This window comes from Mus caroli, unplaced genomic scaffold, assembly GCF_978045245.1.
Source record: "Mus caroli unplaced genomic scaffold, Mus_caroli_1 scaffold_3, whole genome shotgun sequence".
NCBI lineage: Eukaryota > Metazoa > Chordata > Mammalia > Rodentia > Muridae > Mus > Mus caroli.
This window is the reverse complement of record NW_028227258.1, coordinates 57,382,038-57,504,173: the sequence shown is the minus strand read 5'-3', so window position 1 is coordinate 57,504,173 and position 122,136 is coordinate 57,382,038. Positions and strand designations below refer to the sequence as shown.

At 43.9% G+C, this 122,136-nt stretch overlaps 3 protein-coding genes across 5 annotated transcripts; all 3 read left to right on the top strand.

Annotated features, from left to right (window-relative positions):
• The first annotated feature begins 5,252 nt into the window (after positions 1–5,252).
• Ampd1 (adenosine monophosphate deaminase 1) lies at positions 5,253–30,905 on the top strand. Of its 3 annotated transcripts, XM_021158330.2 has the most exons (16): positions 5,253–5,370; positions 6,647–6,658; positions 10,346–10,520; positions 12,244–12,409; positions 16,411–16,576; positions 19,088–19,307; positions 21,098–21,227; positions 22,486–22,680; positions 22,962–23,093; positions 23,646–23,809; positions 25,626–25,752; positions 25,940–26,103; positions 26,815–26,935; positions 29,900–30,073; positions 30,233–30,343; positions 30,747–30,905. In XM_021158330.2, the coding sequence occupies exons 1-16, from the start codon at positions 5,253–5,255 to the stop codon at positions 30,903–30,905; spliced, it is 2,334 nt and encodes a 777-aa protein (XP_021013989.2). The 3 variants fall into 3 exon arrangements, with proteins under 3 accessions (XP_021013989.2, XP_021013988.2, XP_085691388.1); XM_021158329.2 differs by lacking the exon at positions 6,647–6,658 and having other exon boundaries at positions 5,349–5,370; XM_085835262.1 differs by lacking the exons at positions 5,253–5,370; positions 6,647–6,658 and adding an exon at positions 9,219–9,314.
• A 2,791-nt stretch (positions 30,906–33,696) lies between these two features.
• Dennd2c (DENN domain containing 2C) lies at positions 33,697–103,142 on the top strand. The gene is made up of 19 exons (XM_021158857.3): positions 33,697–33,764; positions 64,111–65,079; positions 66,077–66,207; positions 66,568–66,680; positions 68,772–68,942; positions 72,352–72,448; positions 77,902–77,946; positions 80,376–80,557; positions 84,078–84,187; positions 85,424–85,493; positions 86,338–86,415; positions 87,815–87,955; positions 88,544–88,692; positions 89,393–89,570; positions 93,808–93,849; positions 96,447–96,552; positions 98,366–98,602; positions 99,745–99,831; positions 101,100–103,142. Exons 2-19 carry the CDS (start codon positions 64,298–64,300, stop codon positions 101,129–101,131), a joined length of 2,751 nt encoding a protein of 916 aa, XP_021014516.1. The 5' UTR covers positions 33,697–33,764; positions 64,111–64,297; the 3' UTR covers positions 101,132–103,142.
• A 1,762-nt stretch (positions 103,143–104,904) lies between these two features.
• Positions 104,905–112,496, top strand: Bcas2 (BCAS2 pre-mRNA processing factor). Its single transcript, XM_021157954.2, has 7 exons — positions 104,905–105,052; positions 105,135–105,227; positions 106,500–106,570; positions 107,571–107,732; positions 108,833–108,883; positions 110,964–111,044; positions 112,028–112,496. The coding sequence occupies exons 1-7, from the start codon at positions 104,960–104,962 to the stop codon at positions 112,152–112,154; spliced, it is 678 nt and encodes a 225-aa protein (XP_021013613.1). The 5' UTR covers positions 104,905–104,959; the 3' UTR covers positions 112,155–112,496.
• Positions 112,497–122,136: the final 9,640 nt, after the last annotated feature.

The following is a 122,136-nucleotide window of genomic DNA, read 5'->3' as shown; positions in this document are numbered from 1 at the left end:
TACCTAGAGGCTCAACATGGGAGAGCACCGTAGTCGTTTCACTGTGTTCGTTATGGGAGCTGTTAAGCTCTTACTGTGCCCACTTTTTAGATTGATTTTTATCATGTATGCACTTGTATTGTCTGTCTAGGAAGAAACAGTGTACAAACAGATTAAAGTTTGTGTGTTGTTCCTTGCAATTATATGCATCCAGGGGGAGACTCAGGATGCATTGGATCCTGACCTCATGGACAAATGGAGACCAATATATAAGTCAAGGTTTGCTTTGGGAAATTAATCAAAATTATTTGTCATGTCCACATTTATGAATAAGACTGTTGAGCCAGGTGAGATGGCACACATTTACAATCCTAGCACTGGGGAAGTAGAGGCAAGAGGACAAAACCAAATTGAAGTGACAAAATACTTGTAAGTAGAACCACTCAGGATCCAAATAATTTTGGACTGACACAACGCCTACCTGGAGAACCGAGGTTGCTAGGGTTCGGCTCTCAGGACAAGCAATACTCAAGGTCATCAAAGCCCAGTGTGGCTGCGTGAGTTACCTGATGCCCATAAATTCATGGAAAGCGGCCAAGACGCCCTGAGTGATCATTTTACAAAACTGCCTAAGAAGGCTTTGTATGCTTACAAAGTAACCAGGCACTAACACATCCACCAGATGAATACCAAATTGAAGAATATACCAAAATAGATTAGCAAGTTCGCTTTTTAGTGTCAAACTGAGCTGAAGGTGGCCTTCATCCCTGCTTGGAAACTGTTCTGTCACAGGGGTAACCCACACACCACCACTGTAATCCATTTGGAAATGGGAACTGGTTACCTCTCAACCCAGGTGGTGGGATCCAGTCTTTGCTTTAACAAGTACAGATTCCAGTTGCCAAAACTTTGTGTAGGAACATTTGGGGGTCAAAGTGATACCAGCTTCCAAGGACAGGCAGCTCAATGCCTACCTGGGCAGATGTGGTTGGAAACTGGCAACTGTCAGAACATTTAGAGATAGGGGTTTGGAGTCTTGCCCTGTTCAGGAAAAGGGTTCTTCAAAATGGTGGTGTTTTCTGTAGTAGCTTGAGATGTATAGGCTATGATTTTTAAGTCAAAAAAGCCTTGCACATTATTTTAAACATTTTGAGGGGTGTGTGTGTGTGTGTGTGTGTAAAATCAGTTTGGTACACACACACACACACACACACACACACACACACACACATATATATATATATATATATATATATATATATATATATATATATGCTCAACTGAGACCAAGCATACCTGATCTGGATGGATTTTAAAATCCATAGTAGATAGAATTTAAAGACATCTTGAAAGTTAGGTCAGAAGATCTTGTAAATGCATGCTTATTTTGCCTGTAAAATTTGAGAAGGTTGACATTTAAGTTTAAAGTTCAGAAATGAAACTCTAGATTGGCATACAAACTGATATTAGTAAAGCCTGTGTTCCTCTCTGAGAACAATACTTGGGCCCTTCTGCAACAGTACCAGGAATGTCTGGAAGAGCAGCTAGTGCTTTAAACACAGCCATTTCTCCAGCCCCAAGATTTTTTGAGAGAGAGAGATTGAGAGAGAGAGAGAGTGTGTGCAGGTGTTTTGAGCCACTCAGTGTAGGTGCTGGAAACCAAACTCTGGTCCCCTGGAAGAGCAGCAAGTACTGAGCATCTCCCCGGCCTGCTCCTACGCTGGTTTGGAGGAAGATAGCTAGATGACAGCTTCTAGCTGCTTCATGTTTTTATCTGCACCCCTGAAACTATGCTCTTTATCTGTACCTCAAAATCAGAGAGGGTGCCAAAGAGGGGCCAAGTCTGCTGTCTGTGGGCCTCTTCCATCTGTAAATCTTTTCTGGGGTATTGCTTCCCTGGCACAATTGGAACTTTGCTGGGGCTTTTCCGACCTCCTCAGCTCTTCCATCTAAAGGTCCTCCCATCTACTTGGGCTCTCTCCCTTTTCAGCTGTTCCAGACACTGCCCACACACAGTACATCTCTTGTGTATCTAATCTTAACTGAGCATCTCACCAAGTTACCAGAAGTCCCTGGGACTAGTTCTAAAGCCCAGGCAGGCCTTGAGTTTACGACTGTCCTTCCTGCCTCAGTTCTTGAGTAGTTTGGATTACAGGCTCAAGCCACTAGAACACACTAGTTTTGTTTTCTCCCTCTCCTTCCCCCCCGCCCCCCCCCCAAGAAAGGATCTCATTAAATAGCCCTGGCTGGTCTAGCATTCTCATTATAGCCCAGGTTAGCCTTAAATTTATGGTACTGGATAACAAGAGTGTACCAACAAGCCTGACCTCCAAACACAGTGTCTTAAAAGCTGTTTTCAGCTATAGGAGCAGAATCTAAAGATATGGAGAGCAAGCTCTTGATATTGTCATCCCATTCTGAAAGACAGTGGAACTAGATATGGCAGCACATAGCTCTGAACGCTGAGGAAGGAGAATGGAGAGTTGGAGGTTATACTGGACTTCATCATGAGAACTTGTCTCAGGAGGAATCAATCAAAATCACCAGGCAGTGGTAATTCATGCTTTTAATCCTAGCACTCAGGAAGCAGAAGCAGGCAGATCTCTTGAGTTCAAGCCACCCTGATTTACAGAATGAGTTCCAGGACAGAGCCAAGGCTACAAGTAGAAACCTACCCTGTTGGAAAAGAGAAGTGGGGAGGAGAAGGAAGGAGGAGAAGAAGAGAAGATGTTCAGAGGTAGAACACTTGTATAGTAAGCATCGATGCTCTGGGTTTGAGAGAAAAGAGACAGAGACTGAAAGATTCATGCTGAGTGTGTACCAAGGAGGCACAGAGTGTCAGATCTGGAGCTAGAGTTGCAGTGAGTTGTGAGTTCTCTGATGTGGGTGCTAGGAACCAAGCCCAGATACACTGCAAACATGCTTAACCATGTCTACAGCACCAGTCATTTTTGAGAGAAGAGCAGGTGATCTTCTGGGAGTGCTGCCACACCTACTCCAGTAAAGACTGTGTGGCAGGCCCAAAAGCTTGGGTGCAGTCCTGAGGCAGAGTTTAACAGAAACTCAGTCTCCTGGAACCTTGGCACAAATGCTCCAAACCTGTCTGCATTAGTCGGTGAATGGGTCTGTGTGCGTTCTTTCAGTATTGTTTTATTATAGGTGCCTCCAAGAAATGATTTTACAAATAACCTAAATCAAATTAAACTTTGCTTCCTGGCCTTCACCAATGTGCTAGGCAGTCCTTGAGCTGACCCTGAGCTTCGAATTTTGTAAAAATGTTATTCATTCAGACAAAATGCCCCAGTGTTGACAGCAATCAGGCATCTCAGTTTGCCTGATAGGAGCTAGTATTCTCAGGACTAGTTCAAAATAGTAAACTTAAAATTCTCATTGCAGACGTGAATGGCAGCCTACATTACATAATAGTAGAAAGAAGGGTTGTGGTTTTAAGAAGAACTAAAGTATTATTCATAAAAAGGTTAGTAAAACGAAATTTCCCTGGTGCATGTTTTTCACTAGGCCCAGAGGAATAACATAATTAGGTGTTTACTAAGGGACCCCTGGTGGTGGGTTTAACAATAGACTAGCATTGCATCAGACCATTCACCTGGCTCCTGTAAATAGCTGATTTTAGATAGGGCTGTTCCTATCTCAGTTGTAAACACTGCCTGGCTCCTGCCAGCTTTTTATGTATACATTTTCTTTGTTTTGTGTAAAGAACCACTATGCATCTCGATGTACCATGGCTGATGTGTTGCCTAGCTTTCTCGTTTTTCTTCTGTATTATAAGTCTGGTGGTTGCTTTAAAAAATTACAATCAGATACAACACTCTTTAGTGTCCGTGTCTGCTTTCCCATCCTCTGACCCCTTGCTCGCCTATACCAGTATCCTAGTCCCCCACGGGTTAAAAGACCAGCTGAGTCCAGTCTGTGACAGAGTGCATGATGGCATCCATGGGTGCAGTCATGGAAATGTGCACAACATCTAAACCCCATTCTAGTAACAAGTCTGGGAGTCAGTGGCGAGGCTCAACAGGAAAGGTACCTGCTGGAAGCCTGGCAACCCGAGTCCCATCCGTGGAACTCACACTGTAGGAGAGAGCTGACTCCATACAGCACAAATAAATAAATAAAATAAATAAAATGTAATATGTTTGTGTGTGCTCTACAGGTGTGTGACTAGCCTTAGTGGCCAGAAGAGAATATGCAGTTACCTAGGGCTGGAGTTACAGATATCAGTGAGATGTCATAAGGGTGCTAGAAATTGAACCCAGGAATTTGACATGCGCAATATGTGCTCTGAACCTTGGAGCCAACTCTAGCCCCCATTTTTCATTAAGCACAAGGAGAGAGTTTCCTGACCTACATTACAGAATTAGCCCAAATCCTCTTTCACCACTAGAAAGCAGCATGATTTGTTTTCTTCATAGCATTCATTAAAACCTGATATTATTTTAGAAATTTTGTGTGATATTGAGCCGGAGTTTCCTGTACCCCAGGCTAGTCTTAACTTGCTACATAGCTGAAGGTGACCATGAATTCACTATCTTCCTGCTTCTACTCCCTGAGTGCAGGCATTCTCCATCCCACCTAATTTTTAAGCGTGTTTTATTGGATATTGTCTGTCAGAATTTAAGTAGGATCTTTGTCTTTCTTGCTTGCTATATGCTACTGCCCAGGCCAGTCACGGCTTTCAAACAATGAGGTCACACAACTGGTAAAAGTGTGTGTCCGTGTCTGTGTGTGTTGAGCATATGTGGCGTGTATGAGTGTGTGTGTGTGTGTGTGTGTGTGTAAGTGTGTAAAAGAGTTGTGTGTGGCTGTGCATGGGAGTGTGTGAGTGTGGTGTATGTGATAGAGCATGTGGGTGTATAAGTGTGAGTGAGTGTTAAGTGTGTGAGAGTATATATTGGTAAGAGTGTGAGCAAAAGACTTATGAACGTACGATGACATTCACCAACTACAGAAAGCCCTCCTGGTGTTAGGATGCTCCTTTTTCAGAAGCCCCTGACACTGTGCTGTAAGTGGAGTGGAAATAAACACAGGATCACATCGAGTAAGAAAAGGCACACTTGATGAGCCAGCATGTTTGTGGGGAATGTTGAAATTCAATTTCTGGCCACTATTGCTACCTTTTCTAAAATCCCAAGATAAAGACTGGAGGTTTCACCTGTTGCTCACTGTCGTTGCCTAAAGCTATAAATAGGTCTGCAGCTCATCTCTCCTTTTAGCAGGGAAGGGTCAGATTACAGGGGGCAAAACAAAATAATAAAATGAGTGTCCTGGTATTTCAGAGAGTCATTCTGCCATCCCCACAGTCTCTCTCCTTCCTCTGCTGTGCTATCCTAGAATCAAGGACCCCAGCCACAATGCCTCTATTCAAACTAACAGGTAGGTGTGCAGAAAGGATTTGGAGAATTTTTTGGAAATCAGGGATTTTTTTTTTTTCCGTATGCAACCATTCCTTTAACTACTGTGTCAGATTCAGCAACCCTTTATGTGGGGTTCCTAATAGTTTCAGATGGACATGTCAGGCCAAGGCCAAGCACTTTCAGGGTTTGCTTTCTGGTAGTGGGAGGAGGGTTCTTTTCTCAATCTTTGAATCCCTTAGAAAACTGATTTCACGACCCAGAAAAGGGTTGTCAGCCCTGTCCTAAAGATCATGACCATGGGAGGAATGTTAGCCCAGACTGTTCCAGTGTTCTACGGTCCACACTTGAACTCAGAGGACTCTTAAAAAAAGAAATCAGTTGTATGTGTGTTTCACTGTAAAATGCCAGACATGTGAAATAAAAAGAACAAAAACATTAAAGTAATAAACACTCACTTAGGAAAACTAGAAAATAGTAACTTAAAGTCACATAGTCTTGTTGTTGAGGGAGTCACAAAACATTTCCGAGTTCAACTTCTCAGTCTGTGGGTTATGGGAGAGTAAGAATGCCGTTAAGGATACAGTTGCATTTCTGTTACACCTGGGATTGTTCAGCCTTTGGGCAGGATAAACTGTAGCTTAACATAATGTGATGACTATTATGTATTTATTCCAAGTGCTTCCTAAAACCATTTGAAATGGCTGGATGATATTTGAGTTTTCTTAGTTATCTCCTGCGTTGTTTTTTTTTTTTTTTTTTAACCATATTTTACATGTATAAATGTCCTCCTGACCTTATTTGCATCTAAAACTTTCAGAAATGGTGGTTCAGTGGGTGCTACCCACTTGTTCGGTGCTACCAAAGAATTTGTTTGCCCAGTCCCAGCATTGTTTGAGCGTTCCTAGTGCTCTTCAACAGATTAATCCTTTGTTTCCTTTTAAATTTCCATCCTACAAGTACCTTTAGCGTCTCAGTAGTGGAGTGTGAGCTTGACGTTAGCACATATCCCAAGTTCAATTCCCACCCAGCACCACAGCCCTGCAAAGAAGTGCTTTTTAAAGAATATTATATGTGCTTAAAGACATATGCTAGTAAGGATGGGAAAGAAAGCATTTAGTGACCTTATCCCCACGATGTCCTTGGGCAGTGCATAGTAGACTGAAGCTGAGCTAGAACAGTTGGCCTACTCCTCTCTGTGGCAGCCTACAGGCTGTTTCTCAGAGCCTGGGTTCATGGCCACAGCAGGTGCCCAGAGGTCTTCATATGTCGTCTCTCATTTGTTTCACTTCACACAGGTCAAGGAAAACGTGAGTATTTTGGACTATTTTTCCTGCCGATTGCAAGTATCTGTAAAAGAAGTGACAGTGTTCCTTAATTTACAAAGGGGCCTATTTCTCAGCAGTGTTTATAAACGGAACCACTCAAAGCCAGCAGTGATCAGTAATAACCGTAGATAGCAATCCATCATCTTCATGGTTCTCCTGGATTTCTAAAACACAAAAACTAAAAACAAAACACCCACGATTTTCCTCCTGTAAAGGAAATGTGAGCCAGGGCATGCTGGTGAGGGCTTGTAATCTCAGCATTGGGGAGGCTGAGGCAGGGGAATGGAGAGTCCAAAGCTAGCCTGGCCCCCAGAATGAAAACCTGTCTTAAAGTACAACCAGAAAACGCACAGGCAAGTAAAGGCCACCTCCCAAGTCACTTGTTTGCTATTTTCAAGTAAACCATACAGACTAGTAAGCAGAGTGGACTAAACCTCGCGTTAGGTGATCCTCAACTCCAGTGCAAAACAAATTTGGTTGTGAATTTTTTTTCTTTTTTTGGCCAGATAAAACATGATTTTCGATAAAATTAGCTTTAGTTGTGCGTTCTGCCCACTCTCCAGTTTTGACGTTCTTTTGCTGACTGATGTGGTTCTGTTTCCAAGTTCCTTGGTAAGCTGAGATGTGGGAGGCAGGAGCCTGCAAGTTGGCCTACCCCACACATGAATAAACTCTGCTGGGAAATAGGCCTGGCTTTCCGGACCTGCGGGCTGTGAAAGTGAGCATGGCGATCTTTTTCTCAAGAGCTGTGTACTTCCTGCATTGGTAATCCCGGGTGTTAGCGAGAGCACTACATGGACTTTAAATATTTCACATTTGATCTCCATGGTAGCATGCTGAGGGTGACTTGTTATTAACGTCCTCCTTCTATGATGATGAACCATGAGGCTCCTGGTGACTGTGGTTTGTTCAAGGCTACCCAGATGCCATGGACACCCATTCCCACCTTAATCCAGTGCCCTGTTTTGCCATTTTACCTTTTTCTTTTCTATCTGTCTAGAAATAGATGTCCTGTCCCTGAGACACCACCGCCCCTCAGCCGTCTCATGATCTCAAACAACATGCTAAGAAGGGGTTGGTAATTATCTCCACATGCCCGAGGAGATTTTTTTCCTTCCTGAATTTGGATTGTCAGCACATCTTATCTACTTACTTTTAAATACCAACTTCATTTTTTCCTGCCTGAAGTCACCATCATGCCCAGAAGTAGTGGGAAAGGCAGCACCCTCGATTTAGCGATTGAATTTCAGCTGTGCTTGCATGGTGTCAAATCTGCTGTCTAATTCTGTAGAACCAGATAGCAACTATATCATGTTGGGTCATCACGTAAGCTAATTGAGGATATAACTTTCAGTCGTCGACAGTGGTTTAGAGAAATGCAACCTTAGTAAAAAAAGCTATACTTTTAAAAAATGTATGAAGCGTTCCAGGACAGCCAGGGCTATTTAGAGAAACCCTGTCTCAAAACAATCAAACAAACAAAAAATGTGTAAAGCAAGTGGATATAAACAGTCCCAGATAATAAATGGTTGTTCTGGAAGAGCCAGGATGTCACCAGATGGGATTGGGTCTCTGGCATCAATTCCATACGGTCCCTTCCTAAGGTCCTCAGCAGCACTGCCACAGGCGCAGCATGACAAGCCATTGACACCTCATTCTCATCATTATAACCAACTGACCTATCTCCATTTGCCCTTCGTGGCGCATGAAGCATGTAACTTCCCCTGCCACTCATCTCCGAGGTGCCCATGATGCTCCGGGAGGAACGATGCTATTTCTAGGGGTCAGCTGGGGAGGCCTCAGCCATCACTTATGTCTACTTACCGTTCCATTTGCTTCGCTGTGGGCTACTGTGCTTGCCAGTGAACGACTAACAGCTCCCAAGCACGCTTCTCGATGCGAGGTTTCTGGATGTGTTGGAGCATGACAAGACAAATGAGTGTTCGAGGTTCAAGTAACACCATCTTCCCTGTTAACTCTGCCATCACCAGCCAGGATTTTAATCTAGTCACCTGACATCGTTGGTGACATTACGAGTCACTCGCTATCATATCTAATGGATGCTTTATTCCATCCCATCATAACTACACATCATCCTTAATGGCCCAAAGCTAAACAACTGTGAGCTTGCCCAGCACTGCCAAATAATTACCTCATTCGGTTTAATGTGATGCTTTATCTTGAAGGGTTTCCACACACATTGTGTCACAACAGCCCTGAGAGTGAGGTTGGGTGGTGTTAGTGCCCCCACTTAACACGAAACGGTTAAGGTGAAACAGAGCACGGTGAGGGAGTTGATAAGCACAGGGCTTGAACTCATTACCCACTACATCTGATTGAAAATAATCACCTTTTGGAGACCTGCATAGACCCGGGCACAGAGGCCATTCTCACTGGGTCAATTGCTCTGTCATCTCCATGGCAAATTTCTGTGTCTGTGTTGTTCCAGTAGCTCTTTGCTGTTCTCAGTACTGCTCACCAGCTGTTTTCTCAAAGTACCAAAAGGCTCTTAGAAGTGTGAGTTAGAAGATGGCTAGTGAGCTGGGTATGTAGAGAAGACAGTGGAACTCAACAGAAAAACAGACACTTTTTGGCCACCGCTATCCCAAATGATGAAACTGGGTCTTACATCCTGAAGGTTTGGGGATTATTCACTGTCAGGGTTGTAGAGCTCAGCCTTGTTTCTTCATTTTAAGAATGGGAAAACTTTGGCTGGGTGGTGGCAGCGTACACCTTTAATCCTAGCACTTGGGAGGCAGGGGCAGGTGGATCTCTGAGTTCAAGGCCAGCCTGGTCTACAGGAGTGAATTCTGGGACAGCCAGGGCGATACAGAGAAACCCTGTCTTGAAAAAAGAAAGGGAAGCAAAACAAAGCAAGCAAACAGAATGGGGAGACTTGGTGAGCTGAGTCCATGCAGTCCCTGGAACCCACCACATGGTGGAAGGAGCAAGCTGACACCCCAAGGTGTGCTCTGCCTCTCTCTCTCTCTCTCTCTCTCTCTCTCTCTCTCTCTCTCTCTCTCTCTGTCCCTCTGTCTCTGTGCCTCTGTTTTGCCTCTCTCTGTCTCTGTCTCTCTGTCTGTCTGTCTCTCACATTCACACACACACAGGGGGGGAATATAAGGAGCAACAGAAGGTTGGCTTTCTAAGGCTCACTCGTTGTCAAAGGCCATGCCCACAAGGAATGGGCTCCCATCACATACTACTAAGTTTTGGCAACTCCCTTTTACCACATAACAACATATCATAGATGTCAGGCTTTAAAAAAAATCAAAAAACAAACCAACAAACAAACATGGAGGTTAGCTCCCAGGATCATCGGTCCTTTCTATAGTGTCTTCAAAACTATCAGGAAGAGCCAGATGACCCAGTGGAAAGGACTGTGTTGTGTGATAACTATGAAACCAAGCTTAGCCCTGCCAGGAAGAAGTAATGTTACATGAAGAGTGCGTCCTGTAGGAGTCTAGCTGCATCTATAGGGTTCTTCAGAAGTGTGCTCCATACACAACCCTGCAGTAATGTGAAAGCCAGCCTGGAGCTCTGGTTGGAGATCAGGGAAACCATGAAGCCAACACACATTGTCCTAATCCTTGTGCCTGACCCCTCAAGGAAACTCCTGGGTGGCTTTTGGACAAGGGTGTCAACTAATATGTGAAAAACCTTTTCTAGAAATTGATGACGCAATGCGTAGCTTTGCTGAAAAAGTGTTTGCCTCTGAAGTCAAAGATGAGGGAGGTCGGCACGAGATCTCCCCGTTCGACGTGGATGAGATCTGCCCGATTTCCCTTCATGAGATGCAGGCCCACATATTCCACATGGAGAGCCTGTCCATGGATGGCAAGAGGTAAGTGTGGCAACTTGGGACAAAGTGTGGCGGCTCCTGAATGAAGGTCTGGCTGAGTGCGGATCACACGGAAAGGAAGAGCTCTGCCTGGGTTCCGAGTTCTTTCTCCTCCTCTTTGCATAGGTTAGGGTGAGATGAGAAGGGACAGAGAAGAAAAGAAAGCAGTCCCTTCCTGCTCTCATCTCCCCCGTAAGCTAAAGTCTTTCTATCACCCCAGGAAGAGAACTGGAGCCTCCGGAGTGGGCTGACAGCTGCAGTTAGCACTCTCAACATAGACATAGTTGGCACAGGAGCTGGAACACAAATGCCTCATCTTCAGCCATGTCCCCTAGTCAACAGCACTGCTGCTCTCCAATAGGAATCCCTCTCCAGCAAGTCTGAGGACACCTTGACCTTAGAGGGACATGTCTTCATCTCTGCCCATTATTGCACCTGTCATGCGTGTTACCCGCCCCCCCCCAGAGTTACCAGAGATCTTTCATGAAAAGAATGATTTCCCTTTAATTCACTCCTATAGCTCTTTACCTCACAGTTCTCTCGCTTTCAGCAGTCCCCAGCCCGCTGGTCTCCTGTGCTGTCTTTTTCTTGGTTTTATACCTTTAAAGGAGAAACAGCAAGTCGCCTCCTTTGAGATCCTCTGAAGGACCTCACTCAGGGATAGTCTCTCTTCAAAGTAGAAACTCAAAAACAAAACAAAACAAAACCCCCCAAAACAAAAAACTGTTCATATAAGAAAACAGTATCAGCCAGGAGTGGTGGCACACATCTTTAATTCCAGAACTCGGGAGGCTGAGGCAGTCAGATCTCTGTGAGTTCAAGACTAGCCTGGTCTACAAAGTGAGTTTCAGGACAGCTGGGACTACACAGAGAAGAAGAAAAAAATCCAACCAAAGTAGCAACAAAAAAACAACACAAAAGTTTCTAATATGCAAGGCATTCGATATGCATTACATTTCACATAACATAAATTCTATAAGGTAGCTAGCTACTTTAGCTTGTCATCATTGTGACAAAACACCCAAACATGTGGACTTAAAGAAGGAACAGTTTATTTGAGCTCAGAGTCTCAGGGTTTTCAGTCCACGGTCAGTTGACACTGTTGTTTGAGCCTGTGGTGACTGGGGACATCACGGAGTTCATGATGGAGCAAAGCTGGTAGCTTTATGGCACAAAGAGGGAGAAGGGAGGAGGAAGGCTCGGGGTCTCAGTATCCCCTTCAAGAGCGTGCCCCTGATAAGCACCTCATTCCTTTCCATCAGCTTCTGAGCCTTCAGCTCAGGGTGGGATTTCAGATGGGAGCTGTAACAGAACTTCTCAGGCATGGTACTGAGCTGCCAGGGAATAGAAGGTTAGAGAATGTAAGGAGAGTGAATACAATGTCACAGGATACAGCTGCCATCACCCGAGTTCACTGTAATAGCTGGATTGCCGACTCTGCTCACACCAGACCACTTTGGAAGGAGTGTGTTATGTTGAAGGCCTTCTAATATATTCCCGGCCTTGGGTCCCCTGTACTAAAAGCGGCCTTCGAATTTGCTGGGTACTTTCTTCTTTCACTATGGTAGTATCTTGTTTCTGACAACCAGTCCATATTTTAATTTTTTACTTTTTTGGCCTCAAAATAAACCAGCATAGTGAAAAATCCATCTACTACAATGGAACTCCCGAGGAGAGGACCAAGCTAATTATTATTATTATTATTATTTGTTAATTTCAAACCCAGAAAAAAGCGTTTCCAAGGACGGAAGACTGTTAATTTGTCCATTCCACAAAGTGAAACATCTTCTACCAAACTGTCCCACATCGAAGAATTTATTTCTTCATCCCCAACCTACGAGAGTGTGCCTGACTTCCAGAGGGTGCAGATCACTGGAGACTATGCCTCAGGGGTGAGTCGTGCTTTGCCATGCAGATGTCCCCAAAGACAGACACGTGTAGCTCCATGCTGTCTTGCCTTCCTGTGAAAGTGGGTATCGCTTGCATCTCTTGCCCTGCTTCCTCTGCATCTCAGTCCTAATGAATGTCACATTCCTGTGTTGCTTCGTCATCCTACACAATGTCTCCTTTATCTGAATTGCTAATACATTGACACTACGAAGAAGGAAAGGATTCACTGTAGATAACCCAGACTGCAGTGGACAGACTGGGCAAATGGACTAAAGCGAGCAGCAAGGAAGAACACTTGGTTGTAGCTGACTGCACCATAAAGTAAAAACAGAGGTGAGGGGATGAGGGTGGAGGGTACTGCAGGTTAGCTGAGCTTGCCAAGGAGGCTGGAGACCTGAAGTCAAGCCCCAGCTTCCACATGGTGGAGGAGAGAACCAACTCCTGCAGTTGTCCTCTGACCTGCATGTGTGCACCATGGCACGTGCCCCAAACAAACAAACAAACAAACAAATCAAGGGAAATCTAGCGAAGTGGGTGCTGGAGGAATGGTTCAGCAGTTAAGAGCACTGACTGCTCTGGCAGAGAACCTGGGTTCAATTCCCAGCACACCCGTGGTGGCTCAAAACTGTCTGGACTTCCAATTCCAAGGGATGCAATACCTTTGACCAGCCCGCCCCACCATGGGTATGATTGTGGTCTCACCCACACAAGCATGCAAAACATTCACACACATAATAAAAAAAAGAAAAAAAACGAAAAAGAAAATTCCACCGAAGCCATTGTCTTTAGACCATATAAAGTCTCCGGGTTTGTTGCAGGAGCTTACACAGCAGGTGTCCCTTGGAGTGGATTCTAGTATGTCACAGGAATACTGAACTCAGGTTACTAAGAGTGCGCCCTGCTTGTCTTATCCCAACAGTTGGCCAGTTAATAAATCTCTGCTACAGGGACTTGCAGTATCAGCACCATATTGGGAAAACTGTTATCGAGCGCTCAGTCTCTGCTCCAAATACGGATTCCGTGCCTATGCTGAGTCCCTGTCTCATGTAACTGACCCAGCAGGGTAAGGCCTGAGACATTCCCAAGGCTCAGTATGCTGAAACACAAACCATTCTTGTCTGTTTATTTTCTTCAGTATGGTAACCAGGGCGCTGAGCAGTCAGCAGGTGCAGACGGTAAAGAGCTGACACGAATTTCTTGATGAAATGTTAAAGACGTGATAAACACAATTTGGAAAACTCCAGATTTCAAAGCCTAAAGCTCAGGAGACACACTTGGCACCCGTGCGCTCAGTAGACACGAGAACAGAAAGAGGAGAGAAATGTACGGAAGTCAGGGAAGAGTGACCTCACACCAGAGACCTGGGCATGGGGTCTTGTGGCTTCACTTAGCAGCTGAGTAAGGTTAAGCTGCTGAGCAATGTTTCTCTTGGCCGTGCTCGGTAGCCAACAGGAGCATCCTCGAAGAGTAAGCACGGAGATGGGGAGGGGAGTCTCAGGGCCTATGGAGCCTGATAAGTAATTGACCCAATAAGGGTCTTATTGCTAGGCCTTATTGCATCTAGGCCTTAAATGCTAGGGTGCCGAGGGCTGGGCACATGCAGGTGAGTAGAAGCCCACCCTAGCCGGTGAGGAGCTGTGAGGAGTGGATAGAACGAGTGTCTTTGGAAGCTGACCTCAGACCTAGGCTTGCTCTGGGTTCTTTGAGCTAATGTAAGCATCTATCTTTCAAAATAGACTGAGTGTGAGCTGTCTGTCTGTGACATATGCCACCAAGCTGATTGCCAGGGTTCATTCTTGGATCTGGCTGGCTGGGTGTCTCCTTCCTCCCCGGCTCCATATGTCTGTGTCATTCCCTGAGTTGCACAGTCAGCGGAAGAGGACCCCGAAGAGAAGGACCCCACTTCAGTCAAGGGTATACCAGCCAGCAGCTGCACTCCCCTGATAGATCTCCAAATGAGCTCTCAAAATAGACTTACCAGTCAGGATCCGTCATCTGTTCTCCAGCCTTTGAGAGAACACTTATGTTGTCCCCAGAGCAGAAGGTCTTTGAGGCTCTGATAGTTCAGTAAACTGGAGGTAAGGCAGCAAATTTCCAGCAGCTCAAACCAGGTTTTATTCTCTTTTAACACAGAAATAAAATTCTCTACGACTGTCTAAAAGAAGCTGGGCATGGTGACACATGCCTGTACTCTTAAGAAAGATGAAACAGGAATTTGAGGTCTGGGCTACATAGTGAGTTCAAGACACTGTCTCAAAACTTTTTTTTTTAAAGCTAGGTATGTTGTCTCAGACCTATAAGCCCAGCACCAGGGTGGAAAAGGTAGGGGGAGTTAAGGGCCATTGTTGGCAACATAGTAAGTTGGAGACCTGTCTGGCTACATAAGACCTTGTCTCTAAGGCAAGAAGATAAGGAATTGGAGGTCAAGCCTCAGCTGTAAAGTGAGAACCTGACTTAACAACTGCTGGCCCTCGTCAATATAATTTGACAGTTGAGATACTACGCTCAGAAGTTTATATTTTATTGTATTGGGTTTTTTTGGTTTTGTTTTGAGATAAGACCTTGTCCTGGAATGCTGTGTAGATCTGGCTGGTCTTGAACTTACAGCCTCAGCCTTCCAAGTGCTGGAATTATAGGCATGTGCCATGATATCTAATTTCAGAGGTATGTACTTTCAGTGTGCAAATGTCTCACGAAGGGAAGAACACATATGCAATGGTAGACTGGGTCTTCTTACAAATGGAATGGCATGGCCTGGGGATGGCTCACTGAGTGCTTAACGTGTACCCAATGCATGTACTTAAAGTGAGTACTCAAAGACCACTTAAAGTGAAAGCAGGAAGGATCTGAGTTCAAATCCCCAGGACCCATGTAAAAAGCTGAACATGGCCACACTTGCCTGTAACCCCAGTGCTACAGGCAGCAGTGACAGGAGGTTCCCTGGGTCCTATTACTTGTCAACTTGGCTCTAGGTTATCTGAGAAACCCTCTCTCAAGGGAATAAGGCAGAGAGTGACAGAACAAGACACTTGGTGTCCTCCTTGGTCGCACACAGCTGCCAACTATGCACCTATACCATACACACAATTGTGACATCATGGCATATTCAGAACAGATGCAATAAAAAAAGCACAAGCATGGGAGGTGAAATTCCACATTTTCTCAGATGCAGATACTAGTTTTAAAATTGTGAGTGTGTGACAAAACCAGAAATTGGGAAAGGGATCATGAAATGGGGAAGAGGTCCGAAGGAAGGGGGAGATGAGAGGATGCCCTAGGAAAGCAGGGGGACGAAATGAGAGCCTGGAGCAGCTGCGGGAGGAAGGGGCGTGGGGCAAGGCACAGCGCAAGGGAGTGGGTAAGAATAAAGTATATCGGCACAGATGTGAAGATGCTATGAAGAAACCAGTGCTTTACGTGATAACCTAAAACCAAACAGACAACTGACAGTGATAGTAAAAAGTTCTTTTTAGCCTGGCGTGGTGGCGCACGCCTTTAATCCCAACACTTGGGAGGCAGAGGCAGGCGGATTTCTGAGTTCGAGGCCAGCCTGGTCTACAGAGTGAGTTCCAGGACAGCCAGGGCGACACAGAGAAACCCTGTCTGGAAGAGAAAAAAAAAAATGAAAGAAAGGAAGGAAGGAAGGAAGGAAGGAAGACAAGAAAAGAAAAGAAAAGAAAAGAAAAGAAAAGAAAAAATAGAGTATTTGGCCCTGAATTTTTAAGTCCTAACAACAAAAAACCCTCAGAAACAAATGCAAAACTCATAGGAAAGATTTCTACTGCAGGTAAGGTATGGTACAGAATTAAAAGAGGTAGGAAAAACCCCGGCGTCTCTCCTGCAGAGAGTCCTAGGGTCCCAGGGTCCCAGGGCAGGAGGAATCAGCAGGGCAGGCAGGACAGGCTCAAGGAGGCCACAGCACACAGGAAAGCCACAACTATGAGAGGTCAGCCTGGCCACTTTCTTGGGTCTCACAGGCTCGGCTCTGACACTTTCTCGGCAGGTAACCGTTGAAGACTTTGAGGTGGTTTGTAAAGGTCTCTATCGCGCATTGTGTATACGAGAGAAATACATGCAGAAGTCATTCCAGAGGTTCCCCAAGACCCCCTCCAAGTACCTGAGGAACATTGATGGTGAAGCCTTGGTAGGAAACGAGAGCTTTTACCCAGGTAACTTACTCTCTCATGAACGTAAGATACAGCTTTAGGCTTATCTACTAAATATGATTTTGGTTTTTGGTTTTTGTTTGTTTGTTTTTGTTTTTGTTTTTCTCTGTGTAGTACTGACTATCCCGGAACTTGCTTTGTAGACCAGGCGGGCTTCAAACCTAGAGATCCACCTGCTTGCCTCCCAAGTGAGTGCTGGAACTAAAGTCATGGGCCACCACCGCCCGGCTCTAAATATGAACTTTAACATATGATCTTAGATGATCAGTGACCCAGCCTTAAAAGTACCATGGTTGCCATTGGCCCTAACCTGCTGCCCATGTCGGTCACTCGGTCACTCGATTGGGCCCTTATAATACCTCTCTTCAGGATCTCTGAAACCCCCAAGTTAGACCTGTGTATCTCCTAGTCTCAGTGGTTGTAAAGGTGTCCTAATTACTTGGCTACGATTCAGCCTCACCCTCTTTGTCTCATTCTCACTTCTCTGCTGGTTATTAAAGCACAGTTCTAAGCATGTTACTTTCCTGATTTAAAAAAAAGAAAAAAAAAAATCCAAGCTCCCCATGCCCTCTCTACATAGCCAGTCAGAATCACCTGCCTCCATCCAAAGGGCGTTTCAGCCATTCAGGTTCCTACTTGCTTACTTAACCTATTTCTAAACAAACACTTCTATCCCTCCCTACCTCACCCCCCCCCCCCCCCCGCCCTTAGTCTTTGTTATGGATGGGCGTGTCTGTGACAGGATCTCAAGTTACCCAGGTTAGCCCCCAAACTAGATTTGTAGCTGAGGATGTCCTTGAACTCTTTGACCTACCTTCTCAAGTTCATGAATGACAGGCTAGCACACTACCCCCAGCTTTAGTTAGAAGCCTTCCTAGATCTCCCTGTAGTTCTGCACTTTCCTGCAGTTGTTCTGTTTCTACCTTCTCCCCATCTCTGGTTTGCCTTTTTCCTTACTTATTTACCCTAAATCTACAAGTCTAGAGTCAACCCAAGTCTTCAGGGTACAGACTGAACGCCATCGTTTCTTTCTCTCTTTTTCTTCCTTCTCTTCCTTCCCGATTCTCCTTCCCCTCCTCTTCTTTTTTTGGAGGGAAAGGCTTTTAAAGACAGGGTTTCACTATGTAGCTCTGACTGTCCTGGAACTTGCTCTGTAGACCAGACTGACCTTGAACTCACAGAAATCCACCTGCCTCTGCCTCCCTAGTGCTGGGACTAAAGTCAAAAGTATTTGGCAAGAGGCTGTTTTTGGTTTGGTTTGGTTTTGCTTTTTCGAGACAGGGTTTCTCTGTGTAGCCCTGGCTGTCCTAGAACTCACTCTGTAGACCAGGCTGGCCTCGAACTTAGAAATCCACCTGCCTCTGCCTCCCAAGTGCTTGGGGGGGGGTATGGGGGACTTTTGGGATAGCATTGAAAATGTAAACGAGGAAAATACCTAATAAAAAATAAATTAAAAAAAAAGTAACACTCTGGAGTTTTATTACACCTTTATATAATTTTTCAATAAAGCAATAAACTGCACCAAGCAGAAAGTCTGTGTTGACCAATTTCAGGAAATTAAAAGTCTTTATCATCACATCTGGTTACACCTGCCTGGAATCAGAAACCAGAAATCAGGAGTATAAGGTAATTCCTTAACTACAGAACAAGTTGGAGACCAGCTTGGGCTGGAAGAGCCACTCTAGAAAGTCCACCCTCCACTCCCATCTCCTAAACTAAGTAACTAACTAAACAAACAAACAAACAAACAAACAAGAAACACATGAATGAATTAATAGAAATAAGAAGTAGTGACCTACACCTTTGATCCTAGCACTCGGGAGGCAGAAGCAAGTGGATCTCTATGAGATGGAGGGCAGCCTGGTCTACACAGCGAGTGAGAGACCAGCCAAGGATTCATAGTGAGACTTTGTCTCAAAGATAATTTTTTTAAAGTATTTATAAGTAGTGTATTTATTATATAAATACTACTAAATAACTTGAAAATCGTCCTTATGATAAATAAAATATTATCATAGTTGTTTCTCATTTGTTTGTTTTTTGAGACAGCGTTTCTCTGCATAGCCCTGCCTGTTCTGGAACTCACTCTGTAGATCAGGCTGGCCTCAGACTCAGAGATAGCTTGCCTCTGCCTCCCAAGTGTTGGGATCAAAGGAGCCAGCAATGCCTGGCTCCTAGTTATTTCTATACTAACAATTTAAGTCCCTTTGGGAGAATAAGCTTTGTTTAAAGGACAAATGAAGCTGAGTATTATGGTGTATGACTTTAGTCCCAGCACTCAGGAGTATGCGTTTTAGGCTGGACTGGTTTACATAGCAAGTTCTAGGACAGCCAGGGTTACATAGTGAGACCCTGTCTTTAAAAAAAGACAAGTTAAATAATGTTGGATAACTATAACTGATGAAGTATGAGATGACAAACGAATGTAATTTGCAACATTTCTTATTTGGGTTATTTTTCACATGGCCACTCCTCCTATGTGCTGATCTATTACTCTGTGTTTTATTGAAAAAGTATTTACCCCTCCTCCGAAGAAGGGTGAAGACCCCTTTCGCACAGAGGACCTTCCTGCAAACCTGGGCTATCACCTCAAGATGAAGGGCGGTGTGATTTACATCTACCCTGATGAAGTGGCAGCCAACAGAGATGAGCCCAAGCCCTACCCTTACCCAAATCTGGATGACTTCCTGGATGACATGAATTTTTTGCTTGCTCTAATTGCACAAGGGCCTGTGTAAGTGTTTCCTGAGATCTGAACATTAGCAGCCAGTGTTACTCATGATCATAAGGATGCTTTCACATGCTTATCATTGTCAAATACTGCCTTCAACTCCTTCATTCCTTGCAAGGGCCTTATGCATGCACATATCTATCTATCTATCTATCTATCTATCTATCTATCATCTATCTATCATCTCCTCTATCTATCTATCATCTTCTCTATCTATCTATCTATCTATCATCTCTATGTATCTATTTATCTATTCTCTATGTCTCTAATCTATCATCTATCTTTCATCTCTATCTATTCTCTATCTATCATATCTATCTATCTATCTATCTATCTATCTATCATCTCTATGTATCTATCTATTTATCTATTCTCTATGTATCTAATCTATCTATCATCTATCTTTCATCTCTCTCTATCTATCTATTCTCTATCTATCATATCTATCTATCTATCATCTATCATTTCTCTATTGTCTATTTATCTAATCTATTTATCATCTATCTATCCACCTATCTCTCTATTATCTATCTATCTATCATCTGTTTATTTATTTGAAGTGTCTCAAGTGGGCCAGGTTAACATCAAACTTGCTATGTAGTCCTGGTTGACCTTGAATTTCTACCCTCCTGCCTCCACCTCCCAAGGCTAGGACTACAGGTTTGCACCATCATTTGCAGTTTATGCAGTCCTGGGGATAAAACACAGGACATCTTACTTGCTAGGCAAGCATTTTATCAACTGAGCTACAACTCTACTCTTTTTTTTCTTTAGATTTTATTTTATTTTTTATTTTATCATCATCATCTTTATTATCTTGGGTTGTTTTGTTTTGAGACAGGGTTTCTCTGTGTAACTCTGGTTGTCTTGGAACTCACTCTGTAGACCAGGCTGGCCTTGAACTTAGAGAGCCTCCTGCCTCTGCCTCCTATGTCCAGGATCACAGGTGTGTTCCACCATCACTGCCCGGCCACCATCACTGCCCGGCTTCTTTTCTTTTTCTTTTTTTTTTTTAAAGATTTATTTATTTATTATATGTAAGTACACTGTAGCTGTCTGTCTTCAGACGCACCAGAAGAGGGCATCAGATCTCATTACGGGTGGTTGTGAGCCACCATGTGGTTGCTGGGATTTGAACTTCGGACCTTTGGAAGAGCAGTCGGGTGCTCTTACCCACTGAGCCATCTCACCAGCCCCCCGGCTTCTTTTCTTTTTTTTTTTTTTTAAATTATGTGTATGTGCAAGTGTCTGCGTGTGAGTTTGTGCATGTGAGTGCAGATCCTATAGAGACCAGAGGTATTAGATCACCTGGCCCAGTGGTTACATGTGGAGTGGTGAGATGCTACATATAGGTGCTAGGAACCAAACTCAGGTCTTGCTAACTACAGATTCCTCTCCCCAGGGTTCCACCCTACCCTGAAATACCTTAATTACAGTTTAAGGAGTTGAAGCATCTGAAAGTGGAGGGAGCCAGTAATTAGCTCAATGTCACACAGTGCTGGACCAGGATGGTGCCCAAGTCTACGGACTCCACAGCCAGGGCCCTTACCCTTGACCTACACAGGCCTCATAGATTTTTAAACACCATCTCTAGTGCTCCCTCATTATCATGTCCAGCTCTGATGGAAAGCTGGGTACTTTCTCAGTGGGATTAACTATGGAAGAAAGCAGTATCTGTTCCTGCAACCATTCCCTCTTATGAGTGAGAAGAGTCCTAGAGGCTTTGAAATTGTTACCATTTTCCTTACATGTCCAGAAAGATGCTTAGGATCCTGTGTGTTCACTTTCCACAGTAAGACTTATGCTCACCGCCGTCTGAAGTTCCTCTCCTCCAAGTTCCAGGTCCATCAGATGCTCAACGAGATGGATGAGCTGAAGGAGCTGAAGAACAACCCCCACCGGGACTTTTATAACTGCAGAAAGGTAAGTGTGTCAGCTCAGAGCTGCTCAGAGGGGAACACCTGTGTGGAGGCTTCTGCAGGAACAGGTGCCACTTGCTGAGGAGCCTACAGCTTCTGCAGGTTACGTGGATTTTAGTGAAGGCAGGTAAATTATATCTAGCAGATTTGAAAGGCCATGCTGTTGCTTGTCGAAGAGAGAAAGAAAGAAAGAAAGAGAGAGAGAGAGAGAGAGAGAGAGAGAGAGAGAGAGAGAGAGAGAGAGAGAGAGAGAGGAAGGAAGGAAGGAAGGAAGGAAGGAAGGAAGGAAGGAAGGAAGGAAGGCAAGCAAGCAAGCAAGCAAGCAAGCTGGTGAGATGGCTCAGCAGGTAAGAGCACTGATTGTTCCTCCTAAAGGTCCCAAGTTCAAATCTCAGCAAGCCATATGGTGGCTCACAACCATCCGTAATGAGATCTGACACTCTCTGGTGTGTCTGAAGACAGCTACAGTGTACTTACATATAATAATAAATATTTTTTTAAAAAAAAGAGAGAGAGAAATAAAGAAAGAAAGATAAAAGAAAGAGAGAAAGAGAGAGAGAGAAAGGGAAAGGGGAGGAGAGAAGAGGAGAGAAGAGAGAGATGAGGACACAGGAAAATTATAATTAAGAAGAGGAGCCCACTGGGAAGCAGCTGAGTAGCAGAGAGGTTGCACAACTTGAGGTGTGCAAGGCCCTTAGTTTGGGGCCCAGAACTGCAGAAATATAATCACCAGCAGAGTACAAACCCGAAACTTTGAAGAGTTACTGCTTCAAGCTTGGGAGAGCTTCCTTCTCACCACCACCCAGCTGTTTTTTGAAGCAGGGTCTTGTGTAGCTCACTCTGTCCTCAAACTTGATATATATTTGAATGTGGCTTTAACCTCTTGATCTTCCTGCCTCCTCCTCTCCAGGGCTGAGATCCGGCTGGGATTACAGGTTTATCCAGTGTCCCCAGCAAGCCTCATAACTTCAATCTTAACTTCTTTGGGTACAAAAGCCATGATAGCATATTGGATGCGCTGATGTTTGAGAGAAGCAAACATCTTCCCTACATCCTGCTAACTGGCTCACATTCTTGCACAGGTGCACAGAGTACACAAATGGGTCCTTACCACTGGGCCACCTCTACCGACCAGTTTGATCAGTTCTCACCACTATCTGTCTCTCCCTCTTTCCTCAGTGGGGTCTGCAGGCCGTGTGATCACTGACGGGGGTATACAGAAGGCTGATCGCTGCATTTTCTTTCTCTGAATGTGTGCCTAGGTGGATACTCACATCCATGCAGCTGCCTGCATGAACCAGAAGCACCTGCTGCGCTTTATTAAGAAATCTTACCATATTGACGCCGACAGAGTGGTCTACAGCACTAAAGAGAAGAACCTGACCTTGAAGGAACTTTTTGCTAAATTGAATATGCATCCCTATGACCTGACTGTTGACTCTCTGGATGTTCATGCTGTAGGTTGGGGAGATGTTCGTTTTACTCGCTCTAATGACAGAGAACCCCAAATGTCCCAGGCCGTCCCTCCCTTAGCACATCCCTTGTAACCCCTTGGCTACTGTGATGACTGAAAGCACACCTGATGGGTTTTGAGGTATCACTCACCCTGGACTTCATTCTTAGAGCCCAGCAGCCTCTTTCCCTGAGATCGGTCTCCTGTTCTGCTTGGTTGTCCCTGGGGACTCTGCTTCCAGGAAGCTCTGAAAATCAAAATTGCTGCTCTTGTTTCTGCGTTCAGGGACGCCAGACGTTCCAACGTTTTGATAAGTTTAATGACAAATACAATCCCGTGGGTGCAAGTGAGCTTCGGGACCTCTACCTAAAAACAGACAACTACATTAATGGGGAGTATTTTGCCACTATCATCAAGGTGAGACAAAAAAATACTTGGTAAGGTTCATGAATAGGGGAGGAGAGAAAGACAGGAAAGAAGGAAGGGAGGGAGAGAAGGGAGGGAGGGGGAGGGGATTCAGGGGAGGGAGGAACCTTGGGGAAATGTCTCTTGTTTCTAGGGTAGAGAAGTTAAGGTGTGGTTTAGATGAGAAGGACCTGGGCTGAGGTTTGGGCAGAGCTAGAAGCATCCTTGTGATGTGGTAAGAAGCAAGAGTAGCACATGGGACTAGGGGTGAGGAGTGAGGGGGTGTGGGGGTGTGCAGGTGGAGTAGGGGGTCGGATGGGGGTGTATATACAGCTGCACTGTCTAGAAGATCCCATGGCTATCTTGTCGGCCTTTGTCTGACTCTTGACCACTTGAGTCTTTCGTCCTTAATCATTCCTTGACTCTCTGTTCCCTTAGCTCTTCGATAGTTTTTCTTCCTCCCCTTCACATTTACATGACTTCTCTTTCTAAATCTGACTGGTCTAGACCTCTGGGGGCACTGGTGGGAGTTTTTGGCCTTGGACCCCTCTCTTGGCTTTGCAGGAGGTGGGTGCAGACCTGGTGGAGGCCAAGTATCAGCATGCAGAGCCTCGCTTATCCATCTACGGTCGCAGTCCAGATGAATGGAGCAAACTCTCCTCTTGGTTTGTCTGCAACCGCATCTATTGCCCGAACATGACATGGATGATCCAAGTCCCCAGGATCTAGTATGTATTTGTCCCTTCCCATGGAGGGGCGTTCTGAAGCCCATTTTCCTCTTACCTGCCTCTTCTTCCCACTTGAACCAGAAGAACCAGAAAGTTATAGCTCATTTAGATAAAAGTCAGCTTTGCTGAAGGGAAGTCGCTCCAGAATCAATCTCTCTCTCTCTCTCTCTCTCTCTCTCTCTCTCTCTCTCTCTCTCTGTCTCCCTCAAAGTCTTTTTATGTAGCACAGGATGGCCTCAAACCTGAAATCCTTCTGCCTCTACCATCTGAGTGCAGGAATTATAGGTGTGCACCGCCATACCCAGTTCAGTTTGGTTTTTCAAACTAAAATAAAGACTAGTATGTATTTTCACCATGGGCAAATATTTCCATAGTTCTTACTCTAAGTAACAACAGAGCTAGAGGAAGAACTGTGCACATCACACTCTGGCTTCTCTGTGTTCATTCGTTGCCAAGTTTGTCTGTACTGTATTGGCATATAACTTTATTTTAGTTTTATTTTTTTTGGTACAGAAACTATATAGTCCTGGCTGGCCTGGAACTTTCTATGTAGATCAAGCTGGCTTTCAATTTGAAGAGATCTACCTGCCTCTGTCTCCCAAGTGCTGGGGGTAAAGGCCTGTATCACCATATCTAGCTCTTTATTTTTAGTTTTGAGACAGGGTCTTACTATATAGCCCAAGTTAGAATTGATCTCATAATCCATCTGTTACTGAATCCTGAATGCTGAGATTACAGAATTGTGCCATCAAGTCAGACTCCAATTATAGTTGCCTTATATGTGAACCTTTCCCACCACCGGCTGATTCACCCACAGGAGCCCAACCTCTTTATAATCAGATTATTCGTCAGCATTGCTGCTGAAGAAGCCCACTTTCTTTCGTATCATAGGCAGTCACCCCTGCCTGCAGGGATGGCTTCTCTCCTATGAGCAGGATCATTGATCTCTGGTCTAACTTACATGCTTACACGCTCTCTGGCAGCCCACTGTGTGCCCTCACTGGGACTGGGGAGATGGCTCAGCCGGTTTAGTGTTTGCTCCACACCCACGAATCTCTGAGTTCAGATAGAGTGGTGTCATTTATTATTACCACAGATGAAGTGTGTGTGTGTGTGTGTGTGTGTGTGTGTGTGTGTGTGAGAGAGAGAGAGAGAGAGAGAGAGAGAGAGAGAGAGAGAGAGACTCTCTTTGAGTGCTGAAACTACCAAATTCCAGGCATATGCCCCCTCTTCTGTCTGGTTTGTGGAGTTAAGGGGATTGAACCCTAAGACAAGCACTCTACCAACTGAGCTACATCCCCAGAGAGGTACTCTTCTTTTTAGTGCATTGTTGTTTTTTTGCCTGCATTTGTGTCTGTGTGAGGGTGTCAGGTCCCCTGGGACTAGAGTTACAGTGTGAGCTGCCATGTGTGAGCTGGGAACTGAACTTGGGTCCTCTGGAAGAACAGCCAATGCTCATGAACCACTTAGCCATCTCTCTAGCGCCAAGAGGTACTCGGGATAGTCACTCCCTTTTGCTGTCTTGTGACCACACATGTATTTGATTGCTGAGATCTCCATGACACAATTACTTTAGTCCCCATAGCTGAACTAAGTTGTAAAGGTTGAGTTTTCTTGCCACAGAGTTTGTAAAAGAGCAGGAGTATGTTGTACAGTGGCCAATCCTAAGCCCAGTTCAACCCAAACTCCTCTTCATGTGTATGCATGGAGAATATCTGGGTCTTCTTCTGGCCTGTAACATTTGGTCCTCTGGCTCATGCACAGTTGTCCTACTATGCTCTCTCTCTCTCCTAATTCCCTTCCCTCTTGCCTTTAGTGATGTGTTCCGATCCAAGAATTTCCTGCCACACTTTGGAAAGATGCTGGAGAACATTTTCCTTCCAGTGTTTGAGGCCACCATCAACCCCCAAGCTCACCCAGACCTCAGTGTCTTCCTTAAGCACGTAAGCATGAGCCTTCAGGCTCCTAACTTCTCCTCACAAGCCAGTTAGCCTTGCTGGCCATCACTGACTTTCCTGCTTAGTTATCTCTTTACATCCACCTCCCCTTTGGAGCTGTCTGAGGAGTTTCACTGAGTGCAGAGCCCCTGCCCTCAGACTGAACCCACAGTGTGGCTCACTTTTCTGACAGATCACTGGCTTTGACAGTGTGGATGATGAATCCAAACACAGTGGTCACATGTTTTCTTCCAAGAGTCCCAAACCCGAGGAGTGGACAATGGAAAACAACCCGTCTTATACTTACTATGCCTACTACATGTATGCAAACATCACGGTGCTCAACAGCCTTAGAAAGTAAGTATGGGAGAAATGGGGCTGAAGCACTGTCCTTTGCAACATCTGCTGTAAGTGTGTTTGCGTGTGTAGTGTGTATTGCTGCTGCTGTGCCATGGAGGGCACGAGGAGGTCAGACAATGGAGGCTTGGTTCTTTTCTTGCAGGTTATTGAGACAGGGCCCCTCTTGTTTCTACCATGCTAGGTACTAGATGATTTGAGAGTTTCCTGGCAGTTCTTGCCCCAACCCCCATCTCACCACGGGAGTGCTGGCATCACAGATGCATACGACCACATCTTGTTGTTGTTTTTATTATTAAAGATTTAATGTTTTTATTTTACATGTATGAGTGTTTTGCCTGTATGTATGTCTGTGTCTGTGCACCGTGTATGTGCCTGATACCCAAGGAGGTACATACCGAGACTGAAGATGTCCCTGCATGGGGTAGGTACTCTATTTTCCATTCTCTCTTGTCTCACCATATCCTCTGCTGCATCTTAAAAAATTATATATACATATATGTATATACACATACATGTATATATATGTATATGTATACACACACTCACATACACACACATAATGTACATGTACTTAGGAAAAAGTACAATGAAGAGTTACAATTATGTTTTGCTTGACCTATGGTTGCTGTTCCCTTCCCGAGTGTTAACTCTGCCAATGGATTTTCTTGTAAATTTCTCTGCCGTGAGACCCCACTTTCCTTTTCACAGGGAACGAGGCATGAACACATTTCTGTTCCGTCCCCACTGTGGGGAGGCTGGGGCTCTCACTCACCTCATGACAGCCTTCATGATCGCAGACAATATTTCTCATGGCTTGAATTTAAAGAAGGTGAGTTTAGCTCTCTCTTTGCTCTTTCTTTTCCTTTCCTTTCTTTCCTTTTCTTTTCTTCTCTTCCCTTCCCTTTCCCTTCCCTTTCCCTTTCCCTTTCCCTTTCTCTTCCCCTTCCCCTTCCTTCTTTCCTTCCTTTCTTCCTTTCTTTCTTTCTTTCTTTCTTTCTTTCTTTCTTTCTTTCTTTCTTTCTTTCTTTCTTTCTTCTTTCTTTCTCTCTCTCTCTCTCTCTCTCTCTCTCTCTCTCTCTCTTTCTTTCTTTCTTTCTTTCTTTCTTTCTTTCTTTTTGAGACAGGATCTTATGTAGCCCAGGCTGGACTTGAATTTGCTCTGTAGCTGAAAATGATCTTGATTTCCTGATTCTCCTGCCTCAACTTCTGACTGCTGGGATTTGGGATTATGGGTGAATATTACTGAGTCAGGCTTGGAATCTTTCTTTTCTTTTCTTTCTCTGTTTTTGTTTTTGTTTTTGTTTTTGGAGACAGGCTTTCTCTGTGTATTGCTCTGTAGAACTGTCTTTGTAGACCAGGCTAGCTTTCAGCTGACAGATCTACCTGTCTCCACCTCCTAAATGATAGGATTAAAACAGAATCTTTACTTTCTTAGTTCTTGTTTGTTGTTGTTGTTGTTTTGTTTGTTTGTTTTTTGTTTGTGTGTGTGTATGTGTTTTTGGCAGAGGGTGGTGGTGGTGTTCAAGATAGAGTTTCTCTGTGTAGCTCTATAGACCAGGCTGGACTTCAACTCAGAGATCCACCTCCCTCTGCTTCCCAAGCGCTGGGATTAAAGGTTCATGTCACCACTGCCTGGCAAGGGGGAATCTTTTCTTTCTTTCTTTCTTTCTTTCTTTCTTTCTTTCTTTCTTTCTTTCTTTCTTTCTTTCTTTCTTTCTTTCTTTTTTTATTGGGTATTTATTTCATTTACATTTCCAATGCTATCCCAAAAGTCCCCCAACCCCTCCCCACCCACCCACTCCCACTTCTTGGCCCTGTTGTTCCCCCGTACTGAGGCATATAAAGTTTGCACGACCAATGGGCCTCTCTTCTCACTGATGGCTGACTAGGCCATCTTCTGATTCATATGCAGCTAGAGACACGAGCTGGGGCGGGGGGTACTGGTTAGTTCATAGGGGGAATCTTTTCTTAACAGTAATAATAATTCTATATTAGAGCCTATAACAAATGAATCATGATGGTCCATTTTCAGTATGAGATACATTTTGAGCTTATCATCAGCAAATCAATGCTTTTTTTTTTTTTTTTTTTTGGTTTTTGAGACAAGGTTTCTTTCTCTGTGTAGCCCTGGCTGTCCTGGAACTCACTCTATAGACCAGGCTGGCCTTGAACTCAGAAATCCACCTGCCTCTAAAGATTTTGTTTTTGTTTTTGTTTTTTCGAGTCAGGGTTTCTCTGTATAGCCCTGGCTGTCCTGGAACTCACATTGTAGACCAGGCTGGCCTCGAACTCGGCAATCCGCCTGCCTCTGTCCCAAGTGCTGGGATTAAAGGGATGTGCCACCACTGCCTGGCTATAACCTGAATGCTTTTAAACTTCTTAGGGTTGAAAAGTTCTGGTCAGCTATGGGAACAAGTCCAAGGTATCAGGAGTGGGGAAGATCTGCAATACCCTTAGTGCAGATCTCAAGCCCCAGGAGGGTCAGGAACTTGGGGTAAGCTCTATGCTAGATTAGTGGGCAAGTTCCTAACTCCTTGGAGAGCCAGCCTGTGACTCTGAGGGCAGGACATTTTCATGTTCAGGGACTATGGAGCCCACTCTCTTCCACCAGCCACTGCTGTCTTTTCTCTAGGCTGATATCCAACTTCGCAAGGTTGAAAAGTGAACAGCTTCAATTGTGCTACTCTGAGTCCTTAGTACTCTTACTGTGAAATGAGGATCATTGAGCGTGAGACACCTTGGGGGTTACTAAGGTAGCTCCTTCTATGACAGTCAAAGGGCTTCTTTTGAGGTTACCTTGTTAATTGCCCTCAGAGAGGAATCACCACACATCTCCCAACTTCCATCTTGGAGCTCTCACAGGCAGAGTCAGAGGCAGTTGGCTTCCCTCAGGCTACTTTTGCCTGGTTTCTTGTTGTAGCATGCTTTTAAATGTCTCTTGTGATAGTCATAGCTTTCATGTAGCCAAAAAAAAAAAAATAAAAGAAGAAGAAGAAGAAGAAGAAGAAGAAGAAGAAGAAGCAAGTTTCGGGGTGAGCTCTGAGGTGTAATTACTTAGATCAGACCATTTAACTTTGACAACTTAGTACTCAGATTTTTAAAAAGCTGATTTTGCCCAATTCTTCTGAAAGCAATACCAGAGCTTTTTAAAAAAGATTATTAAAAGATGACTATTATTATTAATATTATTATTATTATTGTGTTTTTCAAGATAGGATTTCTCTGTATAGCCCTGGCTGTCTTGGAACTCACTCCAGGCTGGCCTCGAACTCAGAAATCTGCCTGCCTCTGCCTCCCAAGTGCTGGGATTAAAGGCACGCGCCACCACTGCCTAGCTGTTTTTTGTCTTTCTTCCTTTCTTCCTCTCTCTCTCTCTTTCCTTTTTTAAAGATTTATTTATTTTATTTATGTGAGTACACTGTGGCTGTCTTCAGACACACCAGAAGAGGGTATCAGATCCTATTACAGATGGCTGTGAGCCACCATGTGGTTGCTGGGAATTGAACTCAGGACCTCTGGAAGAGCAGTTGGTGCTCTTAACCTCTGAGGCATCTCTCCAGCCCCTGTTTTTTGTTTTTCAAGACACGGTTTCTCTATGTTACCCTTGACTGTGCTGGAACTGAGTTTGTAGACTAGGCTGGCCTCAGACTCATGGAGATCCACCTGCCTCTGCCTGGATTAAATTGTGGGATTAAAGGCGCCTGTCACTGTCACCCGGCCACCGTGGGATTTTTGAGGTTTTGCTGTGTGTCCCTGTCCGCGCTCCTTATTGTTGTTCTCGCTGTCTTTTCAGAGTCCAGTGCTACAGTACTTGTTTTTCCTAGCCCAGATTCCCATCGCCATGTCACCGCTGAGTAACAACAGTCTGTTCCTCGAATATGCAAAGAATCCTTTCTTAGATTTCCTCCAGAAAGGCCTGATGATCTCACTGTCGACCGATGACCCGATGCAGTTCCACTTCACCAAGGTGCGCAGCATGCACGCAAGGAAGCTTGAGTATGGTTTGCTGAAACCCTCACCACGCAGAAACCGAAAGTCAAATCAGGGCGCTTCTTTATCCTCTTTCTGTAGGATGTGTACTGTTTCTTTTACTAATGCACTTCCTCCTTTACGTAAATAACTACAGGAGCCCCTGATGGAAGAATACGCCATCGCTGCACAAGTCTTCAAGCTGAGCACGTGTGACATGTGTGAGGTGGCAAGGAACAGTGTCCTGCAGTGTGGGATTTCTCATGAGGTAGACTTGACAGTGGCTCCCTACCCTTCTGAGCGTTGGGTCTAACAATCTAACCACTGAATCATTAATGAGGAAAACAGGCAGAAAAGCTTTTGCACAGACCACATACAGCTGCTATGGCTAGGGACTAGAAGACTGTTCTGGGCTGGGAATACAGTTTAGTGGTAGCGCAAGCCTGCAAGGATCTAATTTGAGTCTCTACAGCTCCTCCGCCAAGCCCTATTCTCTGCCATGGCTCCACATTTGATTTCTCAGGAAACGTGCTCATGGAGGGAGGCACTACAGGAATGACCCCTGGTCTCCTTTTGTTTACGAGTAACATGGAGATTACGGTGGAGGAGCAATCGCTGCCTATCCCAGTGTAAATAGAGACTCAGAGACCTCTTTTCCCATTGTCTTACAGGAAAAAGCAAAGTTTCTGGGCAACAATTACCTTGAGGAAGGCCCTGTTGGAAATGACATCCGGAGGACAAATGTCGCTCAGATTCGCATGGCCTATCGTTATGAAACTTGGTGTTATGAACTCAATTTAATTGCTGAGGGTCTTAAAGCAACAGAATGAATAAAGTAAATAGACTAAATAACACCGCAAGTGGGTTTTTCATTGAGAATTTGAATCCTATACTACTTGTTATTGAGACCCTATTCTTATTTATTTATTTATTTTCTTCAAACTTATTTTATGTATGAGTGCTCTACCTGCATGCACACCTGCTCACCAGAAGAGGGCATCAGATCATATTATAGGTGGCTGTGATGGCTCACATGTGGCTGCTGGGAATTGAATTCAGTACCTGGGAAGAGCACACGGTACTCTTAACCTCTGAGCCATCTCTCCGGCCAGAGACCCTACTCTTAAAATAAGCCAAGTACTGTATTAAGCCTTCCATTGATAATCTTTTACTCGGTTCTTGTCACACCTTTGTACAGTAGATATAATTTCTATTTTGGGGATAATGAGCCAATGTAAGGTAGATGATGCCCTCAGGACACTCTTCATGTGGGGCAGCTGTGGGAACAAAGTTTGTGTGACTTCAGAGTCTGCACCACCTTCAGGCAGGACAGTTATCAGAAGAAGCCAAGGACATAAGCCACTGGCTTACTGCTAAGAAGACGGGCTTTGGGGCTCAGAGACTAGAAGAGAGTCAGAGCACCTGGAACCATGTAGAAGTTCTTTGACAAGCAGAAGTCCACCGTGGCTTTCTTAGGTAAGGTCAGACCAGTTATATGAAAGCGTAGAAAATGAGCACTTGTGAGCAGGACTGAGGGAAGAGCTCTCCTAGTGGGGGGGTCTTAGCTTGCTGAAGCAGGAGACCTCTGAAACGTGTTAGAAATATCCCTGCTAGGTACAGTGGTGCATGTCTTCAGTCCCACACTCTGGAGGCAGAGGCTCTGAGCTTAAATAAGCCTGTTTTACATAGTGAGTTCCAGGACAGACAAAGCTACATAGTGAGGCCCCATCGATAGATAGACAGACCGACAGACAGACAGACAGAAAGACAGATGAGAGAGGGGAAAGAAGGAAAGGGAGAGGAAGAGGGAGAGGGAGAGGGAGAGGACGAGGACTTCGTGTTAGGAGATGCTCCAGCTATCCAGATTATATTTGCTCACACACAACTGTGTTGCCATCTAGTGGTTGGGTTGATAATTCACTCAGTTTATTAAAAAGGGGGTTATGGACTAAACATAAAGGTTTTTTTATTTATTATTTTTGGACACCAAAAGCATAAAGAAGATTTCATTCTACTTTCAAGTTTTTCACCCCTGAGGTTGTGAGATGTGTGGAGAGAACATTCCTCAAGACTTATCACAATGAAATTCGAGCAAATTCCTGAGTGTTTTCACTTTCTGCACAGGTAGCCTTGAGCTTAGGTGTGTCCCTTGGGACATGCTCGTACTAGCTGTGGGGTAAGACTCCTCTTCCCCCATTCTTGAAGTTCAAATTTCTGTTCGGTGAATATTTATCAAGGACCTGATTTTATTTCATGTTGGCTTCCTAGTCACTAAAATAATACAAATTACTACATATTATCTTCAGACTTAAAGGATACCTCTCACCATTAGGTGTAGCGCCATCCTACCCAAGAGAGGGCAGTAGAACACATGCATGTAAATTAATGTTCATCTTGGAATTCAAATCTTCATCCTGCTAAAGAATCTTCGTGGATGCAAACTTCAAAATGTAAATCTTAAAAACACTGTTTTAGTCCCGAATTTCACCTTGTACAACTATCTGTGATACTTTCCAAACAGATTAGATTAAATGCCGCTTGTGTTGGCTCAGGACTATGCTTGCACCCCAGAAGCACGGGTAGGAGGATAAGAAGTTTGAAAAATCATAAAGAACACAAATCTGTACGTTTAAAGACATACACATTAGGTAAGGGATCAATGGAGTTTGCAATGTATTCCAAACCATATTTACATTTATTTCCTCACTGGAGTATTTTAAGGGAATTGTCAATTCTTCTCCCTCACGGTAGAAAGTAATCCTTTTACTGTCCCCACCTCATAGCTTCACAAGGGTTTGGGACTTTTTTTTTTTTTTAAAGTCTTGGTTGAGTTGGCTGGTGACAGTCATCCGCGATGTGTAATTAAACACCTCTCTATGGCAGTCTTCTATTTTGGTACCTCTGTGTGAACAAGCCAGGGAAGTTTGGTTACCATACACAAGGTTGGATGGAGTGGGTGGGGTGGAGTGGGGCGGGGCGCGGTGAGGTGGGGCAGTTAGGTCGTGCTGGGAAATAGGTTCCACTCATCCCAGTCTCGCAGGGTGAAACTGGGCTATTCTTGCAGCAGGCACAGAGCCATGTGCATACCTGAGCAAGATCGTGTGGTAGGGAGAATTTAAGCGTGAGTCTCAAGTGGGTGTGGCAACCCAGTCGGCACCGGGACGAGGCATCAAAGGCATCCGGCTTGTGATTCCAAACCTGGGGCCAGGTGCGTTATTGGCATCTCTTTACTAGCTGGCATTCCCGATGAATGTTTGCTCCCTGAGCTGCTTTGGGGTTTTCTTAAAGACGTTGCAGTTTGGCTCCTCTGTTTCTACTAGGCTCTGTCTTGCTGTAAAGGTCTGTCTGGTGTAGTCGCACAGACCGTAGATCCGGAGATAGAACTTTGGCTTCAGGCCTGGGCAGGGGCTGCAGCGTGGAACCAGCGCGGTGCAGCTCACTCTGGTACCCCAGCGCCGGGGGCGGAGAGACCGCCTGGCGTGGGTTCCGAGCCTTCAGGAGAGCCCTGGAAGGGCAGAGCCTTACTGGGTGAGCTCGGGGGCGTGGCCAGGCCGAAGGGGGCGTGTCTTAACCTGGAGGGCGGGGACTGCGGACCTGCGGGGGCGGGACGAAGATGTAGGCGCTGGATCCCAGAGGCCACCGACGCGAGTCTGGGATCCCTGCGCGAGGCGGCGTCGCGGCCCAGGCAGGTAGGCGACGGGATGCAGCGGGGGAGTGGGGCCGTTCAGCTGTTGGCGTCGCCCCATGGCGTCCTGTGTGTTCGTGGTCAGCCGAGAGCTGGGTACCTCTGGCCAGGGGAAGGCGGGTGTCAGCCTGCGAGCCGCGGGCGCGGTCGGGGGTGTAGGGCCGGGGAGCCCGGGCGCTCGCCGTCGCGAGGAAACGCGCCTATCAGGCGGTCTTGAACTTGGACGTGCCGGGACGGAGCACTTCAGACAAGCGGTAAAGCGTGTGTGCGCGCGCTTTGCTTCGGAACTACGGGGCAGGCACGATAGTGGAAGTCGTCAAGTAATTTTTTAAGATAAAATTCCTACAACTGGAGTATGACTGTGGAGTAACCAGGAGAGAAGATGATGATTAGATTATGAGTCAAAAGGCTTCGCTCTGGAGCTCAGACCCGCAAACAAACCGTCACACCTCCGTCAGGGTTAACTCTTCCAGGTGTGTGTCCCTGGAGTGCAAAACTGGGACGCTCATGGGTTCTCATGTTCTGAGAGGAAAGACAGTGTTCTACAAATGTCAGGCATTGTTGTTTGATACACACACACATGCACCCCGGAGCATGTGTAGTTTGTAAAACTACTAAGTGCCTAGTACAGTAGGCACCCTGTAAACCTTTATCCCAAAGCTACTACTGATTCGCCTGTATTCTGTTTACTATGTAAATAAGTTATCTAAGCGTCATTTCCACATAATCACCATTGTTTGAAGAGCAGAGCTATTCTTAACTGAGTCATGACATTTTCTAAAATAGCATGCTATCTGTATACCGTAGTGCAATCATTTACCATGAAGCTTGTACCAATCAGAAAATCTGTTACTTTGTTTTAGATAAGCTGAAGGTATTTCATAAAGTGAGCTGAGAGTACTGCCTCAAAGCAAGACTTTTATTTTGTAAATTCAGGGGCTGCTTATAAAAAGATCTGAGTTCTCTAAAACAAAGTTAATGTGTGGCTGTGGCATTTGTACAGTTTTTATTATAGACATTTGTGTTCTCTACTTGTGTGTGTGTGTGTATTTTAGGGAGAGATGGGAAATTTAAAAAGGAATAGCAGTCTGTAACCATGAGGTTTCTACTAGGGATACTTAAGAGTGATCTGGAGTATTTTCAAAGACAGAAACCAGGAACTGTAGTAATTGTGTCTCAAGGCCTCTCATTAGTCTGTTAAATGTGGCAATTGACTTTTTTTTAGATGCAGAAATATCAGTGTTTTTGATTGAGAACAGTAGGCCATTTCTTTCCTTTTCTTATTTAAAATTTAAAATTTGGGCATATTTGTCACCAACGTGCAAAGGATCCTGGGTTCAATCCCAGTACTTCATAACTGGGTGTGGTGGTGGTCCACGGCTCCCATCCCACTCAGCATAAGAGAGGTGCAAGAAGGGATTCAGAAACTCCAGGTCACTCCTTACTAAGTAGTGAGTTTGAGGCCAGCCTGGGATACCTGTGTGACTCCATAACAAAGCAAAACAAAACAAAGTTAAACATTCCTCATATTACAGGGCTTGAGAGATGCTTTGGGAAGTGAGGGCACTTCTTGCCAAATCTGAAGACCTGAGTTCAATCCCCAGGCCATGTAGAAGGAGTTAGCCAGCTATGTAGATTGTCCTCTGACCACAAAATGTGTCCCAACACATTGCCCCTTCCCCAAAGTAATAAATGTAATAAATTTATTTATTATGTGTACATGTGTGGGCACCCAAGGTGCACGTATGGAGGACAGAGGGCCATTTGGAAAACTTAATTTCTCCTTCTCTCGCGTGGGTGCTGGGGATTGAACTCAGCCTCAGTGGCAAGCACCCCTACCCGCTGAGCTAAGTCACCAGTCCTTCTTTTCTGTCCTTGTAGGATGAGACTAGGGTTCTGTGACTACTGCTATCAGTGAACCACATCCCTGTCTCCAACTGGAAATCATTTTACTACTAGTAAGAGATTTGTAGTGATCCTTATGTGCTAAGGCAAGGATGGTAGAGCATTGTATACCACAGTGGAGGTTAGTGGAGTGCAAGAGGGAAAACTACTAGTAAATAATCCAACCCGGTGCTGCTTTAAGAGTTTCATTTGTGGGGCTGGAGATGACCCAGTGGTTAAGAGCACTTGTTGCTCTTCCAGAGAACCTGACTTCAGTTCCCAGCACCCATGTCTGGTAGTTTACAACTGCATGTAACTCCAGCTACATGGGATCTGACGGTCGCTTCTGTCTTCCAAGGACAACTGCATACAGGTAACATGTGCTCACATATACATACATATAAATAAAAACAAATCTCTAGCCCAGTGTAATGGTGCATGCCTTTACTCTCATCACATGGGGGAGGGGGGCCAGAGACAAGTGGATCTCTGTGAGGTCAAGGCCAGCCTGGTCTACATAGTGAGAGTTTCAGGTTAGCCAAGGTAGAGTGAAATCCTGTTTCAAAAAAAAAAAATCTTATAGAAAAAGAATTTTATGGGCTGGAGAGATGAGTCTGCATTTAAGAGCACTGCCTGCTTTTCCAGAGGACTTGGGTTCAATTCCCAGCACCCACATGGCAGCTCACAATTGTCTGTAACTCATGTTCCGGGGGATCCGACGCCCTCACACAGACATACATGTAGTCAAAACACTGATGTACATAAAAATAAATAAATAAATAAATAAATAATTTTTTAAAAACAAAAAGTTTTATTTAAATATTTTCAACAGTTCACTTGGGTTTTTGAAACTTTTTGTTTGTTTGGGTTTATTTTTGTTTGCTTTTCATTTTTTTTTTTTAAAGATTTATTTATTTATTATATGTAAGTACACTGTAGCTGTCTTCAGACACTCCAGAAGAGGGCGCCAGATCTCGTTGCGGATGGTTGTGAGCCACCATGTGGTTGCTGGGACCTGAACTCTGGACCTTCGGAAGAGCAGTCGGGTGCTCTTACCCACTGAGCCATCTCACCAGCCCTTGCTTGCTTTTCAGGATAGGGTGTGTTTTGCATTTGTGTGTGTGTGTGTGTGTGTGTGTGTGTGTGTGTGTGTGTGTAGCCTTCGCTGTCCCGAAACTAGCTTGGTAGACCAGGCTGTCCTGGAACTTACAGAGATCTGCCTGCCTCTGCTTTCCAAGTGAGACTTAATTTTTGAAACAGGATCTTACTATATAGCCTAGGTTAGCCTTTAACTCATTATGTAGCTCAGGCTGGCCTGAAATATACAGTAATTCTATCTAGATCCCAGTGCTAGAATTTCAATGTTTGCCACTATCTATATTTGGCTAAAACTATTTTAAAACGAGCTTTAATCCTGTACTGAATAATGAGTTCATTGAGAATTTATAATCTGTTGATCTTACAGGGCTAATACCTTATATTCATCCTACTTACTGAGCAACGATCCAAGGTGTAGCTTAGAACCTACATTGCAGACATGCACAGGAAGGATGCTCTCCTACCTAGGAGAGTATGTAGTCCTTCTACGGAGTGGGCTAAGTAAGTACTGAAAAGCTATTTTGAAAGCCGACTAACAATAAGAGTATCAACTACTACTTATAGGTCTTCCTCAGTGCAGGCAGTGTCCTGAATTCATTTCATGTATTAGTTTATTTAGTCCTCCTCACAAAAAGGCTCTACTGAGGGATGCTGTCATTAGTAGCTCCTCACTGAGAGGCATAGAGAAACTGGGTAACTTGCCTGCCATCCATTTATGTAGAAAGGGGTCAGGCTGTCAGGCCGCAGTAACACTGAATCAACCCTCAATCCCTGCACTATACTGAGTTTCAAATTTAGTAAGACCCAGTGCAATCTAACAGGTATTTAAAAGAAGCACTTTTATGAACTATAAATGAGACAGACACAAATACATGAGAGAGAGAGAGAGAGAGAGAGAGAGAGAGAGAGAGAGAGAGAGAGAGAGAGAGAGAGGAGGGACAGACAGAAAAACTGGTATTACAAGATATAGAGGCATGTCCAAGCTACAATTTAATTATACTTTGTATGTAAAACTTTTTTTTTTTTTTTTTTGCTGATGAATGACATGGGATTCTTCTTGTTTTTAAACTCCCAGCCACTTAGGGCATTCTCTTAGCAATATAAGAGGTGTCTGTTTTTCAATAAGAAGTTTAAAATACTTGTTCTCAAACCGTGACTTAAATGTTAGCTACAAGAAAAGAAAATGCGCCAAGCCTGGTGGAACATACCGATAGTTCCAGCACTTGGAAGACTAAGGCAGGAGGCTAGGACATTTTGTAGGCTCACCTGGGCTAAGAATGGAAATCTGTCCCAAATCAGTCAATCAATCAATCAACCAATCAAGCCGTTATGATAACAAAGGTCTAGACAGAATTTAATGGGAAACAATGAGGAAAGCAGTTGTTCTACGTGTGGTAGGAAGGAGGGCTCTAGAAGGGCGCCATATTTGAATTTGGTTTTCAAGGATGATTAGGGGTCTGCAGAGCAGGGGGAAGGTATGAGTGAGAACCAGGAAGCTGTGTGACTATACGGTATGTTCGAGAACTGTGTCTTAGTTTCTAAAGTCAGAGGTACAGAGATGGGTGGTTCAGCTAAAAATAATCTAGAAAAAGAAAATTACAGAGCACAGTTGTTTGTTACATTAGATCACTGCAATTGCTGGGTAAGGTCTCTGATTGGAATAAAGAAGTGAGTGACTAAGTTTAGTTTGGGGAAAACCCTTTCACTGTAGACTATGGTATTGAGGGTATTTTTTTTTTAATTTTTTTTATTAGGTATTTTCCTCAATTACATTTCCAATGCTATCCATAAAGTCCCCAATACACTCCCCCCCCCAGTCCCCTACCCACCCACTCCCACTTTTTGGCCCTGGCATTCCCCTGTACTGGGGCATATAAAGTTGGCAAGTCCAATGGGCCTCTCTTTCCAGTGATGGCTGACTAGGCCATCTTTTGATACAAATGCAGCTAGAGTCAAGAGCTCTGGGGTACTGGTTAGTTCATAATAATGTTCCACCTATGGGGTTGCAGTTCCCTTTAGCTCCTTGGGTACTTTCTCTAGCTCCTCCATTGGGGGCCCTGTGATCCGTCCAATAGCTGACTGTGAGCATCCACTTATGTGTTTGCTAGGCCCCGGCATTGTCTCACAAGAGATAGCTATATCTGGGTCCTTTCAGCAAAATCTTGCTAGTGTATGCAATGGTGTCAGCATTTGGAAGCTGATTATGGGATGGATCCCTGGATATGGCAGTCTTTAGATGGTCCATCCTTTCTTCACAGCTCCAAACTTTATCTCTGTAACTCTTTCCATGGGTGTTTTGTTCCCAGTTCCAAGAAGGGGCACAGTGTCCACACTTTGGTCTTCGTTCTTCTTGAGTTTCATGCGTTTAACAAATTGTATCTTATATCTTGGGTATCCTAAGTTTTTGGGCTAATATCCACTTATCAGTGAGTACATATTGTGTGAGTTCCTTTGTGAATATGTTACCTCACTCAGGATGATGCCCTCCAGATCCATCCATTTGCCTAGGAATTTCATAAATTCATTCCTTTTAATAGCTGAGTAGTACTCCATTGTGTAAATGTACCACATTTTCTGTATCCATTCCTCTGTTGAGGGGCATCTGGGTTCTTTCCAGCTTCTGGCTATTATAAATAAGGCTGCTATGAACATAGTGGAACATGTGTCCTTCTTACCGGTTGGAACATCTTCTGGATATATGCCCAGGAGAGGTATTGCTGGATCCTCTGGTAGTATTATGTCCAATTTTCTGAGGAACCGCCAAACTGATTTCCAGAGTGGTTGTACCAGCTTGCAATCCCACCAACAATGAAGGAGTGTTCCTCTTTCTCCACATCCTCGCCAGCATCTGCTGTCACCTGAATTTTTGATCTTAGCCATTCTGACTGGTGTGAGGTGAGGGTATTTTTTTATACTGAGAAGTAGCACATATTTTTAACAAATACTCATAAAGCTATGATTCGGGGTGGGGGAGAGAGATGAAAGAGTCTGTTGATGCCATTATTGGAGAAAAGCTGTATATTGTAAGAACTTTGCAATTTTGTCTAGAGACAATGGAACCAGAGAAGGCTCCTTTGGAAGTCGTTAAGATTGCACCTTGACGTTCTGTGTGGTGGCTGGATTGAAAGAATCCAGGCAAAAGGCAGAGAGAGAAGTCTGAAGGTTGATAAGATAGATAAGTAGATAGATGGATGGGTGAGGCCATGTTTGCTGTTGTTGAAGTACTCCTGGTGGAGCAGATGAGGACCTGGAGAAAGAAACAAGTCCAGGGCAGAGGAGAGGGCAGACAGGAAACTGGGGATTGGGAGTGCTCAAGACCTATTAGCTGTGGAGGGCAAAAGGCAATGGCTTTACTTCTTAGCTCAGGGATACAGGGCCTGGATGTATTATCTTTTACATGATGGGATGATAATTGTCTCTGTTCTGAACTTGTTGGGTTTGAAGTGTTCTATAGAGCATGGGGGTGCAGATGTCGGGCAAGGTCCAGAGGCCAGGATGAGCTTGGTTGGTGATGTTTCAGACCTAACTAGCTGAAGTTCACACAGTAGAGAGACTCACTCCGAAGAGATGTACTCATCTTAAAGCATTCAGATGAAGTTTAGTTGAAGGTTAAACAGCTTTCAGGCTGACTAGGTAGCCTGGTTGGTAGAGTGCCTGCGTCACTTGCTGGAAGCCCTGCGATTAGCTTCCACTATCTGCAGAACTAGGTGTGGTGGGCCTTGCCTTTACTCAGCACTAAGGACGTGGAGGCAGGGGAATTGTCCTGGCCTACTGGGAGTTTAAAGTCAGCCTGAGCCTTACTCTCTAGCCCTTTGATATTTCTTTTAAAACAGGCCCTTTCAGATATTTTCAAAGAGAGGCTGGGAGTGTAGCTGAGTTAGTAGAGTGCCCGCCTAGCATGCAAGGGGCTTTGGGTTTGATCCCAGACTCACATAGGTTGGTTGTGTTGAAAATGTTTATATCCCTGGACATCAGGAGACCCTGTGTCACAGACAGACAGACAGACAGACAGACAAGTAAATGGGGCTGGAGAGATTGCTCAGCAGTTAGGAACACTTGCTGCGATTGCAGAGGCTCTGGCTTCAGTTCTCGGCACCAACATGATACAACAGTCCGGGGAATCTGATGCTCTCTTCTGGCCTCCCATGGCACAGCACGCATGTGGTACATTGGTGTACATGTAGGCAAAACACTCATACGCATAAAATGAAAATAGATAAATCTTTTACAATTTTTTTTTCAAATTAAAAATAAGAGACTTAACTTACCACTCTCCTGTTTATTTAAGGACAGATTTGAGGAAGAGCCATTATTGGCTAATTTAGTTATATCAGAAATATTGGAAACCTTGAAGGAGAATGTGGCTTTTTAAGGTCAGTCTTTTAGCCTGATCTTGCCTGATCCCAGCAGAGGCACAGGGGTCTCTTGGTTTGAGACCAGGCTGGTATACAAAGGGAGCCCCAGGCCAGCCAGGGATCAACAGTGTGACCATGTCACAGAAAGCACTGATTCCTCTCCTATCACATTAGCAAGTAACGTGACGGTGTGTTCTAGAAGCCATGGAATTCTGGTGTTTGTCCTTTATTTACTGTGAAGAACGTGTGCCATGTGTTCTGTATTAAGACCGAAAGCAGCCATTACTGAGCCTGTTGCTATTTTGACCACTTATGGCAGCTCGATGTTTCGGCTGGGATTTCCAACCCTTACCCAGTGAAGTGCAAAAGAATGAAACAGACTCTTAGGAGAACCTGACACGTGCATCATCCACGTGTTTTCCAGACTGGAAGTAATTTATGCTCAGGAAAGTTGCCTAATGAACCTTTTTAAAATTTTAATATTACATGATTTATGTTGGAATTGAAAATAACAATGAAAGAATATTTGATCTAAACTCCATACTGTACTTACATGGTGATGTGTGTGTGCGTGCATGTGTGTGTGTCTGTGTGTGTGTGTGTGTGTGTGTGTGTGTGTGAAACTGCACCAGCATTCTCTACTGCTGTTGTTGCCCTTCCACAACTTTCTCTAGATTCCGTCCACCCCACATCATGGCTGCCCACAGTCTCCTCCCCTTTTGCTGCTGTGTGTCTGCTGGTTGCTTCCCTGGGACTCAGTCTCTCCCCACACACATCCCTTTTCTTAGCCCCTTAGTCTAGGCATCACATTTATTGTTTTGAGCCGGTCTCCTGTACCCCAGGAACTTTGAGGCACCATCTTCCCTTGCCCTCCTGGGCTCTGGATTAGAGCTCTAACCAGCACACTGAACCCAGACTTCACTCCTGCCCTCATTGTATCTTGGACTCCTCTGCTCCATCGACATTCCATGTACACACTTGGAAGCAAGGCATTCCCCGAGATAAGCGTAGTCGCTAATTTTCCTATCTTTGGTCTAAGTTTATTTTCTTCAGTACTGTGCCCAGGTTCTGAGGGAGTTTAAGAATTATATAGTCCATATTCTCTATGAATTATGGTATCCAACATCAGCTGAAGATTCATCCCCTAATCTGTTAACCATAGCTCATTATTGAGCAGCTCCTAAAGACTATATCCTGAGGCTGAGATAGGAGGCTCAGAAGTTTAAGGCTAGCCTGGGCTACTATAGTCAGAACCTATCTCAACAAATAAACAGTGAGATATGCTCAAGTGGCTAGGATTTGAATCTCAACTCTTGCTATTTAAAAATCCTCGCAGGGCAGAAGTTATAGCTGAGGGGTGTAGCGTGTGAGAAGCCGTGGGTTCAATCCCTAGTCTTCCCAGAAGAAAACAGCACCTTTGCCAAGGGAACCCATGTGCTTTTGCTCTGGGTGTTTTGTTTGTTTGTTTGTTTTTACAAAGGCAGCTTTAGATAATTCATTCCTCTCTAAACCTTTGGCTTCATCTTTCTTTTCACTCTCAGCAGACAATCTTGCCTATTATTTCAAAACAAAGAAACAATAAAAACCCTTAGCAATCCCAGGGTGGGCTGGGCTGGGGTGGGAGTGGGGTGTCAGGGAGGCAGAGGCAGGAAGATATCTGAGTTCCAGGACAGTCCTGGCTACACAGAGAAGCCCTGTTGTAAAAAAACAAAATAGCCTCAGCTAGAACTTCTTTGTGTAGTCCCTAACCCAGCACATCTGCCTGCATGTCTCCTCCTTACTCCTGCTGCAGTGGGAGGGCAGCCCTGCTCCTGGTACCTGCTTCCCCCTCCACCGAAGACTCTGTCCTCTCTTCCTTCTGGGCCTTCTGCTCTCTATCCTTGTTTCGTTCTTCTTCCTTCCTGACGTCTTCCCACCCAGGTTTAAATATAACTTACTTCTTTCCTGTCTGAAAAAGCAAAGCTCTCCTGCAGCCAGTGTTCTTTCCAGCCTGCACCTTATCGTCCCCTTGCTGCCTTGGTTTAACTCACTGTCTACAGTGTCTGCTCCCAGTCTTTATGGCCTCATCCACACTGGACTGACTTGCTGTCACCTCTCCTTCACCCTCCTTCTTTTTTTGTTTTTGGGGTTTTTTTTGTTTGTTTGTTTTTGTTTTTCGAGACAGGGTTTCTCTGTGTAGCCCTGGCTGTCCTGGCACTCACTTTGTAGACCAGGCTGGCCCCAAACTCAGAAATCCGCCTGCCTCTGCCTCCCGAGTGCTGGGATTAAAGGCGTGCGCCACCACGCCCGGCCTTCACCCTCCTTCTTGCCACTGAGCCTGCTCTTGCCCAGGTCCTGATGACCAACAGACAGTCAAGTCTTGTTCTTTCCCGTCTTCTTGGCTTCTGCACACCTGGTATTTCTCCTGTCTTTCTATGTTTGTGATTGAGTTACCATCTATGATACGTGTACACTGACTCAGAGTGTCTGAGAACTGGCTTGTTCAGGACTGTCAGTGTTTCTGGAATTATGAGATTCTAAATTTAACCAAGTGTGGTGGCTTATAAAATTAATTAGAAAATAATCGTAATTGTATAGAATGAAGAGTTGTGTGGTGCAGAATGAATGGGTTTGAGCCAGGTGTGGTGGCATGCACATCTAATATCACTTGTAATACTTCAGAGACTGAGGCAGGGAGATTACAAATTCAAGGCCACCCAGGGCTGTGTACTGTAGCCTCAACTCGATAAACAAATAAAAGAGAAAGAAAGGAGGTAGAGGTGTAACTGGAAATCATGAGATGCCATTGTGTACCAGAGGGGCTAGAGCTCAAAGAGACACTTCCAAGGGGTGGCTAGATGAGGCGGGACTAGATCTCTATTTGCTGGTGAGAGTGTGATTTGGTCTGACCACTTTGGAAACGTACTTGGCAGTGTGTTATAGTAATAGACCTACTCCATAGCATAGCAGTTCTAGATAAAACTAAAACAAAAGGGGTTATGTCTATTAAAGATACATGCAAAATGCAGATAACAGCCCTTTATTTTGTGATGCCAGGAATGAAGCCAGCTAGGTAAGTGGTCTACTCTGACCAGCATGGTTTCCCCCTGGCTTTTTCTCCCCTCTTGTATATGTGAATCCTTCTATATCTGCACACGCTTCTCTAACTTGTCCTTTTTACTAGTTGTGTGCTATTCAAGCAGGGTACTGTTTAATGGCTAACCTCGTGTGGGTCAGAGGCCGAAATGCACTTGGCAATGCTCTGTCCCCACTGGCTCTGAGCTCACCTCACATCCATTCTGTTCTAGTCCCAGCCTTCTCTCTGGGAAAGCCCCTGCTCCTGCTCCTACTCAAGTGGCCTCTCTTCTGTGCAAAGGCTTTCCTATCCTTCCCTGGCATATTGGGGATAGGGGTGTGCCTTTCTCTGCTCCATCTGATGGCTTTAGAACCCCATTGTTCAGGGAGAGAAGTGCTCTTAGTAACTTAATAATAACTGCGATCGTTTCTAAATGATATTGTGGATCTGAAGGTGCTGGATATATTGCAAGCCTAGTGATCCAGCGCCCACAGGAAGTAGTGTTTCTAGTGTTTTCAGTGATAAGCTGAGGGAGTTGAGACATTTGTTCGAAAACCAGGTAGAAGTTTTACTCTTGGTGCTTTCATGGCCAGTTGTGCTAGTGTGCTTTCTGCTGCTGTGATAAACACTGTGGCCAAAAGCAACTTGGGGAGGAAAGGGTTTAGTTGATGTATGGGTCCTGGTCACATTCCATCGTCTACAGAACTCAGGACGTGGACTCAAGCAAAGGCAGGCCTATGGAGTCCATCTCACTGGCTTGCCCTCCATGGCTTGCTCCGCTTGCTTTCTAATACTACCAGGCACCACCTACCTAAGATGGCGCTGCTCACAGAGGCCTGGTCCTCCTGAAGCAATCATTAATCAAGACACCCTACAGACACACCCACAGGCCAGGCTGGGGGAGGAGCTTCCTCAATTGAGGGTCACTCTTCCTTGACATGTTTAGATTTATGACAAGTAGACAAAAAACTAAACAATTCACCCAGCAAGATGAAGTATGCAAAGCATATAGAGTATATAATTTGGGAATGCGCGTTGAAAACTGAGAATTCCAGCTTCCAGCTTCCAGCTTAGAACTAGACAGGAAGTTACATGGTGCAATGTGTATAGATTTATGTTCTAGACTCTTGAAAATTGCCATCCTTTTATGTAGCTTTAAGATGAAAAATAAGAAGCTACAATTATAAATATACACTAATTACAGCTACATAAAAATACACTCATAAAAAAAGGCCAGGAGGAAACACCAAATTATAGCAGTGATTATGTAGGCGGGCGTAGACCTGCAGCTGTCCCCTGCCTTCCGCACTTCCACGTTTTCTGCAAATAATGTTAGTGCTACTGTATGACTTTAAAACACGCGTACTTAGTTTATTTACCTATTTATTTGTGTGGGCCCTCTCACGGCATGGGTGTGATCCCAGGACACCGTGTGGGTGTGGGGTGAGGGGGTGTTCTCTCTTTCCACCATGTGAGCCCAGGACCTCTACCTGCTGAGCCATCTCACCAGTCCCGAGATGTTACTTTTAAAACTTTTTAAATTACATCTTTTGAGTGTCTGGGGGAAAACTGCAATCTTTGAACACTTGGGAAGTGAGCATCTGGTTAGCTTTCTGGTATGGTGTGCAAAAAGTTACTCTGAATTAACCTTTGTTAAGTGGTCATGTTTCAGTTTAGCACAGTTTTGGCTTTAGAGAAGATTTCTTCAGGGTTATTAGATAAAAAGATTAAGGTTTGTCTAATTATCTTTTCTAATGAATTAATTCCTAATGAATTTCTAAAATTCTAAAAGTTTTATGGTATTAAAAGCTACTTTGTATATAGCTTCTCACATTGTGGTAGTTTGTAAAACTTCCCCTGTTGAAACTTCAATTGGTCGTTTTACCTAAGAGAAGTTTTGTTTATCCATTTGTTTTATTTTGAGATGGAGTCTTGTTATGTAGCCCTGGGTCACCTCAGACTTGAAATCCTCCTGCATCAGACACTTTGGTGTTGGCGTTATAGGTAAGCACCGTGCTACCTAGCTTGCCTAAGCCATTGTTAAGACTTTATTTGTATTTATGTATATACCATGTGTATGAGAGCACCGGAGGCCAGAAGAAATCACTGGATCCCCTGCGGCTGGTGACAGACAGTTGTGAGCCTCTCAGTGCAGATCCTGGGAACCAAACTCAGGCCTTCTGGAAGAGCTGTAAGTGGCCTTAGCCACTAAGCCACCTCTCTAGCCACACTGGTTTTAAAATCTAGCAAGGAACCAGCTGTTGTTATCTGCTAGGAAGGTGTCAGACATCAGGTCCTCCTACTTCCATATTCCTGGGACCCTTTCTGGGACCCTAGTTAAGCACCAGGTGGTTGTTGAGGCTCCCGTCCCTTGATCCCCAGGGTCTCACCCCACCCCTGTGAGCCTTTGAAGGCTTTACAGTTGTCCCTGTGATCATCACAATTGACACACACCCTTGAGAAGGATCTGGAGGTGATAACTGCAGAGTCAGGTTGTGCTGTTCTTAGATGTGGGTCATTTGACTCTTGTTGTTTGGGTTTGGACCTTGGAGAACCCTGCAGAGGCTCAGAGGAGACAGGAAAAGCCGCATGTAACATCCTGTTACATTAACCCATATTGTTATGTCTACAGCCCGCATACACAGTACTTAAATACGGGAGCCCAGACTTCTTTTAACCAATCCAGCCAGCCTCAGCTTCCTTGGCTAAGAAGAAAACCAACACAGATAGGAAATAAGATTCACAGGAAAGCAGAGGGCTTATGTGCTGGGGAAGACCACCACTCTCAGATTCCTACATCAGGAAGAGAGGGAGCTCTCTTGCCTCATCCACAGCAAAGGGAGTTCTTTGGATTTTAGAAATAGCAATCCATAGGATGAGCCAGCTTAATTTACACAGTGAAGACTCTAATAATCAACGTATCATAAGTAGCCAGCTCATCTACAGCATGGTAGGCTATCATTCAAACCACTAATATTCTTCCTTTTTCAAAAGTAATTTAGTTAGCATTTTAAAACTTAAAAACCTGTTTTCCTTAATAAAACAACTATATTGGTAGTCATTGTCTGTCCAGACAGTTGTGAGGATTAAATGCAGTCATGACAGCAGATGCTGAAAACGGTGCTCAGTACACATAAGCCTGTACATTATACTGCTGTCACTTAGATACATCACTGTACAAGCACACCTCTTCCCGTCTTGGACTGACCGACACACTCTCTCTCTCTCTCTCTCTGTCTCTCTTTCTCTCATTCTGTATAGCTCTCTTTTTAAAAATATTTATTTATTTTATGCATATGAGTACACTGTATCTGTTTTCAGACTCTCCGGAAGAGGACATCGGATCTCAATACAGATGGTTGTGAGCCACCATGTGGTTGCTGGGAATTGAACTCAGGACCTCTTGAAGAGCAGCAGTGCTGCGGAGCCATTTCTCCAGCCCCCTGTATAACTCTTTAAAGCTTTATTTATTATTTTATGCATATGAATGCTCTGTCTCCATATACATCTGCATGCCAGAAAAGAACATCGGATCCCATCACAGATGGTTGTGAGCCACCATGTGGTTGCTGGGAGTTGAACTTGGGATTCTGGAAGAGCAGTCAATGTTCCTAACTGCTGAGCCATCTCTCCAGCCCCTCCATCTTGGGTTTTCTCTTTTATTTGCTAATAATTCAGGGATTGTGGCAGTCTGTTTTTATGGCTGATCAGATCCTGTGTAGGTCCAGTTAGTGTGAGCACGGCCTCGGTTGTGCTGCCAGAGGAAGCTCACTGCTCTTTGTAACTTCCTTTAGGGGCAGGGAATAAATAATGTGGATAATAAAGTGTATTGTTGGATTAGCCTGAAGCAATTTTAAACTTTGGGAGGGTTTTTTTCTGATTGAGTATATAGCTCGTTTTCTCAAGTGCTTGCCTAGCAGGCACAAAGCCCTGGTTGGATCCTGAGCGCCAGGGAACCTGGGTGGGGTTGGAGGTGTAGAGGTGAGAGGTCCCAAAGCTTAAAGCCAGATGTGAGTGAACAAAACAAACAAAAACACCCCTACACAACAAAAACAACCTTGGGAGAATTTTTTTTTAAGTATCTTTTTGTTTCCTTAGGTATGTTTGGTTGAATGTCTTTAAAAAACGCTGGTATTTTGCTAAATTGAGATTTATAGGCTTGTTTATTGTACGAGTCTTTTATTCAGTGTAATTACTTTGTTTAGTCGGGGGAAGTGATTGGATCCTCTTGTCTTATTAGCATATATAGGGCATCTCCCTTAGACACTTAGTTTGAATTCCTTTTAACTTTCTGTTTGTTGGTATGTTAAGAGGAAGTATCTTAGCAGGAATTCGACAAAACTAGTACAAAGAAGGCTTATTGGCAGGAAGGGAAGAGGTCCCGGGAAGGGGAAGCAGCAGAGGAAGGGGGACAGAGACGGACAGAAAAAAAGAGGAGGTGGGGCTGGAAAGATGGCTCAGTGGTTAAGAGCACTGACTGCTCTTCCCAAGGTCCTGAGTTCAAATCCCAGCAACCACATGGTGGCTCACAACCATCTGTAATGGGATCCGATGCCCTCTTCTGGTGTGTCTGAAGACAGAGACAGGACTGTGTACTCACTCACATACTTAAAATGAAAAAAAGTGGAGAGAGGGGGAGGAGGAAGAGAGTAAATGGAGAGAGAGGGAGGGCAAGGGCCTGGGCGGGGGAAGGGAGAGGGAGAGAGAGTTTTCAGAGCTAGAGCTCTGAAAACTGGCCTTATATGCAGGCTTGACTGGCCTAAAACTTAGAGAGCTCTTACCTCTGCCTGCTGGGATTAAGAGTGTGTCCCTCCAAACCTGTGTAGTTTGCATTGCTTTTATAAATTCTCCGCATCAGGGAGAGGCACCTTAGAAAATAACCCAGTGCCTGTAGAGCCAGCGGACTACTTATTCAGTTGGCATCTTAGCTGGTCATCCTGGGAGCTCTTTATGCTACTTTGACAGAGTGCTCACTGCATAAAGGAAGCTGTCTCATGCCCTGTGTTGACTTTTCTTAGATAATGCATCTCATTTTCCATGAATGAAAGTTTTTAATACCTTTTCACACCACAAAGGGAATTTGTAACTAAAGAAATCCCTTTGCTTGTGGAGGAGAGCAAGAAAGCAAGAGTGGTCACAATGTCTTCTCTGGCAATGATGCTTTTCTGGCACACAATGGCCTCTGAGTTCCGGTGAATCTAATTTCTGCGTCTGTGTTGGGCTCTAGGGTCCAGTGCAACTTTAGAAAATAGAATTACCTTCCAAATGCTATTCAGCAGTTAGATGAAGAGCCAGTTCACATTCCTGGAGGTCTGAAGGGGTTTCCTTTGGTTTCTGTTTTACAAATGGTTTTGCCGGCTCCAGATAGGTTTTGCGATTGTGTGACATGTGGAATTCTGAGAACTTTTTAGAGGATATATAAACGCTAGGGTCCCAAGAGGCAGTGTCAGTGGTTGTTGGTCATTCAGGGAGTTGGTTGTGGTTTGCTAGTAGTCATGCTCAAAAAAACAAACAAAAAGAAGGAAATTAGATTCCGGTACCCACTCCCACTCTCTCCCCTCTCTCCTTTCTCTTCTATCTAGTCATAGGGGCTGAAACTGGGAAGGGGCTGGGATAAAAGGTGGAAAAGAACCCACAGAGTAGCAAAGACCAGCTACATTTATGTGTGTGAGTGTGTACCAAGGGTATGGGGGTGCTTCAAAATGTACACCTTTCATATTCCTTACTCTGCAGTCAGGCACAATAACTGAGAAATTTATATTGTGTATTGTGAGCACTTACTAAGATTTTTTTTGAAGTTTCTTTGCTATTTGGGAGCCATTTTCCGTTACTTATAACTCTGATGGGAGTGGGACAAAGGCCAGAATCCTGCGTGTGCTTCTTTGAAGATTTGTTATTCAAGACACCATCACCAAGATGGTAATGGTTTGAAGAGTAGAAGCCAGGTGGGCGACACTTGCTTGGTTTGTTTGAGTCTTCTCCTCCAATTATTTGTTCATTTTCATTTGCTAGAAATCATTTTCTGGTAAATTCAGTGAGGAGTTTTCTGTAACTTATTACTGTATATGTTATCAAAAATGGTGGCACAGGCCTATAGGCCCAGGATTGGGGAGGCAGAAGCAGGTAGTCGCTGAGTTCAGGGCCAGTCTGGTCTGCTGTAGCTACATAGTGAGATCCTGACTCAAAACGTTACCCAGAGTCCTTAGAGTTAAGTAATATATACTAATACTTCAACGTAAATACACTTAATAAAAAATTTTTTTTTTAAAAGAAAGGAAGAAAAACCAGGCTTAATGGTTTAATGTGCTGATGCTTCCCACGCAGATTTTGTTTGCTTTTCTTTGAGCCGTGGCTCAGCATCCTCTCCTGCCACTGTAGGGTGGGTGACACAGTGAGGTCCAGGTTGACTTCAGGTCTCCTCTGCAGCACTGTGTACCCTGACAGCCCATGCTACCTCCCTTCCACCTCATCCCTGGGTTTTCTTTTTTCTTTTTTTTCTTCTGGGTATCCCCAACAAGAAAGACTCCAGTGGATAAAGGTTCCTGAGATCACAGAAAAGATATACAAGCAATTTGCTGTAAGGATCATTAAAATTTGGAGGGAGCCACAGTGTAATGACGTGTACAGGAGGCACATAGACTCGAATAACACTGGGAAGGGGCTAAGCAAGGCTTCACAGAAGCACTTTGCACTTGTGTTGACTATGCACGTTCTATTATCAAATTAAAGGGCTGTTGATAGAGCTCAGGGGCAGGGTATTTGCTTAGCTTGTGCAAGACCCTAAGTTCAATCCCCACTATAGCCAAAAAACATAAAAATGTAAAAAAGCTAGATTCTCACAAAGAATTTAATAGGCTCTGAAATTTTTTGAGCAGTTATGATATCCCAGGTACTGCACAGTATTTATGCCTTATATTTAAATTCACATTATAAATTTTGAGTATCTTTGTCTTTTGTGGAAAGAGGTGCTAAAACACCTCACGGCTGATCTCTTTGAGTCTTGTTTCTCCATCTGCAAGGGAGGCTTCCAACCAGATCCGGCTTTGTTGTCAAACAACTAGATGCAGTTTGGGAAAGGAGCTCTTGTGGTAGATTGTTTATTTATCTAGCACTGAAAAAAGAAAACAAATCAATATTGTTAAGGTAGAACTGTGCATAGCTCATATTGAATACTCAGGAAGTATTCATACTGCTATCATTGTGAGCATCCTCTAGATAAGGAAGCAGGATTTATTATATGGGTTCCGTAACTTACGGTTACCCGGCTGAAAGCCAGGTGTGCTGGGATTTGATGCTCCTTTGTTCTCTTTTCATCTTTTTTATCTTGTTCTGTTTAGAAATTGTCCTATTAGAAATAATGTGACATACTACTTTAAAGCTCACCACACAACTTGTGAGCCATTTTGTTTTTTTGCAGCAAATTTTAGCTAAATACAAGGATAAACACTCAGGAGAGACTCAGTGAAAGAACCTAGGATGTTCGGACAGTCGGGAACGAACCCTGAATTTTGACACTTTCTTTTTGTGTGTGTGTGTGTGGGGGGGAGTCGAGACAGGGTTTCTCTGTGTAGTCCTGGCTGTCCTGGAACTCACTTTGTAGACCAGGCGAACTCAGAAATCCGCCTTTCTCTGCCTCCCAAGTGCTGGGTGTGTGCACCACTGCCCAACTGCCCAGCTTGTGGTGGGATTTGAACTGTAAGGCCAGAGTTGTAACTGTACAAGCGGGTGCTGCAGACCACTAGGTATGACTAGAGCATGTGTAGGCACGGAGCACAAATGGCGGGACTTGAAAGGCTTAGTTGTGTTAAGGCTATGCCACATCAGGAAATATTTACACATATAATTTTATCATCTAAGCCAGAACTATTTTGTATTTATTTATTTTATGTGTCTGTGTGTGTTTGTGCACACATGCCTGTTCCCATAGAGGTCGGGGATAACTTGCAGGTCAGTTCTCAGTGGATTTTGGAGGTCAAATTTAGGTTGTCAAAATTGGTGACAAAACCTTCTACCCAATGAACCATCTCACCAGTCCCAGAAACTCTTTAAACCTGTGACCCAATGTATGTACTATAGAAGCAAGCGCATATAGCTATGCCAGTTTTGAAAACTTTGAAATTGTGTATGGTTGGTTTTTCCCAACTTTTCTTTTTTTTTATTTTATTTTTAGGTGTGTGTGTGTGTGTGTGTGTGTGTGTGTGTGTGTGTGTGTGAGAGAGAGAGAGAGAGAGAGAGAGAGAGAGAGAGAGAGAGATGGCTATGCGCATGGGAGTGCAGTGTGCAGAGTCCAGAAGAGGGAGTCAGATCTCAGGGAGCTGGTCTTACAGGTGGTGTGAACTGAAGATGCTCCTAACTGCAGATCCGTCTCTCCAGCCTGTGTGTGTAATAGTGTGTGCGTGTGTGTGTGTGTGTGTGTGTGTGTGTGTGTGTGTGTGTGTGTGTATTGAGATAGGGTCTCACTATGTAGCTCTGATTGTTTTGGAGCTCAATTTGTAGTCCAAATTGGCCTTGAACTTACAGAGATCTATCTGCCTACCTCTACCTTCCTAGTGCTGGGGCTAAAGGCATGTGCCACCCTGCTCAGCTCCAAAAGCTTTTTATGAACCAGCAAGATGGTCAGATGATAAGGTACTGCCAGCCACCCCCCCCACCCACCACACACACACACTGGGGAGGACCAGAGAGGGAAGGAAGGGGGAGAAGAAATTCTGAATAAAGGAATGACAGTCTTAAAAACTAATTAAGGAGGGGATAGGGTGTGCCTTGGTGATTGAGACTGACTAATCTTCCAGGGATTCCAGGTTGATTCCTAGCACCCATTTGGTGGCTCACAACTGCCTATAATTCCAGTTCCAGAGAATCTGACACTCCCTTCTGACCTTTGTGGGCAGCAGGCATGTAGTACCCAGACATACATTCAGACAAAACACCCATACACATTTTTAAAAAATGAATTAAGGGAAAATATTGTACATATTCAGAATTGTATATCCAGCAAAATTATTTTTCCAGAATGAAGGGTGAAAGTAAGTTGTTTTAAACAAAAAGTGGAGAAAGTTTGTTACCAGCAGGTCTGAGCCACAGGCATCGCTAAGGGGTGCAGGAATCCTCAGGTTTGAACTGCAGGCACTGCTAAGGGGATGTAGGCATCCGTGATTAATTAAATGTGCAGCTGAGGAAGCTGAAGCTCAGAGACTAGAGCTGCTTTCCTGCAGAGTTAGCACATGAAGATTGGAGCCAAGCTCTAGGTCCTTCATCTCCAGTGAAAAAAGGTAGCAGGTAGAGTTTCAGATACACCTGTGACCTGTGCTGTCTGTGCCTGCTAAAGTGCCACACACAGGGGACACAGTGGATGTTATCTCTTCACTGTGCTGCTTTTAAAGTCATTCATGGAGGCCGCTTTTCCTTTCCTTTCCTTTCCTTTCCTTTCCTTTCCTTTCCTTTCCTTTCCTTTCCTTTCCTTTCCTTTCCTTTCCTTTCCTTTCCTTTCCTTTCCTTTCCTTTTTCTTTCTCTCTTTCTTCCTTCCTTCCTTCCTTCCTTTCTTTTTTTTTTGAGGTAGACATTTTTTCCTAGAGACTTTTTTTTTAATCTCTTATCTTTTTCCTGAAATGCCATCTTCAGGATGCCAACAACAATTCTTTTTCCATTTGGCTATGTTCCTTCTAGTAGCTAAGTAGCTGGCAGCTATTTTCTTCAGATAAACAATTACTTTGGCTCTAAACATAAAACAAGTGTTATTAAAATAGCCATCTACACCCAATTCCCCACTTTTCCCACGAACCAAGAAGAACTGAGAGCTTAGGTAACTGTGGTAGATGGTATAATGAATGTGTGTGTTCTGACTGGAATTGGAGCCCTGTTCTAGAACTTTCGCATGAGGCCATGGGTTCAACTCCAGCTGTACAGAGGAAGAATCACCCAAGTGTCTCTGTTCCTTGGAGATATTAAGGTTCTGCAGAATTTTGAGAACAAAGAGTAGCTGTTGTTTAGAATCGTTAACACACACTGTCTAGAACAGTCACTTCTTCCTGAGGGTCTGAATCCTTACAATTGTGAAGCCATGTTAAATGCACATTTTTCTTTGCTCGCAAAGCAGTGAGGTTGTATGAAAATTGAGGTTCTGGAAGTCTTACCAAAAGTCATCAGGTGATCTACAAGGTAATCAGGTGGTCTCCAAGACAGTCAGGTGGTCTCCAAGACAGTCAGGTGGTCTCCAGAGCAGTCAGGCGGTCTCCAGGGCAGTCAGGTGGTCTCCAGGGCAGTCAGGTGGTCTCCAGGGCAGTCAGGTGGTCTCCAGGGCAGTCAGGCGGTCTCCAGGGCAGTCAGGTGGTCTCCAGGGCAGTCAGGTGGTCTCCAGGGCAGTCAGGTGGTCTCCAGGGCAGTCAGGTGGTCTCCAGGGCAGTCAGGTGGTCTCCAGGGCAGTCAGGCGGTCTCCAGGGCAGTCAGGTGGTCTCCAGGGCAGTCAGGTGGTCTCCAGGGCAGTCAGGTCTCTAGGATAGTCAGGTGATTACCTTGGAAGGTAATCAAATGGGCTCTAGAGTGCCATTCACTGATTACAGCAACACGTCTATTAGCTATGTTGAATAATTTTTGCTTTATTTTTATGGGTTAAAAAGAATAGTGGCTGCTATTCTGGGGGCTGAACTTTTAACAGAGGGGAAACCATTTCCTTTAAATTTGATACTGGGAGTGTTTTCCCTTAAGCATTCAGATGCAGGAAGTTCAGTCCTCTTGTTCAGAGGCTGTGTCAGAGGGGAAAATGGAGAAATTGCTTTTGTTTTGTTTTTGTTTGTTTGTTTGGTTGGTTTTTCAAGACAGGGTTTTTCTGTATAGCCCTGGCTGTCCTGGAACTCACTTTGTAGACCAAGCTGGCCTCGAACTCAGAAATCCACCTGGCCTCTGCCTCCTGAGTGCTGGGATTAAAGGCATGCGCCACCACACCCGGCTTGCTTTTGTTTTTAATAGTGGCTGTTGAATAAAGGAAGGATCTTGAGGTTTTAACATGGGCAGTTCATTCACTTCTCTGAGCTTAATATCTGACAACCTATGTATGTGCAATGAGTACAAAAGTAAGTTAAGTGACCTTGATTAGTAATGAAACTACTGCACATATAATAATGACGTTTTTGTGAGAGGGGTGTATGTGTGTGTGCATGAGAGAGAGAGAGAGAGAGAGAGAGAGAGATGTGTGCATGCGTGAGCGTGAGAGAGGTTTGTGAGAAAGGGGTGTGTGTGTGTGTGTGTGTGTATGTGTACGCTCGTGCACAAGTTCAGCACTGTGGTACATGCCTATAGTCTCCACTACCCAGTCAACTAAGGCCAGATTACTGAACACAGGAATTTGGAGCCTGCCTAAATGAGACTCCCATCTCAAAAAAAGTTCGTTTTTCTCATTCATATTAAAAGTAAAACTGCATAAACACTTCAGAGAATACTACCTCTATTTTTCATATGATTATTCTTTTTTTTTTTTTTTTCCGAGACAGGGTTTCTCTGTGTAGCCCTGGCTGTCCTGGAACTCACTCTGTAGACCAGGCTGGCCTTGAACTCAGAAATCTGCCTGCCTCTGCCTCCCAAGTGCTGGGATTAAAGGCGAGCACCACCACCGCCCGGCCATATAATTATTCTTATTTTTAAAGTATCAACTAGTTTTTGGTATGTGTGTTTTTTGTTGTTTGTTTGTTTTGTTTTTTTTTGGTTTTTTGAGACAGGGTTTCTCTGTATAGCCCTGGCTGGCCTCGAACTCAGAAATCTGCCTGCATCTGTCTCCCAAGTGCTGGGATTAAAGGCATGTGCCACTACTGCCTGGTATAAAAGTGTTCATTTATATAACTCCCCACTCTACCAACATGTGTATTTTGCCTCATGGTCTTCTCTGGTCAGTTGCCTTTAGCAACCATACTGGCCCTTTCTCCCTGTGAATATCAGTTTTGGCTGTTATGAACTCTGATTTAATTAGAATCCTGCAAGTATATATGCTTTTGTTTCTGCATAATTTTTAAAGATATATTGAATTTAATAGTTTAATGTCAACTTGACCCAAGCCAGTCACTTGGGAAGAGAGAACCTTAATTAAGGGCTTGCCTCCATCAGATTGGCCTGTTGTCAAGTCTGTGGAGGCATTTTCTTGACAGATGATTGATTTGGGAGGCTCAGCCCACTGTGGGCGGTGCCATCCCTTGCCAGGTTGTCCTGGGTTGTATAAGGAAGCAGGTTGAGCAAATCATAGCCAGCAAGCCAAGCCAGGCAGCTATGTTCTTCCATGGTCTCTGCTTTAGTTCCTCCCGGGAGTTCCTGTCCTGACTCCTCTTCCTGGTGGACTTGAGCAGAAGTATGAAATAAACCCTTTCCCCCTCAGGTTGTTTTTGGTCATGTGTTTATCACAGCGGTAGAAAACAGACTGGGGCATAAGTGCAGGTTGTCCTGCAGACTGTACCTTTGTCTCGTTTGATTGCTGGATGCCTGCTTTCTATACTACAGTTTGCTCAAGCTGCAGGCTCTTAGGAACAAAGTTGCTCTGAGTATCCAGTGACAGTCTTTGTGAGCACATGCATCCCTTTCCTCTAACGCCTGCTATAGCAGTGGAGTTGCTTGTGCATGTGAGCACATGCATCCCTTTCCTCTAACGCCTGCTATAGCAGTGGAGTTGCTTGTGCATGTGAGCACATGCATCCCTTTCCTCTAACGCCTGCTATAGCAGTGGAGTTGCTTGTGCATGTGGTATAAGAAACTCTCTGGTGTTTCCTAAAGTGCTTGGATGGCGTTCTGTCACCATCGACTGAGGGTTATTTAATGGTGACCAGAGCTGGTGTGGATACTTTCATGTGCTTAGGGTGCTGATTGGCTGCTCATAGTCCTTTGTAAAGTGTCCTCTTACCCATGTGCTAGTGCGGTTTGGACCCAGTTATGCTTGAGGATGTGTTCAGGATTCAAGTTCTAGGGTAAGTGGGCGTGTGAGTGCATGTGGGAGTGAGAGTATATGAGAGTGTGTGTGTGTAAGAGATTGTGTTTCTCTGTGAGTGTGTGTGTTTGCAAGTGTTTGTGTTTCTGTGTGAATATACATCTTCAGGTGAGCTAAGGGTTTTAATGTTTCATAAAGTCTTAATTTAAAGGTTTTTTTTTCCTTACAGTTCATGCCTTAAAAACCAAAACCAAAACCAAAACTAAAAAACATGCTAGGAAATGGTGGCGCTCAGGAGGCAGAGGCTGTGAGTTCTAGGACAGCCAGGTTGACACAGAGAAACCCAGTCTTGATAAAACAAAACAACAACAACAAACAGGTAGAAAATCTTTTTTCAGGTTTGGGAGCAGTAGATCCACTGCAGTAAAGTATTTTGAGTTAAAAAAAAAAAAAACAAACAAAAACCCAAAAAACAAAAAAAACCCAAAACTTTAACAAAGAACCTCCTGCTCCTTTTTTTTTTCCTGTTCCTTTTCTGCGAGAGTTTATAGTTTAACCTGTAATGCTTAGGCTGTGATGTCCTTCAAGTTAGTTTCTGAAATGGGTTACAGTCTTTTTCCTGTATGGACACCCCTTTATCCTAGTGATCGTTCAAGGTTTTTCTTCTCCAGCTTTGTGACAATCTATGCAGACTCTGTGATGTGTACTGGTCCATCTGTCTTCTGTGACTAGTGTGCATTTTCAGAATTACTGTAGCTTTTCCAACTTTTTAAAATTGTATTTGTATGGGCAGTTTTGCCAGTGTGTGTATCTGTGCACCATTTGAATGTCAGGTGCCTACAGAGGCCAGAAGAGGCCTTGGATCCTCTAAAACTGGGCTTACAGATGGTTCTGAGCATCCATGGAGGTGCTCAGAATGGAACCTGGGTGCTCTGGCAGAACAGCTTTACCCACTGAGCCATCTTCTAGTCCATTACTGTAGTTCTGTAGTGATGTCTCATTGTCGGGAGCTTCTGTCCCCTGAGCTTATTCTTTGTTTCTGCCCTATTGTTTAGTCCATTACAGGCCCTTTACATTTCTGTTTTAAGTTGAAAATCAACTTGTCAGCCAGGCGTGGTGGCGCACGCCTTTAATCCCAGCACTTGGGAGGCAGAGGCAGGCAGATTTCTGAGTTCGAGGCCAGCCTGGTCTACAAAGTGAGTTCCAGGACAGCCAGGACTATACAGAGAAACCCTGTCTCAGAAAAACCAAAAAAAAAAAAAAAAAAAAAAGAAAGAAAATCAACTTGTCAATTCTACACAAAGTCTGCTTGATTCAGATTGGGCTTTTTTCACATCTAGGGAGTCAATTTTGAGAGAATTTGATGTCTTAACAAAATTGAATGTTCTAGTACATTAGTATGTAATATCTAATTTTTATTTTTCTTAGCATTATCTTGTCATTCTCATTCTTCATGTTTTTATCTCCTTCTCTTTTTCCTTTGTTCTCTTCTTTTCTTGTACCTGTCCTCTCCTCTGCATCTGGTCCTTTCCCCTTCCCTGATATATCCCAGGCTGTCTCAAACCCAGGATGCTCCTGCTTCAGCCTTCTGAGTGTTGGTGTTATGGGCCACCACGACCAGATGACTCTTTAAATGTAGCCATGAACTAGCTGTTACCATCGAAGAAGGAGCTAGGCACTAGTCCCCATGACTCTTTACCTCCTTGTCAAGCATTCTGAGTACCTAGCTGCACTTATGTTTTTCTGCCTTTAATACTAATGCAGTGTGCGGTGTGTGCCCAGGCTGGCCTCAAACTCAGAGACCCACTTACTTGATGAGTGCTGGGATTAAAGGCTTAGTTTTATTTTTGAAATTATTTTTATTTTGCATGTGTGTGGTTGTTTGCCTTACATGTATGTTTGTATGCTACTTGTGTGCTTGATATCCCTGGAGGCCAGAAGAGGGCATCAGATCCCCTTGAACGGGAGTTACAGATGACTGTGAACCACCTCTTGGGTGCTGGGAATGAAATTTAGATCCCCTGGATGGGCAGCCAGTGCTTTTAACCACTGAGCCTTTTCTCTAGTCCCTCAATCGTATTCTTTTGTTTTGTTTGTTTGTTTGTTTGTTTGTTTTCTGAGACAGGGTTTCTCTGTATAGCCCTGGCTGTCCTGGAACTCACTTTGTAGACCAGGCTGGCCTCGAACTCAGAAATCCGCCTGCATCTGACTCCAATCGTATTCTTTGAAGCAGAGCCTGCCACTGACTGACCCTGGAGTTCACTGCTATACCTAGGCCGGCCAGCCAGCCATCTTCAGGTATCTTCCTCTTCCTGCCTGCCCAGTGCCAGGATTATATATGGGCTGCCATGCCTAGCTTTCATTTTTAAATTATGAGTGCCAGGGACTGAACTGTCCTCATGCTTGTGTGACAAGTGGTTTGCTGACTGCGGCCTCAGGCCTTTGTCTTCTTCCATTTTCAGGTGTCACCTTCTCCCTTTAAATAAGTAATATATTTGTAATAGCTGGCTTCAATTATTTGCTAACCCTGTCATTCATGTCTGTCAGCTTTTTAAAAAAAATTATGCTTTGGCAATGGATATAATCAATAGTAATGCTACCATTATGACTCAACTTGTCATTTTTAAAAACGTTTATTTTATTTGGAGTTATACTGTGTGTATGTGTAGTGTACATGCATGCAGGTCACAAGGAGGCAGAGACACTGGATCCCACGCTGGATGCCCCAGAGCTGAAGTTCCAGGGGCTTTTGAATTGCCGTGTGGTTGAGCACTGAGCTTTCTCTCCAGCCCTGTCAGAGAAATTTGAACTTCTGGACCTGCATGAATTTGTGTTAGTTCTTTTTCAGTTCCCTCCTGGCTCTTTGCTTGTTGGTTGTCCAGCTGCGTAATTTCCCTCTGCATTAGCATCTCAATGCTTAGCGGGGAGGGTCTGATGTAAATTGCTGGAGCTCTCCCCACCCCACACCTTTTTTTCTGGTGACTTGGCCTGGAAAGTTGTTTGCTTTAACCTTTGTCTTTATCTTCAATTTAGCAAGGTTACCACACCCTGTGGGGGCTCTCAATGCTTCTTTATAGAACGTCTCTAGGGAGAAAGTGAGGCCCATTTCCCTTCGGATCACAGCCTTGTGCCTGGTGTGTAATATCTGAAATCGTTTGTCTTCTGTACAGTTTTGTAGCTGCATCCACAAGGCAAGTCCACTCTATCATGGCTACGGGTGAGTTTCCCTCATCCTTTCATTAGTTTCTGTTTAATTGAGGTAAATTTATATATCATAAAATTTACCATTCTGTCCCTTTATCTCCTAGTGAGTCAACTTTTAGGGTGGTCTAAATTGGAGCTTGAGAGATGGCTCTAGGGGAAAATGCTTGCTATGCAAGCATGAGAAACTAAGTTCTGGTCCTAGAACCCATGTAAATGCTAGGCGGGTGTGGTGTCCAGCCTGTAATTCCAGTACTTTCAAGGCGGATCCCTGGAGCAGGCGAGCAAGCTAGACTAGCTGAGTGGGTGAACTCCGAGGTCAAGTGAGAAACCCTGCCTCAGTAAGTGTGAGAACCTTAAGTGGAGAGCAGTTGAGGAAGGCTCCAGGGTCAAGGATGGGCTTCTACTCCACCACAGGGGGAAAATTGCTCAGAATTGTTATGACTGGTTCGTCCATTTAGGTAGATGGTTATAAAGGATTTGAAGACACTTACCCAGTATGAGACTAGATTTCTCTTGTCCAGAAAGAAATTAAGTTACCCTACTGGGTTCAGATAGGTTCTCTTTAGTATGGTGACCACACTTGATATTGTAAGCTGATAACTGCATTTGATGCAGCTAAACCCACTGCAGAACAAGGTTAAATAAAATGCAAAGAAGCCTAGTTTAAAATCCCCTCCAAACCTTCAGTTTTGTGGGAGTGCCTGATTTACATATTTCTGCTGTTCTAAGGAACTGCCGACTCCTGCTGTGTTGCTGTGGGGTCACCTGTCTTGCTCTTCACTCTCTCCTGAGTCCTTCAGTCTCTTTAATTGCTATAGAAGTTGTTGGCTCCTGTGGTTTTAAGATGTAGCATTCAAACTGTTGGGTCCTTTCGGTGCTTCTGTAAGCAGGCTTGAAAAAGCAATGTATGGGAAATGTAAACAAGTTGGCTGCTCTTAGAGAGTTTTCTAAAGGATGAAGGTTGGAAGAGACCTTGAAAACTGGCCCTCGTTTATGGGTGGAAGATTTCTTCATAGTCGAGGTCAAGACTAGAGACTGGGGGGTTGGGAATGGGGTTGGAAGGTTCTTGCAGGCTAGGAGAGACACTGGGAGGAAGTACTAAGAAGATGGCGCAGAATATGAGAACTCTATGGCGAGTTCTGTTTGACAAGTTATTTATTTCTAATGGGACCATATAAAAATAGCCTATGTGTAGGCATCAACAAGTCACATTACAAAAGGAATCAAGTAGCTTGGAAACCAGGTGACTGGCCCCTGCAACCCAAGTACAGGCCAGCAGGAGCCACAGTATGAGACCTCTCTCAAAAAGCAAAAAGAAAAATAGACAACCTTCAATTTTGCAAAAAAGAAATATTAGAACTGTGAAACTAGCTATCAGTGCAGTCATAAACGTAGTTAAAAGGCATCAAAACTTGTGTGTTTATGTTGAGACAGGAGATTGGCTTCAAATTCCCAGTCCTCTGCCTCAGCCTGAGCGCTGGGATCGGCACTGTTCTTGGCGGCCAGCTTCCTTCTGAAGTACTTTATTCACTTTTTGAAAACATACAAGAACGAGTAAGCTCTCTCTTCTGCCACTAGACTGCCTGCTGCCACTTGACCACCATCAGTGTGCCTCGCTTGTACTTAATAGAATTCTACAGATGTAGCCATTTATTGCCAGTCAAATTTTCAGGTTTAAAGGACTTTTGTAGCTCTGAAAGTTTCTACTTTCTTCCCCTCAGTTTTTCCCATGTTAACCAGGGGAAAGGGAGGGAAAGGTTTGTTATTGGAAGAGTCTAGAGGCCTTTCCGAAGCCAGATCCATTTTGTCTACAATGAAGAAAACCCAAAAGTCAAAGACAGTCGCAAGTATGGGAAACAAGAGAAGGGTGTTTGGTGTCCTGGCCTGCAGGAGCTGAGTGCACTGTCATGCCTTGTCATGCCTCGGCGGTACTATGTTATCAGGAGCTCCTGCTGGGTGCAGTGGCTTATGCCTGTAGCCAGTGGTCTAGAGGCTGGACGGGGATTGCAACTAGTTTGAGGCCAGTCTGGGCTTCAGAATAAAATGGGCTTCGCATACACATGTACATACATACATACAACACAACTTCTGTGAGGTTTTTGCTATGATTTTTTTCACCCACATGAGGTTAATTTCTTAATTTAAAAAAAGATTTCTTTTCTTGCATTAGACCAGGGTATCTATCTTTTCCTGCAAAGCTAATTTTCCTACAAACTAGTGAGAATGTTCACAAAGACAAACATCACATGACTTCCTTAATGTGGAAGCTAGAGGGGAAAAGGAGGGCACAAAACTAAAGTAGGAGAGCTGGGGGTGGGGTGGAGTAAGAAAGAGTAGAGGGGTGAGTGAGATCAAGTACTTTATAAGCGTGTATGAAAATGTCACAAGGAAATCCATTGTACAATGAGCATACAGGAGGAAAAATGATTTTAAAAACTTGTGGACATGACTTAAGTGAAAGTCATGGAAATCCTGAAGAGCAGCTTCTGTAGCGAGAATAAAGTGTGTGTGTGTGTGTGTGTGTGTGTGTGTGTGTGTGTACGCATGTGCACATGAGCCTGCCTGCCTGCCTGTCTGTGTATGACTGGTCCAGTTTTGATCAGCTGTACTGACAGAGCCAGGCTAAGATAGTGTCCTGCTTGTTAATCAGGGCTAGGCAGATGCAGCAGGAGGAAGGATGACCCTGCTTCAGGAAGTTTTGAATCGGTTGTTATTTATAACCAGTATGCGGTAGAGTGGGAAAGCAGGTCTCTGCTTACTGACAGGAAGAGTTTCAGCCGGCCAGTCTTCACATTTGAGGAAGCGGTTTATGGAGCTGACTGATTGAAGCTCTGCGGAAGGAAGGATGAGAAAAGTGACTGCAGATCTGAGTCAGAGGTGGCAGAGATGTGGGAAACCCAGCCAGGACAGGGTAAAGGGTGCCTATGCCTTTGGACTGAGTCCCTGTAGCAGCTTGTGTGAAAGTCTGTGTGCTAATAGGTCAGCTGAAATAAATATGTGACAGACTGATGTTACCTAGCAACAGAAGACAGGAGGCGGGAACTAGCTACCAATGTGTATGTGAATTGGTTCCTGTCTAGACTTGTAAATGCACTTCTTAATAATGGGGTCTGTTCTGATTCTGTGTTTGTTTGTTTGTTTGTTTGTTTTCGAGACAGGGTTTCTCTATGTAGCTCTGGCTGTCTTGGAACTTACCAGGCCTTGAACTCACAGAGATCCTCTGCTTCTGCCTCTTCCTCCTGAGTGCTGAGATTAAAGGTGTGCACCACTATGCCCAGCCTTATGTGTGATTTTTGTAATATTGCATTGTTGCGTGTTTTATTAAGAAACGCTTCATAGCCGGGCGTGGTGGCGCACGCCTTTAATCCCAGCACTCGGGAGGCAGAGGCAGGCGGATTTCTGAGTTCGAGGCCAGCCTGGTCTACAAAGTGAGTTCCAGGACAGCCAGGGCTACACAGAGAAACCCTGTCTCGAAAAACCAAAAAAAAAAAAAAAAAAAAAAAAAAGAAACGCTTCATAAAGAATAGATTTATGGGCAGGAGGTGTATCGAGCTCAGAGATAGAGTGCTTGTCTAGCACACATAAGGCCACATACACACAAAAAAGAATTGATTCATTACAGAATAACGTATACAGTTTGCAGGGCATTAAATACAGCAGAGTATTAAAGCTGACAGCTTAAGAAATAGCACCAGGGATGTTTTCTTAGTAGGCTTGACTTTATGGAGCTGAATTACAGGCAAGTTTTTGCAAATGCGATGTAATTTATTCAGTGCTGGGTAGGCAGTGTTCAGTGGGGTTTAAAGTAAGAAATCATAAAACTAAGTTAATATTCTTGTCTCGTTTTGATAGGATCATTCATGATACAGTTGTAGCTGTTTCCAACAAAGTTCCGTGATGAAAACTGTTATTTTTAACAAGATACCTCCAAGTTAAACATGAAAGGAAAACACTGGGATCGTTTCCGTTCTGGCAAGGCAAAGAATAGAGCGTTTTCCAGCTAACTGGTCATGGCACCTCTCTAAGAGTGACTCTCGCCATGCACCCCACCGGGAACATGGATGTTGGCTTTACACGATCTGCTGTTCAGACCTTGTCCAGGAGCCACTGCAAAAACATCAAACAGAAGATTTCCCAGTGGGAAGGAAGAGCTAACGGTGTAACCAAGACAGCTAAGTTTCACCCAAAGGACTTTGGAGTGAGGTATAACTGCCACCAAGAGAGTCCCCCTCATAAGCGTCCCACTGGTGAGGAAAGGAATGGGGCTTTACCCAGAAACACAGATGCCAAAAGCCGAGATCAAAGTGAGGATGAAGGCGAGGGTGGAGAGTGTAGAGGCTCCCATCCTTCAGAAGCTGGACTGGACTCCAGCCGGGTGTGTGCTCGGGTCAAACAAATCGAAGGCTGCCAAGCTGTTGCTGTGGATCCAGAGGCTTCCTTACCGCCAGGAAACTTCTATACCTCCCAGATACCGTGGAAAAGCGTAGAAGGACTCTCCCCAGATAAACCCTTAAATTTGGCCTTAGCACCTTGTAACTCTACAGGGAAAGAACCGGATCTCAGTGTTCTGGATAGTTCTTACGGAATAACCAAGAGCTTGGAAAATATTTATTATGAACCTGAGGGGCAGGAATGTGGCCCCTCTATAAATCCTTTGCCCAAACCCCGTAGGACATTCAGGTATTTGTCTGAATCTGATGGTGTACCATATAAAGAAAGGAACTGTGACCAAAAGTACTGTGAAAGTAGTTCCTGTGTGGCCTCTTCTCAGGATCCCGAACCAAAGAAACATGGCGGGAAGATCAGAGGGAGGTCCAAAAGGTATGGATGTGTTCCTCTTACAGCCCCTGGTTTGTAGTGCACGAGTCATTGTGCTGCTTTGCCCTTCAGTCCAAGTTTCCTTTCCCACCTTGGAATACGGGCTTCAGCTGAGCATAGAGATATTGATAGCATAGAATCAAAGTAGGAGGAGAAAGCAAAAGTGAAGAAGTATAGGTAATACTTGTGACGTCTACCACCTAAGAGCGCAGGAAGACTTTCCAAGTGGCATCTTCAAGGACCCGTAAGGTTGTGCATATCTGTATTCCCATCACCAGAAAGGCTGAAGCAGGAGGATCAGTACAATTTTGAGGCTAATCTGAGCTACATAGTGACTTACAAAACCAGCTTGGGCTCCATAGCAAGACATTGTCTTATCCCTTTGCCCAAACACCAAAAGACCTTTCTGATAAGCAGGTCCGTTCTTTGGCATCATTTAGGGCATGCTGGCCTCAGCTTCACTTTTAATTGGGGAGTAATTTGTGGGGCTGGAGAGGTGGCTAACCAGATAAGAGCACTGGATGCCCTTCAGAAGGCCCAGGTTTGATTACCAGAGCCCACATGGCAGGTCACAACCATCTGTAACTCCAGTTCCAGAGGTTCTGACACCCTCTGTGGGCATCAGGCACACGGGCATGAATGTAGGCAGAACACATACATATAAAATAAAAACAGTATTTATTATCTTGTGGGTTTTTTATTTGTTTTTTTTTTGTTGTTGTTTTTTGGGGTTTTTTGTTGTTGTTGGTTTTTTGTTTTGTTTTTGTTTTTTGACAAGGTTTCTCTGTGTAGCTTTGGCTGTCCTGGAATTTGATCTGTATACGTGGCTGGCCCCAAACTCACAGAGATCCACTTGCCTCTGCCTCCTTAGTGGGATTAAAGGCGTGTATCACCACCAGCCATCTTCATAATTTTACACACGTCTTTTCAATTTCTGTCTTATCATTTTGAGATCAAAGTTTTTGAAGGTGTAACTTTAAAATATATCTTCTTTCTTAAGGAAATCCTTTGAATTTGAAGATATCCAGCACTTTCGGAACTCACGGAAGATCCATGAAGAACTTGGAAGAAATGCTGGCTCAGCACTTTATTACACACAGTCCGAGGATAATATCTATGAGGACATTTTATGTAGGTGTTCATGCTTTGGAGTTAATGTAATGCATGTTCGGGGGTGCTCATCATTGTACGGGGTCTCTTATAATCAAACATATCTGGTTTTAACTTTGTTTTTCTAATTTGGAAACACGTGGCATATGCATTTTTTCATCGTGAGTGAGATTGACAGAGGATGTCATTACAGGTGACTCAGTTGGAAAGTAAATGCTGCAGTGTAGTGTTTTCAGAGTCCTTTAGCGTGGATGAGCACTGGAGTGATATGTCAGTTTGAAATGGCACTGGTCTAACAACCTTACCCCCCATGAGAATGAAGAAGAAGAAGAAGGAAAGCATTTTATATTCCTCTAATCAGTGTTGCTATGATTTCTAAAGATCCAGCCAAGGAAAATCCCTATGAAGATATCCCAGTGCATTCGTTCCCCGTTTGGAGATCCCCTTCAGCGTGGAGGCTGCCACCTGCTAAGAGCGCCTTCCGAACACCCAAGGTATAAGCAGAGGCTTCACCGAAGAGCACATAGATGCTTGTGTATGGTCGTATAGAAGGTTCTGGTGGTTTAGCTGGGGCCCAAACTAAGAGGCACTGAATATAGATTTTATTGTCAGTGGGGGTGTTTTCTTTTGTTTTGTTTTGAAGATGCTATACTGGTTTCTTTTAAAAATTGCTTTGCTATTGGTTGGGTAATCTTAGTATTAAAAAAAAAAAAAAAGAAAACAACTTAAGATGAGTAAGATTAGGCCAGAGATCTTTAAACTGTTCTATTTGCAACCCCTTTTCACTCAAGGGGGGATTGAGACAGGTCTCACTATGTAAACCCCTGATGGTCTAGAACTCACTTTGTAGACCAGGGTGGCCTTGAACTCACAGAGATCGGCCTGTCTCTGTCTCCAGAGTACTGGGGTACTGGGATTAAAGTTTTGTGCCATCATGCCCATCCACCCAAGAAATTTTTACATGACCACAGATATATAGGTATGTAATTGGTATACAAATTAAACCTTTGCAGACAATAAATCATAAATATATTTTACAATATATACATATATACATTTATAATTTTGTTATTTATTAAAGACAAAAGCAAATATGCACACTAATGAAATAGGTGTGCTTATTTTTACATAAAAAATTGATTCCTGGCTGGACGTGTGGTAGGTGGATCTTTGTGCGTTTGAGGCCAGCCTGGCCTACATAGTGAGCTCCAGACCTGCCAGTGCTACATAGTGAGACCCTATCTTAACCTTGCTTCTATTTCAACCTCTGAAAAAAGGATGAAATCTTTACCGCATATTTGGTGCTGTAATACAGAATGATAGAAGTTTGTGGCTATTTCAGAAATTGGAAATTCTCTCCTAATCTAAAGCCAACATTTATCACACGATCTTTAAATTTTTTGTTATAGATATGGGTGTTTATCACTTGCCCATGGGTATGTGCACACCAATGCAGTACCCTTGGATGACAGCAGGATCTGAAGGTACAGACTGTTGAGAGTTCCCCAACATGGGGGCTGGGAACTGAACTCAGGTTCTCTTAACATCACTAAGCACTCCTAACCACCGAGGCATTTCTCCAGTCCCATCATTTAATGATTTTTTTTTCTTTTTAATGAAATGCAAGTTGTTGGCTCAAATAGGAATTTTAATATCAAATATTCTAACACAATACAATTCAGCAACGACACGCACTAAGACACAAAAGCAGGAATGTATTAAAGTCTTTGCTTTCTGTAATTAAACCATCTTGTTTGCAAAGACAGAAAGAACACTGAGCGTGTAAAATGAGAACATTACAGTTTCTAACATGCAGGAGTCTCTAGTCTGAGCCAGCTGTGTGCTGGTGTTGTGTAAAATGACATCACGCACAGTGCAAAGGGCACGTGCTGTGTGCTCCCAGCCAAGGCTGCCGTGAAGCCCCCACGCAGCACAGGTGAGCACTGCCCAAACCACCCCAGACTCTTCGTGGCCTGGGTTTAAATTCATTTTGTTTGTTCAGAAACCTTTTACTGTTACTGATTTTCTTAATGGCTTCTCCCATTCAGTCACACTATTGTCACAACCTATGGCTGCAGACAGGCCAGGCACTTTTCAGTCCTCTGCAGTTCCCAGTGCTCAGCCCGGGCCTCAGTTATTCAATCACTCCCTGAAACTCAGACCCATAGCTGGAGGCGGTCAAGGTGATGAGCTATTCTCCCTTGAGAATTTGATCAGAGCACAGGGTAGAATTTTGGATTAGAAAACAAACTACAGTCGGGCGTGGTGGCGCACGCCTTTAATCCCAGCACTCGGGAGGCAGAGGCAGGCGGATTTCTAAGTTCGAGGCCAGCCTGGTCTACAAAGTGAGTTCCAGGACAGCCAGGGCTACACAGAGAAACCCTGTCTTGAAAAACCAAAAAAAAAAAGAAAAAAAAAAAAAGAAAAAAAATTACATTACTGGGATGAGAAGGAATTGCAGAATCCCCATTTGGGATGAGTTTAAAGGAAAGATAAGCATTTATTTTCCGGGGGAGCGTTGGCTTTGTTTGGAAGCAGAGACATTTCCTAGAGATCTTATTTGACCAGTGTGTCTCCTGTTTTAGCTTCCTCCCAAACCCCAGTTCCTTCAGCGGAAGACTATGGAACTGAAGAACTCGCAAGCATATTTTCGATCAAAGATCACGAAGGATACTACTTTGCCTGTCACCCTAACGGAATGGAAACTGTTCCGAGCTGGAGAGGTGGCTAACAGGAAGAAGAGAAATCTCCCACCGGTGAGGAGACCAGCACACTCAGTCTTCAGATTCTAATAAAGTTGAATAAACTTTAGGATGAACTGAATATTAGGTTAGAACTTACTGTTGGAATCAGACTTGGGAAGGCCTCTATTGTCTTGGCAATGGCTGGAATCAGCTACCGATCTCATGTGAACTCCAGACTCTCTAACAACAGGAGAGTGTTTATATGTCAGTTCCTTTATGTACCAGAGCAAGGGCAGCCTTGTGCCAGGCTTTACAGGTTTCAGTAATGATGAAGTATGTGTCTTTTATTAGGATTACAATGTCTACTCAGAGGTGGAAAAAAGAAACCAGACTGTTGTTTGGTTCTAGAGACTATCAAAAACCGTATGAAGTAAATGACATTGCCTTCAAGGGAGGGGAAAGGCAGTAAGTGCCCCTCTGCCATCTTGACTGGAACTGTTACAAGGCAGAATATTTTAATGAGATTACTCGTCGCCATAGCTTCTTTTAGGAGAGACTCTTTGAGGTTACATGAAGATATTTTCAGGATTGGCACACTACAGTAGCAGATATATATGTAGTGAAGTCAGGTGGTTGAGGTGATTTTCCTTCCATAACGCCAGGAGAATTAGGTCATTTATTCATTTAGCACACACATTTTGTACCTGACTTTAACATAAACAAAAGTCGAACCTGTTTCTTGGGTTAGTGACTATGAACAGATCGATCGGTTCCTTGGTAACTCTGTGTTTCATAGTCATTTAGTCCGTCTGTTTTCTGCTCTTGCTCTCGGGCAGGCATCCTGCAGGAGCCGTCTCCTCAGGAAGGTGGGTCTGGCACACACTGAGACCTCCATGAGACTCTAGCGGATCATGTGGTCGTAAAACAAGATGCAGACTCTTAAGGGATTCTGCTTAAGATTTCTGACCTTGAAATGGCATTAGCAACTGTTTCAGAGGATTGTGGGCAGTAGGGTTAAAGGAGACAGAAGAGAGCCGGCGTGTTGTCCCACTTGGGTGAGGCCCTGGGCTTAGTCCTCCCTGTCACAGAGGACAAACAAGAGAGCCCTGAGGAAACTCCGGGTGCTGCCGATGCTTCTTCCAGTGGGTGCTGTTCTATGCATTGCTGAGGCTGGTGTGAGTGATGCCAGCAACAACAGGTCATGGGGTCACTCTTTCAGCTCTTCCTTTTCTTAAGAAAGAAAGAAAGAAAGAAAGAAAGAAAGAAAGAAAGAAAGAAAGAAAGAAAGAAAGAAAGAAAGAAAGAAGGGGAAAGGAAAGGAAAGGAAGGAAGGAAGGAAGGAAGGAAGGAAGGAAGGAAGGAAGGAAGGAAGGAAGGAAGGAGAATGAGATAGGTCTCATGTATTACAGGCTAGTCTCCAAGTCACTTTGAAGATGAGGGTTTTTGTTGTTGTTTTTGTTGTTCTTTTGAAACAGCTTCTCTGTGTAGCCCTGGTTGTCCTGGAACTTGTTCTGTAGACCAAGCTGGCTTCAAACTCACAGATCCAGCTGCCTCCCCCTCCGCCTTCGCCTCCTGAGTGCTAGGACTGAAGGCATGCACCACCCTGCCCTGCTAAAAGCAGGATGTCCACGGCATACATACATTTAAAAATAATGAAAACAAAATCTTATAAAAGTATCTTAAGTTCTTTTAGAATGTCCCATATGCAATACAAATTTTGTTGTTTGAACATCTTCAGAAACATTCCGTAAGAAAAGCAGTTTTCATTTATGTCCTCTTTGACGGCTCCAGCCGTTCCTGGCGGGGAAGTTGCTTTCAGAGCTCGTCCATATGCCTGCTCCCCACCCTTCCTTCCGTTCTCTGCTCTGGAAGCCTGTGTGCGACTGCTCGTGGCTTCCCTGACGCTGTCCTGTTTGTGGCTGTCACGTAAAGCAGCTGCTTCTGTTGTTTCTTAGAGCATTCTGCAGTGTTTGCTGCAGCTGCAAAGTAAGCATGGGTGCCTACTCCTGCCTCATAACTGGGACTCTAGGTTGCGACTTGCTCTGCTAGTCCCAGAGCAGTAGTTTCCTTCAAAATATGTGAGCGTACTTTTTATTCTACTTTGCAAATCCACTTAATATTTATGCTATCATGGGAGTTTCTGCACCTAAAACTCGTTTGCTCCCAAAGGTCTCTCTATAGTCCATAAAGCACCTTTCTCTTTTGGATTCTCTCTCCTGCTTGAGAGTGAGGAACACTGGCAGTGTTTTACTTGAATGGCAGCTACAGAAATCCTGTAAGAGAACAAACTCATCCACAGACATGGCGAAGGTCTGCGCGTGCTCCTCCATGCTTTGGCTATAGTGGACTGACTGGCTTGCCTGCAGGATCAGACATGGACAAAGCACAAGCGAGCGAGGGCTCTCCTCAACAGTCTGTTGACTTGTCCAGAGGTGGGCTTAACAGCTCTCTGGCAGTGTGTTCCCTCAAGATGAATACTTAAGCTTGGAACCTTAGGAAAAAAGAGAAGTAGGCACAGAGAAGTTAATCAGCCCGTGTTTTATACAGCTCTTCTCCTTTTTCTGTTTCTCCTCAGCCTGTATCTCTGAGTGTCTGATGTCTCTTTTATACATAGCTCTTCCCCAGCGTTAGGGAAGAAGTCTGAGTATTACTTACTAAATAGAAACAGTGGTGAAGCAAGTTGAAAATAAATGATCTGGTTGCAGTTGCTCGAGGTGCAGCTTGATGAGTGGAGCGGTGGAAACGTGTGGAGTAATTTGAATTTCCCACTTTTATGACAGCTCTAAAATTAGTTGCAGCGTTTGTCCCCACACTGGCAGAGTGCGCTCCTTTTGACAAAAGCTCCATGAGAGAGATTATCTCTTCTTGGGAGAAACTCGTGAGAGCAGAACTAGCCAAGCCCCACCCTGCAGTGGGTGACGTTCCCCTTCCTGTTCTCAGCAAGTGAAAACTTGAGCCCTCTTAATCACGGTAGGGAGTGCAGTAGCCGCATTCCCTGCAGGTTGTGGCACGGAGTGACACACAATCTCTCCCCAAGAAGCTGCACTGGGTTCATCTGAAAGGGCGGGGGTCCTCTGCAATTTTCTTTCCTAGGTTGTAGACATTAGTATGAGAACACACATCATCTAATGATACCATTGTAATCCAAAATTGAAAAATGTGGAGGTATTTTTTGTTTGTTTATTTGTTTGTTTTGGTTTTTTGAGACAGAGTTTAGCTGTGTAGCCCTGGCTGTCCTGGAACTCACTCTGTAGACCAGGCTGGCCTCGAACTCAGAAATCCACCTGTCTCTGCCTCTGCCTCCCAAGTGCTGGGATTAAAGGCGTGCACCACCACTGCCCAGCAACGCGAAGGTTTTTATTACTCAGTGACTCTTTCCTCTAAAGGAGAATTTAGTGTGTTAGTGCCAGTCATGCAGATGCCACAGTGCCTTGGTGGTGGTGACTTTAACTTGTACTTTTCTTGCCTTTTTTTTTAACAGCTTGTTTTGAAAATAAATGATACATTTGAATCTAAGAGAGGGAAGAAGAGGGTAAAGTTACAGCCTTACACTGGAAAAGAAGCCCCCTCCTCAAAAGGTAAGCATGGTCTGTGCTTTCAGTTTGTCACTGTCAGTGTGTTAACCCCCTACTGCTGTGACCAGCGTATCCTCTAGGAACAATTAGTGATGGGAAGATTTCTTTAGGCTCATGGTTTCAGTCCTTTCAGCTCGTGGTGGCAGGAGCTTGTGCAGACTAGGAGGACGACGCCAGGGGTGGGGTTATAGCCTGCGGCTGTCCGTTAGGCCCCTCCTGCTAAAGCTCTCCAGAACCTTGCCAGCAGCTGCAGAACAAGCATTCAGATCATGAGCCTCTGGGGACATTTTGGATTGAAACCCTAACAGCACATGAAGGGAGCATTGTTACACGACTCAGCGTTTGATTAGACAGAGTTCTAGTTGGCCCAGCACTCCCCATGTATCCCAGGCTGGCCCTGAGCCATGTATCCCAGGCTGGCCCTGAGCCATGTATCCCAGGCTGGCCCTGAGCTTGGGGTGAGCCTTCCGCTTGAGGCTTCCAGCAACAGTCATCACACTCAAACCAAGTGCTTCCCAGGCCATTTTCAATTCCTTCTTACTGAGTTCAAAGTAAAAACATTATGTGAATAAATAAGTAAAACAGTTATAAGCAATGAGTCTACATTTCTTAGAGTAATGATTTTGTCATTCCACTTTGATCTCTTGTTTGTTCCTCTTTTGAGATAGGATCGTGATCTGTAGCCCAGGCTGGTCAGGAGCTTGGAGTCCTTCTTTCTGCCTCGGGGTCTCAGGTGCTGCAGTACAGCCATACACCAGCATGGTCAGCAGACATGCAGTACCCAACTGAATGATTGCCATTCAAACTAATAACAGTCTAAACTTGGTAACTTCAGCATTGTAAACTTGGTAATCTACAGCATTCTAAGTAGATTATCTTTTTATGCTTATGAGATTTTAGTAAAATTTGACTCTTCAGATAAATTTCATGTGTTAAGATGTAGCTCTGAGTTGGCCACATTGTCCTTAAACCGAGGCTTGAACAGCCAATCTTGCATGTGGCCTCTAGGACTTCAGGTACACCATACCTGCTGAAGACAAGGTCCTGAGGAATCAGATTTGGCTTTTTAAAAAAATTATATCATTGGAAAAAAGTTTCTTCAGTAGCTTAAATTGCTAACTTCTAGCACCAAGACCCAAACCAAACAGAGTGACAGTCCCTAGACCTCCATGGAACCTGGAGAAAGTTAGCATTCATTCCCCCAGCTTCTGTGTGGGGAGCTCCTGACTCTCAGCAGAGCGCACTGCTCTGGCTTTCATTTCTCATGCTTTTGTCTGTATGTCAGCACTGCCTGATGGACCTGGAAAATTGTGTGTGCCCACTCTGCACTTAAGCGGTGCGGTCACCTCCAACCTGGACATTTCTTAACTTCCAGTCTCGGTTACAAAACGACACTGCCTTTCTTCAACTCTGTTATAATTGCATGTGTTGAAATCAAAAGAGAGACAGCCCAGGGCTTTTCCTACCCCTGTAGGTTCTCAGTGCCTCATTCTCTGGCCCTGTAACACACACCCCGATGGCTGCAACTCAGCAAGCCTTTAAGCGACCTTTGACAAGACCTCTGGCACTTGAGTTGCACTTTCTTCCCTTTTGGCTTTCTTTCTATAAACTTCACAAGCTCACAAGAATACTCAATTCTAAGGATAATACTTCTTTGTAAAGATTTTATTTTTAAGCTGGACATGGTAAGGTATGCCTTTTATCCCAGGCAGAGGCAGGTAGATCTCTGTGAATTTGAGGCCAGCCTGGCCTACTTAATGAGTTCCAGGGCAGTCAGGGCTACAGTGAGACCCTGTCTCAAATCAACAAAACCGACTTTATTTTTAGTTATGCGCCTGTATGTGTGGCACATATGTTTCGGATTCCCAAAGAGACTGAAGTGGTGTAAGCGCCGTGGAGCTAGAGGTGCAGGCGGTCGTCAGTCACCTGACGTGGGTGCTTGGAACCAAACTCAGAGTCTTTAGAAGAGCAGGAAGCGCTCATAACCACCTCGCCATCGCTTTAGCCCCTGATGACTTCTTTCTGTTTAAGTCATTTTACATTAGTCAGACTTATTCTGTGCTTTTCTTTTTAAAAGACTTAGTTCATATACTCAAAACCCTTTCAGTATGAGTACAGAGACCCCGGAGTTCTACTTCACTTCACGGTGTAGAAATGGAGGTCACTGTGGCTGGCTGAGCTGCTCATTCTGCCCCCAGAACCTCCATCTTTAAAAATCTAAGTGGTAGACATTTTTGATGTGTCTAACATACTTAACCTATGGAGATAAACTGTCTGTAAATACACACACTCTCAAATAATATTGCAGTGCTCATTCTTGTACTTCTTTAGTGTGTTGTATTTGTAAACTAAGTTCCTTGTAGTAGGCTCACTTGACCAAATAGTCACTTGACTATTTGGACTTAAAACTATTCTAGCAGATGAGCACAGCTTACCCTTGTAATTCTAGTACTTGGGAGACTGAGGCAGGAGGATTATGCAAACTCAGGGCCACCCTGAGTTACCTAGTGAGTTCCAGGACAGCCTGAGCTACAGAGACTCTGTCTTAAAAAACTAAAATAAAACATTTTTATAGCTGTTGTCCCACAAATGGCTGGTAATAGCCTGTTTCTACAAACAACATGAATATACTTTTCCATAGTTTTCATCAAGTTGATTAATGAAACAATTTTTAAGGTTAAAATGTATTATCTTATTTTTTGCTTTAATTTATTTATTTTCATTATGAACTTGGGAAAGTTTTCACATTTATCAATAATTTATAAATCTCTTTTGTGAATTGCCTATTCATAGCCATTTACCATTTTTTTCTGGCATGTGATCTTTTTCTTATGTGTGTGTATGTACACATGTACATGTTTGTAGTGTGTGTGTGTGTGTGTGTGTGTGTGTGTGTGTGTGTGAACATTCGTGCACATATATGTGGAGTTCAGAGGCCAGTCTTAGCTGGTCCAGCCTACCTTGTTTTTCAAGACAGTTTCTGACTGTCCTAGCACTCACTGAGTAAGCTGTGCTGTCTGGCTAGTGAGTCCCTTTAGTGGGATTATAAGCACATACCACTGTAGCTGGCTTTTGATATGGATTCTGGGGAGGAGACCCAGGTCCCCCTCATGTTTGTGCTGTAAGAACTTGATGAATTGAGCTATTTTCCTAGACCACGTGCGCTTCTCCCATATGATTTGTAGTAGCTATTTGAATATTAGGAAACTTAGTTTTGAGCCAAATAGGGTGGCAAGCTTTTAATCCCAGCACTTGGAAGGCAGAGGCAGGCGGATCTCTGTGAGTTTGAGGCCAGAATGGTCTACATAGTGAACAAAGATACCTTGGCTCAAAAAAACAGAAGAAGAAAGGAATTTAGCTTTAAGCTGCTGAGCATGGTGGCCCGTGTCTGCAATCCCAGCATTTGGAAGGCTGAGTGAGGCAGGAGGAGTACCCCAAGTTTGAGTCTAGGCTGTGCTATATAATGAAGTTCCATGTTTGCCTGGGCTATTAGAGAATGAGAACCTGTCTTTAAAAGCACAAAAAATAGAAAGACGTTTTTTGTGTCTTCAGTAAACAGACTTCTTTTCCCAATTTATTTTTCATCTTTTTAATTTAAAACAACTCTTTTTTAATTAGGTATTTATTTCATTTACATTTCCAATGCTATCCCAAAAGTCCCCCCCCCACGCTCCCCCACGCACTCCCCCAACCACCCACTCCCACTTCTTGGCCCTGGCGTTCCCCTGTACTGAGGCATATAAAATTTGCACGACCAGTGGGCCTCTCTTTCCACTGATGGCCAACTAGGCCATCTTCTGCAACATATGCAGCTAGAGACACGAGCTCTGGGGGTACTGGTTAGTTCATATTGTTGTTCCACCTATAGGGTTGCAGATCCCTTTAGTTTCTTGGTTACTTGCTCTAGCTCCTCCATTGGGGGCCCTCTTTTTTTTATTTTTTAATTAGATAGAAATTTTCATTTTTTTCTCTCTTGCTTTTGAAGCAGGTCATGTAGGCCAGGTTATCTGAAAAACCCACTTTGTATACATGAAGCTGGCATTAAACCCCTGATCCTCTGTGTCAGCCTCTCATGAACTAGGTTACAGGTGTGGCCACCAGGCCTGACTGAATTTCAAAATGTTATATAATCAAATTTATACGTGTTTTAAATTTACAAATATTAGGCTATGATTTTCTTGATACATTTAAAGATTTTTCTTTTGCAGTTTCTAGTTTGATTAATTTTTTTAGACTTAATCTAGAATTTTCTAAAAAGACTGAATTATATCTTATTTATTCATTGCGTTGTGGGTGGTGGTGCATTGGTGCTGTCGTGTGGATTTGGACGTTAGAGGACAATTGAGAGCAAACAGTGATCCATATGGTCCTGGGATTTAGCTCACCAGCCTTTTTCTTTTTTTGAGAAAGAGCCTCACTATACATAAGGAAGAGTTCCTTGCCTGGCCTGGAATTCTGTGTAGACCAGGTTGACCTGGAATTCACCGAGATTTACCTGCCTGTCTCCCAGGTGCTGGGATCAGGGCATGAACCTTCGTACCCAGTGAAGTGTTTTAATTGACTTACTTAAAATCCCATTTGCGGATCTGTCTACACACACTCTACAGAAGGGCAGTGCTCTTCCTGAGTCCCTTGCCATTTTTTAAAATATTTTTTTATTTGTTATCTTTTGGCAAATTATATTTTTAGAATTATGGTATAGAATACTTCATTGGTAGCCAGGGTGCAAAGCCCATACGTTCAATGGTTTGTGTACACACACACACACACACACACACACACACCAACACTCCCTTGTGAAGAGTGTAGCCCCTGTCTTCAGAGTTGACAAGCTTGAGGTTGGGGGGTGGGGGTCACTGTGGTAAGCAGGTGGTGGAGTTGTCATCAGCCCTCTCCTTCCCAGGCTGTGAACCAGGCCTCTGTGTAGCTCTCCTGTGTGCCACCCACCTGTCAGTAGCCAGCCAGGCAGCTTCCCTGGGTCACAGTGCTTCTGTTTAGGCCTCCCTTTGGTCGCAGCTTACTGCATCATACAGAACCTGCTCCATTCCCTCACTTCATGTCAAGACAAACCTGTCGGTCCCAAATCACCCCAGTACACTGTCAAAGTATGGGAAGAGAGAGTTGCGGTCACGGAACTCTCATTTATGTTGTGTTATAACTGCTGTATTTTGACCTAAGTTACTAATATCTTACTATGTTTAATTTATAAATAATCTCACACACTCACACTTAGAGCAAACATGGAATCTTCATCTTGTATGTAGGATTCAGTGCTGTGTTTCAGATCCTGCAGGGCTGTTCTTTTTCAACAGCTCTGCTAATTTGACCTTTGCTAACTCCGCCTCCATCCCTCTTGGGGGGTGGGCTGACTATGGCAGCTTCCCATTGTTCTCATCCTCCTGCTTCCCACTAGGAGACAATACCAACGGAAGCTCTCCTCTCTTCCCTTTTTCCAGGTGAAACCAGTGGGAACGAGAGCGATGCTGAGTACCTGCCAAAGAGTGAGTGAGTCAGCGAGCTGCTCCCTCCGTGATCCTGGGCGGGTGGAGCAGCGCCTGCCTTTGTGATTAAGAGTGGTTTTCCCCATGGGAAGTTCACGGTGTTGGCCATTGCTTCATTCTCAGACCCTGTTGAGATTTGCGGAGCTAAACAGTACATTCAGCTGTTTGACAACATGACAAATCTCCCCAAGTGGAGTGAGGTAAACCAGGATGGTTCTGAGGACGAGTTCTGGAGGGCACAGGCCGGCACCACATGCCCGGGCGTGTGCACATGCCAGAAGAGTGTGTGAATGATCCACATTGGCAAGCACTTAGCCTGACATGGCTGATTTCTCTCTAGTAACTCGGGCGCAATTATTAAGTGCATTTCTCATCTGTCGTTAAGAAAGGAGATAGATAATTTACATAGCGCTACTTCTGTTCCAGGCTATAGGGCTCCTGTTAGGTTCAGAATCCTTGCATTTCTGGCTCTTGCTTGTACAAGCCGTTAATGTGCTCTGCATCTTCATGAGACAAATTGTCATAGCAGGTTTCGTTTAGTTTCTTGTTTAATTGGCTGACGCACAGCATCACAAAGAGCAGTCACAAGGTATCAAAGCCGGGCCAGCTCTGACACCCTGATCTCATGAGTAACAGCCTTGTGCTCCCCGATGGCCTAAGCTGCTCCAGGTGTTAGATTTTGTAGCCTGACTAAAGATGAAACTAGGAGCATCATCATGGGGTTCAGCATTGATGTGGAAGGATGACTAATTTATTGCAGTTGCTAATGAGAAGCAAAAACAGATGTGTCTTGACTTGAACTCGGCCCTTTGGAGGGTCAGCACACTTTTTCCTAGAACATCCAGTAAACTGAGTGGTTTCTAGGAAACCATTCCTGGTTGTATGTTTAAAGAGTTCTTAATATTTGATCCACAGCGTGACATATTTAGTGGCAAAAGCCATCGTACCTGGCGGAGGGGGTAGCAGTCTCGGCATGGTTGTAATGGTATTCTTCTGATGCTGAACATTCTTCCACATACTTTTGCCATGCATAGTTCTTGGCTTGACAGTGTCTGTTCGGTCTGTCGCCTGCTTGCTGATTGAGCTGTTGTCTGTTCTGTTCTCCTGTTCTCGGGATCGCTCTCCTGTCAGATGGGTGTGCAACAGAGGTTCCTTCCTCTTCCTACCTCTCTCCACTTTTCCGTTTGCTGCTCATAAGCTTTCTAATGTCCTTCGGTCCCTTTATCCATTCTTGCTCTTACTTTTGAGCTATCCATGTTCTATTCCAAAGTCATTATCTGGGCTGGAGAGATGGCTCAGAGCTTAAGAGCACTGACTGCTCTTCTAGAGGTCCTGAGTTCAAATCTCAGCAACCACATGGTGGATCACAACCATCTGTAATTCAGTCTGATGCCCTCTTCTGGTCTGTCTGAAAATAGCTACAGTGTACTCACACAAAATAAATAAATCTTTAAAAAAAAAAAAAATAAGAATCAGGTAGTTGCAGCTTCTGGCTTTGTTGCTATTCCAGAGGTCCATATGCTTAGTTTTTAAAAGTTATTTTAGATTTGTTTTCTATCAAAGTGGGCCTAAGTGCATGCGAGTACAGGTGGCCAGAGGTGACAGGTCCCCAGGAGCACCTGACATGGGACTGGGAACCAAACTCAGGCCCTCTGGAAGAGTAGTATATGCTCTTAACCACTGAGTCATCTCTCCAGCTCTTGTGTGTCGTTCTTGAAGAACTGTCATTGGTAAAAGCCACACCTCTTATTAGTGATGTGTGCCAAGGAAGAAAGGGAAAGGATGGGCTCTTTATTGAAAGGTTACTTTGGTTTTGGTTTGCCCTGCCTGTTCTTAGTCTCTGTGTAGGACCCTGTTCTTTTCTTTTCTTTTCTTTTTTTTAAGATTTACTTATTTATTATATGTAAGTACACTGTTTTCAGACACACCAGAAGAGGGCATCCAATCTCATTACAGATAGTTGTGAGCCACCATGTGGTTGCTGGGATTTGAACTCAGGACCTCTAGAAGAGCAGTCAGTGCTCTTAACCGCTGAGCCATCTCTTCAGCCCAACCCTGTTCTTCTATTGGATCCTTCCCTCCTTCATGCTTTCACAACATCACCAGAAAGGGCCTCTATGGTCAGTCTAGTATTTTTTCCTAGATGTTTTACATGTGTCCTGGTGAGGTATATATATAATACATACATAAAGCATGCACTACAGATGGGACATGGGTGTGAGTCCCAGTGCTTCCTAGAGGTGGACTAGGACTAGGACTGTTGATCATGTCTTCTCCCATGTCATAGCCCAAACAGAGATATCTGTGGAGAAGACACTTATCTGCTCATCTAACAAATGACCACAAACGATTCTCCCTTTGAGAGCCGTGGCTTTGGGGCTAGATAGGATCAGGGCACAAGGGAACCTGACGCTGTGGCCTCGTTACAGATCGCCACAAGCGCTTGGCACAGCTGCAGCCGTCCTCCAAGAGGAACCCCCACTACCAGACCTTGGAGCGCGACCTCATTGAACTGCAGGAGCAGCAGCTCTTTGAACTCTTCGTGGTGGTTTCTCTGCAGAAGAAGCCGGCAGGGTACACTCCCCAGGTCATACAGCAGTTCCCAAGCAAGGTAGGTGCAAGGTGGCCAAGCGGCCGCCACAGGCTCCTGTGTACTCCTTGTTCATTTCCTCTTAGTTACTGATCTCTCTGCCAGCTTTTACCAACACTGAGGTTCTCCTTGAATGGGCAGTCCTCCTGCTTCAGCATCCCAAGTGCTGGGAACCCCCATGCCAGCCTGGCTGTTGTTAACACTCTTCTTTGCTCTGCTCGGCCTGTCTCACAAAGGCATTTGTCCATTTAGTCAGTTATTACAGCACTGGCTGTCTGTGGGTCTGTGCTTGACCCTCCTGGGCTCTGGGCACTGTGACCCTAAATAGCAAATAAAACTTATAGCAGTTCCCAGACCACACATGAAAGGAAAAAGGAGTTTTTTTTGTTTTGTTTTTGTTTTTGTTTTTGTTTTTGGGTTGGTTGGTTTTGTTTTGTTTTGTTTTTAGGTTTCTCAAGACAGGGTTTCTCTGTGTAGCCCCTGGCTGTCCTGGAACTCACTCTGTAGACTAGGTTATCCTCGAACTCAGAAATCCGTCTACCTCCCTAAAGGCATGTGCCACCACACCCGGCCAAGGGTTTTTTTGTTTTGTTTTTTTTTTTTTGGTTTTTCGAGACAGGGTTTCTCTTTAAATCTCTGGCTGTCCTGGAGCTCACTTTGTAGACCAGGCTGGCCTCGAACTCAGAAATCCGCCTGCCTCTGCCTCCCGAGTGCTGGGATTAAAGGCGTGCGCCACCACGCCCGGCTTCCGGCCAAGGGTTTTGTTTTAATCTTTTACCTTTGGTATTCTTTTTTAGTCTGTTTTGTTGGTTTAGTTTGGGAGTACTTTTTATTGTTCACGTGTTTTTGAGATGAGAGTTAGTCTCCTCTGTCATAAGGTTTCTAGGGATAAGCCTTGGCTCGCCAGGCTTGGCAGTAAACACCCTCACCTGCTGAGCCATCTCACTGGTCCCTGAAGTTATGTTTTATGTGATATTTAATTTTTGTCACTCATTGCACAGAGGACCGTCTCTGTGAACTGCGCCTTCAGCAGAGGGACCCTTAGGAGCACTTACTCAACCTGCTCCACTCTCCGTTTGTTATCTGCACCAAAGCACTTCTTAGGGTTGTTTGTTTGTTTGTTTGTTTGTTTAGAGACAAAGCACTTCTTAGGGTTGTTTGTTTGTTTGTTTGTTTGTTTTGAGACAAAGCTCTGTTGTATAGCCCAGTCTGTCCTAGAACTTAGTATGTAGCTTAGACTGACTTTGTGCCTCACCTTCCCATATTCTGGGATTTTCAGACATGAGCCTCAATGGCCGATGGCACCTCTTATTTGGACGACTGCTTGGTCACTGTAGGGCTGGACTCTCTAACCCTGAATTGTGTGTTTCACCAGACAGGAGGAAGTACAACTGTACTGGGGATCTAAAAGACATTTCCTGCAAATGGCCTTAACTCGGCCAGGTATGGTGACACGCCTGTAATCCTGGCACTTAGGAGGCAGAGGCAGGAACATCAAAAGTTTGAGGCCAGCCTGGGCTACATGGAAAGACTGTGTTTCTAAGAAGAACCAGGAGAGAAGGGGACCTTAGCAACATCCCCATAGTGAATAACTGTACAAGTCAGATTGCTCATAAAGTTCTTCAGTTTACATAGGAGTGCCATGTCTCAGCAATTCGCAGTCAGGTAATACTATTGTAATCTAAATAAATATCCTTTGAGTAATCACATTTCCTGCCTGGAGGGAGCTTTTTTTCCTTTTAAACATTTTTACACTGTAATCTAGGTTAGATTACTTCAACTCCCTGTGTAACTCAGGTTAGCCCTGACCTCATGACCCTCTGCTTCAGCCTCCCCAGTGTTAGGATTACAGGTATGTGCCACCATGTGCCACCATGTCCAGCTTAGGAAGACCTTCACATTCCCCCTCCCAAGCTTTAATTAATTTTATAGCAAAGCTGAGCCTGAATTAATAGATGTTGTACCAGAGGAGCGTATACTTACGTGGTCAGATGTGTCAAGAGTGCCTTCAGTGGGGCTGGAAGTGTGGTACAATGGTTAAAAGCAACTGCTGTGTTTGCAGAGGACCAGGGTTCAGTTCCCAGCACCCATGTCAGGTGGCTCACAACCACTGGTCCTCCACCACCCAAGAATCCAGTGCCCTTCTCTGGCCTCCGCAGACAACTGCACTCATATGCACAGCCACAGGGGGATACACAGGCATACACAGAATTAAAAATAAAACAAATGCCCCAGGTAGACTGCTTGCTGTTTTTGTGTCCCGGGTGCTGTCAGTTGGAGGATGGAGAGAGCCCTGAGGAGCCCAGTATGGATTGTTGTGGAACACCTTAGCTGAAGATGACTGCGAACACACCGTGTCACCACTAACAAAATGTGTTAGGTGCTTTTTTCACATGTGGTGCTGGGCTTGAGCCCACTCGCTTGCGAGGCAGGGGCTCTGGAAGCTGAGCTCCCAGTCCTGCTGCAGTCCTGCTGCTTTCAGAGCAGAACTCCCTGGCAGAGATATGTGCATTTTTTTTTAAAGAATTCATCGTAAAACTTTGATTTATTCTCTTAAAAGCTGTATCCCAATAAGATTTCTGTGCTGCTTTTTATAGATAGTTCTACTCATTTCTTTTCATGTCCTTTCATTTAACTAAATTTAGACTGCCTTTTGAAGTACAATACCACTTTTTTGTTATTTTGAAACAGGGTCTTTTGTATCCCAGGCTGACATTGAGCTTTCTCTGTAGCCAAGGTTAGCCTTGAATTCCTAATTCTTCTGCTTCCACCTCCGAAAAGCTGGGCTATAGGTGGACAGCACCATATCAGACTCATACCACTTTTGTAAGAGTCTTCTGTGCTGAAAATTTACAGGAAGTCACAAACCTATAATTAGGTAGCAAAGCTAAGGGAATGATTATATACAGGGCAACATTTAAAAATAGTACCTCTAAATAACATTTATCTGCCTTTTCTTTTTTTTCTTTTTTAAAGATTTATTTATTGATTATATGTAAGTACACTGTAGCTGTCTTCAGACACTCCAGAAGAGGGAGTCAGATCTCATTATGGATGGTTGTGAGCCACCATGTGGTTGCTGGGATTTGAACTCCGGACCTTCGGAAGAGCAGTCGGGTGCTCTTACCCACTGAGCCATCTCATCAGCCCTTATCTGCCTTTTCTAAACATCTCTGATTATTAATCAGATAATGATTTCAGCTGGCTAGGTTTTTGCTGTATAATAGAAGGGATTTTTATTTATCTTAAATTCCATGATTCATAAAACACTTTGAGAACTGAGTCCAGCTCCTCTTCTGGATGAGAAACTTCAGCACTCTCTGCCTTACCCTAGGTTATGGGGTCTTCACTGGCTCAGTCTGCTCGTGGGGCTCTTTATTCTTAGATTGTTGTCAGTCCTCTGTATTGTAAAGCAGTGCAAGTGTCACTGAGAGAAACCTCTCTCTGCGTGGCACATCCGGCTGCCCCGGGACCAGGCTGAGGCTTGTTAGCTTCTGTTCTCCATTTTCATAGGTTGATGTTCTGTGCTGTTCTCTCTCAGGGTGATCATGGCTACAAGCAGTCCAAAGACACTGAAGAGAGACTCAAAGTCATCCCCAGATTTTGTTTTCCCGATTCAGAGGACAGTGCACCAGCCTTAGAACTCAAGAGGTAAACCAGCTCCTTCTGATTGCCGTTTGCTGGAACTGTGTATAGCATCCATCTCTGACAAATGGATAGAGTCAGGAGCAGTGACCACTGCAGAGCAAGCTGCACTGGGGCTGGGGAGGAATTAGAACATTCCTTGTGAGAGCTCAGGAAAGAAAAGCATTAATTTCAGTGTAAGGAGAAGCAAATTTGCGAATACCCTTAGTTTACCAATCCTTCAAAATGGTTCCACATCACCTTCAGTTAGATAATGGCCCAAAATAACCGGGTTAAACCTAGAAACAGTGAAGCAGAACAATTGTAGTTGTCATATTTCTCCTTTAAGTTGTCAGAAAAAGCCACAGCCCAGATGCTGTGTTCCTGTGTAGGGTGTTCCTTTGTGGGTCTTGTACAGAGGGAGACCTCAGCCTAATAGATGTGGGTAACTGAAGCATTAAGGGATTTTGTGGGATGGGGGAATGGCCCAGTAGTTAAGGACAAGTACTACTGCAGAGGACCTGCGTTTGGGTCCCAGGACCTTTGGTCCAGTGCCTCACAGCTGTCTGTACTACCAGGTTCAGGAGGATTCCACGCCTCTGTTCTGTACTCACATGTACACAGAGGATTGACATGCATGCTTCTGTGTGGAGGACAAAGGACAACATTGTGTCAGTTTTTGCCTCTGTCTTGTTTGAGACAGGGTTTCTTATCTCCACTGTTTATGTCAAGCTAGCTGGCCTTAATCCCCCTTTTGGCTATTCTCTTGTCTGCCTCCCATCTCACTGTAGGGAGCTAAGATTACAGATGTTGTTGCATGCAGCTTGGTATAGACCTGCAGGTCTGTATCCAGGTCTTACTAGTGTGCCAAGCACTTTATCCAGTGAGCCATCTTCCCAGCCCAGGATATGATCTTTTCTATCACTGTTCCATATGGCCTCAGAACCAAACCGAAGAATTTGCAAGGGAGAAAATGACATTATCAAGACCCTTTACAGCTTGCTTACCTGTATGTTTGGCTAATTTACATGTTCAACAAAAGAGAAACAGGATTGATTAATAGCTAACGAGCGTAAATAAGAAAAGGGGACAAGCAATACCAACAGCTTGTCCCATACTCACTTACAGGACAAGACCTGGGCCCTCTGCAGGTGAATGTGACTTGAGATCGATGGCTCTTTCTGTTGCCTCCCAGATCACAAATGACTCCTTTTTACTTGTTCAGTGAATGCCTTAAGCAGCTGTGTTTCATTTTGTTTTCAGTGAAACATTTTCCTTCGTGCTAACTGGAGAAGATGGAAGCCGGTGGTTTGGCTACTGTAAGAAGCTTTTGGTGAGTTCCAGATTGGTGCCACAGAGTTGGTTAAGGAACAAGAAAGGCCAACTAGCAACTTGAGAAGTACTGTCTGCACATGACTTTAAGGGCTCCTTAATTATTTGCACAACCAAGAAGCTGCATTAGGGTGGTGATTAAAAATGGCTCGGTGATTAAAAATCCTGCTTGGTCTTCCAGAGGGCCCAGTTTCCACTCCCAGCAGCCATGGGAAGGGTGGCTCAGTTATGTATATAGAACTCCAGTCCCAGGGAATCTGGTGCCCTCTTCTAGCATGTCACAGGCACTGCACACACAGGAACATACATGCAGACAAAACACCTGTACACATCAAACAAAAGTAAAGTTTTTAAAAAAGAAATTATGGTAGCTTCACATAGTAAGAGCAAGGTGAAGGTCAGCCATAGAATGATCTAGAATAGAAAGGCTGAGGGTTTCACTGGCTTGTTCCTTTGCGGTAGAGAAAGTAACCTAGAGATTGAATGTCAATACAGCACATTTGAAGAATACTGTCCAGAGAGGTGGCGGGAGAAGCCAGGTTCCTCGTCCTCTATCTTAGGTCTTGCTTTTTGCTTGGTCACTAAGCCTGGGTGAATCATGCTTTCCTCCTGAGTACTTCCCCACCCTTTACTCTCACTCAGGACGACAGGTTCAGCTCCTGCACTGACAATAGAAAAAGAAGCCTGGGCACACTCGTAGTCTGTCGACTTCAGTGTCTGGAGTAAGCATTGCTTGAGCCCAGAAGTTTGGGGCAAGTGTCAGCCACCAGAGGAGGGGTCTATTAAATAAATATTAACAGTTAAAATTAGTAAACCCTTGCTCTGCATGTTTTGTGTGTTTGCAGCCAGAAGGCAGAGGAAAGCGGCTCCCTGAGGTGTACTGCATGGTTAGTCGCTTGGGCTGCTTCAATCTTTTCTCAAAGGTGAGTGAAGCGAGGATCTGTGGGAGAGTGATGTCCCCTAGGTCTGAGGCAGTTTCATTGCTCCGGCTTCACTGGAGAGTACTGAGGGGCACAGACTTTAATGTACTACTTGAAAAGTACCCTCTGGTGGGTGAAGAGCCACAGGCTCAGACTCTCACGATGGCTCAGCAGGTAAAGGAACTCTGCATCAAGGCTGATGGCCTGAGCTTGACTCCTGGAACCCACATGCTAGAGGGAAAGAGGCAACCTGTCCTCTCCCTACATGTGTGCTGTGACATATGTGTCCCTCTCCTAACACAGTTAACAATGAAAGAATAATAACCCATAGGCTTGAAGGCTTAAACTGACCATATTCCTCCATAATGGTTTTAGTTTGCAAAAATGCCTGGGTCTGGTTCTCTCTCTCTCTCTCTCTCTCTCTCTCTCTCTCTCTCTCTCTCTCTCTCTCTCTCTCTCTCTTTCTTCCTCCACTTTTCAAGACAGGGTTTCTCTGTGTAACAGGGTTTCCCAGCTATCCCAGACCTTGCTTTGTAGACCAGGCTGGCTTCAAACTCACAGAGTTCCATCTGCTTCTATGAGGGCTGGCATTAAAGGTGTGCACACGGTCACCAGCTTGGGTTTTTTCTTCTAAAGATTTATGTTTATTTTGTGTGCCTGGTGTTTTGATTGCACGCATGTCTGTATACAACATGTATACATGGAGCCCATGGGGCCAGAAGGTCTCAGATCCCCTGAGAGTGGAGTTATAGCTGGTTGTGAGCTACCATGTGAGTGTTGGGAACTGAACCCAGGTTCACAAGAGTAACAAGTGCTCTTCACCACTGAGCCAACTCTCCAGTCCCCCAAACTCACAGTTCTAAAAATCATATCCTGAAGTATATCTTACCTTGCTTTTCTCTAGACCCAGTTTACAGGATATCATTGTCACTGTTATTCTTTGCCCGTTAGTGAAATAAAAATGGTCTCCAGAAGCTGCTGAGATGGCTACCCGGTAAAGGCACTTGCTACCAAGCCTAAAAACCTGAGTTCAATCCCAGGACCTACACAGTGAAAAGGGAACAGCTAACTCCTACAAGTTGTCTTCCGGCTTCCACACTTAAGCTATGGCATGCCATACCCGCACACACACACACACACATACACTCACAATCAGTAAATGTAATAAAATTATTTTTTTTAAAAAAAGAAAAAATAGTTTCTAAATAAGTTGACTTACATAATTTCGGGGTGTAAAGATATCCTCAGGATGTGGATCCTTGAGCTTTCAGAGTCGCAGAGCCTGTCTGTCTGTCTTGACTCTACTGCTGTAATTTATTTATAGGATTCTTTATGTTTCTGGTCTGAGGCCTTAATAAACTGTGGGGTGTGTTTGTTGGTCTGTGTGCATGCACATACGCAGATCCTGGATGAAGTAGAGAAGAGGAGAGAGATGTCTCCAGCCCTTGTGTACCCATTCATGCGAAGTGTCATGGAAGCCCCTTTCCCAGCTCCTGGCCGCACCATCACAGTTAAGAGCTACCTCCCTGGGGCTGGAGATGAGGTAAGTGAATTCATCCCCTGAAGTAGCCACTTCAAAGCCAGCCTTGCAGCTACAGGCACAGTTGCCAGGAGCTTGTTCATGGAGGAATTGTTTTTACCTTTCAAGGTAAAAAATGTGAGGTAGTGAGTTGATTCTCAGCCCCAGGTTTCCTACCTTACATAGATTGGGTCGCTCTCTAGTGGCAATCTCAACATGATAAATCTCTCACACACACACACACACACACACACACACACACACACACACACACAATGTATATATGTATTTATCAAATGAAATGATTTTTACCAGAACTTAACAGCAGCTTCATAAACCTTTGTGCCAGACCTCCCCTGACTACCACATGGTATCACTTGTTGCCCTAGCTGTCCTAGAACTCTCTGTAGTCCAGGCTGGACTCGATCTCAGAGATCCACCTGCCTGTGCCTCTTGAGTACTAGGATTTAATGAATTAGAAGTGCGCCACCCTAGCCTACCTGGCCCAAAGTAACAGACGTTTTCAGACTAGAGAAAGAGCAAGATGTTCGGTTAAGGCTGCCGTTGAGGGTAAAGTCCAGCATCAGCTCTTGGATTTCCCTTGTCTTTCAGTCAATTGAACTCTGCCGACCACTCGATTCACGCCTGGAACATGTGGACTTTGAATGCCTTTTCAAATGCTTGAGTGTGCGTCATCTCATCCGGGTCTGTGCCTCTCTCCTTCTAGAGCGGAGGGTAATCTTTGTTGCTAACAGCCTAAGGTAAGAAATAAGTGGAATATGTTTTTCATGCTGGTGTTTGGCTTGCTTTTATTTTATTTTTTATACAATGCAAATATATTTAAAATATCTAGAACTAGGGCTAGAGACCTGGCTCACTAATTGCAGTACTTGTTCTTGCAAACAACCCAGATTCGGTTTCCAAGACGCAAAAGAAGAAGAAAGAAATTGAAAAGGCTTCTGTACAAAATCACAAAGATAGCTGGGTATGGTGGTGCACACCTTTAACTTGACCACTTAGGTAGCAGGAGTAGTCAGGTCTTGAGTCTGAGACCAGCCAAAGCTACACAGTGAAGCTCTATATCAAAACAAACAAAAACCAGCCAACAAAACAGAAAATCAAAGGCATTTCTAGCTTTTGTTTCATACTGTGTTATCATCTACCCAGGAGGCCTGAGGCACAAAAATCATTGAGCCTAGGAGTTCAAGGACAGCCTGGGGTTGCCCCCCCCCCCAAATCTTTTAAAAGTACCAGTATTGTTTTTCATGCACACATCTTTTTTTTTTTAGCATAATAAATTATAGTGAACCAGACTGAGATGACTGTTAAAATGACTACGTATTCACAGAATTGCTGATCTGTGAAGGCCAGTGCGGTCACTGTGTAGTTCTTTGATGTAATATCTGAAATTCATTCTGTGTGTTGCTTTACCTGTGACATCATGTGCTTTCTCCTGTCTAGCACCCTTTCAAAATGTGGCCATGCTGTGGTAGCTACACTGTATCCGTTCACCTGGCAGCACACCTACATCCCAGTGCTGCCAGTGTCCATGATTGACATAGTGTGCTCACCTACTCCGTTCTTTATCGGGATCTTGTCTTGTTCCTTACCCCACCTCCAGGACCTTCCCATTGAGGAGGTAAGATGGAATAAATTGTGCCTATGGGGAACACTAGAGTATTGGCAACGGAATCAAATGATCTTTTAAGAGGGGTAGAATTGTTATTGATCTAGTAATTTTGTCAGCTTCAGAAATGGCTCATCAGTTAAGACCTCTTTTTTTTTTTTTTTTTTTTTTTTGGTTTTATTGAGACAGGGTTTCTCTTTATAGCTCTGGCTGTCCTGGAGCTCACTTTGTAGACCAGGCTGGCCTCGAACTCAGAAATCCGCCTGCCTCTGCCTCCCGAGTGCTGGGATTAAAGGCGTGCGCCATCATGCCCTGCTAAGACCTCTTTTTTGTTGTTGTTGTTTTTAAAGATTTATTTATTTATTTTATTTTATGCATATGAGTATACTACCATTGCTCTCTTCAGACACACCAGAAGAGGGCACCAGACCCCATTACATATGGTTGTAAGCCATCATGTGGTTGCTGGGAATTATACTCAGGACCTCTGGAAGAGCAGTCAGTGCTCTTAATCGCTGAGCCATCTCTCCAACCCCCAGTTAAGACCTCTTATTCTTGCAAAGGACTAAGATTCAATTCCCAGCACCCACATGGCAATTCACAAGCATCTATAACTCCAATTCCAGATGCACAAGGTACACATGTGAGCATAACACTCATACTTATGAAATAAAATAAATAAATAAGAACATTTTAAGAATATAATAATTGACAGCTTATTTATTATCCTGTCATATTTTATATTTTTCTTATAATGAAAACAATTCCATGGTACATTTGCATCTAACACTCCTTACAGTAGTGAGAATGGACTCATCTGTTTATAAAAAAGTTTTTAAAAAAATTTTTTGTATTGCTTCTTTGTGAATTTCATACCATACAATCCAATCCCAGTCATATTCCTATCCCTTTGTATCTGCCCTCTGCCCTTGCAACCTCCCCCTAACAAAATAAAATAAAATTAAATAGAATTTAAAAAAGTCTTGTCCTGGGAGCTGTAGTGTGTGACAGTGTGTCCCACAGTATACCCTTTGTCCACACATCTTCACTTGCAAATGTTCACTGTAGTGAGTCATTGGTCTGTTTTAAGGTCTCTGGCTTCTGCTGCCTTTTTCTAAGCTGGGTATTGATGCCTTTAGTCCCAGCACTCAGAAGTCAGAGGTAGGTGGATCTCTGAGTGGATCTCTGAGTTCAAAGCCAGCCTGGTCTACAGAGCAAGTTCCAGGACAGCCAGGACTATACAGAGAAACCCTATCTCAAAAAGTAGCAGTTGCAATTTGTGTGTGTGTGTGTGTGTGTGTGAGATGTGAATGGAGTACCATGTGGCACACATGGAGGTCAGGGGACAATTTGGTGGGTCAGTTTTCTCTTTCACTTTTATGTGGGCAACAGGGGTGGAGTGCAGGCCATCCAGACTGATCTTGCTTGCCTTGTTTTCTTTTTTAAAACCAACACAAAATTTCTCTGGATTTACTAAAAAAAAGTTGCTTCAAATATACCACATGTGTAGATAAGTGCCTTAAACCGAGTGCATCTCAGTGAAGTATTATTACAAAGTGAGTACTTATGTGACTCAGCATTGGATTGTAATGGGACATAACAGCAAAAGATTCAAGTCTCCTAATCTTGTGGTCCCTTCCCCATGTCCCAGAAAAGGAAACCACTGTATTGTATCTTATAGTACTCACCTGTGTTGTGGTAAATATTTAATCCAGGGATTCTACTCCACCTTAGATCATTTACTTCCCAAATAAAAGACACAAAACCTTTATATTTATAATAAACCTTACAGCGTTAGAGCTGGGCAGATATCAACCCTCTATGCTATTTTATTTACTTTTCTGTCAGTAACTCAGAGATAACACTTGTCATGGTCTGCCTGGGCCACTCCTACGTCAACTGGCCCGCCCTCATGGCCATGTTCTCACGATCCACCCACCCCATGGCCTCCTCTCTCTTCCCTCCCCAAGCCTGGTAACTGAAGCTCTTCCTAGCTTTCTGTCCAACTGTAGGCTGTGGCCATCTTTATTCAACCAGTAGTTTTAAATTAAGGAGCAAGGTTACATCGTACCACTTGGTGTGTGTGAGAATTTCCTTATCCCTAGGGTCAACCAGACCTCAAAGGCCAGTATTGAGCATTACAATACATCACAACAGATCAAATTTCGACAAATCTGTTTGTATTTCTTTATAATTGTATCTCCAAATATGTGTGGTGGCTCAGCAGGTAAATGTGCTTACATTCAAACCTGACAACCTGAGTTCCAGCCAAAGGTGGAAGGAGAAAACGGACTTCTGCAAGTTGTCCTCTGTACACCATGGCATGCCAGGGCTTTGTGCATCACATACACATAAACACACACACACACAGAGAGAGAGAGAGAGAGAGAGAGAGAGAGAGAGAGGCTAGTAACATTTTAAATATCCAGCATTCTTGGCTTTGAAGCTAGGTATAGAAGGGGAGTGTATCATGTCTTTAACTTGAGTAAATTAAATAGAACTTTTTCCTTCAGCTTATATAGTTTGGCCTCCCCGGCTGGTGACCGTGGAACTGTGTGCTCACTGTAGTCTCACTGGAATTCCTAGATTGCTTCTGAGGCATGTTTATTGACCACTGGATAGCCTCTATTATAAATTAGTTTCTATCTTTCCCCTGGATTATTTATCCTCTATGATTTCTAAGTTGTCCTTGTTGTTGTTGTTTATTTTATATTGTTTCTAAGTTGTCCTTGTTGTTGTTGTTTGTTTTGTATTGTTTCTAAGTTGTCCTTGTTGTTGTTGTTTGTTTTGTATTGTTTCTAAGTTGTCCTTGTTGTTGTTGTTTGTTTTGTATTGTTTCTAAGTTGTCCTTGTTGTTGTTGTTTGTTTTGTATTGTTTCTAAGTTGTCCTTGTTGTTGTTGTTTGTTTTGTATTGTTTCTAAGTTGTCCTTGTTGTTGTTGTTTGTTTTGTATTGTTTCTAAGTTGTCCTTGTTGTTGTTGTTTGTTTTGTTTGATGATTCTGGGGATGAAACCCAGGCTATATAGTCGAGCTACAGCTCAACCCAGTGTTTTTATATTCTACAAATCAGCCTCTTGGTTTGTTTATTTTATTTTATTTTATTTTGGAGAGGGTCTCTGGAAGCTCGGGCTGACCTCACACTCACTCTGTAGCTATGCATGAGCTCGAGTCTCTGATTATGTGACTCGGTCCTCCTAGTTCTGAGGTTACAGGCTTTAGGAAGCACACTGGTGTATTCAGTGCGAAGGATCACGCTCCGGGCTCTGCATGCAAGGCAAGCGCTCTGCTGACTGGGCTACAGTGCCACCCCTGAGATTTTGTTTTCCAAAACAATGATCTGAATTTGTTTTCTGGGGTGTATGTTTTGTTGAATTTTGGGGTGAAGGGCATGATATCTTCAGGATCTCACTATACCCAGGCTGGGCTGGAACTTGGAAGGCATTTTGTCTTAGAGTCCAGACTGCTGCTGTTTTATCTTGCACCACTATACCCAGCCCAAACTGACTTTTTTTTTTTTTTTTTTTGAATGCAGGGGAGTTGTTCATTTTGATGTGGTTAAGATGCCAGTCTTTTCATGTATGACTAATGTTTTCATGAGCAGCTTAAATTTTCACATTTGGGGCTGGTGAGATGGCTCAGTGGGTAAGAGCACCCGACTGCTCTTCCGAAGGTCCGAAGTTCAAATCCCAGCAACCACATGGTGGCTCACAACCACCTGTAATGAGATCTGATGCCCTCTTCTGGTGCGTCTGAAGACAGCTACAGTGTACTTACATATAATAATAAATAAATAAATCTTTAAAAAAAATTTTTTTTTCACATTAACTTAGTGAAGAGGAAGATTCCCTCCTCTGTTATCTCCCTATTAGTTTGCTTGTGAGATTTTGTCTCTAACTCCACCTTGTACTTCATTCGTTTGTAAATAGTGTGGTGTAGAGATGACTTGGGGATTTCCGGTCTCTGGAGCGACCCACCTCTTCAGTATCTCTAGCTGAAAAGGCCGTTCTTCCCCATTTCACCACACTGACTCCGTAAATCCCTGTAATATGTATTGTGCACATCTTTTTCTTTTTTAAATTCATTAGTTGTTTTGATGGATTAACTTTTAAATTGGCTGCAATGTTAAGTTAATTTTGTTTGAAACTATTCCCATGGCCTGAAAGAATCAAAAAGCCCATCCTGATCTGGCAGTGCCTGATATATCTGTGAGTGTCTCTGGTTTAACCTGCCTGCCTCCTTTATTTCATAGGTGCTGATAGTTGATCTCTGTGAAGACAGGTTCCTACAGGAGGTGAGTGACAAAGGAGACGGTTACATAATGTTTGGGGACATAGGTGTCTCTGTAGGCAATCACAATGAGACAGAAAATACGTGAAAGTACTTAGAGAGTATGACTCAGAAAGAACTTGCAGTTCATGCTCATCTCTGAGTTGACACTGCAGCTAACCATACAAGATTGTCCTGAAATTTTTGGCTTGAGTGTATAGGTGTCCATCCCAAAGGAGGAAGGAGGAAACAGCATAAACGCCATACCATTCTCAAAAGAAGTAACCATCCCTTCACCTCCAGAGGGGTTGGCATTTAAGCCTCTAAGTTAGTAAAATTTACTGGACTGAGAAGCAGCTCAGTGTTAGAGTACCATCTGGATACATAAGCTCCCGTGTACAACTCAGCACTGAGAGAGAGAGAGAGAGAGAGAGAGAGAGAGAGAGAGAGAGAGAGAGAGAGAGAGAGAGACTGAGACTTACTAACTTGGCTATTTGTAGATTCTCAGGAAGTTAGAATCTGAAGATGAGTAAGACAGAGTCTAAGGCCGGGCGTGGTGGCACACGCCTTTAATCCCAGCACTCGGGAGGCAGAGGCAGGCGGATTTCTGAGTTCGAGGCCAGCCTGGTCTACAAAGTGAGTGCCAGGAGAGCCAGGGCTACACAGAGAAACCCTGTCTCGAAAAACCAAAAAAAAAAAAAAAAAAAAAAAAGACAGAGTCTAATAGATAAGGGCAGGAGACATTTCCATGATGCTTTAGAGATGGTATAATAGCAATCTGAACGAGGAATACTGGCGTGGAAAGAGGTGGTCCTATCCAGTGGATGCTCAAGGGGAAAGGGATACAGGAAGCAGTGAGTTTCAACGCATCTCAGTTCAGTTTGATCGTGGAGGCTGGACCCCTCCTCTCTCAAGGATCACTTGCTTGCTCACGTTTAGTCGCCATTTGTTGGGGACTAGCCTTGGAGGCAAGGAGTAAAACTTGTAGATGAGAGATTTTGTAGAAAAGCCCCAGAGAATTTTATAAGATGTTACTTGATTTTAAAAAGTAAAGTTAAAATACACTGTAAACATCATGCATTTTGGCTCTATGTAGGTGATGGAATTTCTTTTTTTTTTTTTTTTTTTTTTTTGGTTTTTTCGAGACAGGGTTTCTCTTTATAGCTCTGGCTGTCCTGGAGCTCACTTTGTAGACCAGGCTGGCCTCGAACTCAGAAATCCGCCTGCCTCTGCCTCCCGAGTGCTGGGATTAAAGGCGTGCGCCACCACGCCCGGCTCTTTTTTTTTTTAAGATTTATTTTATGTATATAAGTACACTGTAGCTGCGCAGATAGATGGTTGTGAGCCTTCATGTGGTTGTTGGGAATTGAATTTTTAGGACCTCTGCTCCCTCTGGTCAACCCTGCACGCTCTGGTCAGCCCCTCTCATTCCAGTCAACTCTACTCGCTCAGTCCCTGCTTTCTCCAGCCCAAAGATTTATTATTATACATAAGTACACTGTAGCTGACTTCAGATGCCCTAGAAGAGGGCATCAGATCTCATTACGGGTGGTTGTGAGCCACCATGTGTTGCTGGAATTTGAACTCAGGACCTTTGGAAGAGCAGTCAGTGCTCTTACCCCCTGAGCCATCTCACCAGCCCCTGGTGACAGAATTTCAAATGACACTTCAGGCAGAATATTCAGAATGCCGCCTCTGTGGGGGTTGTAGATTGTACTTGTCTGACACTCTCATAAGGCTCGGTTGTAGATTGTACTTGTCTGACACTCTCATAAGGCTCGGTTGTAGATTGTACTTGTCTGACACTCTCATAAGGCTCGGTTGTAGATTGTACTTGTCTGACACTCTCATAAGGCTCGGTTGTAGATTGTACTTGTCTGACACTCTCATAAGGCTCGGTTGTAGATTGTGCTTGTCTGACACTCTCATAAGGCTCGGTTGTAGATTGTGCTTGTCTGACACTCTCATAAGGCTCGGTTGTAGATTGTGCTTGTCTGACACTCTCATAAGGCTCGGTTGTAGATTGTGCTTGTCTGACACTCTCATAAGGCTCGGTTGTAGATTGTGCTTGTCTGACACTCTCATAAGGCTCGGTTGTAGATTGTGCTTGTCTGACACTCTCATAAGGCTCGGTTGTAGATTGTGCTTGTCTGACACTCTCATAAGGCTCGGTTGTAGATTGTACTTGTCTGACACTCTCATAAGGCTCGGTTGTAGATTGTACTTGTCTGACACTCTCATAAGGCTCGGTTGTAGATTGTGCTTGTCTGACACTCTCATAAGGCTCGGTTGTAGATTGTGCTTGTCTGACACTCTCATAAGGCTTGGTTGTAGATTGTACTTGTCTGACACTCTCATAAGGCTCGGTTGTAGATTGTACTTGTCTGACACTCTCATAAGGCTTGGTTGTAGATTGTACTTGTCTGACACTCTCATAAGGCTCGGTTGTAGATTGTGCTTGTCTGACACTCTCATAAGGCTCGGTTGTAGATTGTGCTTGTCTGACACTCTCATAAGGCTCGGTTGTAGATTGTACTTGTCTGACACTCTCATAAGGCTTGGTTGTAGATTGTACTTGTCTGACACTCTCATAAGGCTCATGCAGATTTGCTTCTCTCTCAGGTGTCTGATGAGGATGAAATTCTGCCACCTAAACTTCAAGCGGCCTTGGTGCAGATTTTAGAAGATCGAGATGAAGTCTTGGCCCAGGAACAGCAGTTTTCACAAGGTATGGGCTGAGGACTAAAGATTAAAGTAGTGAACACTCACTGAAGACCCAGCACTCAGTCAAAGAATGTGCCAAAGTAGTAAACCTTGAAAATTCACACCCTTTCTTACCAGTCCCCAACATATTAGCCCCGCTTCTGTCCCATGACCTTTGAAAATTATATTTATAGAATGCCTTCTTCCTATAGGTCTGTCTCATATGTCATTTTCTCTTCGAATTAATCCTGTCCTATAAAAAAAATACTCCTTCACCAGTACTAGCTTGTTTCTTCCCCTCCCCTCCTCATGGATCTTATAAAGTATGTGTCATTGGCATAGTGACACGCACTTTGGAGGCTGAGTCTGGGTCTCTATGAGTTCCAGGCCAGCCTGGTTTACACAGTGAGTTCCAGGCCAGCAAAGGCTACATAATAAGACCTTGTCTTAAAAAAGGAAAACAAGAGCCAGTTAGTGGTGGTGCACACTTTTAATCCCAGCACTTGGAGGCAGAGGCAGGCAGATTTCTGAGTTCGAGGCCAACCTGGTCTACAGAGTGAGCTCCAGGACAGCCAGGGCTACACAGAGAAACCCTGTCTCGGGAAAAAAAAAAAAAAAGCAGTGTCCTTATGGACATTTCGGATGGGGAAGTAAGGCTGACTACTGATTGGAACAGAATTAGTGCAGTGAGAAAGCCTGGTTCTGAGGCAGGGTGTGTAACAAGCCTTTAATCCCAGCAGAGACTGACACGGATGGATCTACATAGTGAGTTCTAGGCCAGGCTAGAGAAAGCTCATCTTAAACCACCCCTCTCAACCCCCGGGCAGCTGAAGTGTTATTTTGCGAGGCACAGACACTCACTCCTGCAGTCTCAGCACTTGGATGGTAGTAAAGGGTCTGAAGTTTGAGACCACACCAGACCAGCCTGGTGACAGAAAGAGCTGAGAGAAAGAGGGGCATATTGGAGTAAGAATGTTTGGACAGACAAGAAGCTAGAGAGCAATGGAAAAATTTCTGATTATTATCTTTTAAAGAACACTTGGTGTAGTGCCAGTGCACTTAATACTCAAAAAAGTTCACTGCAGTAAATCACAGTGCAGCATGAGGTGAGAAGATCAAGCAAGCGATTTGTAGAAAAATATACTACGTTTGTGTTTTGACATCTTATTTTAATTGGCTCATAGCCTACCAAGTTTTGTATGTTTTCTGATATGGTGACTTTTAGACAAATGAAATTTATGCACTTTATAAATGATGCAATTTATAATAGGACAGCCAAGTGATGACAGTCATAGTCAGCCTGAGAACAGAGAGGGTGAAGTGCCGGTCTGGAGATTATGACTTGGACTGCAGAGCCAGCTCTGTCGGTGCAGGTTGACCTTGTTTGTGCTGCCTCTTCTGCACACACAGGATCTCAGGCAGCCCAAACCAGCCCCAGAGTTCACTGTAGGGCTGAAGATGATCTTGGACTTCTGATTCTCCTGCCTCCGACTCCTGAGTACTAAGATGACAGATGTGAGCCACCACACATGACTGGCAGTTGACTTTTTAAGGTGCAGAGTAGAATGTTGAAGAGAAGTGGTTAAAGGACGACACTCGGGAGGATGAAGAGAAAGAGAGAACCAGAGAGAATCAGTAGAAGATTGAGGGAGGAAAATGAAGGTCAGGACAGAAGCCATTTGCTTCTTGCATGCCATGGGCTGTGTAGCAAGCTAGGAATGCACATTCCTAATTCGTTCTCAGTTTTTCATGACTCTTTAGACATGGCTTCCACGTGTCAGGGTTCCTCCATACACAAAACTAAGATTTTCCCTCTTATTTCTTTCATTTTGAAACAGAGGTGACACTCAGTTCTCTGGTGTCGGAAGCATTCGTCAGGTTTTTTGTGGAGCTCGTGGGGCATTATTCTCTGAACATGACTGTCACAGAGCGTGGGGAGCGTGTGTTCCAAAGGGAGCCATTCCGGAAGTCCCACACTTCCCGAAGTGTCCGCCACTTCCTAGATCTCTTCATGGAGACACAGATGTTTGCTGGATTTGTCCAGGACCGGGAGCTTCGGCAAAGCGGAGTTAAAGGTGGGCTTTCCAGGAACCGCTGCCTCCTTATCAGCTGTCTTATTCAGGGTTCTGTCACTGCACAGGCACCATGACCACAGCAGCTCTTATAAAGCAAAGCAGTGAATTGGGGCTGGCTTACAGTTTAGCTTAGCTCATGATCGCCGTGGCGGGAAACATGGTGGCGTGCAGGTGGACATAGTGCTGGAGCAGCTGAGACATCTGGATCAGCAGGCAGCGGGAAAAGACCGAGACACACTTCCTCCAGCAAGGCCACATCTAATAGTGCCACTCGATGCGACTCTGTGTGTGCCTTTTTTTTTCCCAAACACCACATTTGGTGAATTCTTAGAAGGATTGAATAATAGATAAGATGTGTAGACTATCAAGGCATATCTGAGTTACTGTGGGATTATCTGTAATAGTATTTAATTTAAGAATAATATACTAAAGTAAGAACAGGATTAGGGATTCAGAGATGGATCATCAGTTGAAGGTGCTTGCTAGCAACCCTGACAATCTGAGCTCTATTCCTGGGCTCGGTGATGGAAGGAGAGAACAGACACCCACAGGTTGTCCTCTGACATCTACATGTATGTTGTGGCATGCACATGCCTACCCCACATACATACATAAAATCATGAACACATACAAAGTTAAGTAAACAGCTAAAATAAGATCATTAAAGAAAAGACTCATATTAGGCTTGGGGTTTAGCTCAGTAGTAAAGAACCTACCTAGCATGTACAAAGATCAGAGCTTGCCCACAACACTGCCAAAAAGAGAAAGAAAAGTGTGTTAGGATTTTCCTGCTGTGAAGAGACACCATGACCAAGGCAAGTCTTATAAAGGACAACATTTAATTGGGCTGGCTTACAGGTTCAGTCCATCATCACCAAAAGTAGGAGCATGGCAGCATCCAGGCAGGCAGGAGACAGGCAGAACTGAGAGTTCTAAATCTTCATCTGAAGGCTGCTAGTGGAAGACTGGCTTCCAGGCAGTGAGGGTGAGAGTCTTAAAGCCCACACCCACAGTGACACACCTACTCTAACAAGTCCACTCCCTGAGCCAAGCATATACAAACCATCACAAAAAGGAAAGGTTTAATTTAATTGTTTTCCAGGCTGGCATGTTGAACAGTCTCACTGATGTCTTCTTCATAGGTTTGTTTGAAGTCCGGGCCCTTCAGTATTTGGAAACAATTCCTGAGTCGGAACCCAGTGGGGTGAATAGAATTTTACGGAGTCTTGGTGAGTCGCTTTGCCCTATTGGATGATTAACCTTGTGGTATAAGTCCCCGAGTCATGACCATGAAGCCTCTCTAGGTTGTACTCTTCGGGATACATTTTAAAAAGTAGTTCTATTTACCAGAAAATAATGTATTTATATATACAGATACGTTTTGCATATAATTCTAGGGTGTCCATGGACTTCAGACTTAAAATCCTTGGGGGCTGGGAAGCAGAAGAGGATACCTCAGTCTTATTCTGCATTTTATAAACATAGATCCTTATGATTTTCAAATTCTGGACTGATGTGAGGACAGTGGTGTGCCTGTCACAAGACAATTGCCTTAAACTCTGAGCTTTGGAATGTATGCCCCTGATTAGACCCTGTCCTTAACTAGCTGAGAGACCGTGGGCAATTATCCCGCAGGCTGTGATTTCATCCACACCTTGGGTTAAATTAGATCAGATGATAATCTTTAGGGACTTTAGAGAGTTCTCTCTTGAGCATTTAGAATTCTCTAGGGAGTGAGCCAGGTAATTTGAAACTTCAGTCCAATTGAAAACCACTTGAATTAGATTATGTCTTGAGTTCTTTTTCGCCTCTACAATTAGACATTCATGGGGTTTTTTAGTGGCTAAACCCATCAACTAATAGCTTTCCATTAGTGGAACAGAAAGCCTAAAGTAATAAAAGTGAGGCACTAGAGCAGTGGTTCTAAGCCTGTGGGTCATGACTCCTTTGCAAACCTCTGTTTCCAAAAATATTTACAACTCATGGCAGTAGCAACATTACAATTCTGAAGTAGCAAAAATGATTTTATGGTTAGAAGGTCACCACAGCATTACATGGTCTCTGCGTTAGGAAGGTTGGCGACTGTTCTGGAGGCTTACTTGGGCTCCTTGTGTGGGGAGTTTCAGCCCATGGCTGATTGGCCCAGATGCTTTGGGGCCTGCGGCAAGACACAGGTAGAAGAGTCTGCTTGTGTCTTGGCTGCTAGGAAGCAGAGCAAAGAAGGGACCAAGTATCTGGAAGGCACTCATGGCCTGGTCTTCTCCCTCCAGGGCCCACCTTTTTAAGGTTCCATTACTTTCCAATGGTGCCACAAGCTGGGGACCAAGCTCTTACACATAGGACTTTGGAAGACACTTATTCAAAAATGATACTGAGAGCATTTAACAAGGCAGCTAACCTCCGGAGTGGTTCTGAATGGCCAGGTTGTTAGTCCCTTGGCTCGGGTGTACAACAGATGAAGAGGAAGTAAGGTCAAAGATTTTTTTTCTCTTTCCAGGAAGCAAAATGAAATTTCTTCACAAGAAGTGAAATCTTTTCTTCATTCTAAGCATAACTGGAAGTGCCAAAGACAGTGTTTTCCCAAGGATCCGGATGCTCGGGAGAGCCCTGTAACATCTGTGATTGTAAAAGGAGAAAGACTTTGGAAAACTCTCCTGTTGCTGCAGACCAGCTGGAGCAGTCTAGAACCAGTGCGCTCTCTTCTCCTGGGAGCAGTCTAGAACCAGTGCGCTCTCTTCTCCTGGGAGCAGTCTAGAACCAGTGCGCTCTCTTCTCCTGGGAGCAGTTAGAACCAGTGCGCCCTCTTCTCCTTCTGATGTGGGGACTGTTTGTTTGTTTGTTGTTTTTGAGACAGGGTCTCTCTCTATAGCCCTGACTGTGATGGAACTCATTCTATAGATCAGGCTGGCCTCAAATCCTGATGTCACAAATCTCAAAGATCTCACCGAGATCTGCCTGCCTCTGCCCCTCAAGTGCTGGGATCAAAGGCGTGCGCCACCATGCCTGGGCACGCTATTTTTACAGTGGTGTTTTATCTTTGGTTACTGATGGGTACAAGAACCTCTGCCTTGTGCTTGGTCTATGAAAGTGGTTGTCCTTTACAAGGAGGAGACTCAGAAACACTTGGTGTTGCATTTTCTAAAAACAATGCAAAGATGAGATTGACAGAGAAATAAGGAGAATAATGAGAGTTTCAGGTACTAGGGAGACAGACATGGAGGACATCATGATCACACGATTCTCAGTGTTGCTTTAAATACATGGACGGTTTGTGCTTTCTAATTCCAATACTGTCACCATTGATAAACCCCCTTTTGTCCCATGTCCTATCTTGGAGAATTTCACTCATGTTAGAACTTAAAAAAAAGGCAGACACCAGGCATGGCCTCCTCAGAACACGTGTCCTGCTGGGATAGCTTGCTTCTCACATGTCAGCATTATGCTTTATGGAATGGAGCCAACATTAAAATGTCCTTTTAAGGACATAGCTATCTGAGTTTTGGTGTCTACAATTTGCAGCACTGTGATAATCTACATGTCATCTTATTCAAGCTTTAGATCAGCTTCATGATATTCTACAAGAAACTGGAGTTCAGAGAAGCTAAGGAATTTGGCCAGTTATATACAAGAAAGAACTAAGCCAAACATTTGACTTATGAACACATATAAAGCTGGTTAGTCCTACAGCTGTAAATGAACTCTTTATAGTGATGTTTAAAGTTCTCTGTGGAGCACACCAGAGCTTCCTTTTGGCTCTGATGAGCTATAGGGGTCTAGACAAGGTTTGTTCCTTTGTTTCTTCTTCTGCTGCTGGTGATAGGACCCAGGGCCTTCTGTGTGCTCTGCCACACTGGTTATTTTTACATCGGTGTGAGTTTTTAGTGTTTCCTAAGCCTATACCTCTTCATCAACCAGATGCTGAAAATCTAAAGTAGGAGTAGCACCTGGGAAAGGGAGTCTGTCAGTGAGAGTGCAGTTTTCATTGGTAAGTGAGAGAGGTTGTGGTAAATGTCACTTGTTAACCTTTGCCCACTGCTTTACCTGGCATGGAAAATATTCATTCAGACTTGGAAAGTGTTGTTCGTTGTACTGGGATACAACTCACTGACTTGTACAGTGTTATCATTGTCACTCATACAAGTGTGTCTGAATGAATCCATTTAAGACTGGTGCTGTGCAATACAGTTCCTACACGTGGGTCCAGGGAAGAGAACTGAGCCTGTCCTTTCAAATGTTAGTGCAGCTCACCGGTGCCACAGGAGCTCCTCCCAGACAGCTTTCTCATTTCCTCTCTTCCAACACTCCAATCCCGATGGAACAATTCATAACTGATTGTTTATAAGATGGGGAAGGAGGGTTTACTGTGGTCAATCATGACTGTCCCTCTGCAGGGAGACTTTGCTTTTGGGAGAGTCTTACCTTCTTAAAATCTAAAGCTGCTTCCTTTCCTTGAGTTTGTTGTAATTTGTTTTTGTAAATGTTGTGAATTCTAAATATGTTTGTAAAAAGAATTGTTCAATATTTCTATCAAATGTTTACAGATAAAGGCATTTTAAAAAAATTCCCACAGATCTCTTGGAGAATTTAAAACAAATGCACATAAGATGTGTAGTGGTTACTTTTCTATTGCAGTAATAGAACATTGACCAACCACCTTAAAGAAGAGCATTTGCCTTGGCTTACATTCCAGGGCTGAGAGTTAATTCAGGTGGAGAAGCATGAAGGCAGTAGCGGGAGAGTTCACATTTTCAAAGGGCAACTTGAAAGCAGAGAGCAAAAGTAACCCAGCTGCTGATACTTCTCCAGCCTAAACCTCTGCAACAGCGCCACCAGCTGGGGACTGAGTGTTCAAATCCCTAAGCCTATGTATGAGAGGCTGTTATCATCAAATCACTGTATGCTATGTGTCATCAAATCAATGTATGCTAACTACAGCCTGAGGGGTTGAGAGCCAACGTGGAGTAATATTCTATTACCACAAATCCTAAAGGCAAAAATGATTGGGTTTTGTATAGGCCCTAAAGACAAAAAATAGCAGGATTTCTTCATTATTTACATCTGATCGCAGCCTTCCCTCCCACCTATCCTCCTGCTCCTTCCCTCTCTTCTCTCCCATCCCCATCCCCTCCTCCCTTTCTCCTCAGAGAAGGGGAGGCCTCCCGTGGATATCAACCAGCCTTAGCATATCAAGTTGCAGTAAGACTAGGCATATCTTCTGTTGAGGCTAGACAAGGCTGCCCAGTTAGGGGAAGGGGTTCCAAAGGCAGTCAGCAGAGTCAGAGACAAGCCCTGCTCCAGCTGTTAGGGGTCCCACACAAGCTGCACATCTGTTACATGTGTGTAAGGGATCTAGGACTGTCCATTGCAGCCTCTTTGGTTGGTGGATCAGTCTCTGTGAACCCCTGCGGGACCAGGTTAGTTGATTCTGAATGTTTTTTTTGTGGTGTCCTTGACCCTTCTGGTTCCTTCATTCCTTCCTCCCCTTCTTCCACAAGATTCCCAGAGCTCTGCCTAGTGTTTGGCTGTGGATCTTTGCATCTGTTTCCAGCAGCTGTTGGGCGAAGCCTCTCCTGTCTGGAAGTGTAGCAGAGCGTGAATAGTGTCTGGGGTGGGCTCACTCTCATGGGATGAGTCTCAAGTTGGGCCGTCATTGATCGTCCCCTCAGTTTCTAGTCCATCTTTATCCCCACACATCTTGTAAGCAGGACAAATTTTGGTTTGTGGGTAGATTGGTGTCCCCATCAATCCATTGGAAGTCTTGCCTGGTTCCAGGAGGTGGCCATTTCAGGTCCTATATCCCCTGTTGCTTCAAGTCTTAGGGTCACCCTAGTATATTCCTGGGAGTTTCCCTTTTCCTGGGCTTCTAGTTCGCCCCTGAGTTGCCTCCACTCCAAGGCAGAGCTTCTAAAATGAGGCATTTTGTAGTTATAATTACAGTCCTGGAAGGGATGAGGTGTTTGCAGTGCTGGGGACTGACCTGGTTTTGCCATTGAGCTGCACCCCTCAGGTTGTTGGATCTAAAAATTTAATTGGAAAATAGACGCACATTTCTAGTTTCTATAAAAGAACATTCTTAAGGACCGGCTGCGAAATGAGGATAAAGCAAGGGAGCGCTAGAAAAAAAAAAAAAAAAAAAAAAAAAGCACGCGGCACCCATACAAAGAAAGGCACCCCGGCATGCCATCATATGGTGCTTAGGCTTAGAGCCTACTGGCTATAATTACCAACTGCGCGTGCGCCCGAATCGAAGCCCCAAAGCCAGCGGCGTGTGTGACGTCATTCCAGGCGCAGGCGCAGTGGAATTAGAACCGAGGCTGCGCAGACTCAGAAGGCGCTCTTGAAGCCTAGTGCCGCGGGATGGCGGGCACGGGCTTGGTAGCCGGAGAGGTGGTGGTAGATGCGCTACCATATTTTGACCAAGGCTATGAGGCGCCAGGCGTGCGGGAAGCGGTGAGTGCGGGTCATGTGCGGCGGGGCCGCCGGAGGCACGCCGCCCTTTCCCGCCGCGACCCTGGCCTGTTCTCGTTCTTAGGCGGCGGCCCTGGTGGAGGAGGAGACGCGCAGATACCGACCTACCAAGAACTACCTGAGCTACCTAACGGCTCCGGATTATTCTGCCTTTGAAGTAAGTGTGGCGTCCTGAACCCAGCACTCCAGCCAGGAGGCTTGCGGACTTTGATATGGGAGTGGGGAACTTTAGCTGTGTAAAGTGAACTCCACCTTCCAGGTTAGCTGGAGCCTGCTGCTCGTACTGAGTGCCATGTAGGTGTGAGTCGGTTCGAAACCGCCAGATGCGCTTGTCACGGGCTTCGTACTACAAGAACCTGCGAAATACTTCATTAGTTTCTGCAGATTTAAGAGTGTGCACCTCCGTGTGTGTGTGTGTGTGTGTGTGTGTGTGTGTGTGTGTGTGTGTATGTATAGAGTCATAGTACCTTTCATAAAAGGGCCCTTTATTCTCTAAGGTCCACTCAAAAACAGGTATGACTCACGAGATTTTAATATTTATAATCTTAAGTACCTGTACTGTTTGCCACCCCTGGAGGGAGATTCTTTTGTACCAAGTCTCAGATAGTTAACAGGTGTATGAATGCCTGAACAAGCATGTCTAACTGCATGCTGTTTTTAAGTGGTTATCCTACAAGTACAACCAAAACACCACTTAGATGTTGTTAGAAGCACTTTCAGACTGAAAGGAGACTGCTCCATGCGCAGGGATGTGTGATACCTTCGGATCTAGATGCCAGGTTTTTAAACTGGGTTGTGACTCCTCAGTGGGGGTTTTCATAACTGATGTGGGAGCTGCAAGAAATTTGGCAAGAGTAAAAAGTACTAACCCAGAAATTAATTGAAAACTCAAGTCCCAGATCCAAGCGCTGGTCCATGTTACATCATGTGACTTCACAATTTACTCTATACCCACACAGTTTACACTGTGTCAGATTGTCATGCAGCAGTGGAGACTTCCTGAAATGATTCAAAGACTGTTGTTGTGTGTTGTGAATTACAACATGACGTGGGGCTGGGGTTAACGCTGTTTTCAGAGTTCCACAGCTGACCGTAGGACATTGAAAACTGCTGGTTTAGGGTTAATCCTTGAGAGGTAGACTCTTCTATGTCCACCTCCTTTTGTGCCTGGGCAGAATATGGAATTAAAGAGTATGCCTATTTCTTCAGATTCTAGATAGAATTAACCTCAACTGGGGTGTGTGTGAGAGTATAGTCTAGTGGTCCTGGGTTCAAATATTAGCATCCTTTTTTTTTTTTTTTTGAGTAGTAATTGAGAAAGGAAAAGATTCACTATAATGTGTAGTACAAAGTGTAAAATCTCAGTAAACTGCATTCATTATTTTCAGCATGATCCTGTTACTAATTCTTTGTGTTGTTTATGCATCAGACAGACATAATGAGAAATGAATTTGAAAGGCTTGCTGCTCGACAACCGATTGAATTACTCAGCATGAAACGGTAAGATGAGGTTGAGCTATGGTAACTGCTGCTTTGCCAGTGGTTGGAAGAGTGTTTGCTGCTGTGGGTAGGAAGTGAGAATAAAAAGAGAGTACCAGTCGGGCATAGTGGCGCACGCCTTTAATCCCAGAATTTGGGAGGCAGAAGCAGGCGGATTTCTGAGGCATACAGATTTCTGAGTTCCAGGACAGCCTGGTCTACAAAGTGAGTTCCAGGACAGCCAGGGCTACACAGAGAAACCCTGTGTAAACCTGAGGAAAAAAAAAATTATTTATTGTTATATGTAAGTACAATGTAGCTGTCTTCAGACACACCAGAAGAAGGTGTCAGATCTCATTATGGATGGTTGTGAGCCACCATGTGGCTACTGTGAATTGAACTCAGGACCTCTGGAAAAGCAGTCACTGCTCTTAACTGCTGAGCCATCTCTCCAGCACTGCTTATCAGCTTTTATTAAAGTTGCCTAAAGGGCTGGTGAGGTGGTTCAGTTGTTAAGAGCACAGACAGTTCTTGCAGAGGTCCTGAGTTCAAATCCCAGCAGCCACATGGTAGCTCACAACCATCTGTAATACAGATCCAATGCCCTCTTCTGGTGTGTGGGAAGACAGCGACAGTGTACATGAAATAAATAAATAATCTTTTAAAAGTCTTTTTTTTTTTTTTTAAGCTGATAATTAGACTTTACCTAAGAAAGGTCATGATAGACAAATAGGAGCAAGAGACATGAGAGTCTTGGTGACTGTCACAGCTCATTTAACTAGTTCACATTTATGAAAATGGGTTTTTTTGTTTGTTTTATCTGTAAATCAGTTTCCAAACTAACAGGTTTCTTTGTACTGCCTGATCTACATTATATCCTTGGTCTCTGTGCATGTGTGGTCAGGAGTTGATAATTTGTGTCTTTGTCTTTATGTAGTGGGCATATGTCCATGAGAATTCTGTTGGAAGGAGTGATGAAGGCTTTGAAAGATGCATTGGTTTATTTGTTATGTAATTTCAGATATGAACTTCCAGCCCCTTCCTCAGGTCAAAAAAATGACATTACTGCTTGGCAAGAATGTGTAAACAATTCTATGGCTCAGTTGGAGCACCAGGCGGTCCGGATCGAGAATCTGGAGCTGATGTCACAGCATGGATGCAATGCCTGGAAGGTGTACAACGAGTAAGAGGCGCTGGGCCTTTTCTTTCTTATCCTGTCCCACCCAAAGTTGCTAGTGACTTTTAAAGTGTGGTATGTTTTTAATTCCAGCACTTGGTTTGGGAAGCTAAGGTGTGGAGGAAGGCCTGCCTGACTTATATTTTGAGTTTAGTCATCCTAAGCTCATATAGCAAACCCTGTACCCAAAATAATAACAATAATGTTAGATTTGACCTGGGATTGTCTCTGAACTACACCAACGAACAGCTGCTACCTTGGGTCCTACCTTAGAGTTCACTAATGCTGAGCTATCCTACATCCACATAGCTGCCACCACGTTCACTGTACTGTATGAGACAATGAGCTCTGAGGGTGATCTGCAGAGTATCACTTGATAGAATGCAATCCTTAATGTGCAGATGCTTAAATAATGCATTCTCGTAGTCACATGCCATGTTACTTCAAGTCCTGACCAGGGTGGCCGGCCGCTCACCTACTGCCCAGCAGCAACGCTCAGGGCTGAGCTATGGGGATTACCATGAGTTTCTGGCCAGCTTGGGCTCCAGAGTGAGATCTTGCCTCAAAAAATAAAGCAATAAGGTGTCCCCTGAACACAGAGTCAAGGAATTCTGTACTGTTTCTCCTAGGGGACGTATCTCTACACACACATAGACATCTCTCACACATACCTCTTACAACTTTGAACGCACAGGAGTATTGCTGCACATTTGAGGCTAGCCTAAGCACACAAAGCCTCCCCTGGCCACAAAGTTAGTCCCTGTCTTATTAATAGATCAATACCCAGCACTTCTGCACTGTGGTGCTCACTGGAGAGCTGAAATTAAGTGGAGCGGGCCTGTAGCCTTAGCTGTGGGCCAGCAACCCACGTCATTCACTGCTGTGCGCATGCTTATGAACTGCTGCAAATTAGTAGTAGCTAAAATCAAATTCAGTTAAGTACTGAATTAAACAAACTAATGTTTATGAATTATCTGACATTCTAGGCACAGATCTCCAGATTTTAGATTTTTAGCAGAAAAACATGGCTTAGTATATAAATGGGCAATTCTTCCTCAGCGTTACCAGATTTCAAGGTGTCTGTGCTTCCTTCCTTCCTTCCTTAGAAATCTCGTTCATATGATTGAACATGCACAGAAAGAGCTTCAGAAGTTAAGGTAAGTTGGTTTTTTTATTCTGTTTGAATAAAATTTAGATTAGCCTCTGATAGAGAGGGGAAGAAAAACTATTAATACTATGTATGTAGTCCTATGAAAGTAAAAATTCCACTTTTGTTAAGTAATTTTAATCATGTATGTTGGTGTGTATAAAATAATTACTTTTGAGAAAAATAGAAATTTATAATATTCTAAGAGGTAGATATCAGGGAATAGCAAAAAATCAAAGCTTGTATCCTATGGCATGTGTCGAAGGGAAGCTTTGCATGTTGTGGCATGTGTTGAAGGGAAGCCTTGCATGTTGTGGCATGTGTCAAAGGGAAGCTTTGCATGTTGTGGCATGTGTTGAAGGGAAGCTTTGCATGTTGTGGCATGTGTCAAAGGGAAGCTTTGCATGTTGTGGCATGTGTTGAAGGGAAGTTTTGCATGTTGTGGCATGTGTTGAAGGGAAGCCTTGCATGTTGTGGCATGTGTTGAAGGTATGCTTTGGATAGACACCCTTGAATGTCTGCTGGTTTATGAGAAGTGGGTAGGAAACCTCTGAACAACTAATAGATTGAGCTACGTGTGGAATACAGCTGTAGCCTGGTGCTTCAGAAGCTGAGTCAGGAGGAGTTTGAGCTCACAGCCTGGCTACATGGTGAAAAATTGTTTGAAAAGCCATCTAGGGGAACATGATTGTGGTCTGAAGGATTTGTCCCTGAACATACTTCGGTCAGCAGGGGTCACTGAGCAGTCAACAGGGAAACCTGAAATGGACTGGGCTCCAACCAGAGGTGCTGACACACCTTCATAGTTACAGCTTGGGAGAGCCAACTCCTTGTGTAAGGGCTGGCAGATTTGGGCTGCAGGACCAAATGGCTGGATAGCGCAGACCTTCACATACGCTGTAATACATTGCGGAGTATATTACAGGTGCAAGACATTGTTTTCATTTTGCATTTTTGGTTTTTTTTTTTTTTTTTTTTTTGGTTTTTCGAGACAGGGTTTCTCTGTATAGCCCTGGCTGTCCTGGAACTCACTTTGTAGACCAGGCTGGCCTCGAACTCAGAAATCCGCCTGCCTCTGCCTCCCAAGTGCTGGGATTAAAGGCGTGCACCACCACGCCCGGCTGCATTTTTGTTTTTAAAGTGGTTTTGGTTTTAGACATTAGGTAGACCATATAACGAATAGCTATTAGAATACTAAGTAATGTTAATAGAATTTACTGTGATATTTTTGATCTATGTTTAGCATCTGGCACTGAGTTTGCTGTACCAAAGTGGAGGTAAAAATAAGCTTGAAACCTGAAAACATCCTCTACAACTCCCAAGTCTGCAAACCTGGAAAGAACACCTTGGGAGTTAGACAGGGCATCGGGATAACACACTGCAGACATACACACATATGGGGAAGAACCTGAAAGGACACCCACTGTCTTAGTTCATGTTCTCTTGCTAATGATAGCACAGGCTTGGTAAGGTGGAAGGAAAAGACCTTTATTTTGACTTACAGTTGTGGAAATTCAAGGTTGAAGAACTGGGTCTGTTGATAACCCCCTTAGGGACAGATCCCAACATGGTACTTGGAATCACATGACAAGAGACAAGAGGGCTGCATGTGTGAGATCTAGTCTCTATGAAGCCACTCGTATTCAGGTTTTGGAGTTTTGCTCTGATAACCTTATCTAATCCGACCACCACCTTAAGTCTGCCTCTAACCACTGTAATTGGATCAGTTCGTGCTCTTAGTATCTCTCAATGGCTCTTAGGCTCCAGTGTGGATGTTGGGTAGAATAAGCATTGGAAGTGTAGTGTGGCACTCACGGAACAGCCCACAGCTGTAGCCAGGACGAGTCCAGGAAGGAGGAGGCTGCAATCTAGGAATATGTTGGTTGGTTGGTGGTTTGTTTGTTTCCTCCCTCCCACATGAATAAATTTTATGAAATTTGTAATTGAAAACAATTAAGATAAAGTTAATTCCTAGAACTAGCTGTAGTTATGTGTGGGCACTGAAGAGTATAAAGCTGCTCTATTGTACTATTGTTCTGTGGATTTTGTTGTGTTAGGCATCATTGAACTGTGTAAATAACTTCTTACAGGAAACACATTCAAGATTTGAACTGGCAGCGAAAGAACATGCAGCTTACAGCTGGATCTAAGCTGAGGGAAATGGAGTCAAAGTGAGTGTGTGACTCCGTGTTTCATGTGTACATGTACAAGTGTTTCATGTGTGCGTGGACTGCGTGGGAGTCACAGAAGGGCCATTCACATGTCTGCTGTGTGCTGAGGAGGGAGAGGCATACAGAGTAACTGACCACAGCCAGGGCTGACTTACTGCTCAGTGCTGGCATCACAGCCCCAACTCCAGGCCGGCAATGTTGTAGATAGGAAAATTCATACTTTGCCTAATTTATGCCTTAGTTTGTTTGCCCCTGTTAATGCATAGCCTTCTGCACACACAGATTTATAGAAATCCCTAACTGTATGGGCTATGTGTGCCCATAAGTGCCTTAGTCCTCACATGTTGGAACTAAGGAAGAAAGATTGTGACTTTAAGGCTAGCCTTGGCTACACAGTAACACCATCTCTTTTTATAAAAAGGTTAAATGCCTAGTGTGGTGATGATTGTTGACGGATTTCTGTTTTCCCTGTCTCTCCGTTGCCCACAGCATCTTCTCACCACGCTCTCCATCTTGAGTGTTGTCCGTGCCGACGCCTTTCACAGCTCTCTCCACGCTAGTGCTCTTTACTTTTGTCCTGGAGATTTAGTTACAGGAAATAGTGACTTAAGGCCATGGGGTTTGGTGGTGGTGGTTTCTTTTGTCAATTCCAGAATTTTGTCCATTGTGTAAACCTCTGCCTGTGTTCTTTTAATCTTATGCTGTTTTCCTGTCTCTTCTGTCCCCCTGAGTCTCTTGTTTCTGCTGATTTCCTAAGGTAACTATCATGAGACGATTGTTGGGTAACTTAAGTAATACAGAGAGCCCCTGTGTACCCTTCCCCTGCTTTCCCATAATGTCCCTCACATTTTTTTTAATGGAAAGTTAAAAATGTTAGTGCCCTTAGTGAAACTACATATGTCTAAGATAAACCCTGCAAGAAATTTTACATCCGCTCATTTTTCCCTCTTCTCTCTGTCTTTTTCTTTGTCTCTCTTTCCTAGCTGGGTGTCGCTGGTGAGTAAGAACTATGAGATTGAGCGGACGATTGTCCAGCTGGAGAACGAGATCTATCAGATCAAGCAGCAGCACGGGGAGGCCAACAAGGAAAACATCCGCCAAGACTTCTAATGACTCAGGCAGCAACATGGGCTCCGCAGACTCAGCGGGGACTCAGCGACTGTGGTGGTTACGTGGTTAGAGACCATGGACTATGTAAATTGTTGTATTGCTTCTATGTGAGTGTCTTAGCAAAATAAAGTTGTCAACATGTTGCTATTTTTATGCTATAAAAACCTGATTTTCAGAATGAGTATGACTTTAGAATAATTTTGACATTTTGTAGCAGATTTTTTTTTTAAGGCTTCAGATTTTGTAATGAAGCTCCTTTATTTTTGAGGCATCCAACATGGTCAGGAAGCTGGGAGCCTTGAATTTGTGGTTTTGTTGAATAAAGTTACAGTTCTAAGCATTTTCATGCGTGCCTACAGTGAACTTTACTGATGGTATTCAAAAGAATGAGGCTCCTTTCTAGGGATCTATGATAGAAATAAGTGTAGTGAGAATTGTGGAATTTTGGGATCTTTTTTAAAAATGCAGAAATATAAGGATATGTTTTCATTTTAATCCCAGGTGTGGGTACATGGGGCTGCTTTAAAGCAACTGATGTGCCTCATGCTCTAGTAGAGGCATGGTTTGCCAGCTGCAGGTAGTTTCTGCAATTTGGGATAATGGAAACTTTTCACAGGGATATGAAGTCTAAGGCTCCAAGAGGCAGTGTTGGTTGTGGTTTGTGAGTAGTCATGTTCAAAGAAGAAGAAAAGAAAAATTAGATTCAAGTCTCTCTCTCGCTCTCTCTCACCTTTCCTTCTTTCCTAACTAGTGATAGCGGTGAAGGCCAGAAGGATAAAAGGTGGGAGAAAGAAGAACCCACAAAGTAGCAAAGGCCAGCTGCAGTGGGAGATGCTCAATGTGGGGGCTGGGCTGAGTTGGGACAGGGACTCCAGCAGCAGGGGCCTCTGTCTCCCTCTCTGTCCTGCTGGGATGGCTGGGCTGGTTCGGGCCTTCTTACTCCTTGGAGGCCATGAAGGAAGTGAGCTTGACAAAGGTGCTGAGGTGACGCAGATCCCGCATCAAAGGTGGGATCGTGGAGACAGTCTTGTCCTCAGGTAGCCCAGGGTGCCCTTCGCGTGTTCACTTTATCAATGTCATCGTACTTGGCAGCATACGGCTTCTTAGATCCACAATGGACACACTGTGGGATGGAACACAGGCAGCCAAACCAATGCGTTACCCATTTAGCTCTGGGATGAGCATGTCTACACCCTTAGCAGTGTATATAAGGATACTTTAGGCAGTCCTGTGGCCTAAAACATTTATGGTCCTCTGAGTTGTGATGGTGTGAATTGTGATCATAAGTCCCTTGATGGTGCTAGGGGTGAGGGTTAAGCAGTTGGTGATGCAAGAGGTGTTACTGGCAGTCTTGAGCTAGTCATACTTCTGAGGGTTCACACCCATCACAAACATGATCAGCAGAAGGGGCGGAGGTGATGACATTTTGAGCTCCACCCTTCAAGTGGGCTTTGTTCACCATGGTGGTAAAGATGCCAGTAGACTCCATAACATACTCCGCACTGGCATCACCCCATTTGATGGTGGAGTGTCACTGCAGGAAGGTGGAAATGGCCTTCCCTTTGAGTTTCCCATTCTGAGCCTTGACTGCTGTGGAGTATGCCATGGCTAGAACTGCACTGGAACACCTTGTCTTTGTAGTCAATGAGAGGTCATTCATGGCAACAGTATCCACTTTACCAAGAGGTGAAGGCAGCCCGGGTAGCCAGGAGCACTGCATAGCCAAAGCCAGTCACTCAGACCTTCATGGTGTCTCAGACTGGACTGGACTACACAAGAAAACGCTGCTGTCTCTGATGGAGTGTTTTAATTAATGTTGGATTGTCAGAAGTTGCGAAGTGAGGCTGCAGTGACCTCTTGGTAGTATGGATTATTCAGACCCTGGAATTGCTTTGCAGTATTGTCAGGTCCCAAAGGAAACTCCAGTTCCTGGAACTGCAAGAAGTAGTGCAAGTGTCCAGCAGTGACAGTCCTGACTTCCCTCAAGCTTAACTTCAGAGCGGTTGTTGGCAGTTAGGTAAAACCCAGCATTTCTCAGGAATGTGACACAGGCTCAGCCAAGACTGCATTTCCCTTACCTCTGACAGAAGGGACATATGGCTCTTCATTTGACATATACCTGTGGCTGCATATCAAAGCCCATGCTGGCCTCCAGGCCCCTCCGTCCCTATTCCATACATAGTTGTTATATACCTCAGGATCCATGCTGGACTTTCTCCCTCACTACCCCCTCTACCCTAAGCTCCCTCCCCTAGCTGCTCGTCATCCTTACGTTTCCACTCCTGGCTTTCCTAGCCCTGGTCACATCTACTAAGAGAAAGTCTGCTCAGGGTAGCAGGAGGCTGTGTTTAAAGGTAACCGCCTCACATCAGTGAAAGGCAAGGCAAGTGTTCAGGTTTTAGCCTAGGAGTTTCTGGCTTCTTGTAGCCATTTTTAGAGGAAGAGTCAGGAGCAACATAGTGGAGCAGAAATATTGGGAAACCTTGTAGTTTGGCCAGAAAAGAAACATGTTTGAAGGTCTTGGCAATTTACTCTTATGCCAATTTCGTTAAAGAATGCAGGAGTTAGGAGTTAATTATAGAGGTTAATTATATGAGATTTCCAAGGAAAGAAAGCCCAAGACTGTAGAGTGACTGTCATGACCCACAGCAGCCCCTGGTGGTGAAGCATGAAGCTGGGCGGGAGGCCAAAACTGTAGCGACAAAATCTGAGCCTGGCTGTGACTCACAACCAGCAAGACCAGAGGGGTGGTCCTATCCAAGTCCTTTGTGGCATGCGCCACACCGCTGGGTACCCCATTACTAGTCACTAAGCCCCTTAGTTAAGCCACTGTGTTTCTAGTTCTGGGAATTCTAGTCAAGCTCCCTTTCTGGACTCCTCTGGGTGCCTATTTCTACTGGGGATAGGAATGTTTGGCCAGCGCACTGCTATATAAATTTGTAACTTAATTTTCTTTTTCTTTTTTTTTTTTTTTTGTTTGTTTGTCGAGACAGGGTTTCTCTGTATAGCCCTGGCTGTCCTGGCACTCACTCTGTAGACCAGGCTGGCCTCCAACTCAGAAATCCGCCTGCCTCTGCCTCCCGAGTGCTGGGATTAAAGGCGTGCGCCACCACGCCCGGCCAGGTAACTTAATTTTCATGGTGCTTCAGAACTGAAAGTATTGACTGCTGCCTAAGGGGACTTTGGATCTGGACTTCAGGCAAGGGAACTCTTGGTGACTTTGGTGACTCTTAAGCGAAGAACTGAATGCATTTTGCATTGTGAAGTGGACATGAGCCTTTGAAGTCAGAGACAAAGGCTGTAATGTGAATCTTGAATGTATGTCCCCCTCCAAAAGTCCATGGGTCAGAGGCTCATTCCCCCACTATCAAGAACTGGTGGAACCTTTAAGGGACAGAGTCTGGTACATAAACATTAGGTCATGAGGGGTGTGTGTTTGATGGAGATATTAGGATAATCTGGATCTATCACTCCTAACACTGTTATTCCTTTCTTAGCCTGTTGGCTTGAGGGCAGTAGAAACCCAAAATGACCTGGGGATCGTCTGAGCAAGCAATGGAGTGGTTTTGTTTGTTTGTTTGTTTGTTTGTTTGTTTGTTTTGTGGTTTCTGGCAGGAGCACTACTCACTACTCTGGAATCAAAATTTCTGGGCCAGCAGAACTTACAGTTGTGGGAATGAGATGTGGAAATGTTCATAGTGGGTCACTAGGAGTGATAGTGAGTGGAACTATTCCCTTTCCAACCCCTTGATTCCTGAGCCCGTGGGTCCTGGCTATGGGAGACACTGTACCTTATATTGAACATAGATTCAAGCATATGCCACCTTCTGGAGAACCCGGCCTCAGCCCTCCATGCTGCTGCTATAACTGTGTCTTCAAAAGGCTGTTCCATCTATCATGCCAGCTGCTTCAGGATGGTGGGGAACATGGTAACACCAGTGGATTCCTCGATCACGGGCACACTGCCACAGTTCTCTGTCTGTGATAGTGAGTTCCTTGGTCAGAAGCAATGCTGTATAGAATACTATGCGGTGGCTAAAGCATTCTGTAAGTTCAAGGATGGTTTTCAAAGAAGCATTATGGAGACCAGGTGACTAGTAGAGTTTTGGCTGATGTCTGACTCAGGCTCAAAGGCTTAGAATATCTCTCAGACTTATCTGTGAAGCAGAAATATTGAAGGACTGTCCTACCTTGACTCTGTGAAGTATGTCGATTGACTTCCTAGTATCCAATTTGTCCACAGTTTAGCCAGCATGCTGTCAGCAGTCAAAACAAGGACAGTATTTTGCCCAGTGGCTAGCTCTGCCACATTTGAAGCAAACTCCATATGGAGGTGCTTCAATGCCCATCATCTTTGAAGTAGTATGGGGTGCTGCCAGGCGCTGGAGAGTCTCCCTGTCACCAAAATCCTCATGTTATTAAAACATTTTAAATGTGATGTTCTATAGATCTTTGAAGTGTTTGAAGACTGTTTATCTAAAATATATTTGTATAGGCAAATGCTGCTTGTTTCTGGCTATTTATTACCTGTTTAACTTTGAAAACATCTACAGGAGGTTAAATAAAGCTTATTTCTGTAATTAACTAAACTAGTACCTAACATGCCCATAAGTTTGAATGACTGACTACTAACTTGCAATTTTTAAAAAAGATTTATTTATTTATTTTATGTACATAAGTAAGTACAGTGTAGCTGTCTTCAGACACACCAGAAGAGGGCGTCAGATCCCATTACAGATGGTTGTGAGCCACCCATGTGGTTGTTGGAAGAGAAGTAGTGCTCTTAATGACTAAGCCATCTCTCCAGCCCAAACTTGCATTTCTTAATTATCCTAAACAGTTTGTAACTTTCAAGGACTAGAGCTTTACATTTTAAGTGACTTGGATAGGTATCATACCTTAAACAAGAGCTGAAACATATATACGTCATGTTGTAACAAAAATAACCATAAATTTTAATCAATATACAGAAACCCATACCAATATAAAAACATTTGACTCATTGTGGCTTTCTAGTCTAAAAGTAGATTCAATAATCTGTCATTTTATCCTATCATTCCTATATCCCCCACTTTTTCTTACAATCCTTCCCCACCCCCACCCCCCCAAAAAATAGGAAAGGATAAAGGAAAGAAAAGAACAAGAAAAAGAGATCCCTGAATCTGACCACTTTACTTTGCTTTCTCCCTAACCAGGACCACTGACAACTTGTGACTGACCCTGAGACAATGATGAACATCCATCACCTATCCAATGACCAAAACCTACCCACCTACATCTTGGGGATGGGAGCATCATTTTTTTAAGATTGCTTCCTGTTGTGGGGGAAGCAATGACATCTTTTGGGGGGTGGGTCTAAAAACATTGGGATATTAGCCAAAGTCCTGGGAGAGCTAGTTGCATCTTTTGCTGTCCAGTCTCTATGTGATGGGAAAGCACAGGACTTAACTGAAGTCCTGGCTGGAACAGTCTGTGGGGCTGGACCAATTGAGCTAGACCTTTGAAGTTGTTCTGGATGCAGATTTTTGAGGGAACAGCTACTGAGACGGTCTGAAAGGCTGGATCACCTGGGCTACTTGTCTTGTTGTCTTCATTGATGTCCAGTCATTCTGCTCTAAGAACACACAAACTTTTAAAGGTAATATGCATTTCTGTATTAACATATGCATGGAATGTGCAGTGTGCACAAATCAGCTAAAGATGATTCTCTGCTCTATGTTTGAGCATGCCAGGCGTCAAATTTTGTAAGTCCATTTGGACTGTATAATTAAACTTTAATAAAAATTTCCATCCATGTTATATAAAAAGATGGCATGTAATAATAAGTCCTGAGAACTCTGTAGCCAACAAGTCTTATTGGCTAGTCACAGATCTTCCTGTCTTAGCCAGTCTAAGCGTTGTTTCTGGGTGGAGGGTTTGGTGTTTACATCACATGCTTTGTTCTTCCTTTTGGTTTCTTCCTTCTTATCTGCAGCCAAGATGTCCAGGTCTGGTGAAATCTAATCTTCACTGATTTTGAAGGAATCCACAGCTTTTCTTTTCCTGTTGTAACAAACACATAACCCGTTCCCCAATGCAACACATTTCCTGACTTCCATTCTGAAGTTAACACTTAAAACATGTAGGCTGGTTTAATTCAAAATCTAAAATCTAGTGGTTTTCAGCAGCTGTGTTACCTATCTCATTGACATTAAAAAAATAATTTAAAGTCAATAAGGCATTATTTATTCTATCTTTGAGAGTTTTCACATTCCCCTTCTGTTTAGTGAGCATTTCCTTTAAAGACCTGTTAGATCGCTCCACAATTGCTCGTATGGTAGGATTGCAAGGTATATCAGTAGTATTCTTTATGTTATAACATTTAAATGATTGCTGTATTTTATTAGATACATATGTCAGAGCATTATGACTTTAATTTGTAAAGATATTCCTAACAGAGCCATCACTTCTAATAAATATGTGATTACAGAATCAGCCTCTTCAGAATTGAAGGTGGAAGGAAGCCCATTGGAATCCTGAATAGTTGTCAATTGTATGATGCACGTACTTTAGTTTTCCAAACTCTGCAAAATGAAACACATTCAGCTGCCAAACTTCATTTCTTTGATTATCTTCAGAGTCATTCCTGTTCCAGCAGGTATTGGAGCTTGATTATACAAAGAACAAGTGGGACAATTCTTTATCATTCCCTTGGCTTGTTGTCACATTGTAGCAATTTTTTTCTTTAAACTTCTCCTATTTACATGATGTGGTTTATGAGAATTCAAAGCCTCTAATACTTTATTTTCTTTATTTTTTAAAAGGTTTAGCCGGGCGTGGTGGCGCACGCCTTTAATCTCAGCACTCGAGAGGCAGAGGCAGGCGGATTTCTGAGTTCGAGGCCAGCCTGGTCTACAGAGTGAGTTCCAGGACAGCCAAGGCTACACAGAGAAACCCTGCCTGGAAAAACCAAAATAAATAAATAAATAAATAAATAAATAAATAAATAAATAAAAGGTTTACTTATTTTATGTATGTGAATACGCTGTAGCTGTCTTCAGATACACCAGAAGAGGGCACCAGATCCCATTACACATGGTTGAAAGCCACCATGTGGTTGCTGGGGATTGAACTCAAGACCTCTGGAAGAGCAGTCAGTGCTCTTAACCACTGAGTCATATCTCCAGCCCCTACATTTTCTACTAATAACTTATCTATCTCCTCATGTTCTAAAGCTAATAGCTAATAGTCCTGGCAAACCTGTATGCGATCAAATATGTGTGTGTGTGTGTGGTGTGTGTGTGTGTGTGTGTGTGTGTGTGTGTGTGTGTGGTGTGTGTGTGTGTGTGTGTGTGTGTGTGTGTGTGTGTGTGTTTGTATAGTGATCTTTGTTTTGAATTAATTATTGCAGTTGTATAAATAACAAAGTTAATACTAAATTATCTGGCAGAAGTTCAGCAGTTTCTATATGTAAAACAATGCTCTCTGCATATTGAGAATCCTTAACTAAATTAAGTATTTCTGAAAAATCCAATAGAACCATGAGTATAACATAGAGTTCTGATTTCTGAAGACTTTGTATTATTTTACTTATACTTTCTAACTTATAATCTATCATTCCTGATTTATTGGCATTTATTGGCATTGTATGAAAGGCAGGAGCTTAGAAATTGGTGTTCCTCTCACTATACAAGGAAGAATCTTACCAGTTCTTTTGATAAACTGAAGTTGCTTGTTTTGGGGGTATCTGCTGTTAATTTCTTTCAGAAAAAATCATTACAAGCTTCGTTGCCAATCCTCATTGATTACACATAATGAAGTAACTTGAACATTAGCATAAGGCACCACAGTCTCTGCTGGATTTATTCCTGCTAATTGACAAAGTCCTATTCTCCCCCTTTGCAATCAAATCAGAAACCTTTTCTACATAGACTTTAAATTTTTTCTGTTTACATGTTAAAAATATCCAATCTAAGATATGATCTCTCTGTATAAGAATTCCTGTGGGAGAATGAATAGGCAGGTGACTAAAATACAACCCAGTGTAGATCCAAATGGCCCACCTTAGTATCCTATAATCTCTTTCCTACCAGAGCCATTCTCTCTCAGCCTCAGCTGATAATTTTCTTGGACTGTTTAAGTCTTTATCACCTTGTAAGATTTGAAATAAATTGCTTAGCTCTTGAGTTAATCCACTTGTGGGCCTTAGCCAGTTAGTATCTCCCAACAATTTTTGAAAATCATTAAGAGTTTAGCACTGTTCTGATCTGTACCTTCTGTAACCGGATTTTCTGTAGATCTATCTTGTATCCTAGATAATTAATAGGAATCTCCTTTTTTTTCTTTCAGGAATAACCTGAAATTCCCAACAAGGCAAAATTCTCTTACTTCATTAAACATTTTTTCCTAAGGCATCTGCATCTGAATCAACCAGTCAAATATCATTCATAGAATAATAAATTATAGATTGAGGAAACTGTTTATGATTTTTAAAAAAGATTTTATTTACTTATTTTATATATATGACTATATGATGAGACACACCAGAAGAGGGTATCAGATTCCATTACAGATGGCTCAACAACATTGTGGCTCACAACCACCCGTAATGAGACCTGAAACTCTCTTCTGGTGCATCTGAAGACAGCTACAGTGTACTTATATAATAATAAATAAATCTTAAAAAAAAATGGCATCATCAAACACAATCTTTACTCTTAATTCAGAATATTGACCTTCACCTGATCTTTGACAATATTAATACCTCTAGTTCTATTTCATTGCTCCATAACTGAAGCTTCATCTTTCCACCATGTTAGCCATTGTAGTTGAGGTCTAAGATAGCTGTCATCAAATCTCTCCAATATTTTGGAATTATACAATTTTGTGTGGGATATTTATTAAGTATCTATTTTACATATGGTGAATGTAACCCATAGGTCATTATTGCTTCTTCAAAGTTCTTCAAGTCTAGTGCCTCCAATGGGCCACCATTGAAATTCTTGAAAACCTTGTATATTTTTCATATCTGCATCTAATTCCATTATCATAGCTGGAAAAATCATTTTAGGGTTTTTAATGGACTTTGCCATTTTGCATCTTGTCACAAGGCAGTGGTATAAGGTTTAAGATTGAATTCATCTGAAAATTATTTATGATTCAAAGGATTGTGTACATTTTGTTCTATTGTTTGTAACTTAGCATGGATTTTTCAGCTCTTTTCTTACCTAATTCTGCTTTACTGTGATTCTTTTAAAAGATAATATATAAATTTGCAATCATTACCAAAACTATATTTCTTTCTTTTTTAATAATTTTTTTAAATGTACATTTGGTGTTTGGCCTACACATTTGTCTGTGTGAAGGGGTTGAATCCTCTGGAACTGATGTTACAGGCAGTTGTGAGCTACCATGTGGCTGCTGGGAGTTGAACCTGGGTCCTCTGTAAGAATGGCCAATGCTCTTAACCACAGAACTGTCTCTCCCACACCCCAAATATACTTATTTCTATGCTGATAATGAAAATACAATTATACAGGGTCCAAGTGCCCTCTATTATGTATTTTCCATTTTTTAACATAGACAATATTTTCTTTTTAATCTTTATTTATTTTAATCTCTCTCTCTCTTCTCTCTCTTTTCCGGCCCTACTTGCTCCAGCCCAAAGACTTATTTATTTATTATATGTAAGTAAACTGTTGTTGTCTTCAGACACACCAGAAGAAGTCATCAGATCTCATTACGGATGGCTGTGACCCACCAGGTGGTTGCTGGGATTTGAACTCAGGACCTTTGGAAGAGCAGTCAGCACTCTTTTTTTTTTTTTAAAGATTTATTTATTTATTATATGTAAGTACACTGTAGCTGTCTTCAGACACACCAGAAGAGGGAGTCAGATCTCATTACAGATGGTTGTGAGCCACCATGTGGTTGCTGGGATTTGAACTCTGGACCTTCGGAAGAGCAGTCGGGTGCTCTTACCCACTGAGCCATCTCACCAGCC

Coding starts and splice junctions, on each gene's coding strand:
- Ampd1 (XM_021158330.2), top strand. CDS start 5,253: ATGAGTGTCCTGGTATTTCAGAGAGTCATTCTGCCATCCCCACAGTCT. Junction 19,308..21,097: donor CTAATTGCACAAGGGCCTGT/GTAAGTGTTTCC, acceptor CACTTTCCACAG/TAAGACTTATGCTCACCGCC. Junction 22,681..22,961: donor ACTCTCTGGATGTTCATGCT/GTAGGTTGGGGA, acceptor TTCTGCGTTCAG/GGACGCCAGACGTTCCAACG.
- Dennd2c (XM_021158857.3), top strand. CDS start 64,298: ATGCACCCCACCGGGAACATGGATGTTGGCTTTACACGATCTGCTGTT. Junction 66,681..68,771: donor GCGCCTTCCGAACACCCAAG/GTATAAGCAGAG, acceptor CTCCTGTTTTAG/CTTCCTCCCAAACCCCAGTT. Junction 85,494..86,337: donor GCTACTGTAAGAAGCTTTTG/GTGAGTTCCAGA, acceptor GTGTGTTTGCAG/CCAGAAGGCAGAGGAAAGCG.
- Bcas2 (XM_021157954.2), top strand. CDS start 104,960: ATGGCGGGCACGGGCTTGGTAGCCGGAGAGGTGGTGGTAGATGCGCTA. Junction 108,884..110,963: donor AAAGAGCTTCAGAAGTTAAG/GTAAGTTGGTTT, acceptor AACTTCTTACAG/GAAACACATTCAAGATTTGA. Junction 111,045..112,027: donor CTGAGGGAAATGGAGTCAAA/GTGAGTGTGTGA, acceptor TCTCTTTCCTAG/CTGGGTGTCGCTGGTGAGTA.